At 37.5% G+C, this 144,179-nt stretch overlaps 3 protein-coding genes and 2 long non-coding RNA genes across 6 annotated transcripts; 2 read left to right on the forward strand and 3 right to left on the reverse strand.

The window, feature by feature from the left end:
- Nucleotides 1-6,664: 6,664 nt before the first annotated feature.
- Nucleotides 6,665-20,934, reverse strand: fgf24 (fibroblast growth factor 24). The gene is made up of 5 exons (XM_014972451.2): nt 19,726-20,934; nt 19,506-19,542; nt 16,236-16,413; nt 12,228-12,334; nt 6,665-8,408 (listed from the first exon to the last, which is right to left on the reverse strand). The coding sequence occupies exons 1-5, from the start codon at nt 19,755-19,757 to the stop codon at nt 8,130-8,132; spliced, it is 633 nt and encodes a 210-aa protein (XP_014827937.1). The 5' UTR covers nt 19,758-20,934; the 3' UTR covers nt 6,665-8,129.
- Nucleotides 20,935-39,748: 18,814 nt separating this feature from the next.
- On the reverse strand, nt 39,749-61,649 carry npm1b (nucleophosmin 1b). Its single transcript, XM_014972450.2, has 11 exons — nt 61,568-61,649; nt 61,192-61,274; nt 57,815-57,934; nt 57,554-57,647; nt 57,146-57,237; nt 56,835-56,908; nt 56,667-56,730; nt 51,823-51,921; nt 44,240-44,329; nt 44,075-44,149; nt 39,749-41,538 (listed from the first exon to the last, which is right to left on the reverse strand). The coding sequence occupies exons 1-11, from the start codon at nt 61,614-61,616 to the stop codon at nt 41,485-41,487; spliced, it is 894 nt and encodes a 297-aa protein (XP_014827936.1). The 5' UTR covers nt 61,617-61,649; the 3' UTR covers nt 39,749-41,484.
- An 8,422-nt stretch (nt 61,650-70,071) lies between these two features.
- Nucleotides 70,072-81,860, reverse strand: tlx2 (T cell leukemia homeobox 2). Of its 2 annotated transcripts, XM_015012759.2 has the most exons (5): nt 80,720-81,857; nt 74,900-75,112; nt 74,456-74,693; nt 70,934-71,114; nt 70,072-70,448 (listed from the first exon to the last, which is right to left on the reverse strand). In XM_015012759.2, exons 1-5 carry the CDS (start codon nt 81,177-81,179, stop codon nt 70,437-70,439), a joined length of 1,104 nt encoding a protein of 367 aa, XP_014868245.1. In that variant the 5' UTR covers nt 81,180-81,857; the 3' UTR covers nt 70,072-70,436. The 2 variants fall into 2 exon arrangements, with proteins under 2 accessions (XP_014868245.1, XP_014868243.1); XM_015012757.2 differs by lacking the exon at nt 70,072-70,448 and having other exon boundaries at nt 70,455-71,114; nt 80,720-81,860.
- Nucleotides 81,861-98,553: 16,693 nt separating this feature from the next.
- On the forward strand, nt 98,554-100,489 carry LOC148156703 (uncharacterized). Its single transcript, XR_015764359.1, has 3 exons — nt 98,554-98,710; nt 99,145-99,174; nt 99,314-100,489. It is a non-coding gene; the product is annotated as an uncharacterized LOC148156703 (long non-coding RNA).
- A 7,229-nt stretch (nt 100,490-107,718) lies between these two features.
- On the forward strand, nt 107,719-114,374 carry LOC148156704 (uncharacterized). Its single transcript, XR_015764449.1, has 2 exons — nt 107,719-110,858; nt 112,748-114,374. It is a non-coding gene; the product is annotated as an uncharacterized LOC148156704 (long non-coding RNA).
- Nucleotides 114,375-144,179: the final 29,805 nt, after the last annotated feature.

Consider the following 144,179-nt stretch of genomic DNA (forward strand, 5'->3'; position numbering starts at 1 on the left):
CAGGTGAAAGGTCTGCACTGTTTTCTTTTTATTTCACTTTGGTTTCATGCTCTTCTTCCTCTCTTCTCCATTATTAGCTATTAGTAGCTGTCTTCAAGTTTAATCTGTACAAACAGCAGCTTTTTATCTCTATTAAAAGATACCACATGAACAGCATGAGCCATATTGTAAACTTAAACTCTTGTTTTGCCACTTGCCTTGGACAAGATAATCACAAATTTTCTCGTGTAATATTTCAAGAAATATTTTAAATCTTAATTAATCTTAAAAACTCAAATGAAAAGTTTAGGATGGCAACAACAATGAATGAAAGCAAGAGAACTTTTTCCAGTGTGCTGGGACTCGTCCTTGTATTTGCTTGCTGAGACTGATTATTGCACTCACAGAGGCTATTAATAGACTCTTACAATTTTGGATTACCCTGTGGGTCATTACTGAGATCAAAGTAGATCATTTTGGTTTAATTGCAGCCCATATTTATCAAAGCCTGAGTTCATACACTGCAGACTGAGGAGAAAAGTTGTGCTGCAAAATTTGGCACTCTGGGACTTGTGTTTCTAGCTCAATGTAATCCCAGCTGTGGCCTCTGTGCACAGTCAACATGCAATCATGTACTGGTGCAGAAAAAAAAAGATGTTCTTGAAGAACTGCCACTGTTTCCCTTTGGTAATTTGCCAACCCGTCAAAATTGGGCAGTACCCTAACTTTGTGCATCGAAAGTGCACAAAGTTTGGGTACTTTGTGCACTTGTGCAAAGCTAGGCTCCAAAAGCATTACAATTACTGAATATGTAGCTATGATAGATACGCCCTGAAGGCAACTTTTTATTTGCATTTAAAGCTTTTCTCCAAATGAGAATGAAATTTACTCAAATATTTGAGAAAAGTCTTGGTTTTGCTTTGTTCCACACAATATAATTTTGAAGTTATTCATTTAGTCATCATGCCCATTGATTTGCCAATGATGCATAATGGAAACTCCTGCCATTTTTTTTGTAGTACTAATTCCACTGGCTGTGAACCCTTGAACATGCCTGACAGCTGAGGTTATTAAGTGTCAAAGCCTCACATTGATTGCCCTAAATACGAAATGTGTTTTTATTGTGGCCAAGCAACTCAATCTTTGTCCCTTTTGACCAACAAGAAGGCATGAGGTTTTTCATGTGGTTTCCCATCTGCAACTTACAGTCGGGCTCGAAGGTGTTAATTTGAAGGCATGTCACCAAGCTTTGCAATGTCCTGGTCATACACCATTCAGTTTTCAGGTGTGTTGTAGCAGGGATGCATCCAAGACTTGCAGGACAGTGGCACTCAGGCGCTGGAGTTGCTGACCCCTGCCTCAGAGTCAAGCAATCCCCTTTATGATGGCAAAGAAAGTGTCAGCTGCAGTCATTCAAAAACACAAAGAGGAAGTTGAGCAGTTTTGGAATCAGAAAGTGCAGAACAAATTCAAACTTGTACACCTAATTTTATTGTTGTTGTTTGTTGCATAACCATTCCATTCTGGTACAAGACGGGTCCAAACTAACTAATGAAAGCTCAAATTGAATACATTTATGCCTACCTTGATAACTGTATTTTGTTTTAATTTACTTTATCTAACCTGTTTGCTTGTGGGATTTATTTCTGTTGCCATGTTTTGTCATATTTCAGAAAAAGAGGGAAAGGTGTGTTTTTAATTGAAAATCTTTGTGTGCTATTTCCTCTACATCTGCTTTTATAATGTAAAGACTTTACTTCAGGTTCTCGTCACTTTATGCTTTTCTTTATGCAAAAGTATTACAAATTTTGACAAAAAGTGGAGTTGTTCTGAATATAAGTAGGATGCATGACTGAAGAGAAAGAATGAAATTGTGGAGCATGTAAGAAAACGAGGTGGAGCTCCTGTTGAGTTGCAACATGCTGATGTCATTTTTGTTCAGTCTCTCACTTTTTTTTCTTTTTATGTAACATAGCTCTGAATTCTGACTCATGGACTGACCTAAACAATGAAAACTGCCATTTGAATGTCTGACTACTGAATGTTTAGGAGAGCTTGATGCCTCTATTAATCTGCCATTCTTTGGTTGCACCATTTATTATTTAAAGAAAAAAAAAAAACTTCTATTGTGTGCTAGTTTTACCATTACTGGAAAAAGGCGTCAGAACCTAAAAATGTGGCCTTGATAGAATCAAGCAGCTTTTGCCTATTGGTGGGAAAGTGCTGATTAATTGTGTCGTAGCCCTGTGAGAAAGTACGCCCAGCGCGAAGCACTAATTATGGGCCCTGCCTGGCTGAGAGAAAAGGGGACAAAACTCTCAACAAAGGCTCATCTCATATCTCAAGACAATGAGGGGCCAGAAGAATAGGAGAAAGGAGAAGTTAATGAGCTGTGTCACCTGGCATCTGTTGATGCTGGGACCGGGGCTGACGTGTGTGTGTTTGTGAAAGAGACAAGCTTTTTGCGTTTGTGTTTATGTGTCATTTTATGGTTTTCCCTTTATGTTATATTACAGACAGACGAAGGAATAAAAGACCTTTGAAATGTTTCCCATATTAGATTAGTGAAGAGGTTCATGTTTTTGAATATTGTAATGATGCATGTTTCACATGTTTTTTTTATCTCTTCCTCTCTATGCCTCTCTGACTTTTAAATACATCAAATATTTAAAATGCTATCAAACTTGTTTCAAAGGTGAAGCTAGGGCAAGAAAATAAGAATCTAAATCAATTTAATTAAATACTTAAAGGGTGCTCTACTTCAAATGAATTATTCATTGTCTAATTTAATTTAATATAAAGACAGACAACTTTCCAGGTCACTTGTGGATCAAGCTCCAAATGTTGGTGTTGTTTTGTTTTTTACTTAAACCACAGATTTGAACAAAATGTATTAATTTAATGATACAATGAACTGAACCATAAAAATAAATACAGTGCCATGCAAAAGCTTTGATATTGAAGTTTTTTCAGTTTCTTTCATGCTGCAGCCACAATATTCTATTGAGATTTTATGTGACAGACCACAAAGTAACGTGCTTTGCTGGAAGAAAAAGAACATTCTGTTTTTGTTTTCTGTTTTTTAAAAGTAAAATTACAAATACATGCAGCTGTTCTATGAAGACCTTAGAGGTTTGTTAGCGACTGTTGGTGTAGAAAGAGCATCATAAAAACCAAGTATCACAGCAGGAAGGTCAAGGAGAAAGTCAAAAGAAGATTAAAACAATAAAAATAAGCTGTTAATCAGACAAACTCCATCCACATTTCTGTTTTTTTCTGGAAGAATAGCCAGAAGAAAGCCATTTGCACCTGGTATCAAGTTATGCAGGTTACATAATATACATGTGAAAGAAGGTGCTCTGGTCAGAGTAACCTGAAAACACAGTGAAACATAGTGACCTCAGCATCATGCTGTGGGGATGAGGTCCTTCAATAGGAGCAGGGAAGCAGATCACAGGTAGAGGTAGGTAAAAACATCAGAATTTAATGACAGATCTTTAAAACTTAATTGTGAAAAAATAGTTTTTTCAGTTTAAATCCAGTATTTGGTATCTTGATGTTGGCATTGTGGAAAAGAAGGACATTTGGCTAGAAACTGTCCTGAAAAACGTCACACCTCAGCATGACTAAAATCAGCTCTGAGTGCACTAGAGTCACACAATAAGACAAGTATAATTCCAGTATAAATTAGTTTGTTTTACATCATTGTGTTGGAAAGATACCAAATTCTCATCTGATTCTGAAAAAATAAAAATCTACAAAAAGTTTTGTTGTTGTCTCTTAACTGTTTGACTTTGCATGTTGTTCAGAGGAAAACAGAAGAGGTCTGGCTTTGCATGAAGTGTACTTATGGTAAGCACATTTGTAATCCTGGAAAAACACAACTCAGCCATTTATTTTTAAAAAATACTTTGAGCATCACAGAGTGTTTCCCATTGGAATCCAGTCATAAAAGGCAACCAGTCAGCTGTGGTCAGCATTAGGGTAAGTTAGACGGGTGGTAGCAGCATTGCTGTTTAGACAGTCAATGACGTGACTTGAGACTACATTTAGCGACACGAGCTATAGAGTAGCTTGAACTTTGTTTTGCTTGGCTTCGTATTTTATATTTTTCTACAGGCTTAGAGGAACAATTTCAGTTACGTTCACAGAGACAAAGCTTGTTTTATGTCTCAAAGAATGTACTTTTCTGTTGACAGGGCTAATTGTTAAGTGTGTGGCTGCTGAGCTCCAGGCCAAAGAAACCACTTTGTTGTTGTTGCACTAAAGCTTGTATAACTTATTCAGAACCACAAGGTTTTCTCTCTCCATATTGACACAGCCCTGGTCATACTGTACCCATTGTGCAAAGTTTTAGCATGCAGAGATCTTTCTAATAATAGAATAAAACTTATTTGGCAGGCAGGAGTGCTTTTAAAGATTCTACCTCCTTTCAGAAGGAGGCTAAGCTTTGCAAAAGGGAATTCTATGTTTCGTTTTGAAGTTATTGGTCCACTTCCAAGACCATCCTGCCTCCAATGATCAAAGGTTGAATCAGAGAAAAGCCTAGCGGGAGGCTTATGCAAAAATGCCATCTCCTTATTGCGAATGGACTGACATGTTTTAAACCATTGGCACTCGTTTAAATGTCAATATACCCAGATGCTGTTTGGTTGTGCTTGGTCAAGTTTGAAGTATGCAGTACAAGGGGTAAAAGGAAAGAAAAGCCTCGTTCTCACATAACTAGAGTTTGTAAAGTTGGATTGATTAGATTCCTCAACTAGTTAAAGGGTGTTTTAACTAAACAGTAGATGCTAATGCCATAAGAAGTAGAGATTTTTAGTAGCTAGGAATAAATTTAAAGTACTTATTTGTATTGACCAAACAAATAGGATATATTTTTATTTACAGGGAAACAGAGGGAGCAAAGGTTGTAAGTATATATTATATTATATTATATTATATTATATTATATTATATTATATTATATTATATTATATAAATATTGTTTAAGAGAACAAAAAAAAAAGCTTTGATAATTTACAACCATTATTTATTTATCTTACCAAGCTTTCCTCTTGTCCCTTCATAGAGCCTCATATTGAAATTGTGGACACCGAGTATTTGTGTTCAAACACCAATTATACATTAATAGATTAATATTAGTACTGTAGAAACAAACATCCTTTGTCTACCTTAGTTTAGCCCTTGACGTTACATCAAACCAGTACCAAGGACAATAAGTGATGGCTCCGAGATTGGTTGGTTTGCAAACACTAGTCAGTAACAATCAGGTTACTTAGTAGTTACTTAGTAGTAACCTTGTCATTACTAGTTAGTAACCTGATCATTAGAATATCTCAAATCTGCTCTACAGAAAAACCCATGAATGAGTCGGTCTTTCATGATTGTGTCAAGTTCCACAGAAACATCTGCACATACTGAATCACCAACGGGTGTACTTGTTACTCTCTTGGCCCTATGATCATATAGCACCCGGATCTTATATTTATGTCAAAAATACCATTGCAACTGTTGCAGGGGGCCAAAAAAGCATCTCCTAATTGATTTAATCTGGTACACACATACCTAAAAACATATTTTAACAGGTTATTTGGCTGAAACAATGTCAAAGACAATCAATATTTTTATTTAATTCTGAAGTACGCCACCTGAAGCTAACGAGTGGCCCAGATTTGGTCACCCACTACAAACCTTTCTGGAAGCCCCCTCCTGCCATTTTTATTATTATTATTTCTCACGCAACGTACAAAAACACGACATCCAGTCAAGTTTAAACCACATAAAGCATTCTTCAAAATCCCCCAGTCCTCTTACAGCAAACCCCTGAAGACAAAGAGTGTTCAGCGCGGATCCATTACGTTAATGGTGCATCACCGGGTCACACGTCGAGCACTCTGTTTCCACCTTTAAAAGCAGGTCAGACATTTGAAATCCCATGACAGAATGGGGAATCTCTGGATCTGCTGGAGGTGACTACCAGAGTGGAGTGAAGGAGGGGGGCCCTGATAAGATCGCAAGGAATTTAAACACGAGTATTTTTCCCCCTTCAAAGCCTCCATCTTTCAGTCTGACAGTAACTGTAAACATCATTCCTGCACACAGTATTATGAGATGTGCTACTCTGCATTCCTTTAGCACTTTAAAAAACATGCAAGACTCCAAAATAGTGTCAGTTTATACATTCAAAGGGCATAGCATTTACATCAAAGTTATAACTTACGTGCTCTTTGTCTAAGGAACTTTTCTCTCATCGCTTTTTCTTTTATTGCAAAAAATATCCTGTTTGTGTTTCATTCCACTATTTTTGTAATTTTAACAAAAACTAGACACTGAAGTACTGCTTTCTCATCCAATGATGACTTTTGCAGATGTAACCCTATTAACGTTGCAGTAAAATCACCAGATTTGTGAACTCTCAGAGGCCTTTGTGGTGATATAAAAAGCTCTGAGAGATGTTGCAATAGTTTTTTTTAAAGAGATGACCTTAAAAGCAGTCCTCACACTCCTGAGTTTGTATATAAAAATGCATACCTTGGCAGTATGCGGAGAAGGGAATGTACGCTATGTTGAACCACCTTCTACCTGCAGCATTCATCTTTCAAAGACTGTCATATTCAATGGGTACATGGTCAAAAATATTCTGAAACTGAGACACATGAAGGTATTTCTGTAATAAACACAATTTTTTTTTTAAATACAGTCCTCATTTTATTAAAAGAGGCCAAATAAAACTCACATTTTATTTACAAAAGGAGACAATAAATATCTTAATAATAGTCATAAAATTATTTTTTTGCTTAGATTTGTTTAAAAAAACATAAATGTGTCATGTTGTTAGTAGCAACTCATACAAAAAGACCTGCCAGGGGTCAGGTAAATACAAACTACTGGTGAAAAAACCTGGAGTTTGTTGTCGGTGAGAAGCAAAGTGTTTTCCCTTTTTATGATTCAGACATGAAATCTGGCCGAAAGGATTCTCTGAATCCTGTCAACTCAGTATTTGAGAAGAAGCTTTAATCATCAGATGGAGGTTTATAAAATAATGTAGGATAATGCACAGATTTCCTGTCTGTGGATGATTGGTATGCTTTCTTTTCCAAAAGCATCTTCAAGTGAGAGAAAGAAAAGAAGAAAAGCTGAGTTTAAGGTCAAAGTTGAGATTAACTGAACACAGACAATCAGACCAGGTAAAGATAAACAAAAGAGGTAGAGGAAGTCATTGTCAGCCCCAAAAAGCTGGCAAGCTCTCAGTTTAGGAATAAAAGGAATCCATATCTGAAACAGTTTTAACACATGTGACGAAGAGCTGATAGAAACAGACAAAAGGGATTAACAACCTTCCCCACGTGTGTTGAAGCTGGAAGACAGTGTGGAATTACGCTGTTTTTTCTGTTTGTACTGTTTCCTTTCAGTGTTTAAACAAGACTAAAATCACAACGGGTGTTGGACTCGTCAAAGCACGTTGCATTTCAGCTGAATCGCAGGCTGCATGGAAATGTCATGAAGATCTCACCGGGGACTGCGAGGTTTCAGCGCATTCCAGGAGCCACAAGTGACTTTTAGGGATGAAAGACATATGGAAAGAACGTAGAGGACAAGAGACTTGTAAAATATTGCACTCAAAGCTACACAGTTATCCCGGCAGCGTGGTGTCACCTGCCGCCTCTCTCCGTTTCATCTCCATGGTGTCTAATTCCAGTGGAAAGTATGGGATCCGCGTTGTCAGGGGCAACACAAACAAAAACCAACAGGTATTCCAATAAATCTCTAGTTGGCTGATTTTTATAACATTGCGTCAGCTCCTGCTTCAGCTCCCATTGTCAAAAAGAAAGTATGCCTTCAGCTTGCAGTTCAAACGTGGCTGAGGACAGCAGCGACACGAGTTCTCTCAGAGGTCCTTGAGTTTATCCAGTATAAATAACATGACAGAAACATTAGCACAATGACATCAACCCAGGAGAATCCAAGAGTCAGGAAATATTCAGTCATCCTGAAATACAAAAATAAAACATCTTTGACTTTTTGTTCCTTTAGTTTGTCTTTCTTTTACAGAAGCAGAGTCTTTAAGGTGATTCTTTTAAGAAGCTTGAGATTTTCAGTTTCTGTTTCCTCCTGTGAGGACATCTAGTGCTTTCCCAATGGTCCCGTCAGTTCCTCTTGGGGTTGGTTTTTAATCGCCGAGCCCTTCGTGTCCGCTTAGTTACTGTGGTGAAACGGAACTCCTCCAATGGGTCCACTCGACCTTTCGGCTGGCGCTTCATGAAGTGGACTTCCTGTTGCCTCTGCGTGGTGCGTGAGCCTTTCTTGGGCCGGCCCTTCCGGTTGAAGCCAAGGTACCATCCTTTGTACTTGGCCGACACAAGAGCCGTGTAGTTGTTCTCCAGGAATTCCTCGACAAAGACACACTCCTGCCTCCTTCCATCAGGCTGCAGAACAGAAAATGGACAACATCAATAACACAGAAACACCTAATCTTTTTCAGTTACACCTATGTTAGCATCAGTGTGTTATTAACATTGTGAGCACAAAGTTAATCAGGTGAAGATGCGTGCTTTGCCAGTGTTTATTCTTTATTTGGCATAAAATTTCTACTGATGTTTTTGGGTTGTGTTGAATCAATATCACTTCTCTCTATAAAATCGTGTTAAATGGTTAGCCATACTCGTTAGCTTTAGCTATAACTTATTTTATTCCTTGAGATTATATCAAATAGTTGTGACCGTTGCTACAATTTGACTGTATAACAGTTTTTCAACTGCTGTTCAGTCTAACACGTGTATTGTTAACCTTTTAGGAAGAACATACTGTTATGGGGAAACTACTGGAGACAGACTCATGGAGTGGTGTAATGCCAGTCCATACCTCATGAGAAAAACACAATAATTATGTCAGATTTGAATAACCACTGCATGGCTTGCTAATTGAAAGTATTCTAATGGTATAGCTATTAGCAATAAAAGTGCTGATCCTTGTCTGTGCTCATCAGAAAAATAATGCTAGTCAGAATTGGAGCAAAATTTCTTTTAACATCTAACATTATCAAAATATTATTATGTAAAGCTATTTTCTGGACTTTTATCTGATTTAAATTGAGAAAAACCTAAGTCATTTGTGTAAGTTTAAGAAAAATATATGAGGGCAATTTCAGTGCTTTGGATTATCAAGAGCACAACAATATTCTATTTACCTTACGGTAGCTATATTCCTAAATTTGAAACAACCAGATGTGAAAATTAAACACTTTTCCATTATTGATCTGGCCAGTAATCACCAGACCAAACACTAAAAATACACTTCAAAACTAAAAACACATCTTTTTCCACCACTAAAGATTTCTAGAAAACAGGAATATGCTTTCATTTGAGTTAGGTAAAAAATCAGAGGAAATGCTTTGATGAAATAAGAGTAATATTCTATCTGTTGTTTTCTGTCATCTATCAAAAAATCTTCAGCTTGTTTTCATCCAATAGGGTTTCTTACATTAAATTATTGAGATTGCATAAAGTAAGTAAAAAATCTTTTTAAGGAGAACTCCAATCTGCTTAAATTACTAACTGCTTGCCTTTCTTGATTGGTAAATCTCTAAATATCACCGTGACAATTGATTAGGACCACTGATGACAAGGATCTTACTCTATATATGCGTAAGTTTGAAGTAAAATGGAGTCATTTTGTGCTTTTGTCATCGTTTATTTTTATTACCACATTTATAATATAAAACACTAATTTTCAGTTTCCCCAAAATAGTAGCTGAAAGTAACTAACAGTTTAGTTGAAATGTCAACAACCATGTTTGCATCTGTGACTTTATTTCTGTCATTTGTTGGACAAATGTAAACCTCAGTTTTCTGAGGTTCTATGGGGCGTAATGCCATGGAATAGAAATTTGCCAGATGAACCTTAATTAAACTACATTTAAAATAGTTTTGACAATAAACACAGATCCTGATAAATATTTAGTCAAACTTTATTTAAAAAAACAACTTCAAAATTTCCCTGAGAGTGCAAGAGCTTGCTCACAGTCAGGTTGTTACACACACACATTTGTTTTTGTGGAGATCCGTTACTGACGATATACCTACATGAAACTATCAGGCCATTTTAAAAAGCACAGCTTATGAACGTCAGAAATGCAAACACGAGAGGATTACAGACACAAAAATCACCTGGTAGACAGCAGATTGCAATATTATATAAGAATCACTGTATTTAACAATTTGATTTTTTTGTTAATGTTGTTAAGAATCTATAAGTGACAGTTTTAAAGTTTGTGTTGGGAGGAGGAATTTAACTCAGAATATTTGGGTGGTGGACTATGAGCATGAATTAATTCAGGTTAAACCTCTGAACAAGGTGGGCTTCATAGTGCAACATAAAAAAAAGCTGTTTTTTCACACTGATCAGAATTTCAACTGTAGTATTTTGCTCTAGAAAATAGGTCATTACACTGAGGCCTGAGTCAGTACAGCATGATAAGGCTATCATTAGCATGTTAACATCCCAGGTAAGTTATTCTGATATTGAGACTTGACAAAAATGCAAAAATATATTAAATTTATATCCCAACTGTTGATCAGCTCTTAAAGCAGGTAATCTCATAATCAGAACAATCTAAAATCACTTTAAGCACATTAGTTGTCACATGCAAACAGTCAGCATCTTGAAAGCAATCTGTTATTAATGACATTTTTTTTATCTGAACAGTTTCCAAGAGAGATAAATATCTTCAAAATCAGTAAAGATTTTTAGTAATAGGTAATAGAAAGCCCAATAATCTGTGAGAACCTATTTAAAAGAAAAACATATTTGCTACAAGATACCTGAACATATTGTGATTTATTCTCTCCCTGGAAGAGAGTGAGAGAGAGCAAGACTTTAAGCAGATAATAGGAAGGATGGACTGAGTACAAGATGTTTATTTTTATCCTTTTGGGTTTTTCCAAGTTCTGTTATGAAACAGTCTGCAAGTAAACATGTTAGCAGGCTTTCAGAAATGTCAGAGTTCAGGTCAGCTGCTTCTTTCTACAGGAAATACACAAAGATGACACTATTTTTGTAATGCTAACCATGCCAACCACTTCATAGTCACTATATTTTAATTTTTGAGATTAACAGTAAAACCCTGCTTTACATTGGCTCTGCTATCGAACAAGGAAGTGACTTCTCTTCTAGTCCCAATATAAATTATAAATAACGGCTCATGCCAGGGTTCTTCATCTTTTTATATTATAGGCCCCAAAGATAATTTGAAAAGTTGTGAAAAAAATAAGAATCAGAAATTGGACACATAATTCTGATCAGTGCATTTCTCCTAAATACTGGTAAATCCATTAGATTTACCAATATATTTTTATGGGCAATCCTATTCTATGCATAATGAAGGTTTTTATATAACTGTCAATCAATCAAGTTTATTTGTAGAGAACATTTTGGCAGCAAGCCGTTCAAAGTGCTGTACATCACAAAATTATAGCTTCACTCCATGCTTATTTGTATTGAAAAGGTTTTAGAGTGAGTCATAAATGTGTCATAAAATAAAATATTGGTTTAATGGAATAATGAAAATTGAGTAAAGATGATAACTTATGTCTTTTCAGGCAAAAACACTGGGTTCATAACAACCATTACTTCAGACAGTGGTGTGCATTCCAGCACATCCTGTAGTAAATGTGTAAATAAATCTAACTGTGAACACTCTGCTCATTACTATGAAAAAGCAGTTTATCCTACTTTCATTTTCTAAAAAAAAAGAAAAACTCATCCCATTTACATCTATAGAAAAAGGGAGCTAAATATACAAGCAGTCTGACTTATTAATGGAACCAAACTATGTGTCTCTGAGGATAACAAACTTTTTCAACTATTTTTGCACATATAAGTGGTTCTCTGCGGTCAGATGCAGTCATCTTACTCTTGTGGCCACCTGGTGTGACTAAGTGATAGAATTGCAACAAAATTCCTCTTAAGTGACCATTAGTCTCTCGATGCATTGTGATGATTGCAGTCAGTAATTGACTGATCGAGTGTCAAAGGAGTTGGCCGATTACGTAATGGAAGAATGGCTTTGAGTTATCAAAGAGGTTTTGTTCGGTTGAGCAGAAAACACAAGGAGAAAAACGATACGAGGTCCTACTAAATTCAAGTAGGATTAAAAGCTAGGTCTAAAATACAGGTTCGAATATTAAGGTTTTGCCAAATTAATCTTTTGAAAATATTCCAAAATAAATAAACTCAGTGATACTCACCCTTCCAACAATTTTGCCCTTGTCGTTCATGCAAATATAATGTTCACTTTCTTTTCCTTTTATTCGAACGTGACTTCCGAATGTTTCCGTCTCCACAACAAGAAGGGCTGGAAAAGAAAAGACACAGCAGACTTAGTAAGAGTCACTGAATTGTCTTCTAGCACAAACTTTCTTCCTATAAATTTCTTCTCGCAAGACAAAAAACACCTTTACATGCATTGTATGGTTTCCTTAAATGTAGCTTTCAAATACTGAGCGATTCAGTTAAAAATGCACAACAGGTAATTCTTTGTTTATTATAAAAAAGTCTCTAAGATTCCAAGCATTAGTAGGAATCTACTCTTGGTATAAATACCAAAGCTATTTTAACCAAGTAGCTTTGGTAAAATTAATGACCAGTCAAACCAACAGGTCTCTGTCATGACTTGACATGGCAATAATGCGCTCTAAAGATGTATCCTGACGGCTCCTTTATTCTCCCGAGCCCCCGACACCCCGCTCCTGCTCCCATCCGACATGCTCACCCCTGCAAGGTCACCTTTGTCTCCGCTCGCCCTCAGACCAGCAAAGAAATCCGCCAAACGTTTGTGGAGCAGTTATGTGCCCCTCAGGATTAGGTTTCAAGTTCCCTTTAGTTTGTGCTCACTCAATCAAAAAGTTAAGATGATCCATTTGTTTAACACACAGGGCCATTCAGTAGCGCTCAAGGGAGCAGGGGAAGAATAGTGGAAGGGAATGGGATGGGCTTGGGGGCAGAAGTAACTCCCGCCCTAAAATCAAACCTTAAGAGAAAAGGTGGGAAGTAGGTGACCTCTCTGAAAAGTTTGGGAGGGGATAGCAATTCCCTCTCCTGTGGTACCACCTTGGTTTTACAATTAGATAGATTAGTTTGGATCTCTTGAGCTGCACTTAAGAAAAAGCAGAATCCAATCCGACCAGTTCACATATTTATAGAATAGTTTTCAACCTTTTCTTTCCTCTCCTTTTGCAAATTCAATGTCTGTAACCCAACCAAGCTTGTTAACCTAAGGTTTGGATTCTAAGCATATCAGTGAAAGTGTCATTATCATAATAAAATTGAAATAGTTTAGCTTTGTACTTGTATAGCACCTCATCAAGTCCAGAGGACCCCAAAGCGCTTCATACTACAGTCATTCACCCATTCCGAGCTACTGTATAGTAGCCCCAGCTGCCCTGGGGCAGGTCTGACAGAGGTGAGGCTCCCATGCACCAGCGCCACTAGACTCTCTGTCCCCCACCAGCAGGCAAGGTGTGTAACTGTCTTGCCTAAGGACACAATGAGGCGGGTAGAGTGGGGATCGAACCATCAACCCCCCAACTGCGAGGCAAACTCCTATTACAATTACCATTTCCCCTTTTATAAACTTTATTGTCATCAGTACCACTAACTAAGTGTTACATAATTACAATCTTAATCCAAACATGTTTATAAGATGAGAGGAGCACATCAATTATTTGACCAAACAAAATTAAAATTTGCACAGCTTAACAGTAAAGTATTAGTGCCGTTAAATATGGAGTCCCACAAGGTTCAGCCTTGGGACTTTAAACATTTTAATTTGTGTATGACATGTGTGAAACTACTAAAAACTGGAATAAAAGCAATCATTTCTGGAAACTAGAATCTATTTGATTTAACAAATGGTGTTTCAGTAGGAAGGGGACATCAAATTAGAATTCTAAGAGAAAAATGGATCATAAACATACACTGACAACCAGATGTGTATTTCTGTTTCTAAAATAAAACCATTCAATTATTTGGATGATGATTTCATAACAGCTAATCTCTTACTCAATTTGAAGTATCTTATTAAGTAAAAAATTATTACACATAATGTTGTATACAGTAATAAATATATTTTAAGGAGGATAGCCATATGTAGTTTATTCTGTTGTGTTATAATCTGAGAAAGCTGAGTTATATGAGACGTTTCCTTTCTTTTCTTCTTTTTCCTGTTTGTTTAATCCCAATATTTTGTATTTTCTTTGTATTTTTCCTGATTTTGATTTTGTTACGTGAATACTGATATATGTACATCATGAAGAAAATGCAGCCAAAATACATCTTGTAACATCCTCCCTTGGTAAGAGATTGCAAAACACAAGAAACTGCTTTTATTTTTATTTTTGAGTAGCATTTTGAGTGGGGGTTTTGTTCCATTTTCCTAAGGGTGTCAAGCTAAAATTAGATACATTTGAGTGAAGTCTGATCAAAACGTGAGAAACAAATGCTGAGCAGACTGGATGGCTGTGAGTGAAAGAAAATATTAATCTCTGCTTTGCAACAATATGAAAAATGGTAGTTACAGCCATATGTTGACCTCAACAGATAGACGTCTGTCTAAAAAGTCAAACATAAATTTATTTTTGTGTTATGTTTTTATTCCACATTGCAGCATTTATCAATTAGATTTGTGTTTTTACATTACACTGCCCACTGTTAGAGGACAACAGACATCAGTTACAGATCTGGAAGACGTGTGTTTTTTTGTTTTTTAAAGAAACACATATGATATACTATTACCTGTGATGGATTATAATTCTTGTACTTCAGATGTAGAGATATGAGATCTGAAGTCAAAGGTCTGCAACCAAGTTTGGTATGTCTGTTTTTTTTTTTTGTTTGTTTTGTTTTTCTTTTCTGGGCCTATTGCCGCCAGACTACAATCTTTCAAAGTGAACATTACTAGTGAGTGCAAAGGAGTTCACAGGTGCCAGGTACTGCAGCTGGATGGGGAGGAGGTGGTGAGGGACGGGGAAGAGGGGGAGAGAATTGGCAAAGGCTCATGGGAAAAATTGGATCTGCTTCCACTCAAGCTCTAACAAGCAGTGAGGAAACTTCGCCTGCGCGCATCTGCAACTGAACACACTGACTCAGAGGCATTCAAGACCGGCAATTTTGGAGCTGTGAGTCAGCTGTTATGAGAAAAAAATATCTGCAGGGAAGCGCGGCACAGGCTACATCAAAGAGTGCTTTACTGACCATCAATTTAGCCATCCGCCATATTTGATCTGCAGTAATGAAAAAGCATGTGCAGAGCTAAGTGGTGAGATTTAAGGTGGATAATTCATTTCAGACCAAAATCCTCCAGCGGCATTTTTTTTTTGTGGTTGTTATGTTTAAATGCTTAACATTTTCAAGTATAAAAGATCTATCAGCTCTATTGCTTAAATAACCAATACTCAACCTTCACCTTAAAGAGGCAAAGAGTAACTTTTCCTCATGAAAGAAATATCACATTCACCAAAACATTGATGGAAAAAAATGAACAAAGATCAACACCTTCTTTGTGAGATATCAAGAAAACAAACAACAGATATTTTCTAGAAATGCAACTAACCAACTTTTCTTGGCTTTATTTTAAGTTCAACCTGCCATTTTTTTCCAGGGTCAGTAACAGATAAAAGACAAAGTGTATGCTACATGTTCCTTTACAGAATGAGTGCTTTTGAATCCAACATGGCATGATGGCTTTATAAGATCATTAAGGTCTATGCATTAAAGCAAATTTCTTTAACCATTATCTGATTTTTTTCTGTTAAACTCCATGAGGTGAATCAAGTAGAGGCTGTTTATTGATGAACATATAGACTGAAAATTATGGATGTTAGTTTAGATTAATTTAATAAAACATTAAGAGAAAAATTAAGACATTTTCAGCATAGATCTGCTAGTCACTGGTCAGAGCCAAGATCTGTCTGACTGATTTGGTGCAGCTTCGATATTTGGCATCACAGAGATCCTCAGAAACGTTTGTAGTTTCGGCAGTTTTTCATCCATCCTCATTCACTAATGTCTGTCTTCCAAAACCAACTCCTCCTGCACTAGGCAAACAGAAAACCACCTCAGAAGAATGAAGAGCAAACAGCCTAAAGGGTCGGAGTTAAGAAGGAGTTTCTAGAAGCACCAAAACTTTTATTTTTGCTGGATTTGCGATCTCAGACTAGCTAAAGTGTCAAGTGAGATGCACAGAAATTCTCCCATACCATACTTGCCCCCATCATCTCCATTGGCGTTGATTTTCTTCCCCAGGATCTGGACGTGTTTCCCCGTGGTCCTGCTGTAGAGCTGGTAGATCCGGACCTGCTTTCGGCTCAGGTCGTCCGGGTTCCTCGTGTGGTTTTCAATGTAAAACCTGAAATCGGCAGTGCTCTGCTGCGATTCCTGCACAAGAGGAAATGTACAATGAGACTGTCAAAACACAGGTGTTGATAGTAATATGTGCTGTTGGTTTTATGGGCTCTATGTCAAAAGAAAAGTGCTGTAGGGTGTAAAAACCAAGATAACAACATAGAAATTTGTAGCCGCAGAGATTTATTGTTTCTTCCCTTTAAGGTGGCACATTTTATATGCACTGCATTTACAAAAGCTAACTACGTTAGCACACACACTAATGGAGGGTATGTTTGAGTAAAACTCCAACAGAACAAGTGCAAAGCCTGCAGAGAAGCCTTGTTTGTGAGCACTGGGGCACAGTATATAGTGTGCCTCAGGCAGTATTGAGAAACCTGTACTTCATTTCCACAAGCAACCAAGCCACTAGCAATTATACACCTGAAGCATCCAGACCTGTTGCACTATCATCAAACAAATATCTGCCTGTAGGCCAAATAGGGTCCATAAATTAGAAAATGCAGCAGGCAGAGGACATGAGCAAGGAAGAAAGAAGCACCTTAAACCACAAAGACTCTCTTGTTGGATATTTTTTTTAAATCAAATTGCAAAAATCTCCCTTCTGCCTCTCACCATCTTGATGTTTCTGAGTTACCTAAGACCTGACATAAAGATGTGGAAAAATATTTGGCAGCATGTCAGAAAAGCAACTGTGACCCAACATGTGGAAGAGCGAGAGGAAACGTATACTTTCAGAAGCCCTGGAATCTCAGTTCACGCCGTGATCCCATCTCCCCAGCTGTATATGGTGTGGTAATTGCACAGTAATGGCTTTTTATGTGGCTGATCTCAGGTGGCTAATTATATACAGATTACATACTCAGAGTGCTTGTTGATTTAACTTCAGTCAATTGACGACATGCAGCAAAAACACAAGGGGAAACATTAACCTCCGGAGAACAAATCCTTTACATCAGACAGGAAACACAAACAACTTCTTCAAATCCAAATGCAAACTTGTTTAGGCTCCTGATGTCCTTCATCCTCTTTCAGATGTTTTCTTATCTCTAAAATGCCTCGTTTAAGCTTTGACATACACATTCTGCCACAAATAAAGCCTCAAGAACAACCATTCTTAAAACTTAAAAAACAACATATTTGAGAGTGTAATATTGATTTTGACAAATATAAAAACTGCTTCTTACACCGACCATTATCTTCTGTGTTTTAATTTCTTTGAAATCACTTGGATACACAAAACAATTGGACAGAATGTGACAACAACAGCCTCAACAAGAAAAACCCAAACCCTACCCTGCTCTAAAGATTCACATTTTGCAGAGTAAAGCACATGTTTGGACTTGGACCGAAACAATAAATCTGGATATAAATATATATGTTTCCAAACAGAAAGTCATGCTTTGCTGCTTTCTCTCAGCATGTCGGTAAAACTGCAACAGCCACAACGGCTAGACAAATGAGGGGAGAAGGTGTCACTGCTGCAACAGCCGAAGATGTTGCATTCCAATTTCGACTGAGACATGTTTCCAACTGCAAGCACTTCATGCCAAACTCTCCACAAATATGTTCAAAGCTGTTCATCAGCGTGATCTGTTGTCAAACATGAACCTCAAAGCTGAGGAGTGAAAAAAGAGCTACCACACAACAAAACATAGCTTCGCTGAGCTGCTGAGGGATTTATCCCAAATCTTCCCCTCTCTAAACAAATACAAAGGTGTGCTCGGTAGACAGTTGGATTTCATCTCAATGGAGAGGCAAGCCTAAGCACATGGTTGAGGTGAATGCTTGCGACAATAGTTTTTATCACACCGTCTCCTTCCTGCAAAGACGCAGCATGAAAACGGATATTGTCTCTACATCAAAAAGTCTGGCCGTGGCCTTCACAGAGGAAGCTCAGTTGTTGCATCCATCTAAGATATGCAATGCTATCTACAGAACACACACACACACACACACACACACACACCTACACACACACACACACACACGCAAACACAAGCAGGCAGGCAGGTACTGAAGCGCACTCTCATGCTGGTGATACCCTCACTTCCAACTGCAGTTCATTTCCTATGTTTTCCTTCATAAAATCATAAACATCAGTTTGACCAGAAATATTTATGAGCTACAGGAAGATACTTAGAGATGAACAATGAGAATGATCTTTTGCCTTTTTCTAATATCAAAAATAACAAGAGTGCACATTATTTTTATCCATGATTCAATATGCTTAAAGCAATAAAAACATGTTATCCTGTTAGAACCCAAAAATTAGTCAAATTGTGCATGAGTCTCACCAGAAGTTGTTTCTTTATGAGAATACCCAAATCTGAACATGCAATAAAACAATCTGGAGGAAAAAAAAAATCTAGACCTAAAACGGGCAAGAATTTTTTTCATCAAATATTTGCTGCGTTTTTTATTTGATACTTTGTTAAATTTGTGTTTTTATTAGTTCCACGCTATTTCTTTTATTTAATAAATTTAGTATCTTTAAAACGAGAAAAGCATGGATTTTTATTTAAAACAATCAAAAACGACACACAATGAACTGATAAACAGTTTAATACGGGAAAGGTGGGGTGGGGGGAAAGGGGCTGCGGCTGAGTCAAAGCCAACGCAGTCAATTAGCTGAGTGGATGTCTGCAAATCGTTATGGTTCAAAGTAAGACGAAACTAGTAAAAACAAGGCAACAAACGCCAAACGAGTCATCTGTTCAAACTGCAAATTTCAACCCCAGGCACCTACATGTTTACAACCCAGCTGTTGCTGTGAATTAGTGAAAAATGCTACTTGAATCCCCAACTGCAAACAAGAACGTTAAATATTTACGACTTTTATAATTAAACCTATTATAAAAGGCTCGCTTTTGTGATTTTTAATGCAAACAGATTACATTCAGTCAAGTTATTGATATATACTAACTTAATAAAAATGTTTAGGTTTTTTTTGTTTTTTGTTTCTTTTTGTTTTTCCACATCTGTGTTGATTCTAGTTTGTAGCGTTTTATATTATAGTAAACGCCCTGAAAGCAGCACATGGCCATTCTTCTATCATGACTCATATAAAAAAAAAGCTGCACATGAACATGCAAAAAAAGAATATAAGAGCAGAGTAAACGTACCTGCAGCTGGAAGTAGAAAACCAGAAAGTGTAAACACCTAGGAGGAGAGAAGGGGGAGTGAATCACACGGGCAATTACATGGAAAATAAACGCAGCCTACCTGGATGACAGCAAAGCACAAATATGAAGTTTTTGGCGACTTCTATTGGTAAGAATGCATGAGTTTATGTGTAAAAAAAAAATAAAAAAGCAAAAGCAAAGAGAGATGTGGAGCGCTTACAGGTAGAGGAACCTCGAAGGCAGCACGGACATCTTGGCTTTCAGAAAGACGGCTCAAATACACCTGCTTCCACACTCTGAACCCCGGGAAAGGTTGGCGCGATCGCCTCCTTCTCTGTCTCTCTCTGACTTTCGCTCCGCTGCGCGTCTTTTTACGCACACAACTCCGGCGGTAAGCAGGAGACTGAATCCCAATGTAAGGATATATGCAGCAGGAAAGGCACGGAGTACAACATTGGGCGCTTCCTTGTTGGGGGAACTATCCCAAAGATTAACTTCTCAGATCAGGTCCTCGGAGTATCAAAAGTTCACCTTAAACTGGAGCCAAGCTGCGACGTCTCAAAAAATTCCCCTTACTTAAAAAATATCCTTTGAGCTTCTGCTCCTCCAGAGATCACAGGCTCTTCATCTTGGTCCGTACCTGTGGGGGATTTCTACACCTTGCAAGGCACATTTTATTCTAACAATGTAGGAATGTTAGAAAAAAAATCAAATAAAGCGGTCCTCAAAAGACAAGTCAAGCAGATAAACTTATCCAGGTGAAATTAAAATTAAAAAAAATATCGCAGTGACAGTAAAAGTCGTAGATCCCTGGAGAGGCTGATGAAAGCGCAGCGCTGCCTGCCTGCCTGTCAGCGGTGTTTGTGCGTCTGCGGCTGGAGATTTGGGCACAGAGAGGCTTTTTTGTTGTTGGTGGGTGGAAACATGTCAGCGGTTTGCACCTGATAGGGTAATCGCAGAGAGACCATCAGCTTTAGAGATTTTTTTTTCTCCTGGTGGGCAAAACGCAAGGAGATGGTTTTACTTTTTTTTTTTTTTTTTTTTTTTTTTTTTTAAGTAGGATCGTTTTTCCTTACAAACTTTAAAAAAAGAAGAAATTAGACATAATAAAGACAACACTGCGTGATAATCTAATTTAAAGAAGATGAGTTTTAAGTCACTTAATTATGCAAATTGTGTACTTTTTAAAAAAGTAATTAATGGGTATGAATATAACTCCCTTTATTTCTGACACCAGCAGTAGTTTTAATTAACTTGATTGTTGAGGTGCCTTTGTTCTTCCAGGAACAGAAACTTGTCCTGTCTCTCCTCTCTGTGCGCTTTTAAATCAGTGTGGGTTTGTGGATTGGACCTGCTCCGCCAGACACCATTCAAATGCATTTTTTTTTTCGCTCTTCAATTATGTGCCATAACTTAACAGGCATTTAAATAAAAGGGAGGTGCGAATGTGTTTACGAGTGCTACAGAGCTGGCAGCGTTGAAGTGAGGCTGCAATTTAAACAAAAAAGAGAGGAAGAGAGAGAGAGAGAAACAACGGTGTGGTTCGGTTTTATTGTCCCATTAAAACTGGATCCTCGGGATTCCTTAAGCATTGACATTTAAAATGATTCTAAATGATTACACATACTTCCCATGCGTGGGGATTTCAAAGGGTCTTCTGCTGGTTTGGTGGGAAATTAAGAGAGAAGCACCAGCTATTGATTTACATGACATGCTAAAAAAATACATTACAAAAACTTGAAAAAATGAATGAATATTACTGATAAAGTCAAGCTGAGATGATAAAATGAATCTGATTTTTCTTTTCTCTGCAGGTAAGTGTGATCCTCTCTGCAATGCACTGTAATAATCCTTGTAACACAACTGAACACAGCTAATTTAGTCTCTCTGTCCCTAGGAGGAAACCACAGAAAGTGCAGTAAATAGTAATTATTCAAAAAGTTATTTGAATGATGGTTGCACAAATGTGAGGTTGTTAGTGTTTGATCAAATCCAGCTTACATTAGTTGCTGCTCACCGCTCACAAAGGTTTCTCTGCATATAAAAAATACACCTGAGGAGTGATTTACATGCAGGATGATTAGAAGCAATCAGCAGAGGGTCTGAATCACTAGTCATCTCTTCAATGCATGTTTGGGACAAATGACTCCAACCACAACTGAAGAATAACACAGAGAACAGCGGAAGGTATTTGAGGTGCTTACATGTGAGTCAGAGGAAGGAGAAGAGTGACCCAGATGCGGGGGGAAAATGATTTCCCTCCTGGTAAAAATTCCTTAAAATAAAAATATATTTTCTTTTAGCACAATCTCACACTAAAATGATAATAATTAAACTTATTGGTACCCCTGCTGTTTAATCTATGCCCTTTTTGAGACGGAACAGCAATTTGCAATTCTAAGAATTCTTAGAATTGTAATTCTAAAGTATGCCTTGGCTATAATATTTTGTAGGATGCTATATCAAGTGGTATGCGTGTCCGGTCTTATTAATCATATATTTAGCCAGTTAAAATTAGTCTAACAGGCCTTAAAAAGAGGCCCAAAGAGAAGTATTGGGAGAGGCTTCTCTCATTACATTACATTATACTTTAGCAACATTCAGCAATAGTAACACAATTGCATAGTTTCTTAATTTTAATCTGAATAATTGGAAATGTTAAATATTCCTGTTTATGTGATCTTTCTAGATTGTCCAGAGTCCTTATAATCTCTATGCTGTGCAGTTCAGCCCAAAGGTTTTCTCCAGGATTTCTGTGGACTCAGACGGGGATGCAGGAAGGTTGATTTTTGTGTCTGTTTAATCGTCTCAGTACTAATCTGTCCTCCTGTATTAGACCCTCCTAAAAGGTCCAGTGATGATCTATTTACATTTTTCTGGTAGTCTAACAAGGTTTTCAGTGGTTTTTGAAAAAGAAACATCCACACCACCACAGATCCTCCACTGTATTTAAATCACGTGACAGCAGGTATCAGGTGCTTTTGCACATATTTATCCTTTGTTTTGTCCCAGATATTCCAGATACTCTCATCTGACCAAACCATCCAGTTACAGTAAAAATCTGAACAATGTTTGATATTGTAGTACTTAAAGGGATTTTTTGGGCATCACTCCCCAACAACCAGTTGGCATTTACAGTTGTCATGGAAACCTTATGCCACTATGATGCCACTCTTATTTTTTAGCCTTCTGGCCAGTGGCTGAAAAAATTGTCTCTGCATCATGTCATACTTGTATCAACTTTATAGAAAGTTCTGGGTTACTATTAAGAAGTTCCAAGAAATAAATAATTATTTTAAAAAACCTAATGCATTAAAAAGATGCTTGAGTTACATTTATTTTAGAGGGTTGTTTATTGGTACCAATAACTGTGCTTCTTTGTATTTTTTTTTTATTGCTGAATTCTCAGATACTCAGATGAAACATCAACTTATTTTTTCAGTGTAGAACTATGCTACTGCCAAAATAGATCCATGTATTTTGTGGCTTTTTGCATAAGTTTCCTGATGGTGCCAATGTGAAGCTCAGAGGAGAAGAGAAGCATGATTTTTCCATTCTTTTTTAGACTTGCTTTTATCATTTTATCAGTCTTGAGAGATTGGGGAATAGCTACTGGATACAAGCCAAGTGTCTGATGGTTCTGGCATTCACTCCTCTGCTGTAATAGTTACTTTGGCAGCTGACCAATCAGGAGCCAGAGCTAGGGGTTTATTCCAAAGACATGAACTACGATTTAGAGAAAAAGAAGCAAAGTAAATACTTTTCTGACCTTCTTGCTGATCCTTATTTGATTCATTGGATTCCTGATCAAAACTTTACTTGTTTTTTGTCTTTTGCTGTTAGAATGTCTGAAAAAAACTGACTAGGCAAAGAGAGACTGAAGTTACAGACAAATTCAAAATACAGGTGTATCTTCATAAATTATATTATCAAAAAGTATATTTAATTAAATCATTTAATAAAAGATGTGAAATGTGTACATGGTATAGATTTATTGAATACAAACTGAGCTTTTTTAGTTTTCTGTTAATTGTGATGCGAAGGGAAATACAATATTCAGTTTCTCTGAAAGTTACATCAATTCTCTACCTCAAGCATCTTGGACTTTACCTCTTTACTCGTCCTCCAATCATTAGGGCATTGATTTCTGAATGAAATGAAAAATGTTCCTCTATCTGAAAAGGGGACTTTGGACACTTCTACGTGTAATGGCTCTCAAAGCTTTGACTGCAGTCCATAAATCTCCTCCAAATGCATCGGCGCACCGATACATTTGGAGGAGATTTATGGGCTTTGCTTCATGATCCTTTCAAATGTGCAATTATCCTCTTTGCATATGCCACATTTTATTTTTTCCCACTCTATTCTTTCCTTAATATGCTTGAATAAATTTTGCTGTCTTTGGCAGTGACCTTTTGTGGCTTATGTTTCTTATGGAGGTTGCCAATGGCTGCCTGGTGGACAAGTCACTAACATGGATTTAAACAGCATTTCTATGTTAGAATTTATTTTATTTTTCATTTTAAATATTCACGTTCATGAGAAACTGAATTTTAGATTTTTAACTACAGAACAATCAAAATTAACAGAAGTAATGTTTTAAAACTATTACCTGGGGTGCAATAAATGTATTAAATTGATTTCTGAATACAGAAATCAAATTCTGTATTCAGAATTTCATAGATTTATGAATGTATTTATTCATAAATCTATGAATAGATTCATAGATTTATTCATAGAAATAAATCTATGAATCTATGAAATCTATACTTTGAATTATTTTACAGACCCATAATTCAAATTGATAGAATCAGTCATGTCATTTTGAATTCTTTGTTGCCACACATAAACAATAAGTTATAGTTCTTTGATCAGAACATTCAAATTAACTTTACTGTACTAATAAAACTCAACTTTTGTTGAGGCCTCGGGAAATGGGTCTTATTTGGAAGAAATGACCCTTTAAATTTATTATATTTATTTTCACACTGCCAGTTTGGAAACAAACCTGCTTGCCGAGTTTAATTGAAGCAGAGGGAAAAGAGGAAGATGAAGAAACCTGATAAATCAGGGAGAATCAATCAAATCCTGGATGGAGAAGCATAACAAGAAAGGGCTTTGTGAATGAGGAGCTGTTTCAGTCCAGTTCTTGAGGATTGGAGGAGGGTGGGGCTGGGTATGTGGGGAAGAATTGGGATAAGGTTACCCACACAGATTAGCCAAGAAGAGTGAGGGAGTGAGGAAAACTAGCAAGAAAGTTAAAAGTCTTAGTTTACCTGGCTCGCTTTGCTACCCAGCCAGTGAAAGTGCTTTTAAATCACCTGAAAGCGATTCGCCTTCACTGATTCTTTTTAATTTCTCTTACAAAAAGCAAATTTGAGCCAGAACTGCAACGTGGCGAATGATGTTACTCCCAGAGCCCTTTCAAGCCTTTGAATTTGAACCGCTTCCGTGCACTTATGCGTGTCTGTCTGCAGCGGCGGGACTGTGGGAATGTCACCGGGGATATCTCATTGAAGCTAAAGGAGGAGGCATCTGAGGGCGGGCGAGCGCTCAGCAGTTCAAAGGACCCTAGCAGGCATTTAGGGCTTGACAAAAGAACTTGGCAGATCAGTAAGTGAAGCCCAATGTACTACATTAGTGTCAGGACCCCCTCCGCGTCCCTCCCACTTTGCACTTTCATCTCTGACACGGACATATTGACTCAAAGGAGAGGAGGGGGTGTCAGTGTCGGGGAGGGAGGGCTCGGTGGCTGCGGTGTGTGTCCCATTCAATTCCCAAGGTGAAGCGACTGATGCGGAGGGGTCACCACCCAGAAGCCTCTCTTTTTTTAACAAGAAGTCACAGCTCGACAAGCATGTGAGACTTAAATGGAACGACCCTCTTCCTCTCATCTCCCTCAAAATCAGCCTCACCCCACTTGTGTAGGCCGACCCGCTTCAAACGCACACTCAGACACCCCTTTTTCACACCGCTGATCATGTCCTTCTGCCAGCTACCCGAAGTCAAACGGCTAACATGGATCCAGGTCGTGATGGGGTCGCAACACCTCGGCTTTATGGAGGGTGACGGAGAAAGGAGCCAGAGATGGGAGGGAGGGAGCTACCTCAGAGACCCTTCAAAGATCACCTGAAGAAAGAGGGAGGAGGCGGAAAGAAGCAGGAAGTGTTTTTAATTTGTCCCCCCTGTCACACGTTGTTTGCACGGAGTCATTAGCGCTCAGTTAGGTTTGCCTTGAAGGGAGGAGACCAGAGGATGAAAATTAAAGCCCTGCTCCTCAACAAATCATCTGAACACCAGAGTACACGTCAAGCATACTAATGTTTCCATTAGCTCCAGTTGCCTGTTTGACATTAATGCTGATCTGCTCCATCTCGGTCCAACAGGGAGTCTACAGTTGTCCGAAAACATAAACAAAAGTTTCGGCTCCCTTGTTGCTAGTTGCAAACATGTGCAATAACTTAATGTGACTGCTTGCGTTTTGAAGACCTCACTAAAACTATTCATTCTTGGACAAAATCCCTGGCCGTTGCTAAGCGCAGAAGAAGGTGCCAAAATGTGTCACAGTGTTACAACTGAATAACAATCAGCCCAAAGACCTCATGTGTTCCAAAATTCTGGCCCACATCTGACAGATAAATGTCAACTCCCTTGGTCAAGAAGAGGTAATCGATGAAAAACAGTGCTGTTGCTGTGTGCAGACGTGTCGAACAAGACGAGTGCTTTAATAGTATAATAAGCCTTCAGAAATGGGTGGCTTAGTGGTGAAATTTTGGGAAGTGGAATGATGTAAGTGTTTTTTGTCAGCTCTTTTTCCCCCCCTTACTTGAATGACCCTGTAATTGTTTTCTTGGATGACCGTGATTACCAAATTAAGGGGCTTGTTGTTTGTAATGTGGCATGAAATTACTGTGAGAGTCACAAACTGGCCAGAATACTTGACTCATTCACACAAAACATTATTATTATTTGACAGTTATTGAAAACACTCAGATGCTCGATTCTTGGTGGATGTCCATGGGCGCCATCAATGAGGCGAAGGTTCAAAGTAAATTAAAAATTAGCCAGAAAACAGCTTTGGAAAGGCGATGCTTCAGAATCAAAAGAAGCCCACCAGGAGCGTGACCTGAACCCACCCGTTTAATTTGATGAGGACTTTGATTTCTAGGTCATTACCTCCATGTTAGGGGTGAGAAATACTGAGTGGGTGTTCAAAACAGGAACCTGTCAGGCTAACTTTTATCTGATTGCTGAGCTGTCTGAAGAGCTGCTCCTCAGGTGCAAACTCAAAGGGTATGGGTTTATAAAGACAAGGTGAAGAACAGCACACTTCTTGGCCAAAGCCAACAATTTACATTATCAAATGATATTTGGCTACTTCCATGACAGGGAAGGCGTGGAAAAATCCTTCACTAAAATTATGCACAAAACAATGTGGCTAATATAGCTAATTATAGTAGTTAAACAATCTTATTGTTTGGAGGTAGCTTACAGTCTAATTGCTTACTTTAAATAAAATGAAGGTCTTTAATGTGTTGCTTGAATTGAGCATAGCTAAAAATCCAAACAAATAAGCGTTTTTCTCTTTGTTTTCTTTGTAACACAAGCAGTATTACTGATTGTTGTGTGTTGTGTTGCAAGCCATCCTGTTTTTGCTAGAACATGCAATATTAGTTCAGACGGGAGCGCCGGGGCTCCTATTTGTACCTATTTTCAAATGTCTGTAAAATTTGAACCGCATAAGATAGAGCAATACAATTTTTTCCCTATAAAACCTTAAGGGTGACACTTACTTTTCCGACAATCAACATGCCCCAGAGCGCTGTATGTTTGCGCAGACGAGTTCACAGATTTATAGTAACCAGAGGAACGCAAAATGCAAGGCAAACCCAGATACAGCGTCCAGCCCTATGATTTATAGATCGGTGGTAGCTTTTAGCACGCTAGCGCTCATTCTTTTTCGGTAAAATAGTTAGATACACACAGCCAACACAAACCAACATCACATAGATTCATACAGGCACATTTATGGATCCACAAAGACCCAGAGTTGAGAGGTTTTATTCTTTGGGCGAAGCTCCGGAGCTTACTACTGTACCGCACCAGCTGTTGAAAACGAAACCTAAGGATTGTTAAGACCTGGATACGACAGTGGAGATGAAGCTTTATAATGGTCGGGGGTGAAAAGGCTGCAAGTTGTCTGCTACCTGGAGTACAATTTCTGACCACCAGATGGCAGTCTTTCATATTTCAGGTCTGATTTAACCAGAATTGAGTAAGGAGAGAAGTAAATACTTAAGAAGCTCCCATCTCAACAGTTGAAACACCAAATACACTGAAATACGCATCCTTAACCCTTAAAGAGCATCTTAGCATTACCACAGGAGCTAACATTTACAGCCAATAAGGGCCGAGGAAAACAAAGGCGGCTCCTGGATTAGATTCTTTGCAAACACCAACCAACAATGTAACAAGTAGATAATTCAACTTCCAAAGCTACATTTTCTCTCAAACACTTTAGACATGTTGTAGGAAAAAATCCACTAATGGATACGTTATTTTTGACAAAACGGGGGATTTGTGAACATTGAACCGTGCAAGTCAATTTAATTCAAGAGAGAGCATATATTATATAATACAACATCTTCTTGAGTAGAAAAAAGTGAAGTCAGTCCATCCCATATATCTCATTTGGAAAAACAGACACTTCCTTCCATATGTGACGTGATGGAAAAACCAAAGGAAATCAGCAAAATATCAAGACATTTGGAAAATTCCTGATTCATGATCAAGTTCAATTTCTACATGCCTGAAGGTGTCACTTTCATCTATGGGGATGTCTAGTCATCACACCATTCAGGACGGAAACAGGTACACTGTCTCAGAGAAGAATGTCTATTGCTATAAAATATGCTTATTACAGATTTACTGTAGTAAATTGCTCTTTGCAAATGCACTTGGGGTCAAAGATCTTAATTTTGAGACATACCTGGAGGTATGGCAAAAGTAAAATTGAAGTATTTAGCCACAATGACTACTGGTACATTTGGAGGAAAAAATAAGAAGCTTGGAATCCTGGGAAAAACATCCCAACTGCTACGTACAGGAGAGGTGGCATTATGCTGTGTGCTTTGCTGTAAGAGGGACTCATGTAGTTCACAAAACAAATGATATTACAATCAAAGATTATTTCACAATGGGTCTTCCAAATGGACAATGACCCTAATCATCCCAATTATCACTTAAGGACAACAGTCAAGTCAAATACTAGAGGAATGTATGTAACCCGCTGACCTTAAAGAAAGAAAGCAGCCAATCCCAGAGCTGTAATTATTTTCCTTGGCGCTGATTGGCTGTTCTCCTAGACAGGAAATAAGGATAACTGTTTATGATAGGTTCTGCAATAGAGCTAAGACATCTTCCACTGCATGGATTAATACATATTAAGGTATATTTTGTGTTTTAACAAAAAAAAAACAGTTATTTATTTTAGACCCGCCTGAAATTTTTGTAGATTTAAACTATTTATGAGTGTGGCGGTGATGTCTAATTGAAATATGATGCATTATGGATGTTAATCTGAACTTAAACCTAAGATGTCAACTTTAAAAATGAGCGACAGAGTCTTTCACATTTCAGCTGAAACAGTTCAGTGTCCTGCACTGACTGAGGTGCAGTTGCAGCCTTACGTCTGTTCCCGGTCAAGAAAGAACCTTGAGAAGTGGAGGAGCCGCTACGCTAGCCCGAACCTGCAGTTCCACTCATCCTAATCGCTGAGCCCAATCCATTGCCCTGTCTAGCACCTCTTCAGAGGCCGCTCGCTCCTTTGTTCTGACAATACACAAACGACCATTCAAATGGAGGCACTCTGTAATCAGTGAAATACTAGCCTCTGGGCTTTGTAGAATAGAAAAAAAGGGAGGGAAAGAGACAGCTACATAGAAAGAAAGGAGAGGGAGAAAATCCATCCATGACCAATCAACTCTAACTACCTGTCTGGCTTTTTAGCTGCAGATGTTATTTGGGAAAGGGGGAAAAAATGTGCCCGTTCCAGATGTAAGATGTACAAAAGCGAGGCAGGCTGGTACCTCCACCCACTGACATAAAAATAAAGGCTGGACCCTTCCACACCCAGGCATGTTTGATATGACTTATGTTTTTTCTCTTGCCCACGTGGTTTCTGTCAAATAAATATGTGATGTATTACATCATCTCAAAGCCAAATGAGAGATAAAATGGAATCTGACAGAAGTACCCTAGTCTCACTCTCAAAATAACCCAAGGCTGTGCTAAACATTTCAGCCAGGAAAATAATGACTCTCAGAAATATAATAGGTTTGTAGATGATATTAAATTACTGTTGTTGGAATTAGAGCATTTAATTCTGAATTTTTAATTTAGTTTGAAAAAAAAAATGAAATTAATTTGCTATATTTGTACATTAAAGCAATGAGAGTGGTTTTACTTCAAATACTCGCTCTAAGCTAATAACAAGCCGAGTTGACTTTAGGCAGATATACTGTAGTTTTGGCCTGAAGGAGGAACCCGTAGTACATAGAGAGAGAGCCTGTCGATGTAGCCAGTCGATGAAGAACATGGAAACTCTACACCAATTCAAGATTTGAACCAAGGTCCTTTCTGGTGTAAGCTAGCACTGCACCACCATGCATTTAAATTGTGGGGGAAATTAAATGCACGGTGGAAGCATGGCAGTTGTAGCATTGTGCTCTGGGGATGCTTTAGAATGAAAAGGAAAGATGATTGGCATTGATGGAAAGACGGACCAAGATATATTCCGGACAATCTTATAAAAAAAAACAAAAAAAACTTGCAAATGCTATGAGAAATGGTGGAGGTTCACCTTCCAAGAAGACAACAACCCCAAACATAAAGCTGATAGTGTAGATCAAAGGATATTAATGTTTAGCATTTCCAAGTCAAAATCCAGACTTAAACCCAACTGTGAATTTGTGCCTGGATATAAAAAGATAGCATTCAAAGATGTTATCTATCCAGGTTGATTAAACTTTAGCTAGTTTACAAAGAAAAGGTTACATAAAGATGTGCAATGACAAATACATCCAAAGACCTGCAGCAAAAAGTGGACCTACAAATGATCAAAAAAATGATTTAAAAAAAGTGATTTTATTTATTTTTCCCAGTTCTGACTTACTTCCAAACTATTTATTTAATATATGTTTTGGTTTGTGGAATTAAATTCAAGGTGTGATAGAGACGTTTTTCAGTACATAATCGTATACAGATCATAAATTATATTTCCAATAATTTTTACCTTTAATCATCCATAAAGCAATCAAAATAAGTCCCATCACTGCGTTTTTATTTGACTTTACTTCTGAAGCTTATGGAGCATTTTTGCTTCACCATTGGGTCTTAAACAGAAAATAGAAAGAAGCCTTTGCTATTTTTGAGCGATAGTGAGAATATGTTGGCGAAGCTGAGAGAGGTGTCAGGTGAAACGGCATGCAAGGTGCATAGCAGCCTCAGAGAGCTCGGGGCTGAAGTCATTACAGATATCAGTCTTTTGATGTAAAAGGGACTGACAAATTACCTTGTTGAACCACAATATTCTAAGTGAGGCGTATATGTCAAATATCTGATAAAAAATGCTCCCCAAGGCTGCTGTTGGACTGATCTTGTACTGATAGTGAGGAAAATGCATGGAAATTAATGCAGTGACATGTTTGGGCTTTTTTTTTCAGAAAACTTAAATTAGAAATTTAATCTTAACACATTTCCCAGACAGTGATAGATAATACTAACAAACTGAGACATCCAAGTATTCAGTATGTTTGTTTTACATTAGTACACATGTAACTAATGTCACAAGGGTAAAACCCAGAACATTTTTATAAGATCTATACAGAAGGTCATTCAAAATTATTTTTCTCCTTAGGAGAAAAAGAAAATAAATAGATTCTGTTAGTTAAACTGAAGCATTACATAAAATGAAAACAGATTGCTAAATGAACTGATAAAAAATGCTCAACTTTTGCTCAACAGGAAAGGTGCAGTAATACTAATATTTTCATCCTGGTTTAAAGAAACCTCCACTTTCTGCACATTTGAGCTTTCAAAGTGAAGGCCGTAGAAACTAAATGCTGCTTCACCTTGTTTAGTTTTAGTCCTGGGACTGAACAAACAGACTTCTGAGAACCTGAGAGGTTTACATGGTTCATACCTGACAAGTAACTTGGAGATTTCCCAAGAACATTCAGTTTATTAATTTTAAAATCTAATCTTTTACAAACAGGGAGCCAGAGAGTGATCCATGGTGTGTTGTGGTGTTTAATTTTCCTAATGTTGGTTTGGATTTATTCAACATTTTGAATGAGCCGCTGTTCCCATATTGACTCCTTTTGCAATTCCTGAATTTAATATGGTTGTGAATTGATTTAATATCCAACTTAATGTTCAACTTTAGGTCAGAAGTCATAGCTACAGTTATTATAGGTTTTGGGCAGGCTCTGTTTGTTTTTCATCATTTAGTTTAGATTTGAGGGGATCTCTAATCTTGATATTAGAATACAAAAGTAAAGACCTTTGCATTTTCTGCATTGAGTTGGAGAAAATTCTGATCAATCTTGCTACAATTGGACACTGACTTATTTACTGGAAATGAATGTGGTTATATTGTGACAGAAATATACAACTGTATGTCATCAGAATAGCAACGGAAAGAGATTTAGAAGTAGTCAAAGCTAGAGGTAGTTAGTGAGTAAAAGTAGCTAAAGAATACTTAAGCTACTTTACTTTAAATATTATTAAAGAATGCATTCTTAAGTATTTAAAAATACTTAAGAATTTAAGTATTAAGAATTTAATGTTCTTAATATTAAAAAATGATTCTTAATATTAAGAATATTAAATTCTTAAAGTAGCTTAAAGGCCTAAGATCTTTAGGGAGACAAATTTGAAGTGAGCAAAAACTGTTAAAGCATATTTGTCCTCATGTTTCGATTGTTGCATATTGAATTTTAATATTATTTCCTGTTTTTCATTCCTTTTCCTCTCCTCACCTTCTCCACTGATGATGCGGTGTAGCAAATTCCATTCAATCTGTACGTAGAATGCATTGGTGTGAAACTTCAACCTGTACTTCTACAGTGAACCATTTACAATCTGCTGATCTGCTGCATGCTTTCTGACCAAAGTCCTATGGTGTCAATTAGGCAAAATCAGCAACAGAGTTAGCAAGACACAGCTATAAAACAGAAATCATGAGTGAAAGGTCTGTTCCTGAAATGTGACTGTGCAGGTGTGCATAATAAATTAATTCTGTTTCATCAATGGCACATATTTTATCGCTGATGCATGGCAGGTCTCAACATAGTTGAATTAGCACTTATGGTACATGCTTAAAGGTTAGCACAACTAAAGTTTTAGTTAGCGGGGCCTATTTATTTCAGGAAGTGCAACAGAAAGCCATATAGACTGCTTAAATAATTCAGAGTAGTTCCTGCAACTCATTTATTCTCCATTCAACTAGAAAACCATGAGATCTAAAGTAGAAAGGTAATTCACGCGATAATAAAACATCGTAACATGATTCTGGTATGTGGCTTCAAAGACGAGCTGCCTGAGCCTTCACAAATCAACCTGCTCACTAAGTCGGCTCTGTGACTTCCTGGCTCAGTAGTTTTGAAGCATTAGAGCAGTGGATAAATTTCAACCCCCTGTTATGTACTGATTTTCTGACATAACACAGGGGAATGCAAAACGTGTCTAGATCCCCATTGGAAAGTGTCCTCTGAAGGAGACTTTAGTTTGAAACTAGAACTTCATTTAATTATTTTCAGTTTTATTTGCCCTGGCTTAATCATCAGAAAAGTGTCTTAATTCCAAGCAACCAGCTAACCAAGGTTTTAACCAAAGTTGCAAAACACCCAACATCCAGGTTAACCAGCAAGCCTGCACAACTTTATGTTCAAGTCCTCACTGTGCATAGGAGTCTAGGTTTATTTTCATATGCAATCATGCTTAAAAAGAAAAAAAAAAGAAAAATAAACATTTTGATCATCCTGGGAGTCATTGTAAGATAGTCAAGTCCAAAAAACGGGCCTTGAGGTTCTCAAACACCAAAGAATTCATGGACCACAAATCAAGAACAGTTTCAATTCCCTTTAAGCAAATCTTCCCGTCTCACCTCCAAGATGTTTATGCCAGCCGTCCTGTAGAGCAGATTACATGAGGACTTTATACTGATAGCTCTCAACTGGGAGGGAACCTAATAAATGTTGATAGAACTGTTGATGATTGAGAGCTGGCTGGGGCCAGTAGAAAGAAAGACTTTTCAGACAATGTATGAGGAAATGAAAAATAAGTTTCGTAGGAATAAACACCTAACAGCTCTATATTTCTAACCAGCTTTGACAAAGATATGTTTTTTCATTCGAAAATTTGTTAAATTAAAGATCTGTGTATTAAAGATCTTTATAACTTTCACAATGCAAAAGTTTTAGTTGTGACAAACATCCCCATTAGCTGGATTTTATAAGATTCTCCTGACAAGGTGATTCATCAGGATCCATACGGGACATTTCAACTCAGCTCCACAGAGTCCGGACTCAGCAGACATGGAATCCACTTATGCTCGAATATCACCTGTCAAAACACCTTACACTGATGTGATGAGTTTTGCAATCGGGTGACATGTCCAGACTTTTTAAAAGAAAACAGTACATTCAGTCATATAGAAATCAATGGAAGTTTTTTGGAATTCAAGAACTTTTCTTTCCTTTTAGCAAAGCCCTACTGTTATGCTGTCAAAATTAGGATTTAGGACTCACTAAACAGCATCAAGCATCCTAATTAACAAAGCTTAAACACATTCACAGGATTTATAAGCTTTGATGTCCAGATTTTTAAAAAAAATGAAATTTACACTTGAAATCTAAATGTACAATTTTTTAAATAGCTCGTAACGCAGGTCGCTGGTGGCTTCCATTTTACAAATCCAGAGCTCTCAAATTCCTCCACACCTGAGTCAAGTAAGTCCCAGACACCTTTCCGCTGCATTAGAAAGAAAAAAAAGCTTAGTTTGTGGGCAGAGGAATGCAGCTCAGATCCTTGCCATAGCAGCCGTAGAGGTAATGCACTCGCATGTCGGCGCTTGTCGAGGTGAGCGCACCTCCCTCTTCTGTATTAATAACCGCATGTCCTATTGCTGTATCAACTGGGCTGTGTTTTACAGGGCCTGGCTTAGCTTACGGGAAGATAGATGATGAACTCCTCCACCTCTTCCTCTAATTTACACAAATACTTCCCCAGATGTCTGTTTTGCTGCAGTATTTCCAATCTGTGAATGACGAGCACCACTTGAACATCCCCCCCTTGCTGTACCCTCAAGAATCATGAATGCCAATTACAGAGCGCAGTTTCAAAATGTGAATATGTTATTTGTAATAAGTGAGTGCAAGTGCAGTGCTCCTGAATGATAATACAGATATTTTGGGCAAAACAGAATAAGTTAAAAATAGCTTGGTTTAGTTTTAGATAATGTCAAAAGGTTCACAAATCCTGACGGGAAAAAAGCTCTGACTGGTTTCTTTCTTCTTTTTTGTGCAAGAAAAAAATGTTTATACAAGAACATCAGTCTTGACAATTGACTAACACATAGAAGGGATTGTCATTAAGATACACTCAACTGTCAAAATTGAGCTATGAAAGAGAAAATCGCTGGCGATGACAATGATGGCTTCCTTTCTCTCTAATATAAACATACCAGCCTGATCACTTTTTCCCCTCGGGGTAAAGTCATTGTTCCAGTTTGAAAGCTCCCTGTGGATGCTGGGTATTTTTTTCCCTCTCTTCTCATTTATTTGGCTGTATCCAGGTGATGTGCCAAACTGTCACATCAAGCACAAGACAGACTTATTTATTCACAGCAAAGGTCAAAAGCATCACAGCAGGAGGTATGGGTGGGTGTTTACCTGCTTGGATGTACATGTGTCTAAAAGTATTAATACCCCTTGATCTTAGTCACATTATATCACATTAAACCAGAAAATTCGATAGATTTCGATGTGACAGGTGAAGACAAAATACTGCAGTTTTATTCAGCCCCCTTTAATCTGATACCCCAAAATAAAATCCAATTGGCTAATAGCCTTCAGGAGTCACCTAATTAGTAAATTACTGGTGTGTAATTTAATCTCAGTATAAGCTCAGGGGAAAAATTATGTTGATGGGACAGCTAATAGTTTGTACACTCCACAAATCTGGGCTTTATAAAAGACTGGCAAAAAAACTACGTAGGGTCAGATCTAACATGTGAAGTTGATGTTTGGTCAGGTGAGGCTAAAATGTTATTTTTGCATAAATTAAAGTACAACATGCTACTGTATGCATGGGAGAAAACCCAACACCCATAGTGAAACACGGTGGTGGGTGTTTCATGCAGTGAGGATGTTTTTCTTCAGCAGGGAAAGGGAAGCTGATCAGAGTTTATGGGACGGGTGGAAATAAATACAGGACAATCCTGAATCAAAACATGTTAGAGGCAACAAAAACTTAAATCTAGAAAGTCTAGACTCTAGATTAATCAAATTAGGCATCTGTGGCAAGAGTTCAACTTTGATGTACACAGAACCTCTCCATGAAATCTGATGTTGCAAAGGAAAATTGACATTTTTTGTCACTACATGTGTAAAGATGACCTGGCTGGACCTGCAGAAAAAGATCACTCTCCTTTCATTTTGATCTTTTTTTAGACTTTCCCAACATTCCCAAAATTGTAATCTTATTAAATAATTTGTGGTGGTCTACCACATAAAATCCAAACACAATATATGATAGAGAAATTCAAGAGGCATCATCACTTTTGCAGCATATTGTAAAATAAAGGATTTGACAGTCTGATGTTTGAACTGCAAACTGATGAGAAAAGATTTGTCCAGGGCATGTGGTTGTTCCATTTTTACTCCACTGAATGCCTCATTGTTATTTAACTAAATTACATCACAAAAAATATTATACTTATAAACAAAATTGTAATTTTGAAATTACTTAAAAGTAGAGAAACTGACCTCTCCAAGGACTCACAAAACATACTTGTTTGCCACAAGGGGCCGCCAAAGAGCAAAAATGACGGGAAGGTTTCCTCGGAAATCTTGGAAAGTGTTTTATATCTAATTATTTAGGAAATGCATTTTAATCTGACCCTAAATGCAACATTCATCATCTCTCGTTACATTACAGAAACATACACCAAGAGAAGCTTTATGGAATACAATTGGAACATGTAAACATCTGTAACTGTGGAGCAAATTTTCTTTATAATCCTACACTAGGTATACAGCTGTCTCTAAATTCAACTATTGCTTTGGGTCGTGAGAAGAAAAGAGGGCGGAAATGTACATGCCTGCAGAGACATGACCTTACATTTCTTTCCACTAGAGATGGAGTGGGAAAATCTTGTCCTCAATTATAAGTCCTACAGGTAAACCCTGCTGGGGCAAAATATTTCCTTTCACTCTAAAAAAAAAACTTCTGGTACTCTAAAAGACTGAGATAACTTTAAAAGAGAGTGCAGTAAGATAAAATGCATCTATCATCTGTGTTTTCTGAAGTGTGATAGAGCAAGCTTCATGAGTAGAGTGATGTTGTCAGTCTGACAGTGGTGTTAATGTTTCCTGAGGGCGGTTTAAAGAACAGAGTAGGATGAGGTTGCATAATCAGTACCTGGGATTCATGGAAAACAGAGTCAGGTTTAAGAACCACTTGCTGACACCTCCACCAAGATGGGAGGAGAATTCACTTGGCAGCAAGACAAGTGACTGAATCAAATGGAAATGTGTAGTTTAATTGATACTAGTTGCTACAGGCTGTTTGAACAGAAGAAGTGAAAGGCACTGACAGAATATTAGCTTAGCTATTGCCTTCAATTCTAATCTTCCTTCAGTTCTCCGTCTGGGCTTTCTCCGGTTGACTTGGATTCTCTCTGGTAGAATTTCAACTGAGCCGATCAGCAAACACAAGAAGTTGTGGATGATGACTTTGATTTTTGCGCTGTTTTAGAATTGTAATCTGCCTGTAGTTTTAAAATGGCAGTGGAGGACGTGAACAAAGTCATTCACTCTGTGTTGACCACACTTCCAAATACTGAATGAACATCAACAGCCATCTTGTTCAGCTCGGCACTTCTGTCTTCACAGTGGAGGATGTTTGTTTATGGCGCAGGCAGTGGAACTGGCACATTACATCGCGTCACACTACGTTATGGCCAAACACTAGCAACTGGGTAAAATTTAAGACTTCAACAGAGTCCATGCCTCCAGGAAGCAATCGTTTCTCAATAGCCAACAGTTCTGACCTTCTGTACAAAGTGAAGTGTAGAACATGGGGCTGGTTCTTACCACTTCATAAATCCTCACATTTCCATACTTTTCAAAGTTTAAGCAACATGCAAATTATGTTTTGCTTGAGGTAAAACCCTTCTGAGTTAAGAAAATCCAGAACTACAGATAAAAGAAACAAAACCCTACACAAACTGTTGGCTCTGCATGATCACACACACAGGCCAGACGTGGTCTTCAGATCCCAAACAAATGACACTGGTTCTCCTCCAAACACATGAACACAGTGGACTCTGTCATGTTCTGCAGGTGGACTCGTCTCGGTGTAAGAACAGACTGGCCTGGCTGTCCCGTCCCATATCATGTTACAACCGGATTAAAGTAAAGGCCAGTATTTCCCTTATGGGCCGGTCTTATGCTGGGCTGCTGGGAATTGGGCACTGATACCTGCATTCTCATATGTACAACACACCTGCTTTGAGTTTGTGTGTCTGTTTAAGCAAAACAGACCCAGTCTAGAAGAACTGTAAAAAAATTTAGTCAAGAAATACATTTTAAGCAAATAATGTGGGTCTGAACACAGGTCGGTACTTTCTGGTAAATATATGTCTATTATTTGCAGGAACATCGGTACAACCAGCATTCCCACTATTCTTTGATAATGTGTATGTGCGTTCAAGTTCTGGTGTGTGCCAATACCTCCAGGCTGCTTCAGTCAAACCCTGGACTGGAATTCATGTCAGCCACAGCAGGGGGATTTCCACGTGCCTCACAGTCGTCCTGCCTGGAATATAAAGTCGTGCGTCATGCCATGGATGCATCCGCTCGCTCCGTTGTGGCCACGGGGCAAAAAAAAAAAAAAGCTTTCAGCTGAGAGTGAAGTAATTGTTGACTCAAAGTTCAGGTAATATATAAATTTAAGTCATAACAGGTTCTGGTTAACACCTGGACTTAAGTGCCTTCTACTGGTGACAAAGATGGAAAGTGAAAAAATGAAGGTCTTGCAGAAAAAGAGAGATAATTTCACTTCTTGAATGTTTCAAATAACTAAATTTCAGGTTTTAATGACAACATTAACAAAACCATGAAGACATAAAAAGACTTAAAAAATTTGGCTCTAGTTTGAGAATGTCATCATCTCCTCAATGACATTTAGAAAATCTTTTACTGGAGTTGAAAGAACTCTGGGAACATTTTTAGTTTCAATTAAAATGTCTATTTTTTTCCCTTCTTTTCTTGCAGTGCATTTTAACATTTCTGTCAAAATGCCAGAGATAGCCAGTCGGCCATTTCTTACTTGATGTCCCTGGACAGATGGTGTAAGTCACCCTAAAAGAATGAGTAAAACTACATATTGATTACATGCTCTTACTCAGCAATACATTAAATATGCAATATTTCAATAAAATAAAGCAGAAGATAAATTATCCTAGCCCTGCAAAAGAAAGGTGTCCCAGTTTCCTAATGTTTTGGGTGGAATGATTATATTTAAATAGTCTATAAAAGGTTTTAAATCAATGTACAGCTGCAATTTATTCCCCGAGTTTAATAAATGTTTAATACCTGCTTAAAGGTGTCAATTTTCAAAAGTTGCTTTGAGAAATCAGTCTGATCAGAACGCATAGTCTAATTTATAGGATATTAATGGGTTTTGAACTAAAGTGAGGAGCCATCAGAAATGTGGCTCAAAATACTGACTGCAACATTTATTTTCTAAGAGTTACATTTAAAATCATAAATATGTACCATCACTGGGAGAAAAGGATGAAATGACCAAATACAGATACATATTTAAAAATGTTTCTCTTCAATCATTTCATAAATTGCTATGAAAAATCAAAACACATAAAACATAGCTCTGCTTAACCAAACAATAAGCAGCAATTTGTATTTTTTGGTTAAATTCATAACAGTAACACACAAGCATTGAGAAAAACCTCTTTGTTTATTTGAACATATTCCAGCGTCACTCAAAAATAATCATGACAAACAAAAAGTGACAGATTAGAGGTGAAAAGGACAGTCATAAAAACAACAGAAGGGCTTACACTAAACACTTTCAAATTAAACTGCAATAAAGAGCAATATCAAGATTTATGGATGTTTTTGGAAAGCTTAGGAAAAATAGGAGAACAAAACTGTTCAGCTGCCAAATATGCAAATAAAACCAAGAGGATTATTTACAGAAAAGATTTGATGAGCTTAATTAAAACCAATGACATGAGTTTTCCAACTAAGAGCAAGGAAACATCTGAACCTGGCCTTAGGTAAGTTATCAAAGTCATGTAAATGACATTAATCAGATAAAAACATCACCAACTACTGATGTTTCAACTGAAACCAAAACTCTTCACAGACATTTGAATCATACAAGATCACATAATTATTATTACGCTGGCATATCTGACAGGAGAATATTCTGGACTTAGACTGCCTCAATATATCGTCATAAAATTATCTAAAAAATTGCTTGTTTTTAGCTCAAAACCAGATACTGATAGTCATTAAACACTGGCTGAATTTCTGGTTACTGCCTTGGGTAGGACATTGTTTTTGCAATAAATGATAATCAACCTTGATTAAAAAACACATTATTTGACATGTATTCAGGATTAAATATTAAAGTACAAAAAAATGATGGATAAACAAAGAAATGTCAAATTGACTTCTGCTGAAAACGTCTTGAAACAAGCTTTCAACTGTTTATTAGATATGAGCTACACACATTATTGCAGATCTACAGATTTTATAAGTTCTGGGATTACTTATTTTCCACATTACATTTTTGGATTGTTTTCAGTATGGATCAAATGATAATCCTTTGGGTTAGTAGAAAGATCATTTAAAAAGCAGTGGACTTTGCTTTAGCTAAATGGATACATTTAAAAGATAAAACTACTACAGTATGTTTGTAGGACCTAAAAAAGAAGATTCCTTGATAAAATCAAATAAGCGCATTTACAATAAAAATGATAAAAGACAAGCTGTCAGTGAGCAATGACAGAAAATGTCTTTAGCATGGTTGAAAACTACTCATATTCACAAAAATAAGACTCAGAGATGTCGCTCTGGCTGCAAATGAAGCATTTAAAAGGCACAGTGAGCAATTTTTCCTTTTGTATCAATTACTAAGGAAGGACACATGGTGTCAAGATCCAAACGAAGCTGTTCTGGACCTGCTGATTGCTCCAGCAGTTCATTTACTGTGTATTTGACTTAGCGAGTCCTGAAATGACTGAAATTAACATAGCTGTTGTAGTTGCCGCCTTTATGTTCTATAAACATCATCTTTGAAATTAGATTATGTTTTACATCCAAGGGGCAGGTGGGATATGTTGCCTGTCAAATGTTAGAATCGTACGTTTCCCATAATGAGACACTCAGACAACGGAGTTTGCATCCCTACAGGTGCTCTGGATCAGCTTACCTATCAAAAAGTTTCAGCAAAATGTCAACCAACAAATTAATGCGTGAATAAACTTTATAAGTGCTTTGCAACCAAAAAACAAAAAACAAAAAAAGGAACATAATTTCATATCTTTGCAGCAACCTTAACTAAATATCTGCAATTCTTCTGACTGCAGTCTTTATCTGTGTTAAGCAGGAAACATTGCAGACTGTGCCTTTAGGAAAGCCTAGAAATTCTTCCTGATAAAAGCACTTTACTTCTTCTCAGTCTTCAGTGTTTGCAGAAAACTCCAGAGATCCTTGACCACCTGAGGAAGGTAATGTGGGAAGCAAGAAAATAATTAGAAAGCATTCAAATAAAGTGCTAAACAGCACGAGGCACATGACCCACTTTGACTGCAACATGCTTTTTGTGCGTCCTGCCTGTGGGAACGCCGTGCTTGGATGGGGCTGCAGGGGAACGACGAGGGGTTGGGTGGGGGCAGCACTACATACCAGAGTATATGACTAGGTGCTCCAGGTCTGACAGATCTCAGCCTTGGCTGATGAAACCAAAGCACTTCCACAGATGTTTCCACACACTGGGAACAACAAGCTCTCCCAGACCCAACTCCACCCCCACTTTCTGCCTCGTCCACCCAGCTCTCCGCTGCTCAAAGAGCGTCCACCTGCTCCCAGAACTACACTTTTCCCATTCTAACACAGCAACTCAGAACAAACGAGCGTTTACGCAGTCTGTTTGGAGTGACTGGTATCTAAGACAGAGGTTCCCCGACCCACCCAACACAACCAAAGAGCCGGGCTAAAGATCTGAGGGGCAGGGCAAAGTTCCAGAGACTCAACATTCGTGTCCAAATGAACTTTTATTGTGCTTTTTATTGAAAATGAAGAAAGAAAACTGAAAAACCTCTATAAAAACCAAACCATGCAACCAGCTGATGTAGTTTAACACTGAATTCCTTACACAAATGCAGTCTCTTAACAAACAAAATCTTATTTTTTTTTTTAAATCAAACATCAAATTCTTAACTTGGTTAAGAGGTTTGGGTAAATGTCTAACAACCTGCTTTGGGTGCAAAGCGGAGTCTTGTTGCTGCTTCAGGAATAATTTCAGGATTTAACATACCAACTTGTTTGGACTGTTGCATGTAGAATGAGTAATCGTGGTTTGAAGGGATATGTTACTACTGAGCACCATGTATCTGTCAGCACCTTGTAAAAATAAAAAACGGGAGCTTTCACCAGGTCCTCACAAACATCACACATCTCATTCCTGGACAATAAGCTCCAGGTGGTCAAACGTTTTTTATTGTGAAAGGAGAAATACCACTGAATAGAGTTTTTTTTTTTTTTTCTGCATAGTCACACAAATGCATGATGTGATATTTCCAGTCCCTTGTGAAAAGCTTCAGTCTGATCTTGGTAGATCAACCTCTCATAGGAAGAGTTCTGGGGTTTCCATCTACCAGGTTTTCCATATAGTGACATTTTTGCTCCTTTTATTCTGCAAAATAACTCAAGCTCAGTCAGACTGGATGGAGAACAAGTCTTGCCACAGATTCTCAGTTGGATTTAGCTCTGGACTTTGACTGGGTCGTTCTTCTTCCCTTCAGGAGTGCCACAGTGAATCGTCCATCTCATATTAGTCCTGTCCTCTGCATCTCCTACTCTCACACCAACTAACTTCATCTTCTCTTTCTTCCTTCAATCTCCTTAATGTTGCTCTCACCTTCCTGTCCTGTGGCTCCGACCCCAGCGTCCTGGTACCAATACAATCTTACTCTCTCCTCTGAACATATCCAATCTATTGCTGCAGCTAATAATTATTTCAGGAACCAAGTTTTGTATTGATTATTCTGACGATTAATTGAGTAATTCTATTTAAAAGATGGCACATTCTGCAAATTTTTCTTTTAACCACTTGATGCAATATTAGAAATCCAAAAGGAAAATGCAAATAACCAAAACATCCTGTTATTAATTGGTTAAACTAAAAAAATAATCAACAGATCAGCCCTACTCGGTACTGATGTTAAGCATGTTGATGTCAGAAGTATTTTTCTTAGCTATAAATGATCAAGCGCTCACCAGAAGAATGCAACTGTTTCGCATTCTAGGCAATAAAATGTAAATGTTCTTATTTAAGAAACCATCTGAATTATTGTTTATTTGTATTTTTCATGTGTTTCTAATGTATAAAATAAGCTTAAATGGTTAAATGAAAAATCTGCAGAATGACTAATTGTCAGAATAATTGTACTACTTTGCACTGTGCATCTCATGTTGGTCTGTCACACAAAACCCACAAAACAATAAGTTGACATTTGTTGTTATAATGCATCAAAATGTGAAAAGGTCTGTGGGGTGAAGACGGCTTCGCCATGCAACTGAAATGATATTACAGTGCAGCTTTACAGTCTGTCACTGAGTGTGTTGGGAGATTAATTCAAGTTAATGTACTGGGAATTGTTTTGCTCACCTGAAAGGTCACTTTAATAAAGAATAAAGTTCTGGATTTGTTCAAAGGCTTTGGATGGTACCTTACACACACCACCAGTCCCTTCATTGGGGCTACAGAAGTCTAACTGCAGTAAACCACTGAGAGCCGGTTGCTTTTGAGAGTAAAACAGGATTTGTCTAATGTGCTCATTTCATAGATACACAACAGAGATTTTTTTTTTTTTTTTTTAAATCAGAGAAAAATGTGTCAACAGTAAAGTTTAGAAAATGAATATTAACTGTTGGTCTGATGTCAGAAACAAAAATACAAATTCTACTTAAAATAAGAGAAGTCTCAAACTCTCTCAGTAAGGGAGCTCAAATCTACTTATATCCTTTACTTACTTTCTTGTCAGTGACTTTGTAGGAAGTCCTCACAAAATTCTCAAACTTCTGCTCCGTCTTCGGGAGTGGTTTTCCCTAAAGAAGAATTTAGTTAAGTCATCACTTAAAAAGTCAAAAAGAGTGATAATTTCCAAAGAAAAAAAAAAAAAGGAAAGACGGCCTTACCTCCTTGGCTGCTGATGATAACTTGTTCTTGATGTCAGGCAGAGTAAATGTCTTAGACGGCCCTGCCTGCGATTTGTCTTTTCCAGGAGTCTGGAAAAAACAAACAAACAAGAAAGAAACATTTCAGTTAGATAACAAACTGGCTAAGATTTTCCTGGATCAGCTGTTCAAATCCAAGTGTTGCTGTTACGTAAACACATCAACAGCCTCTTCTTTGATGCACTTAGCTGCAACCTAACTAAAACTGAGATAAAGTTGAGTGTGTAATACTCCTTAGCTTCGGCTTTACTAACAAGGGAGAACATGAAGAAGTGATATTAATGTATAAAGTGAATAAGGTGGCAAGAGAAAGTTGATGCCAAATCTTTCAAAATTGAGACAGCAAATAGCTAAAGTGTGCCTGGGCATTTTTCTCCCATAATAAGCCACATTATGTCATAAGGTTAAAAAGAAAAATCTGATATTTAACATGCGTATTATGTTAATTACACATAGTTAACGAAAATACTGCTTATGTATATGTAATAATTTCTCTGTTTGGATGGCAGCAGTAGTCCCCTGGTCTGTGCTCAAGCTAAATAGGAGAGACTGATACAGAGTTTTTACCATAATCTAGACTTCCAAGTAAGGGCTGCACAGCATATTATCATACAATCAGTTTCCTCATTATTAATACTGCAAATGACTGTTTGTAAAGCTGTATTTGCTGGTTGTTATTTGTAATGGTCTTGAATACAACATTTTTTCAGCTAAATTTAAATGTGTTCTATTACACTTCCTTGAGCAGGTTAAGATAGGTCTATGAGCCGTACAAAACATGTTCATTACATTTTTTTTAGCAACAAATAATTCTGATATCACAAGATTTCAAGTTACTTTCAGTTTGAGCTGTTTTAAGGCCTCTTGTTACTTTAACTGCTGCTGACCTCGCCCCCAACTCAATGTTTAAACTCGCCCGGGAAAATAGCTGCAAACAGAAGCACAATTGTACAACCCTACTTATTTGAAAAGCAGAAGCAGAGCCTCCTGCACAACCAACAATAATGCATCCAGCGGTGTCTGGATGGTAAGTCACTTGTCTCTGTTAGCAGCAATACAACTACCTGACCAAATGTACTGGAGGTCTGCTTGTGTTGCTAGGTAACGGTTCAGAGCTGTGACTTAAAGGTCGCCAGTCTGTTGCAGAGGGTAACACAGAGACAAACAGGACAAACAACCATGAAACCACACTCACTAAGGAGAATTTAGAGAAACCAATTAACCTAACAGTCATGTTTTTGGACTCGGGGAGGAAGCCGGAGAACCCGGAGAGAAAAACACATTAAGTTCAATTTATGGTCCAGTGCTGTTCTAAGCTGTTAGAACATTTTACAGAAAGCACATGAAGTAGCTAAAACTACGGAAGAGGATTGGGGCCACTGGAAAAAAAAAAATAAAACAGTTCTGACTTTAATCTCAGAATTCTGAGATTAAAGTCAGAATTCTGAGATTAAAGTTTCTTTTTTTCGAGTGGCCCTAATCCTCTTCCATACTAAAACGCATTGGCATTGAATAAAAATTTGATTAATGAAAATATAAAAAATTCTTAAACACTGAAAAATTGTTCCAATAAAGTCATTTAAACTCATTTTAATTAGCTGTGTGGATATGTATGGAATAATGTAGAGGTCTAAGCAAATCGTTGATCATTTAGTTAATCAGAACAATATCAACACTGCTTTCGTTGCGTCTGACATGTTTCCAACAATCACTTTTGCTGACCAATAAGATAGTTTGTCCAAGAGCCTCCTTGTGACCTGATTAGTCTGGGTCTGTTTTTATAGGCTTGGCGTGGGTTTGCAGCTGGAAAACGATAAAAGCATTAAAAAGGACAACACATTCTGGCCTAACTACATGCTCTTTTTTTATAATTTTACATCAGGTAACAATTAAGTTTGTATTAGGTTGCAAGCAGGAGGCTCACTTTGTAGAAGGAAAAGTGTAACTTAGATAAAACTAAAATATGGATTTACAGCTCATGTCAAGTCACTTATTCCTCTTCAACTGACTAAAAGCCCAGCAGCTATTCTTTATCTTTTCAGCGACATTAAAAGTGCTTCTTCCAAACTTGATGACTCCCCTGTGTTTGGGAGGATGAGAGCAGACATAAGCGCAGCACTTTAAGGCCTGTGGGTGTGTGAAGTTCTGGACAGCCAAAGGCCCAGAGGTCCACAATTAGGAAGTGTCTCACTGTGACACACACACCATATGGTGGGACTGTACACTAAACAAGCCACGGAGCTTGCCCATGCATGCAAAACCAGCGAGGAATCCAGCGAAATTGCAGGGTTTCGTTGATTCTAAGAGTTAAAAAGGCAACAGATGCAGAGTTCTGAATGGCCCTTTATTCAGCTCTGCCAACAACAACAAAAACAACATCCATGTTGTGAAATTAGAAGATAAATCCCTTGATTCCTACTACAATGTGATTTTGGCAGCTTGTGAGTGAAGAACAGCTCAGACTTCAGGGACAGATTCTTTGTTCATGAAAATGTATCCCGTTTATAACAACAGCTCTTTTGGTGTTTTCATGCAGAGTTCCAGTTCCTATCCAACAATTAACTGTAGTTGAAACCAGAGCAGAATAAATACACTGGATTAAAAGACACACACACCTTTTTATTCATACCAACTGAAGTTAAATCTGACCAAACCTTTATGTTTCAGAAAAGTTAGAATTACCAAAATTATTTATATTTGCTAAATCACACAATAATGAGAGAAAGAATATGTTTATTTGATAATATGTTAATTTGATAATATGTTTATTTGATAATCTGTTCAAGATCAGGGGTTTAAATTTTCTCAGTATTTGGTAGCATTGCCTTTTGAACTGTCTGACTAGAGTCAAACATTTGGGTTTCCTTCCAGAAGCTTCTCAGTAGTTCTCTGGAGTTCTGACTCATTCCTCCTGACAGTCAGGGTCGCCTTGCTCACATACGACCTTTCGGACCTTCCTACTCACTTCTCCATAGACTTGACATCAGGACTTTGTCAACGCCACGCCAGGACATTGACTTTGTTGTCCTTAAGCAATTTATAACCACTTCACGTATGTTAAAGGTTATTTTGCATTTTGAAGACCAATCTCTGCCTTCCTGGCTGATGTCTTTAAATGTTGCTTCAATATTTCCACATAATATTCTTTCCTCATGATAATGCCATATATTTTTTTAAAGTGATCCTGCAGTAAAACAATCCCACATCATAATGCTGACCTACACTTTACAGTTAGAAAGCTACAAGCATCCTAGTTAGTCCTCCAAATGTAACGATGGCCATTATGGCCAACACAGTTCCAAAAATGAAAATCTTTGTCCCAGTGTCCTTTTGCAAACTGTAATCTGACTTTTTAATGTTTCTTGTGAAGTAATAAATTCCTATTTATAATATTTTGGCCTTTTTTTTTGAGTTTGTAATCATGCCAAACATAAAAGCAGTGTGTTTGCGGTGTTGCCTTAAAATACATCCACCGATGTTCCTCCAACAACTCACGTGTTACTTACCTATCAGAAGTTGCCAAAGTCATGACATCATCATCTGGGCTTCCCTTCTTTGTTTAGAGACAATAATCATTCTGTATGTAAACTTCAGATTTTGAAGACATTAATATTTAAATGTGGATTTAGCAAATAGAAATATTTTTGCTAATTCCAACTGACTTAAAACAAGAGAAGTATGGTCTGATTTAACTTCAGACAGTGAGAAAGAAGGTGGATGTGTTTTATTTGGTGTATGTAAACTTCTGGTTTCAATGGGACATTATCAATCTTTTATTAGTCACAACCTAATAAAAGTGGCATTCTAACCTCCTAATAGAATGCCACTTCAAAGAATCAAGTAAACAACATATTTGTATTTCTAGAAAGATCTGGAGGGGACGTGGTGCTTTTCATGTCTTAATAACAAACACCTGATGCCTAATTGACAGGGCATGTCCTTTCATTTTATTCTAATTGTTTAAAAAAAAACTAGTTCTTGAGGCAAAATCTTAGGGCTGGGACTTAAAATAAAACACAGGTGCAATAATTAAAAAAAACAGTCTCCCTCTACTTAAAAAAATGCAACAATCTGTCCCTTAAAAAAATCTGCCTTTTTTACAACAGAGATCAAAGGTGTAAAATGAGCAAACCTTTGACACAAACACGCCGCACTTCACTAAAAACGTCACTAAAAAAAGCACACACACATATGTTGCTGGCTCCAGGCCAAACAAATGCACCACATATTTATTATTTACGGGCAGCTCTCTACTTCCAAAGGACAGCTGTGGACCTGAAACAGCTGATAAACACTCAGCCGGCAAGCTTTTTCATCTGGGCCAGACGCTGATTACAGATGGCACAAAACATGGAACTTAATCACAAGCACGCCATCAGTTGATGCAATCGCTCGTCTTCAATCCAGTGCAAGCACATGATTGTGACAGATTTGCTCATCAAGTTTGCCCAGGTATGGTAATAGTCTATTTTTTAAATATAATCCTTGAAGACTCGTGTTTGAGGAAAAATTTAGGACACACAACTTTCTATGAATCACATATAGAGGGACACTTATGTTTACCTGGTGTATAGTCAACAAAACATTAAAAATGCCAATAATGTTCACAGTCTTTATATTTTCTTATTAGGTCGGAAACTTTTTTTTTCTTTTACATTATCCACAGTCTAAAATTATTAATAACATGTCAGTTCTTTAAAGATGACAACACATTTCCCAGATAACTATCAAAGGTTCTCAGTCGTTTTTGGTCAAAAAAGGTCATATGACATTTGTGGATCTAAATCAATTTTAATGGACTGAGAGCATTCATCTATTAGAATGGCCTAGTCAAAGTTAAGACTTGAATCCAACTGAGAATTATGGCAAGGCTTCAAATCTAACTTTTACAGATGCTCTCCATCCAACCTGACTGAGCTTGAGCCATTTTGCAAAGAATAAGAAGCAACATTTTTTTCTAGGTTGAAGGATGAAAGCTGGTATGGATGCAAACTCAGGCTTAGTATTTGTCTAAGGACGACTGAATTCAAAGGAATGCATGTGTACTCTATTTACTAACCAGGTGACTTCTGAAATAAATCCTGGATTTTGTCACAAGTAAGAACTGATGTGTCACATAAAATGCATCAACATTAAAGATTTCAAGGGGCGTGCATATGCTTGCAACGCACCGTGTAAGTAATGTCTGGGTTTGCCATTCAAACCTAGGAGAAACACATCCTGAAAGAAATAAATAATGCACCTGCTACAAGTGCATGTCAATCATTCGCTGAAACAATGACTCACTCCCTTCTGGGATACGGCTAAGTGAAGTGATTAACAGTTTTATGAGCGTGACGTGTGCTTCAAGGCATCAACTTCTCCAAACCCACAAAACACCAGCTGGGAGATTAGCGTGCCTCAAATCAGCACAACTCGAGTTTGCTGGTTCTCATGCCGAGCCGGTTACACAGCAAAGGTGCCGCTACGTGCTGAGCTGCGAGAGGTGAGAACTGCGGTGCTGGCAGCAGATCTGACAAGCCAATCTAATGACCAGTCACCTGCGTTTAGGATGGGGGGGAAGAAACAGACACCCACGCCCGCTTCCTCGCTCCTCAGGGGCATCTGGAAGCGCAAGCTGCACCAGACATCAAACGCTGGTAATGAGAGCAATTGGGAGAAGGTGTGTCCAGGAAGTGAGGGGTGTGAAGAGGTTGTGGAGCGAGAACACTTGTGAAATAGTCGAGAGGGGATAGGAGCTCTAAAAGCACAAAGGGCCAGAAAAAGTAAGCGCTGGGAAAGTTTGAGCAAGCTGGGTCACAAATCGGCTAAACACCATGAGCAAGGCGAAGATCAAGGTGTGCAGACTTGGCTGGACTCACCATCAAACTGCCCCCTGGAGCTTAGCAACAGTGTGGCTAAGCATTTATCATGGCACAAAACCCTCTGCCACATACACATCACAGCCTTGTCGTGCTATAAATGTGCATGTGAGTTAAGGATGCTGCATATTTCATCACAGACACAGCTATGTGTTATGATGTGTTATGTGCTGGCATCGCCATGCCAACACATAAAGCCTTATCTAAACAGTTTCTGTCCAAGACCTTTTTTTCCTCCACAGTAACATGATTTGTGAAATGTTTAAACAAGCAGGAAAAGCTTCCTAATTTGTTTTCGCTGCTGTGCACGTGATCTGCGGAGGGGTGAAGAGCATCAAAGGTGGCTGCAACCCAACACAGAGGGGTCAAGCCAAGAGGTCACAGGTTTAAATCCTGCCCCGGGAAACTTATGTAGAGGTCATGTGTGTTTGCTCAAACAGAGACAGAGTTCAAGCTGTTTGTTTTAGGAGGAGGCATTCTATCCAAGAAATTAACTATCAGGTTGAACTAATTGCAACGTGCATTTATCACATTCCTCTGCTTTCGAAGGGAACATTTTGCCAATTTTTTTCTCTCTCTCCACATTTTTTAAATTGTGAATGTGAGCAATTTTCCACCAAATGATGCACACATAAAAAAAAAACAAGAAGGCATTTTTCTTTTTTTTACCACAAATGAGTTTTTGGTTCTTAAGTGTATTTCAAGTGCACAAAATGAAACCTGCCAAGGTACAACACTGGCAACTTCAAACCTAGCAAAAGGAGCAACATGTTACATAAGAGATAATTGATTTTCTGACATTTTAGTTGAGGCTCATTTATTTCTTCAACAATTAGTAGAACAACACATTAGAATAACATCATAGCTGTGTATTGTTTTGTAAAGATGAACTGAGAAATTAGCTGGAGATAGAAATGGACAAAAAACTAAACATTTTTGATCAGCTAACGCACCATACATCGGTGCTAACGGGTTTCTCTGAACACAACACACTTTGGCGTGGAAGTTGGCACTGAGACAAGATGACTTATTTTTAAGTGTTTCAATTAAAGCAAGCAGAAGAAGAAATGGAAGAGAAACCTTCTTTTTATGGAGTAATGTCAGCTGCTCATTCAGGCTGCTACTTAAGCTAAACAGGCAGCAGGTGCAGTGAAGGCTGAAAGTATTAACTCAAAATCACAGCTCTATCCCTTTTTTATTTTCTGCTGGATTAGGAAATGTTGGTAGTCTTTGGAAAATCTCACAGCTACAGTCTGGTTATACCAACTCTGCAGGAAATAGAGATTGCTCATGGTAATGCTACCCTTGCTAATTATGCAAGGCTATAAGTTGCAATGTTATAGACAGTTTTAAATGTCTCTTGTGTAATATTTTTTCTTTGTTTTGAGTAAAGGTTAAATCCTGTTGTAATTGTTTCATTACCCAAATCTAGATCAAATTAGAATAATATTCCAAAATTTCCACATCAGAGTGGCAGGTCTGTTTGACAGATGTTAATGTCTCCATTACAGAAATTTGCGAATCCCAAAAAAGTCTCATCTTCTTTGTTCTTCTTCCTAACAGAGATAATTTTATCTGTGTCTTTAACATCAAACGCTATTTTGATTACATGTAACAAAAATTGGGAAATAGAATTACTGTAATAACCTAACATCCAAAACTAAACAAAGGGACGATTGGTACCTTAATCTGGGGTTTCGCTGCTGGTCCGGAGGATTTTTCTGCAGGTCCATTTTGTTTCACAGGCGTCTTGTTGGGCTTTTTAGGCATCAACTCTGGGCTCTAGAAAAACAAAAAGCTCAAGTAACACATCTTGAGGACAACTTGGCACTTAAACCACTGAGTATATGTATATATATGGCTATATATAAAAACACAAATATGAATCCCTCTGCATTGATTCTAAAGAATTTTATTATAATAAACAGGTAAAACAATTGGCAAAGAATCAAATACAAAGGTTTGACACATTTAAAGATCTTCTGAGCCTTTAATCAGACTGTAACCCCAGCATGTTTTGTCATTCCTTGCTTGAAAGATCATAGTAACGTCAGCTCAACAGATTTAAACATTCCACAAACTAAACTTTCAGACAACTCAGTTAGTAAATACAGAAAACCTGCAGAAGCAGATTAAAACAGAACAGAAAACGCTAAACATGCTTGGCATTTTCTCTGTGATCAGCTACTTAGTAACCCAATAACCCGTCATTGTTCTCTGCTATACAGCCCTTCCAGTCAGGTTTACACTGCTGTGTAATTACCTTGTAATAGCTGAGGCAAGTACCTGCATTTCCTAAGCACCGACCGCTGTCTGGCAATTACATGTATTCACCTCAGAGCAGCCTAGGAGTGTAATTCTCTGCAGTGACTGAACTGCTACAAGGCAATTACATAAATAATTTAAAGGCAACACCTAACGCTCAGAGTAGCAGAAGGTACAACTTGTTTGTATTATGTTTTTACATCCATGTACAAATATTTACTGTAAATGTGTAGTTGAATCTCGTGCGGTAGCTGATAGATTATCTGCACACACCAAGCAGCACAAAGAGCCACCCTCTCTACTAAAAGATAATGTCAAGGAAGCAGGGAAGAGGGCCATATATTTTCTGGGGGTGCTACAGCAACATTTAAGCAATTATTAATTAACTGAGTACTCCACAACCTTTCCTTATGGAAAAGTAGCAACAGGAAATCCAAACTCAAGAAACCATGTAGAAGAAACAGCAAACATGTGGAAGAAAGTTCTCTAGTCAAATCAAACCAAATATAAATTTTCTGGTTTACTAAAATACTAAAAGTGACAAAGAACCACAACTGCATCTGTAGGAGCATAAGCCTTGAGACTGACGCGGAGGTCACTATCCAGCAAAACAAGGATGGTGTGCGAGTCAGCCAGTGCAATGGAGTGGTGTAGATCAAAGCATATTTACATATGTGCTAGAATGGCCCAGTCAAAGTCCACATCTAAATCCAGCAACTAATCTAAGGCAACACTTTAAAACTAAGGTTCACAGACGGTCTTTATGCTGTCTGATGAAGCTTAAGCTATTTTGAGAATAATAGGAGAGAGAAGGAAGGATCTGTGTGTATGGGTGTAAAGTTGCTAGAGACAAAACCAAAGGGAGTTGTCGTTAAAACTACAGCAAAAAGCTCCCAACAAAGTGTTCACTCCACATTGCCAAATAATTTCAAATCAGTTTAAAAACCATAAAATCTTTTCCCTTGTAAAAAAGGGTTATCTTTAGAAACTTTGCAATTTTCAGTAAATTGATTTTTTGTCCTCATTATAAACATCAGGCTGCTTGATGAACCATATAAGACTATAAGTCGCTCTGGAGTGTAAGTCACATAGGTCAAAAAATTGTGACATATTATGGAAAATATGGTAATAACTATCTGAATTACCAATGTGTATTTATCTCTTATGTTTATTTTTTGTTGAATCCAAAACAGCGCCCCATGTTATTTGCAAAGATGGAACACCCAAAAATGTCAAATCAATGACAATAAAATAATCCTGAAGTCAGCTAAGTGTCCACTTAAGTAACATTGACTCTACGTCTGAGCTAAAATCATCAGTCACCACACAAAGAGCTTTTGTACCTTCCTTTGATAATAAACAATGTGAACCAAACCTCATTTCATCAATTCACACTAAACCAAAACATTTGATCAAAGATTATTTGGATTAAAGTCGTCTGAGTAGGATGCAATTTCTTTTGAACAATGTTACTTGGTGTAATTTCTGAAACCTAATTTTGGATGTCTTGTACAGGACTGAAGTTTGACAACAAAAAGAAAACATTTATTCTGAAACGGCTGAACTTCCAGTCAAAAGAATAATTGCTCCCAGTCATGCTTTTTGGGGCTTTGTACTTTGTACTCATTAATAAAGAAAGGCATGGCGGAGCTATAGAGGTAAGGATTAGAGTCATGCTGGGAAGAGAGGGGGCGAGTGGAGGGATGCACGAGGACTTGGATGAGAAGACAACAGAATAAATCAACAGGTGACAGAAATGCTCAGCTGTCATCTGACCCGGAGGGAAGGATCGGCGCTCATGTCGCAGGTATGTGCATCTGCCTGGCTTTGATCTTTTGCCTGGCACAGTTTGCACTTGGATAGCGTGCTTTGAAAAAAAAAATTACAAACAGACACCGACGTAAAAAAATGAGGCAGATACACACACACACACGCACACACACACACACACGCACGCACACACACACACACACACACACACACACACACACGAGCGATTGTGGTAACACGCAAAACAAGCGTTCAAAGGCAAAAGCCAGGTGCAAAGCTGAAATGGCATGAGAAACGATAAAAAGGAGCAATCATATTAACAGTGGGATGACAGAGGGACAAAGATATGCAGTGCCTCAGAAAAAAAGGTCAAGGATGTTTCCCATAACTGAGCAGTGTGTGTGTGTAAAAGCAAACAGTTTGTGCTTTTCAGCTTATGCAAACTACAAGTGTATTCTTGATGTGCATTCATGCGTCTGTGCATAAACACACTTTTAAATGTGCAGCTCTATAGTTTGGACCTTTAAGAAAGACTGTGTGTGTGTATACGTGTGTGTCTTTGTGTGTGCACCACAGTGTTGTTGGTGAGAATCCGTGCAGATTACAGAGGAGAAATCCGATCATTACACCACACAAACCCTGTATTTTACTCTCTGAAAACAGGTGGGTACGTGAGCGCACAGGATGAAAAAGTTCCACGTTTTGTCTCATGCAAAGAGCTGGACGGTCAGTGGGTGCAGGAGTGGGTGGAGCTTTCTTGAAATGCTGTTGCGTATAGTTTCTAAAAGTTTGAATGATGTGGAAGAAAAGGGAGGGGAGTGACAGCAGCTTCAGAAAAAAAGCTCATTCTTCAATAAAGTAACCTCGAAAAGCGGTTGGCTATTCTGACACCTAGTGGACAACACTGGTATTAGAAAATGCTGCTATAAAAATATAGACGCCACCATATTGTGAATGGCAGATGCAAACAATTGCCAAAAGCTCCACCAGGGATTCTTGTTTTAAGGTCAAGTTGTGAGGCTCTTTTGTTTTAAATTAGTTGGTAAATAAATGAAACAATAAAAGAAGGACTTTGTCAAATCTATCTATTAGATTTGGATACAGGACATTAAGGATACAGGTCTTAATGTAGCTTCATATATGACTTTTAGCATATCAGATCTAGAACCTTCATAAGAATAATAACGTTGAGATACTAAACTACACACAGCTTGAGAAAAATTGTTTACAGATTAACCCAATAAATAAGCATATCAGTGATTAGATGCTATGTTCTCATTCCTCGGTCACCCCTTATTCCTAAAAGGCAGGGTCAAATCCGTAATATTTATCATTTATCTCTATTATAAAAACAATATCAATTACTTACAGAATAATAACAACAACAACAAAATTATTCTTATTATTAGAGTCAACAATTAAAAAGTGGATTAAAAAGGATCTCACATTCATCTCTTAAGGATTCATGTCTTACAAAACAAAATAGTGACACTAAATTCAGACAATTATTTTCATTTAATCCTCAACTGAATTAAGATGTTTGACTTGCTTTTTTTAAGGCAAATTATGTAAGAGCCAAGGTTTAAATGGAACTTGGTTGTTGCATCTTATTTTGATTTGCAGATATGATTCACTAATAATAATAATTGTATTTAAAAATGTCTAATGAAAATAAGCTGAATGTCATTTATAGTGCTTGTTCTATTTGGACAACGCAGACTGCAAGCACACTAGAATTGGCATCCAAGATAATCTTGGCACTCACAATATTGCTGGTGCCCTAAAGTATCGTTTCTATGGAGCAGCAGAATCTGTGCTTCTGTTTAGGTGATGATTTAAAAAGCATCACATGGAGACTAACAAATGAGTTACAACTCAAAATAAGATCAGAGCAAGTATATAGAGAGCAAAACATAAATTAATATTGTTTGTTTGACCTGATTAAATCTGACTGACTAAATTACAAAAGGTTTTTTCAGGTAATGGAGCTAATATGGTGTCTACAAAGGTATTAGACAGAAATAAAGCCTCTGTTTCAAAACAAAGTGAAAAGGCTTTTTATCCTAAGAACATTGTACCAACTGTAAAGCAAAGTGTTGGTAGCATCATGCTGTGGGACTGTTTAGCTGTTACAGGTTCTGGTCCATTGTGCAAATAGATCAAATAAAAAAAGATAAGCAACTGCAAATTCTATAGATTCATTTTAAATGAACAAAGAAAAAAAAATAAAAGTTCTTCCAAGAGGACAATGATCCCAAATTAAACACAAACAACCTACTAATAAATTCATTTCACTTTTTGTTTCTTTTCATGGCTAAAGATTTTCACATTAAAAGCACTTTGAATTGCCTTGTTGCTGAAAATGTGCTATATAAATAAAATTACCTTACCTTACATTTCACAATCACATCATTCATTTATTTTATACTCTACTATATTTCATGTTGAATTTTTAAGTTAAAGTTAATGAACAGAAAATAGGCCAGACTTACTTTTTTGAGTGTTTTTGCCACATTCTTTTGAGGCTTCATATCATCTTCATCACTCTCATCATCACTAGAAAAATGCAAAGCGTCTCAAATTACCAGAAAACTTAAATCTGGTAAGCAGAAATTTTTTTTACAACAAATACGTAAAATTAGACTAAAGGAAAATCCTACTTGTCCTCATCTTCATCACTGTCCTCTTCATCGTCATCATCATCCTCGTCATCAGAATCCATTTTAATTTTTTTCTGCAACAAATGAAATATTTTTTAGCTTCTGTTTTAATATTTGCTGCTAATAATAAATCTACTTTGAATTGATCTGATCCAGTTGTAGATCTCATTTCTCATCTTGTGACAACTTACAGTTTTACATTTAGAAGCTTTATATGAATACTTTTAAAGAGCATTGGGAGACATTCCCTGAAGATCTGAGAGCTGAGAAGATCTGCAGTGGATTAACAGGAAAAAAAATAACATGATCACCTGCGGAGGCTTCTTCAGTAAGGACAGGTTTGCAGGCCGTTTCACCGGAGATGTGTTGTTCTCCTCCTCTTCATCCTCTGAGTCTTTTACACCTTTGAAACAAATACTCGACAGTCGGGTTGGTGCAACACGGTTACAAAACTTTACTTGCACATTCTCGTTTTCATGACTAACTAAAACTCAGAAAAGACTACATATTTCTCTATTCCTAGTTTAGAATATGGATTTTTTTTTGACAAAGAGTGATTCCTGTCACTAACTGATGTGATGACTAATATTATAATATATATTATGTGGCCTTGAAACTGATTTATCATTCTATAGAACATAAAGTCCTGTGTATCAACTACTAGTCCTACTTTGAAGGATTTTCTGGGATGTTATCAGAGTTTGTGTGATAATACTTACTGACAAAATGTTGTCCACTAATGTGAACTGGACCAGAACCAGAAACAAGACGAAAGGTAACAGGAGGAGTGATCTCAAACCCTCCTAAATTCATCTGGACAAACAAAAGCCACCATTAGCAGTATTTACATGTTCCAACACTGACTTAATATTACCTCTTTTATGTTATTTTGGTAATGTTTTTTTTTGACCCAAACAGAATAAAACAATTATATTTAAGCTCTTTGACTATTTCTTCAGTCAAAATTGTTGCGTACTCACAGACGGCAGGACAGACGGTTTCAGGACAGCTATCGGCACTTTGGAGGTTTTTGCATCATATGTGAGCCCTTCGACTTCCACCATGTGGAATTTGTCCTCCGCCTCGGCTCCCAGACACACCTGGAACCACAGCAAAGTGGTCAGTGGATTTATTATCTCCTCTGAAGATAAAGGTATAAAAATCTAATTTTCTGTTAAGGTTGATGTTACCTCTTCTGAAGTGGTTTAAAGTTTTTCTAAGTGATGTTTTTATGAGTCAATAAATAGTTGATTTCCTCCTAACTTTGTATCTTGGCTTATTTACCCAGTAATAAACAGTTTTTACTGTATATTGTACTTTCTTTTCAATACAAAATTGCAGAATATAGATTAAAAATCCTAAAAAAAACAAATACCGTTAAGGTTTAATGGATTTGTTGTTAAGCACATGATTTAAGAAACATTTTTCCAGGTCCCTCTTCAAAATTAGATCTGGATCTCAATGGGGTTTGGCCTAGTTAAATAAAGGAAATAAAAACAAATAAAAAATAAAACTTTGTAGCTGGTAATAGGGCTGAAACGATTCCTCGAATGATTCGAGTACCTCGATTACTAAAATTCCTTGAGGAAAATTTACCTGCCTCGAAGCTTCGTTAATTTATGTTTTATTAGTTAGCGCACCGTGTTCCGGCCGGGACTTCATTTGCGTTGCGCGGAGCTCTCACTTCCGCCTCTGAGTTGTTGACAAAAGCTAAGTCTCAGCGGCATAAAGTCCAATCTTCAAGATTGGCCCGTGGAGATTTTATGGATTGATGATAATGCCCGACTTTTTATCGTTTTTTGGGGAACCAATAAGCATCCTTAAAATGACTGGGGAATGACTGGAGTACGGCAGCATTTCTCCTCCGGGGCTGCTGGTTGAAAGCGAACAGCGGGAAGAGCGTTGAGGTGAGCGGATAGCCTGAACAGGGCGGGCGGCTGAGTAGCTGATGCTTACCGTGTAAATGTAGCTTTACCGACGAACCGCACAATAAATTTCATATCCCGGTCTGAAGAAACGGGTGGCGGAGCGCATCGTACATGGCTGGTAGATGAGTTTCTGAGTGTGACCAGTGAAGGTGTCGTAAATATCCCGTATTGCTTCCCCCCGTGTTCGTCCCCCGGTCTAACGGTTCGTCAGTCCGCTGGTCTATTTCCTCCCCTCCATCTTACGTTCGTTCATTCGCCCTCTCCTCCCACTCCAGGCGGCATTTCCCGTATTTTCAAACCCAAAGCGTGACAGGTTAGGTGGCAAGGTGAGTTTAATTAATCTATTAAACTCACTGAAGATGAATACATAAATTAAAAGCTGGATTGTAGACATTTTTTATAAGCATATTTGTGAGCCTGCCTCTTTGTTATTAAATTCAATATAATTTCAGATTTTTCTATAACTTTTCTTCTGGTTAACTTAGAAAGTGAGCTATTATTGTTACAGGTTAGTTTTCTAAGCTACAAAAAAGCAACTGTTAGGGATGCTCAAATATGAAAAATTGGACTGATATTGATATCTGATAGTAACACCGGTATTATGCCAGATTTACCAATATTTCATTTTATAATTTTTTTTATCCGATTACTCGATTAATCGTAAGAATAATCGATAGATTACTCGATTACTAAAATATTCGTTTACAACAGCCCTAGCTGGTAACCAATTTTTTAGGTCTACTACTCTCAACAGATGCTCTCTAAAAATAAAATAACTAAAAGAAACTTGAACCATTAACCCTTTACATATTTTTAATAGGACTGAGTTCTTGAGGCTGGCTTGGGATCTTCATAATGTTGATATGACTACCTTGAGTCTTTCTGGGAGACCCATTTACAACCAATCCTCTGTGTCTTTCATCTGAAGGAAGAAAATTACAAGATTTTAAGATGTATGGCTCCATCTATTGAACCGTCAGTGAGGTAAATTTACCACCTAAACAGCCCCAAAGCATAAAGTTTCCATGTGCAAGTTTGACAATGTTGATGATGCGAAAGTGTTCAGTTTTGGTCGAATGTGACCTCAAAATCTTCTCTGAATCATTTATAAGTTCTCTAGCAAACTTAAAGGCACCACTCTAAACCTCTTTCAATATTTTGTTTATATTTCATCAGTAAGGATACAATTTTGACACTAGCTAAAACAGTTGCTGCACTGGTCTTGAAGAAAACTTTAAAAATCTATGACAGGGAAACAGAAGTAGCTGAAATCTCACTGCAGATCGCCGCCAGGGGGCAGCATGGCGAGAGGAGGAAAGCACCTCTGTTCCTATGGCATGTTAGTGGCTTTTGCTAAAAGGTAGCCATGAGGAGGAGTACAGCAATGCTCCTTGAGGATGTTTTTCAGGGAGTATATGAATGTACATTTGTCTTAAAACAGCATATTCTCTCTTGATATTTTAAATGTTGAATATAAACAGTAGATCTTTAATCAGAGAGTATTTTATTGTAGTATACAAAATAAAATTGAAATCAACTAATGTTTTGTGATTTTCAGCAACAACTCTTCAAATGTTTCATAGGGATGGACATAAATTATCCTAAAATATTAGTTTTTAAAAGCAATGTAATTATCTTAATTTTTGATATTTGTAAGATCTTTTAATAGACATGTTACCATCAGTAGTTCTTTCAATGCTGTTTTTCCCACAATCCCATCAAAAATGCTCTTTATTTGCTATTTTGGGTCACAGTTTTGAGAAGCTATAATTTTTTCCGAGAACCAAACATAACAAAAAGTATAGTTAGAATCAACTCTATATATTCATGTTGGCAACATAGGCTGGGATTAGTGCTTAACTTAACCATGTTTGATTTACCTGAAAGTCTGCACAGAAAAAAATATTTAAAGTCAAATATTCTGTTAATATCTTTACATTTATATTTACAAAAAAACAAATGATTTGACACATTCAGATTTCATTAAAGATGGAACATAACTTATAGCTGAAAACAAAGATCATTACCTGGAGATCTGTTGAGTGTTAGAAAGAAATACTTATATTTACGTAGCATTGTTTTATTATTTTTTTTGCCCATAATTTTCCATAGGCTCCAATTTAAGGGAAACCAACTGTCCCCTGAATTGCAAACGCTGTTGATGTCTAATTTGTAATCTACATGTATAATCTTTGTATCACTCAACGTTTCATTTTATTAATCAAAGTCAATCAGGTGCTTTAATTAATCCATAAAATGAAAGTTCTGCGATGGACTATTTCAGTACTTGTTAATATAAATATAAAAATATCATTATATTTATTCACAATGCCGTTGTACTTTACAGCTTAAGCAAATATATTCTTCATGAGGCTATCCCAAATGAAAACGCATGTCAGGGATTATAAAACAATAACAAAATGTCTTACTGCTTTGAGGGACAGCTGTTGTTCTGTATCTTCGTCATCTAGGTCAACTTTAAACTCCCGTTTATCCGACCTCAGAGTACAACCTGGGGAGGCAAATACATATTATTGTCATTCATTTTACAATTGCATTTATTACACATGCAAAATACAAACTACAAACAGCAGCATCAGCTATGGGGGTGTTTCTATTCTACAAGCCATGCAGAGGTAGCTAACAAAGAGCTGATTGGCGGGTGTAGGGGCAACAGAATAGCAACTTATTACGGTAATTTTACGCTTGAATGAGCGTTTAAACCTCATATATAAGTGATAATGTTATACTAATCTTGACTGTGCGTCCTATCAAATTAATATTTATCAGAAGGAACAAGCTCACCAAACAAATACATTTGAGGTCTGCTAAAATCTGACATATCGTCCTCCATCTTTGTAGTGGGCGTAGAGGATGAGAATCAGTGTAACGTACACCTCAGCGAGCCAATAGGAAAGTAAGACGTCAGCTGCGTAGTGAAAAAACAGAGCCAATCGGACTGTGGGAAAGGCGGGACAAAGGTAGTGTTACAAGCTAAACAGTAGATGGCGCTGCCGTTCTACTAGCTAGCTAGATAGATAGATAGATAGATAGATAGATAGATAGATAGATAGATAGATAGATAGATAGATAGATAGATAGATAGATAGATAGATAGATAGATAGATAGATAGATAGATAGATAGATAGATAGATAGATAGATAGATAGATAGATAGATAGATAGATAGATAGATAGATAGATTACAAATTTTATTTGTAAGCCAAAGGATTAAGTTTTGGTCTCATCTGAACAGGGCACCTTCTCCCAATATCTCACTCAATTTTATTTAGGATAAGAGTATAAACATTTTGAGAACCAGGTATAATTTTCCTTCTACTTCATTTTTTTACTCCACATTTCTTACATAGAAAATCAGAAAATACATTACTGTAAATACATCTGTCATAAAAAACAAAAGCTAAAGCACACCAAATTTAATGAAGCAGGATTGCAACAAGAACCAGTTTATGCACCCCAGGCTTGAAGCACTTTGTCACCAGCCTGTCATCAAGACAGTAGTAGAATCTAAGACAGATGCCAAACATAACACTTACATGGGGATTCCCAAAGAGCAGTAAGTAACACCTTGCATGTCTTTGTCTGGTGTACAATGAGGGAACTCTAAAAAATAAAGTTAGTGGATGGAGAAACACAGGAGTGAGAAGCTTAAAACAGCCGATGCACCTGGCACTTCACTTAAAACACTCTTCTGTTAACACCTCTGCTGTGTGCCAAGTCTTGTGCTAATGGCTTTTTTGGGAATCACCTTAATGGTGCAAAAATATTATTTAATGCCAAAAGATGCTATTTAAAATGAGTTGTTTGATGAGTTGTTTGTTAAGCATTGATGCACTAATTTTAACACACATCAATATGTCTTTGAGATAGTTTGCATCATACTTTTATTGCTTCTTTTGTGTTAAAAACTCAATTTCTTCACTGATGTATGGTGAGATTTACCAATGTGTCACTACTAGGTTTAAATCTGGATCAGTGGGAAGAGTCAACATGCGATCCAAACGTGTTGATGTGGCTTTGAGCATTGGGCTAACCCCAAGCTGCCTGCTTACCTGTGTATCGCTGTAAGAATGTGAGTGTGTTTGTGAGTGTGATTGAGTGAATGTGGCTCTAAATTCAGCATTTTGAACAGAAGAAAAACTACATAAATTTAGTCCATTTGCTTTGTTGTGTATACAGATCAACCTCTTCTGTTTTAAATAGGTGTCTATAAATACAGTAATAGTTTAGTGAAGATACTTAGTTTGGTTTGATTGAATGACTTTTGTTTGTGTTAAGTAGGAAAGAAAAAGAAATAATAAAAGAATGGGTGTAGCAAAAGTTTTTCCATGTATGTAGAACACAATAGTGAAAGCTTCAAACATCACAATGTTTATTAAAATACTACATTTAATTATAACTTTTATTTTTTTTGTACTGTTTTCCAAAGCATTTTATAGTCTTTGTAATACTTTCACCATCAAAGCATCAAGTCTGTAGATGTTCACCTGATTGCATTGCAGTGAGTTTGACACATTTCCTGCCTTTTTACCACTTTATTAATGCACAGACATGTGTGCATAACATAAATCTACTCTCTTCACTTTATATTCCTGGTTCAAAAACCTAAAGGGAATATGTAGTACCACAGAAAAAAAAAACAGCTCAAACTTTGTGATTGTAAAACATTATTTTTAAGTTCCTCTCTGATGACTGATCCACCAGTAGCTGAACTCTATTGAGCAATCAAAGCAGCAGCTGCTGATGAATAAAGGAGTCCACATCCTGTTTGCACAGAGGCTTGAAAAAACATTTTTGTACTGTCAGGACATGTTTGGAGATTAAGCAGAAGGGGCATGATGTTGACAAAAAGTATTTATCATATTTGCTATGCATCTTCAAACTAATGATCTAAATTAATATTGTCCCTCATATTTACATATTTAACAAACCATAACAGTAAAAGTCAATATTGTACTTTGGAGCATTATTAGTATGATGATTTGCTCTGTTCATGCTGAAATGTGGTTGGTAGGTTTTAATCCGGTACTGAAGTCTGTATTTGTATTTCTGTTTGTGTATGCAAATGTGTGCATATATAACCGAAACGTGTAAGTGAAAGGAGGAGATGGGTACCAGTGTTTTGTGCTAGCAGGTTATTTTAGTGTTGAGCTGTCAGCGAATTGAAAGAGCTCATCATTCTTCACCTAAAACAGCTGCCGGTTAGTCAGAGACTGGAGTTTCCTGCTGCTAACTGTTGATGATTCTAAAATGTAAATTTAGAAATATCTTGTCTGTGCTGGAGATAGTGGAGATAGGCACCAGCAACCCTCCCGACCCCACTAAGGGACAAGGGTGTAAAGAAAATGGATGGATGGATATTTAACACATTTAAACAAGTTTTTTTTGCTTATATATATATATATATATATATATATATATATATATATATATATATATATATATACATTGCATTACATTGCAAATACCAATATTTTAGATGACAAATATTTTTTTTCCTATTTCTTCAGCTCTGCTTTCATTTTTGATTTATTTCTTTATTGATTCATCAGCCATCTTCTTTGTGTTTTTGGTAGATTTTTTGCGTGTATACACCTGTTTGTATGAACAGCAGAGTATGAAAAAACTTCAGATAATATTAATCATTTTTAAAGATGTTTTACTGCTGAATGCTAAAAAAATTATATTTGTTTGACACAATTTTTTGGAATTAAACTTTATAACTTCATGACTTATTTGTGCTGAAATTTAAAACTGAACACACTTACCTTATGAAACAATAAATTACAAACACTTTTCTTAATATTTCACAATATATTCTCCTGATTACAGTGTTATTAGTTTTACTCCTTGAAAATAAAGAGTTAAAATGTGCTAATTTTTTAACTCATGTTAAAAAATTGCATTGTACATCTCACACTATACTATAGTATATTTCTGAAACACATTTTGCTTCATCATTGTTGATAAGATAGAATTAGTGGAAGATTATGAAATGATGCTATGTTCTGATGTTGATGGTAGTTACTGCATTAGTTTAACTGTGTGCATACCTAAACACTCTGGTCACAGTATCTTTCTATTTGTAAAACTTGAATTGTAAAAGATACCATACAATAAGGAATTAGATTTTTATCAAAAACAATTTTTTAATAAAAACTGGAACTTTTAACACTTTCAGCATCAGAACTATTACTGAAGAACTTTTATCACAGTGAGGGGTTTTCTGTGGATTTTCTGTGCATATTTCTCCTGCTATGGTCCAAAAACATGCATGCAGGGGTAGAATGGTTACTCTAAATTACCCTTAGCTGTGAGTATGTATATGCACGGTTAAATGTCGTTTGTATCCCTTTGTTTTTAGAATAGAAAACAAACCCAAGTAGTCTAGGTCACACCTATGGGTAGAAAATATAACCCAAATCATGTTGTTTTTAATTCCTACAGTGTATAGAGTATAAGAAGAAGTCAGTCTATCTGTTTGAACCAGTTACAACTGCAAACATTTTCTACTCCCAAATTATGAACAATACATTTAGCTGTATTTCTGTTCAGAAGCCAAATCAAACAGAAGACAATTCTCCAGAAATTACATTTGAAAAATAATCTATTTGTTTTGCTTCCCACTTTTCACCAGACCTTAAAAGTGTTTCATTTTGCTCATGTTTGTTCTTTTATTAAATTTGCCTTTGAAGAATCCTTTATGCTGTTACTGACCAAATATCATGAGAATACAGGATTCTTTCATGCATATATAAGTACGATAACATCCACAGTGCCCATGTTTGTCTTCAATATAATTCCTTTTAAATATCCGTTGTTTTTTATTATTTTCCAAGTGACTCAAGCTAACGGACCGTGGCAGGATTTCATTGTCAAGGACCATGAAGGCTTTTGTCAACAAAGCTTTGCATGTCAGCACATTAGAAGTGAGCTAATACACTTCGGCACTTTCTCATAGCGTTTGCTTTTTACTGAAATCAAGCAGCTGTCAAAGCATAAAACTGGTTATAAGCACCATGGAGTGATATTATTACATCTGGTAGTCAGAAAGTTAAAGTCACTAAATTATTCCTTATAGGCAGGTGTCAATCAGTTTTTATAAATGGTGAATGGATTTTACTGCTAATGCAAAACAATTTTATCTGATAGCAACAAAACTGAATAGTTTTGCAAATCGATTTAGAACTAAGACTTTAATGCTTTTCAGTGATAAAGTAGCAGAAATTGTAACAGCTGCCTTAAATGTTTACTCTATTGCTCAAGAAAAGAAACAACGGATGAGCATAGACAGAGCGTGACACATAACTCTGTGCAGTGAATAGCTTTTAGGTGCCTCTGTTCAAAACAAAGTGCTTGATAGGAAGCCTGATAGAGTGTGAGCCTTGTGTGCTTGCTCTTCTCGTGTGGTGACATTTTATTGGATAAGGACACAGCGTTTGGTGGCAGAAGGAAGACAGTGAGAAAGCAACAAAAAAAAGAAAAACATAAAAAAAAAAATCTTTAAGCACCTGTAGGAAAACACAAAGCACGGGTATGAAAACAGCAAACGCAGGAATTTTTCTGAAATGGGCCAAGTCACGTCTTCAAGGTCTCTGGGGGTGAGAGATGAAAGCAGGATGGAGAGGAGGAAATGGGGGTTGAGAAGGCGTCACCTGGAGATCTGCCTGCTACTGACAGGATCCTAACCAGGCAAGACGTCCTGAAAACCTGACTTACTCCGGCACTGTGTCAGGTTGTCTGGGGTGGGTGCACATGCAGACAGCTGTTTCGAACCACATCGTCAAACTGCTCAAAGCAAATATGAGGAGGCTTAAGCAAAACACACACTCCTTGTGAAATGTGGTATTTGTCATCAGCAGGTACAGCCAAGGCTAACAAGAGGCCAGTGTTGTGCTCACAGTCCAGTAAAAACGAGCGATTTGGTGCCATGAAGAAGAGACGGAGTACAACAGGGAGCGTTTTTTGGGACGTTTGTGGCGATGATGGCTAATTTACAAGCAGGGAACGTAAATGATGTGTTTACTGTTTTTCTAAACAGGCTGTTTTTTGTTATGACTGAGATGATAAACACTTCCACGATAAACTGGATGCATTGATAGCGAGATGTTTACGACTGTCTGTGTGGAGGTTGGCGAGGACTCTTAAAGACAACAATCAGACCAGACAAAAGGGTGGAGGAGCGGCGCTCCAAAACAGGAATGATTGTTTTCCCAAGACAAACGACACTCAGTTTAAAACATTATTGTCATGCTGCAGTATATACACACACACAGTTACAGTAAAAATGTGCGCCCTCTTGTAATTGATGTTATTTTTCCATGTCAATGAGGAATGATAATGATTTGATCTTACCCAGGTTCTAGAATAATCAAAATCAAACTCTTAGAGTTTAGAAACACACAAGAGATTCCACACTGTCACTAGTGTTGAAGCAAAAACTGTGGAGGTACTAAGTGATGCAAGATGGTTGCACACCCACGTTTAGCAGCAAGCGCCCGATGGTATCTTCATGGCTTTATCATTCTCACATATCGCTGGGGGAGGAATTTTGAGACGTAACGTTTTTTATACAATATTGCTCTATTGTTAGCGGGAACCAGTTTTAGCCAAACATGAGCTGTTGGAGAGAAGATTCAGAGACTACAATCCCCAAGCTTCACCCTTCCACCACCATGCTTGGTAGACATTATGAGATAATTCTACTGATGTGCTGCGTTTATTTCACTAAACATCTCTATTTGGTCTCGTTATTCAAGAAACATAAATCTAGAAATCTCATGTTATATACAGAAGGAACTCAAAGCATTGGATGATCTGATCTGTATTACAAAGAGCATGGAAATGACCTTATTGCTCAAAGGGAAAGAAATTGTGTTAACACACATCCGTATCAGAGCAGCTTACCAACTCCGCTCCTCCATATTTAGAGGTACTTAGTTTCCAAACACAGCTTTTCCGTTCTAGCATTACATTTAGTTGATAAATAATACCAGCATGGAATCAGGTTCACTTGAGTTTAGGCAAGTAATGCTGGAACTATTCAAATGAAGTTTTCTGAAAGTTATTCCTTCTGTCCCACTTTCAGAACATAAAACAAATTACAACATTTGACAAACATAACCAGAGTAAATAAAAAAAACAAAAAACTTTTCAATGATTTCATTAAATGAAGAGAAAAACCTGTCCAAATCAACTTGGCTCAAGTCATGTTCCTCTAAATACTAAAGTCTCTGAGGTCATGATTAAAACAGGACACACCACGACCAATTAACAACAAAAACATTAATAATTAAACACAAAATACAAAACTTTAAAACAAACAAGTCAAAACAAAAATTAAACACGAACCAAACCTGGACTGGAGCAAAGCTAAAACCCAGTTTTGACTGGGAACAGTAGCCCACTGACACCTGGCCACGCCCACTTCACTTGAAAGGCACAGAAGATGAGGACACATACAGTTTGGGGTCCTCACTCTAATAACTGCTTGTGCTGCCCTTCACATCCCATCAGCCATTTACAATAACAAGCAATGAGTTTGTAACATCGCTCTTCAGCTGTTTAAATTCAAGCACAGTGCAGGTTTGTTAACCTGAACAGCCTGAAAGGTCACTTTGACTAGCCTTTACTTTTACTTTTTTCTTTTTTTTTTAACTTGTTTTACTTTTTACTTTTTTTAGCCATCACAAGTCAGACTTGCTGGTGTGCTTTTGATAATTGTCCAACAGCATAACCAATGTGTTCTTGAACTGAACGGCTGATAGCTGGGCATTTCCCTTCAGGATTTTCTAACAGGAAGCAGAATTCATCCCATTTCAGTTACAGCAGCTGTACAGGTGCTGAAGCAGCAAAGCCTCCCCAGACCACCACTCTGCCACCACCATGTTTGACTTCTGAGCTGATGTTTTTGAAATTATACATTTGTTTTATAATGTAACAAGAAGCACAGTTTCCAGAATATTCTACATTCACCTTGTCAGTACACAGAATATTTTCCCCAGAATCTTTTGTGCCAGTTTATGGGAAGATGTGAGTTGGGTCTTTGTTTTCTTCATGATCAGCTGTGGTTTTGACCGGGGAACTCTCCTATGGATGTCATTTTTACCCAGTTTGTCTGTAGTTAATGAACTCTGACCTTAAGTGAGTCAATTGATGCACTAAGTGCTTTGGATGTTTTTTCAGGATTTTTTCACCTTCTGGATGAGTTGCTGATGCATTCTGGGAGTAATTTAGGTAGGCAAGGCACTGAGATTTACTAGGGTTTCATATTTTCTCCATGTTTGGGTAAAGTTCCTTCACTTGGGTTTGCTGGAGTCCCAATCATTTTTAAAATATTTTATTTCTTTTTAAGAGATTTTATGATTTTACAATTAGGAAATAGTGGGTTTGGCTAATGAAACTGAACCCAGATTCAAAATGTTTGTTGATCATAGCTAATCTATAATTTAACAAAGGGTCTAAATATTTTTCAAATTAGGGCCAGGTTGGTTTGAATAGTTGTTTTGCTTAATGAAGAAAATCTGATTATCTCTGTTTTTGCATGATACTGTGTGTAAATGAACCAAAAAATCTCTAAAAACAATGCTTTTCCCCAACACTGAGTTATTAATTATTTGTGCAAGGTCGATTTACCTTGCACAAAATATAAATATATTTTTATACAAAAAATAGCCCTATTAATGCAAGTATTTATCTTCATTTACAGCCAAAAGAGACAAGGCAAACAGGAAGACTGGAAAGTGTGAGACAACCTGGAGGAATGACACAAATATAATGTAATTAAGTTTTCTTCCTGATCCGCTGAACAAATGCTCCTTTAAAATTAGAAAACAGTAAATTGCAGAAAACAAACAAACAAATCCAGGTTTCCTCATTTTAAACCTATGCAGTACAAAAGAAAAACTCATAGTTTTCTCTGTCCCCACGTTTCAGCTTGTGCTGGTATTGATTTCAAACTTTAATTTATCCATGGAGGGTTTTTCATACTGTCGTTTGGCACCGCCCTGCTCCACATGCACACATGGGAGCTGTAGTCATCAGTTTTTATGGATTAAAAAATAGCTACTGTGCTCTCTTACAGATGCAGGTCTGTTGGCATCTTACCTTTGGGTGGTTTGAAACTTTAATGCGTAATCACAAGTAAATCCCATGAGGCTGACTGCTTCCTAAAAATCATAAAGCATTATTGCGTCTTTTTCATAATGGAGATAAAAAACACAGTCAGTTGGTGAAAGAACCCAACAAACAACAGAAAGAGGCAAGAGAAGCAGAGAAGTTGGTCATCATTTCAAAAAGTCACAATATCTTTTAATATAAAACACTTTTTTAACATAATGAGGAATCCATCATCAGGACCAATCCACTACCACTTGAGCTCCGTAGCTGGGGAGGAGATCCACCTCGACCCCAGCTGACTTCGGTGGGTCCTCCGAGTGCACACAGAAAAGGATTGAAACATGCATTTTACTACATTGTACAAAGTCATAAGCGAAAAAATGGAGGCTGTATATTTTCCGTCACTGGCAATGAGCCTCCTGCTGCCTTGCAGGATGGATCCGGAGGCAAATGAGGGGCAGTCTCAGTAGTTGGGCATGTACAGAGGTGTCCATTTGTTTCCTGGCACTTAGTGGGGAAAGTGCCTTCTTCTCTTTTAGACCGACAGCTGAAGGAAAAGCGGAAACTTGGTGTAAGGCAGGGTATGACTCAACAGACTTTAGATTTCTTAGATAACACTTGTAGACTTGCTTAATTTTGACAAACAGCATCTAAGTGCGGCTCCTGTGCTCTGAGGTCCACACAGTGTGTTTCTGTAGATCCTGACAGTAACATATAGCCGTCTCTGTCTACGTTCGCTCCCCCACCATGTTGCTTGTAATGATCAGTGAGTGAGGAAGCACAATGTCCACTCAGTCTTTCCCTGCAAAGCAAGCACCATTTTCCTTTGTCTATGATCTTCCAGATTAGTGAGAAGATTTTAGAAGAAAATGAGGAATTTCCTCACTTTTGTCCTTTTTATTCTGACGGCACTTGGATATAGGCATTTCATTCCAAACTTTGTCCCTGTCCCCTCCCTCCCTTTTCTCTTCCAGACACACATTCACACCCACACGGTCACACCACAGAAGCCACAGAGGTGACGGAGGTCACCTTATTGTCTTCTGCCCAAGGCTGCAAGTTCTGCAGGGCGTAGAGGGAGGAGTTATGCAGACAGAGGGGATCTGGCTGCAGCGGCTGGCTCAACGTCTTCTGGAAAGCTTCCTGCTGAAGCTGCAGCATCAGCCGGTTGGCCTGCTGCCTCTCAGCCTCCCTTTCCTCTGCAGTTTGTCTCCTGTAGGAAGGAGGAGACGGACGGTGAGCCGAGAATGCTTTTAAACCAAAATTATGCTTTGTTTTATTAGGTATGTACAGAAAATTAAAATCATGTTAAATCATTGCATTTTAAGCAGGGTATCAAATCCAGTAATTAATTTGGGCTGGTTAGTTTTTTTTTGTTTGTTTGTTTGTTTTTTTTGTAATTTATTTATTTGACTTGCCTAAAACAATAAAATAGGGCAAAACCAATATAGACATTTAAATTTGTGCAAACAATTTGGTGACCTTAAAAATTCAGTTCTGAAACATATTAAAAATAGGATAAAGGAAAACAATGCATGCTGCACATGAATGAACCAATTCATGTGCAGAATATGAATTGGCAAAAAACTAAATCTGACAAAATATAAAATTCACAATAAAAACATTGCAGAAAAAACTAAGATAGAACAGATATTATGAACAAAAAATTATAACAATAAAATATGTTGGCTGCAAATATCTATTTTTTAGGAATTCCTTTTTTTGCTGTTATTTTTGTATTTTTATTTAATAAATAAAAAGTAATGTCTTGACTACACTGTTAAAAAATAGAAAACTATTATACAAAGTGTATTAAAATATCAAAATAACTGCATTATGAAAAGGTAAATTCTAAGAAAAATAATTAATCAGAAAATGTTTTACAGCCAAAATGCTCTAAAGAAAGAACATCTTAATTATATTTCCACGAAAAAGGAACAAAATAATAAATTAAAGTAAAAAATTATTTTCACCATTTCTTTAGTTTTATTTATTTATTTATTGTAAATAAAAAAGAAAAACATGTATTTACAGTAATTGCTCATTCTAAGAAGTCATAAACTAAAGTGCTAAAATCAGGTACTGCTGGAATTTAATTAAAAAAGTAATTCGTAACAAACTTAAGTTTCCTTACAAAATGGCAGAAATGGTAAAGCTTTTACTAACATCAATTTCCTAGAAAGATCATTAATAATATTTTTTCTGATGAGTCTACCGTTATGCAGAGAGCAAGGCTGCAAACAGAAAGGGAAACGCATTGCAGGTGAAAAGCTGCTCATCTGCAAACTGGTTGCTCCACCTGAATATTTATTCAGCTCCTGCAGGATTAGCTCCAGGCTGATTGACACGAGTCACAAGAGCTCGGGAGGAGCGGTGGGAGGGTGTGCCTCAAGGTGAAAACTTACATCTGCTTTTCTGTTTATTTCAGAGCAACACCAGTAAAGCACATCCTGTACATCCGGTAGGACCATTAGTGGAGGAGCTAATACTGACATGGGGATATTTGAGTTCCTAAATGTACCTCCGTTTCTCCTTGGATGTAGGTGAAATATTGATTTTATTTAGAATCTATATGATTAAAGAACTAACCTTAACATTCAGATCAATCACGTGTTTGAAACATTAGTAATTTAGGACTCTGTTCTTGATGTTTGTGCAAATTGTAGCAATAAATCTTCAGAAAGGAGAGTAGTGAACAAAAAAAGCTGCTCAACAGCGAAATCTGAATGGTAGGTAGGAGTCAGGAGCACACCTCTGAACACCCCCTCTTTCACGCACACCAACCTCCATCCATTAGCCACACATTATTGTTAACAGCATTATCATAATCCGATTCCCCGGCTGTTGATTCGATCATCGTCTTGTTACCAGCGTGGTCGTCACGCAAAGACATCCCTCACGCTCATCCGATCAGAAGCAAGACTAACGGGGGGAGCGTGGCATAAATCTCAGCAAAAGTAGGAATCAGAAAAATGAGTTAAGCCAATTCCCCCGTTGCGCTTGTGACATGGCGCTCAGTCAGGATACGCTTTGCTGGTGTTTTATTGTGAGCAGACTCATTTTATTACAACCGGTGGTGCAGACTCAGACTGGATGATGTAATTGTTTGGAGGATTTTCATGTAAAAGCAGTTTTTTTTTTCTTTTTCTGCAGCAAAATACAACAAACTACAGAACCTAACAAAAGTATTTATGCCATTCTAACCTTTTTAGAATAATTTATGTAAAAGCAACAAACTTTAAAATATTTTGTATTTGAATTTTTTTTGACATTCCACCTTAAAATAATGCATAACTATTAAATAGAAAAACGTTTTCCTTTTTTTTTTGCATTTTGCATTCAGGCCCTTTCTCTTTTATAGCACCAAATAAAATTCAAAGCAACCAATTGTCTGTAGACATTGCTTCGTTAGGAAATGGAGTTTGATAGCATCATGCTGTGGGGAAGCTTTCCAAAGTTAAAGGGAAAATGATTAGAGAGCAGGAGATGCTAAACATAAAGCCAGAGCTGCAAGGAGCTGGTTTAGAGAAGGTTTGACCAAACTCTAACTGAGAGTTTGTGCCAATACTTACAAATTCATCTTCATAGCAACTCTTTTGAAAAGAAAATTAAAATCAAAAGAAAAACTTGTAGTTTATAGACATGTAAAGCTGCAAAGCCATAAGACACTTGTAAATTGTAATTTCCTCTCTACTATATGAATGAATCTAAGCCACACTTTTTAGATTTTAATTCACAACTCAAATTCCTGCTTCATTCATCATTTTCTGTGCATGTCAAAATCAAACATTATGTTGTGTTTCTCTCCCACACAGAATCCCAAAAATATGCAACCAACTTTGTGGTTGTAATTTAAGAAAGGAGGTGGTATTAAATTTGTACTGTATCAATAAATTTACTCCAACCTGCAGAAACTTTTACCTGTTTTCTAACTGCAACGGTTATAAAAAAATAAAGTCATTTAAAAAGCATTAGGGTCATTTAAACATAAAAACCCTTAAGGTAATGACTTAAGGTAATTTAGCTCTCTGTAATTTGCTTTTGAAATATGCGTCCTGCTCCTTTAACAATGGGCAGGGCATTATAATTTAATTTTCTACTCGTTTACCTCCAAATGACTATAAACAACAGTTAGAATGAAGTGAAAAAGCATGTGTGTGTGTATGTGTGTGTATGGATTTGGCAGACGGCTCCTCCTGTGAGTGTTTCAGTATTGCTTTGGACAGCAGGTTTCTAAAAGGCCTTTCAGGAGCCTCACCAGTAATTGTGCTTGGTCAAGCGAACCGGCCTCGACAGGCAGCTAAGCTAAGCAGAATAGGTGTTGAGTTTTACAAGCTCTTCAATGCTTCAGCTTCAGGCCATTGTGCTTAAAGTAAGACGTAGGTAAGCAGTTTAAAAAGGAGGTGACATCCAGAGCTGTCAGTTTATGACAGAAGTAAAAGCTGACATCCTTGTCAGGTAAAATGACTTAAATCTCTTTGTTTTGCTTTAAGGGATCCGATTTGAAGTGAGGAAAACAGAAATGAACACCCCTTCCCCTTTCTTCAGTCTTACCGCCATTTTGTCCGCCTGTTCTGAAACCAGGTCTTGACTTGTGCATCTGTCATCTTGAGGGCCTTCGCCAGAGTGGCACGCTCAGCTGACGCCAGGTACTTCTGCCGATGGAAGCGTTTCTCCAGCTCACAGATCTGCACCCGACTGAAGGACGTGCGGGGCTTTTTTCTCTTGGGCGGCGTCCGGTTCTGGTAGGGGTGGCCGATGCGGCGGGTCACCGAGAAGGGTGAGAGGGCGGCTGGAAAATTGGGCAGGAAAAAATAACTTTTTTCACTTGAACAAAATTTAAGATATAAATTATGTTTTATAGTTTTTTGAAGACTCATCGACACAACACAGAAAATACAAAACATAGATGAATAAGCAGCACTCATATCAAACACAGCGTTTAAAAGAGATCTGATTTGATAAAATATGATTATTTAATTGTTGGGGGAGACTCACCTGGGCAAGCCCCCTTTGGAAAAGGATAGTCTGCCAGAAGACCATTGCTGTCTCGCAGGTGAGCGAGTTCTGGGTAATAGCATTTTGCTAATGTCTCCACCGTGCTCCAGACAGGGACCCTGCCGATGTCTCCCTTGGGGAGAGGACAGAGGGACCCGGCAGCCTCCGGCCCCCCTGTGGCCTCCCCAGCTCGGCTCTCCTCTGCCTCCTCCCCTAAAGGAAAGGGAGACACAGTCAGGTCCCACATCTGGAGTACAGCAGCAGCAGCAGCAGTCGGGCTGGCACCGACCCATAGCAGCTAATCATATGAAGAGGGCCTGAATGATGAACAGACTCTATTTTAATGACATTTACTGCTGCTCTCTTAAAGTTGGTCATTTTTACCACAAAATGAGATATGGCTCATTCAGAGAAAATGAGAGCAGACTTGTAGGGTTATAAAGATAAATTAAGCACAAACAGGCCATCCAGAGAAAGTTTGAATGAGCTGGAACGTAAAAACAAAGAAGCTAGGAGCAAATTCTGTTAAAACAAAGCACAATCAGGCTTAAACAAAATGGATATTTGCACAAAAAGCATTTAATTCTGTCACCAAACCTTTAAAATGTTACATCTGTCAAGTGAAATGGTTTGCATGTAGACACTAATTTTCTCTGCACAATGCTTTCGATATCTGTTATGTGGCTAACTACTCAGGGCGCCATTCTGACAAGGATGACAGAAAAAAAAAAGAAAAACACTTTCTCAGTTACACCCAACATGACAAATTGCTTTTTTGCATGTCTGGTAAATGATGGATGGATTCCCCTCTGAGGTTAGCAAGGTGAAAGCTTAAGAATGCATCGCTGTGGACTGCAGCTATTCAGCGTAGCACTAATTAAAGGGATGTTTTATTCTTTTTGTTTTTAAGAGTTCTTGACTATTGCTGTTATAACTTGATAGTATATAAATAAACCGAATTCACTTCAAAATCTAAAATATTCTGACTAATTAAACCTGAACTGGATCATTTGAAATATAATTTGAAATTCATAAAACCTTTCCTCTGATTGGTTTGTAAAAGCACACAAAAAGCATTTGGACTACTCTCAATTAAAAGAAGCATAAAAACCACTATTGGTTAAATCCGACTTGTTCAGGGCTGAGCTAAAGATAAAATGCACACAGTTTGTGTTTTCCGAACCTCACATGCAGGGTATTAGTGACAACTTATCCTCTGCATCATAAAATATCTATGAATCCTGTCTATTTTGTCAGCCGTGGGTAAACAGGTGATCAATAAATGTAATGAGATCGTCGGCCATAGATCCACTCTGCAGCCCACATTCTCCTTCTGAAGCTGAATGGAAATCAAATGCTAAAAAAAAGAGAAAAGAAAAAAATAAAACAAGCAGTGTGTGTTTGTGTCGTTCTTCCCCAGCAAGCTGTTTTCCTGCTGTCTTACAGGCTGTTTATTTGTTTTTGTTTTGTCAGAGAAGCTCACTAGGAGCCAAAATGAATATGAAAACATCTGCATAGGTGTCCCCCCCGGGGCTGCTGCTATCAGAGTTTCAGCAAGCTGAAAATTCATTTGCCCGCACACACGATGACAATTTGGATGGGAAATGGAACACGAAGCTATTATCCGTGCTGCAGTCATTTCCAAGGAGCTGCGCGAGTCCCCTGATGGTGCTGAACACGATTGGCAAATTGAGGCGCACACGAGCAAATGATTTGTAAAGAACAGATGAGCAACTAGATTCTGCTGTAACAGTGGGTCACATAAAGTTTACGTCGGCGCTGTGTGAATTAGCAGCACACATTTAGAGTCTGACACAGAAAGCAGGCCTAACCCTGACCTCTCCGTTTCCTCCTCTTATTGTTATTTTTAATCTTCTGTGATATTTTTATTGGATCATAATACAACTTAACATTATGTGTTCACTTTGATAATCGCTCAATAACAATAAAACGGCAATTGCACCCAACTGATGCACCTTTTGGGACATGGATAACCCTCTCTGGTATTTAATCAAGACTTTACACAAACAAAAACGCGGTTTTATTTCTATAACTTCACTATAAGTGGACTGCAACACCTTTATAGCCATTATCCTTGATTTTTAGAGAAATTGTTGCTTAAATCAGCTTGGAGCCTTACAGGTCACGGAGGGAGAACACGGAGGAGGCCTGTTGTTGCTCCCAGCAGCAGGTCTGGCCAAATAATCCTACATTAGGAGGCTATTTCAGGCCATCTGTGGCCTAACTAATGGGCCAGGCACATACGAGCACGTTCAGAGGCAACCAAACAAGCTACAGGCTCTTTTGGAGATGCCGACTGCAGCAAGGCATTGCCTTACAGTCTCTGAAATGCAGCTGAACTTGTATCACACATGTGCTGCTGTAATGCATGAGCCAGCTGTAAAAGCTTTCATGACCTAAGGTTGTAGAAACTGTGCAGAATACAAGGAAATGGCAGAAAAATAAGTTTTATAGTATATAGCCAAAATTGCCAAAGCACAATTCAATTGTTTGTAGAATGAGCATATTTTGTGACATTTTCTTGAGAATATTAGGTATTTGAATTTTTATATTTACAGTGGTAAAAAATACCATAAATAACATTGTATTAATTCAAGGAGCTGTTTTATTTAATAATAAAAAATATTATAATAAAATAACAGTGTTAGTAATTTTATTTCATAATTAACAATTTAATAGTGTTGACATAGAAATGTGTAGTAAGTTTAACAGCCTGTGTGGTGTGGATCCTTCATGGGGTCACATGAAACTCTTCCAACATAAAAGGAAAAGCAAATAAAAGCAGAAATTCTACAGAATAATTGGACTTTTACTCCTTCTTTATTAGATGAAGAAGCGAAAAAGAAGAATGAAACGGGTGGAAATACAAAATCTTTTTCCTCGGTAACACAATTTAGCATACGCATTATCGAAAAAATAAAATGCCACCGTGGAGAATATGTTTCCCATAATAAAACCACTTATACTTAATAACACTTCTCAGTGACAGCGCCTCCCTTCCCCACTGCGGATATTACCTCCGCAGCAATCTAATAAATATATCCGCGAAGGATTCTAAGGGGGGATATTGAAATATAACGTGAACATACATTGCTATTTATTACACAACACGGGACAAAAAGGAGAGGACTCTGTTTTCCGTCACCCTGAAATAAAAACAAGCAGCGCGGGGAGGAGTTCCGCTGCTCTCAGACACAACATTTACTGCAGAGAGAAAAGACTCTAATTATGCTTTATTGCTGCTGGGTGAATTATGGAGCTGCTCATCTGTATCATGACACTGAAATGCGTCAACAATCCACATTATTGATGCATGATAATCATGATCATCTTTACTCTTATTATTGGCGGAAGTGTAAATGCTGAAATTGGTCATTCATTACCTGGATTACTTAGATTTTGCTCGGATTTATTAATTTAAATAAGTCGTGCTCAGATTCGACTGTAAACTATATTTCATCTAACACATTGTTTACATTTACTATTTATTTATTACATATTTAGTTGGTTGTTTTAACGTGTTTTAACGTTTGAGATTATAACTCCATACTGAACAACTTAATATCGAACGTATCGTTCTTGCTTCTTTTATTAATATTTAATTTCACGTTTTAATTTTGCTTATTAAAACAATTAACTAATTTAAATTATATATGTATATATATATATATATATATATATATATATATATATATATATATATATATATATATATATATATATATATATATATATATATATATATTTATTCACATTCTTTGTAATGATAATCTGAGCGGTACCCCCCCCCCCCCCCCTACCAAATTTAGAAAATGAAAAAGTAAACCTAAAACTTTAAACTGTATAATCTATTTTAACAAGATATTATCACACATCAACAGGGATTGGTTACGGGATGAATTGATCATTTTTATGCAAAATAAACCTAAAATATGATATAAATCAGCTCTGAGTGATTGGGTATTAGATTATGACTCTCAGTCCGTTTTGCAGATTGAGGCTCATAACGTCCTGTATACATCTTCATTTTTTTATTATTTTTTTCAGCGCCTGTCTGGTTTTGCGTTGGCCTCCGTGATGAATGGTGGTGAATTTCTGGCCCATATTACGTGAAAAACGAGAGTCTGCGGCGCAGTTTACCGGGTTTTGTTTACATCCGCGCTATACGAGCTCCAATGAACGCCAGAGTTACACAGCCCGAAAGCCTTTTGGCAAAACGTTGAGCTGATTTGAGCTGCACTGGAGGCCATTTTTCCTCCTCTGGTTTCATCCTGGAGAGGCGAGGAGGAGAAAAAACGAAACGGGGAGAAACATTCAAACTTGCTAGGAGGAGAGATGATTTATAGGTTTTTATAGAAACAGGACAAATCTGGAGTGTTTCTGCGTCCTGATGAGAGGAAGAGCCACGCAGGCTCTCCTGCTGCGGATCTTTGGCTGATCAATACAGAGGGACGAATATAAGCAGCAAAATAATTACACAAAGCCGAGAGAAGTTAAACGAAGGGCCCTCTGTGACTATGAGTAAAATTGATAAGTCTATTTACACTGTATCTTTTTGCAGATGACATATTGTCCACTAGTATTGAATAATTAATTAAGCAGAAGGAGCAGAAATATGAATATTTAATGCGTGGCGAGGATGACGCGCAAGAGCATTTCCAGTAAGTTTATCATTTTTAATCTTAAATCTAAGCGCTTATTGAAAAAGTAAAACTCTGAATCAAAGTATTAAAACGTTTATTTTGGGATTAGCCCGTTTATAGAATAATCAGCAGTCACATAATCTTTAAATGTATATCTGCTTGTTTTTATAACTCAGTTTATTATTTAACAAACTTAATTACGTGTTAATGCTGCAATTGCAATATTAAAAACTATAAAAGCAAAAGTCTTTGGAAAGTCCACTCAAAAGGCAAATAAGGAATCAGTTCATTTTCTATTTTATTTTTAAACATCTGTGTATGTGGGTCACGTATAAAAATATATTAAACCATATGCAATAGATAATGAGACTAAGAGAAACTGATAAAATGTCACCAAAAATAGTCAATTTTCGTTTTTAAAATAAGAAAGTAGGTTTTATTTTAATTAGTAAAATGTTACGATTACTTTTATTATTTATGTTTCTATTAAACAAATAAATTATGAGTAGAAATCACGAAGCTCATACAGTTAATTGCAACATTTGGGTTATTATTCTGTCAAAAAAAATATAATTTTAAGCAGTAGCGAAATAAGCATAATGCGTTTAATTTTTAAGCAGAATAACTGGAGTTCAATCCTGAACTCATTTCAATTTTATTTTATTTCAATAATAATAATAATAATAATAATAATAATAATAATAATAATAATAATAATAATAATAATAATAATAATAATAATAATAATAATGACATTTCTGTGACACATTCTTTTCTCCATTGTCTCAAAGAGGAAGAAAAAAATCATTCATTCTTCATAAAAAATGCGGGGAGCGTCGTTATCCGTCATCCGCTGTAAACGGAGAGTGATTGTCCAATACTGATTCATCAGCACGTCTGTGTCAATTTCAGCTCTCGTTCATCAGGCTGCCCTTCCAGCATGATAAAAGTGACTCTGTGAGCGCCTATATGATTCGTTACAGATTACAACCTAAAGATTAAAACATATCTCCGCTTTGCCTGCACAATCCATCCCTCATTTTCTCTTTGTACCATTTAGAGACTAAATTGTGTGAATTTGATTTTATAGTAAAGTAAATCCATCTGGAAAGAAAGAAAAAAGAAAACAGGTGATTTTTTTTTTTTTTTTTTTTACCTGTTAGTCTGTCCTTGGCAAACCTCCTACTGCTCTCCATCCATGGGAAGGTGAAGTTGGCCGGGTTGCCCATCCCCATGCCAGGCACAGCGGGGATTCCGGGGGGCGGATGCGGCGCGGCAGCCGCCGACGGTGGAGGCGGAGGCGGCATCGGTCTGTGGGCCGGCACCCGGATCACCCCGCCCGAGTTCCCGGAGTTCACGTTTACGTTCATGTTCATGTTCATGCTGACGTTCATGTTCATGTTGACGTTGTAGGAGCAGGCCGGGTTGTAGACGCTGTTGTAGCCGTTGCTGTATACGTTGGGGGCCAGCGCGTAATCCGGGTCGCCGGTCCGGTTGGGCAACATGCAGCCGCTGGACTGGTCCGAGCTGTTGAGGATTTGGTCGATTCCGAAGCTGATGGGCTCATGCTGCTGCTGGTGCGTCTGGTTCACCTCCTCGATCCCAGTGTGCTCCATAGTTTATTTCAGTGATGTTCTCACTATTTTAGATTTGTAGTATTTTCGAGTCTGGGGAAATTAAGCACTCGCTCTTACAAGAATGTTCTGTTGAATTTAAGCATCAACTCCCAGGAAACCAATAACGCGTCCGGTGCTATCCAAAATCATGCCATTATTTCTGTCCAGCATTGGGATCGGGTGTTTCCTAAATTAAATGCCAATCCGTCTGGCGTAGCCTATCCATCTTTAACAGAGCCCTCTTTCCAAGTGAATTAGCAACGAGGAGCTGATCAACGAGGAAAACCCGTCGACGATGCGTGTGGTTTATCCAAAGAAGTTTACTCACTGACCAAAATCCGTGAATCTGAAATGAAGCAGCTCTCTGGAGAGACTTGATGCGCTTTGTTCGCCTACTATCGCAGAGGCAATCCATACGCAGGAAACATGGCACAATAACCGAGCTCCTCGGATCAAAAACAAAGCAAGAAAAACCGGGACAAACCCGAGCAAGCGGGGCGAAAAAAGGAAAAACAACAACAACAATAATAAAGCGCTGACCTCGCAGGCTCGGATATTAATTGGAGGTGAGCGCTGAAAGAGGGCTCTGTTGTGCTGAATGGCGAAGTGCACTTGCAAGCGTTTCAGCAGGTGAGCCTGCCCTCTGCGTAACAGCGTAAAAAGCAGCCATTCGGTCCTCCAGCCAGCCAGCCCTCCTTCTCATCCCTCATTCTCCCCTCCTCCCTCCATCAGGACAGTTGTTTTGCTCGGATGTCTTAAAGAGGCCGCAGCATATGTTGTGCACAGCTTTTCTGGTGTTTTAGGATTTGTGCGTTTTAATCCAACAGTAGTGCGCTTTCAAATTGAAACTAAAGATGCAACAATCAATCGGAAGGAGCTCTCGATTAAGCGGGTCAAGCATAGATTTCTTTACAATAAATGACTCACACAATGTTTTTTATTATAAATGTATCATCTAAAAGCATGCTTATTTACTTATTGAACATTGGATAAAGGTCCAGGGACTATTTGATTCAAACCTTCTACCGTTATCACAGCGCATTCCATCTCTTTTATGCACCATGAAAAAAACAATTCTGATCCCAAACTAAAACCGGAAGTAGGTATGGACTACGAAATTTCTGACTGATGCATCTATAATGAAAACTGTTCTGGAATAAAATGTTTTGAAACATCCATTTTTTTTTACTTGTAACTGTAAGCTAAATAGTCATAAAAGATTATAAATAAACAAACACATAAATAAACATAATCCTTCAAATAAAACTTAAAATAAATAATCATTTAGAAATGGCTAAAAATCTTAATTTAATAGTTTAATTGTTTATTACAGTTTACAGTAACAATCACATCCAACCAATTGTCTTAACTGGAGCACTGTAAGCCCCGCCCTTTGATTTTGATGGATAGGCCTCACTTGTCAAAATTTTTGCTCTTCTGCAGCATGGTCATTGCTGGAGCTCCATAGTCACTTTTGCAAAAACCTAATACATCAAACCTACAAATTCACTTTTTTTTCATTAATATCAGATAGTATTATATTTTTATCCAATTAGGATCATTGATCTGTAAGGTTTCATTCACAAGTTTTTGGGCCAAAGACTAAAGGGTGCAGAGGGAGCCCATCTTCTATTTGGACTCTTGAGAAGGCGTCTGCTATTGAATTTGTTTGGGAACTTCCCAGCAGAGGATATTAAGTTCATGATGCTCTTATTTACTGGTCCTCATTGCTCGTGCAATTAAAAGGAAAACACATGAACCATCAAAGCTGGTCAAAAAAACAAACACCAACAAAAAATATCAAATGGCCAACAAGACTAAAAGGGCATTATATCATACCCAGATCCGAAGTGTGGAACGTTTGCATCGATGCATTTTGCAGAATGCGTGCGCTTCAATGGACAGCGAGCAGATTTATGCGCGTGAGGCCGGTTGAAGCAATAATTTGTTGCACTTTGAAGGAGAATGAAGCCATAAATTAGATGATGTCGGGAAGTGCGCAGCGCATATACGCCTGGTTAAAAGGCACTGATGGGCCCATTTCACCACAAAGTAATTGTAACAGAGAGAAGAGCTCGTGTGTCTGTGTGAGTTTTGATCGAAATGATTATAGTGATGGTTGTATGTATTTTTGATTTTGTTTGGAGCCACCTAGTGGTGTGATGAGTGACTGCATGCAACGGGTCCGTCAGGCACTCTCGCGGCTTCCTCCACCAGAATTCTGAGGAGCGCTGGTGGAGGTAGGTGCGAGAGAGGCAGCTCTTCACTTCTTTTTTTACTTAGGGTCATATTTTTCTAGTTCAACTATTAACAAGGTACTGTAAGAATATTTAACATTTATAAATATAATTTGTAAAGTTTTCTTGTGGTTGGGCTGGAAAAATGTGACCCTATGAGTGGGAGCTGCGCCGGTTGGTGTTCGTGGCTGACCACTCAGTCACGGCGCTAACTGTGTCTTTTATTTTTCAGCCTGTCGGACCACTTGGCTGCAGTCAATCACATTGTGAGGAGTTTTACATCTTTTGTTGTGCTAGGTGGGTTCAGACAGTGAATTTGTTGATAAAAATGTTTGAGTGTTTTGACTGTTAATTGATGTAGCTGTTGTCTGTTATTTTACTGTTTATTGCTGTTGATGTTATTTTTGATTGATTCATTGCATAAGAATGTTTTGTTTTAGTTTTGAAAATTTGTTAACAGTTGTAAGTGTTGTTAAACTATACGATCACATCTAAAAAAAAAAAAAAAAAAAAAAAGAAATAAAAGAATTCTGAGGAGCGCTGGTGGAGCCTGTCGGACCACTTGGCTGCAGTCAATCACATTGTGAGGAGTTTTACATCTTTTGTTGTGCTAGGTGACCAACAACACAATAAGAAGAGTTACACTGGTGCCGTGACTCTGTGATTCCTGATCAGCTTGATGCTGTTCGCCCGGGTTGCTGTGTCATCTACCTACAAGTTACCTCTTTAAGACGTGTCAAGACACCTGAGCCACAAGGTTAAAGGACTGAAGGCAGAATATTGGCTTCATTGCCAATAAGTGACTGATTTTTTTTATTTGAGTCTGTTTTATTTTCAGTCTTCCATTTTGAAATGGCAGAGAGATTCCAACCAAATGTTAAAAATGTGAACAGTCAACCCTCCTTTGGGAGAGGCAGAGGTGTAATGGGTCTCACTTTTCAGTCAGGTGTGGCAGTTGGGTCAGACTTTTGTGCCTCACCCATGTTACCTGCAAGTAATAGGCCTCAGGGATTAGCTTTCTATCCAGCTGAGACACCTATAGGGCAGATGTCGTTTGGGGGCCCGAGCCACTCTACATCTACTGGCCATGACTTACACTTATTAAGTGACATGATTTATCAGTTAGGTTCACAGATTGGAGAGTCCATTGCAAATAAACTGTGTTCTTCTGGTGTTGCTGGGGAAAAAGAAACCCAAAATGCCTCCTGTTTGAAACAAGATGGTGCCCATATTGAAGACACTTCTGTCTTTGATAGTCAAAAATGCAACATCATCGTAACATCAGAAACAGCACCTCCAATTTTTAGAGGTGAAAACTCTGACAAATATACTGTTACTGAGTGGGTTGAAATGATGAGAGGTTACCTTAGAAGGCAGAACTATGATAGTTCCACTCAAGCAGAGGAGATTATGGGGAGGCTAATGGGCAGAGCCAGAGATGTGGTTAAGATTGGTCTTAAAAGTAACCCTGGTTTAAATGCTACATGCTCCCCAGATGTGATTTATAACATGCTGATACAATACTTCAGTCACACATCCTCCTGCCTGCCGCTGCAAGACTTCTACTCCACACTGCCATTTCAAAAAGAGGATGCGTTTGACTATTGGATTCGGCTCAACAAAGCTGCAGATATGGCTGAAGAAGGTTTAAAGCGTCAAGGAAAACAAACTGATGATATGAGCAGTGAAATTGCTAAAATGTTTGTAAAACACTGCCCTGATTCAGAACTGGCTTCAGTATTTAAGTACAAGCAAATACATGAATGGACCTCAAAAGACATCCAGGAGAGGCTAGATGAGCACCAGAGAGAGTGTGTGTCCAGGATCAAAACACCAATCCACAAACCATCTGCAACCCCACTGTTCTGCTATGACACACACATTGAATCCCAAGTCCCTGGTGGTGCACAAAGATCAAATAATGTTTTGTGCTCTTACAATGTACAACCTGCCTCTGAGGCGCCACCAAATTCATGTTCCCCTGTGATGGTACAGAACCAGCAGCTGGCCGCTACATTAGATTCCCCTTTTCCACAGTCTTACCTCCCTGTCCTGCAACCTGCAAAGCAGCACTGCCAGTTCTCACAAGTGCAGTGCCAACCTTTTGCTCCAGTCCCACAAAGTCAGCAGCTCAGTCTCCCACAAGAAGGAGCCATGCTTGGAGAGATGATGTCTATGCTCAGGCAGGTACTTGATAAAGTTCAGGTTGGTGGCCAGGTATCATCTGCTCGTCACAAGCGCACATGGGGTCGAGCCAGACCTGTTATAAATTGCCGCATATGCAATGATGACAAGCACACGACAGAAGCCCACTGCCGTTCAGACCGCCTTTGTTTCACATGTTTCAGTCCTGACCACACAAGGCGGTCTTGCCCAAACAGAGCTGTCCCAACAGACAATGTGCAGGGAAACTAAGCGACCTGTGCCTGGAGGGAGGCCGCATGGGTCAAAGTGATTCCTCCCACATATTTGATGCTGCTGAACTGTATCAAAATATTCAAAGACTAAATGAGTCTGGAAATATAATTATACAAGACACACAAAAAGTCAAGAAAAGTGACAGTTTATTCTACACAAATGTCAAAGTTAATGACAAATTAACTCTTGGTGCCATGCTAGATAGTGGTTCAATGGCATGCTCATTGAGCGACGTAGCCCTACAGTCACTGATTAACGCCGGTGTTGTAATCTCTCACCAGGAGGCCACTGACATTGTATTTGTAGGATGTGGTGGTTCCAGAGTAAGACCGACTTCAATAGTAGATCTGAACATGGAGATCTATGGATGCCAGTTGTCAGTCCCCACCTTTGTTGTAAAAAACCAACAGACTGATCTGCTTCTGGGCTCCAATGTCATCAGGCGACTGTTACACCTATTAAAGAAAGACTCCTCTTACTGGGCAGCAGTTTCCACACCTCGCAAAGGTCTCCCAGAACTCGAGGAGTTCCTCTCCCTTCTTGCTGGCCTGGACCGCTGGTCTGGAGAGAATGTCCCAGACAAAGTTGGCACGGTGAGATGTAACACAGCTGTTACACTGGAAGCTGGCACTGAGTATCTTGTATGGGGCAAACTTCCCAAGGGCACAAAGTTGTCACCTGGTTTGACTGTGATGTCTGAGCCCACATCGTCACATTCTGCTCCCCGTGGCATTTTGGTGGCGAGAGCTGTAATACCGCTCTGGGGAGATGGGTTAGTCCCTCTCAAGATTTTAAATGCTTCCAGTGGTCCTGTCACCATACGCAAGAACGCTAGACTGGCTGATATATACACCTGCCTTGCTATGGAGGACCTAGATATACAAGATGTAACATGCTCATATCAAACCACCTCTGTCAAACACACTAATGTTGATTCTGCAATAGAAAACAATGACAATATACAGGAAAAACTGAGAAGTGCTGGTCTAGGGGATCTGGACCTACAGTCTTGTGATGTGTCAGATGATTGGCGGAGAAAGCTGGCAGATCTGGTGATCAGTTATGAGGATGTCTTCTCCCGCCACCACTTAGACTGTGGAGAAGCAAAAGAATTTATACACAGGATCCGGCTCACTGATGAGAGACCGTTTCGGCTGCCCTATCGCCGCGTGCCTCCTGCTGAGTATCAGAAGCTCCGTCAAGTCCTGAATGAGATGGAGGAGAAAGAAATTATACGGAAATCGACAAGTGAATTTGCCTCACCTCTTGTTCTCGTTTGGAAAAAGAACGGTGACTTACGGATTTGCACAGACTTCAGATGGCTCAACAGACGGACCCTGAAGGATGCTCATCCCCTACCACATCAGGCTGACTGCTTGGCTGCCTTGGGAGGAAACATGTTCTTCAGCACAATGGACCTCACGTCTGGCTTTTACAACATGCCACTCCATGAAGATGACCGTAAATACTCCGCCTTTACGACACCCATGGGGTTGTATGAATACAACAGACTTCCCCAAGGCCTGTGCAACAGCCCAGCCAGTTTTATGAGGATGATGACCTCAATATTCGGTGACCAGAACTTTCTCAGCCTGCTATGTTACCTCGATGATTTGCTGGTGTTTGGACCATCTGAGGAAGTAGCTCTCGAGAGGTTGGAGATGGTGTTTGGTCGTCTCCGTTACCATAACCTCAAACTGGCTCCAAAGAAATGCTGGTTGCTGAGAAGATCTGTGAAGTTTCTTGGTCACATAATTGACAAGTCTGGTGTTTCTACAGATCCTTCTAAAGTAGAGTCCATCAGCAACATGCTCACTACAGATCTCATGGAGCCAGATGGTATCACTCCATCTCATTCCCGCATTCGATCATTTCTCGGCATGGTCAACTACTACCAACATTTCATTCCAAACTATTCTGCAATTGCCAGACCATTGTTTGACCTACTGGCTGGTGCAAAACAGAAACGCAAACCAAAGATACTCACCAAGCGAAAACTCCAGTTCCGCAAATTGACTCCAGCTGATTGGACAGACGAGCATCTCTCTGCATTCATGGAGCTTAAAGCAGCTTTGGTTAACTCCGTAATTCTGGCCCACCCAGACTTTAACCGCCCATTTGTCCTGTCTACTGATGCATCGCTAGATGGTTTGGGTGCAGTCCTCTCACAAGTTCAGGAGGGTGAAAGTGTGGCTCGTCCAATAGCATTTGCTAGCAAGTCTCTCACACGTGCTCAAAAGAAATATCCAGCCCACCGTCTCGAGTTTTTAGCACTGAAATGGTCGGTGTGCGACAAATTTAGCCACTGGCTAAAAGGGCATGTATTTACAGTGTGGACAGACAACAACCCACTCACCCACATTCTCACAAAGCCACGTCTGGACGCCTGTGAACAGCGATGGGTGGCAAAGCTGGCTTCTTACGTCTTTGATATTAAATATATTCCTGGCTCTAAAAATGTGGTGGCAGATGCCTTAAGTCGCCATCCCTTCGTCAAATCTGCTGTGGGAAGGAGACTGTTGCAAAGCCCATACAGCCAGCTACTTAATGAGGCCCTCCCTGTTTCACCTGGTTCAGTACAGGAGGCTTTCAGACAGTCAAATGCCAAAGACCAGGACTCCAACATGTTGCACTCACCTGACAGCACAAAATTTCAGTCCTTCACAAAAGAGGATGTTCATGCTCTTCTTGAGACACAGAGTGCATGGGAGTCTGCTGTTAGAGTACGAGCTGTTGACACCCTTGAACATCTGCCCCAACTGATCCTCCCATCTCAAGATGATCAACCTGTGTTTTCAGAAACTGTATTGAGAGAAAAACAGCATAACGATCCTGTGTTATCAAGAGTGTTACATTATGTTGACCGTGGCCGTCGTCCTTCAAGAAGAGAAAGATCGAATGAACAAACAATGGTCATTAAGTACCTCAAACACTGGGAGAAGTTTGCTGTGTCTAATGACATCCTCTATAGACTATCTAAAGACCAAGTTACCCGTAAGAGACGCTACCAGTTCGTGGTCCCCGATTCCCTCAAGTCTGACGTTCTCAAAGGGATTCACGACAACGCTGGTCATCAAGGGCAGTTCAGAAGTTTGGCTATTGCTCGTCAGAGGTTCTTCTGGCCCCATATTGACCGTGATGTCAAAGAGTATGTCCGTCAGTGTCCCAGATGTGTCGTCGCAAAGTCCCCTGATCCAGATGGTCGAGCACCTCTTGAGAGTATAAAAACATCTGCACCACTGGAGATTGTGTGTATAGACTTTTGGACCGCGGAGGATTCTAACAACAGATCCATTGATGTACTGGTTGTAACTGACCATTTTACACGGCTCGCTCAGGCCTTTCCTTGCCGTGACCAATCTGCAAAACAAGTGGCAAAGCAGCTTTGGGACAAGTACTTTTGCATCTATGGTTTCCCTGAGAGAATCCATTCTGACCAAGGTCCATCCTTTGAAAGTCAGCTCATAAGCGAACTGTTGAAAGTTGCTGGTGTGAGAAAATCCCATACGACCCCCTACCATCCAATGGGTAATGGCAGCGTGGAACGTTTCAACAGAACCCTGGGAAACATGATAAGAGCACTTGCACCAGATGCAAAACAGAATTGGCCAAAACAACTTCAGACATTGACCTTCATGTACAACTGCACAGTCCATGAAACCACAGGCTATGCCCCTTTTTATCTGATGTATGGGAGAGTGCCACGCCTCCCTGTTGATGTGCTTTTCAAGAACATCCTCCAAGATCCTGAAATTGGTGGATATGACAAGTATGTACTGTCCCTGACTAAAGATCTTCAAGAAGCAATGGCCATAGCTCAAAATCATGCTAACAAGGAACAAGATCGACAGGCTGGTCTCTACAATCGCCATACTAAAGGGAAATCTATTGGGGTCGGCGACCGTGTTTTAGTATCAAACAAGCGTGAAAGAGGCAAACGCAAAACTGCTGACCGCTGGGAGTCTACAGTGTACACCGTTGTGGACATGAACCCTACAACTCACACATACCAAATAAAACACCCCACCACCGGTCAAGTTCGAGTTGTGCATCGTAACCTCTTGATGCTAGTGAACTTCTTGCCTGTTGATGCATCCGGTGAGCCTGTCGACTCTGCTGCCGTCACACCTGAAAGCTCTGACATTAACACTATTTCAGATGCCCTGGGATCAGTTATTCAGGAAAATGATTCAAAAATCAGAACACAAGAATGGGTCAGCTCCCTATCTGATAAGCCCCATGATGTTACCCCTGTGAATGACTTTGTTGGAGACGTTGTCTCTGCAGCACAGGCAGACGGGGGATCTCCATTGGTCCCTAGTGAGATGGACTGTGACAATAATTCCTCAGATGCATCAGTTGACAAACAGAGTGTTTGTCCACACACTTCACTAGTTGCTCAGTCTGTTACTGACACTGAGCCTGACACTACTTACACAGTTAGAACCCGTGTTGGTAGAATAGTCAAGCCTGTCAATAGACTGATCCAGGTGATGACCAACATGGCTGCTAATGATGATGCTAGTCAGCTTTTTGACAGGGTTTCTAACTCAGTGTTTCAAATGTTCCAGCAAAGACATTTATAGTAATAGATTATTTTCTAATCTGACTTTTCCTTGTCCTGAGTTTTGTTTTGTTTTTGTAGTGTATATTACCATTGTTGGTACAGTTCCAGGGTTAGGGACTGACCTCTTTTAGTTTTGGGCATGGATTATGTGGGATGTAGGCTGCATCCTGCTTCCAGGAGCTGGCAAGGAAATAAGGCGCCATTTTCTTGCCACTTCATCCTTTGTAAAGGATACTACTTCAGTTGGACCTTGTATATTCATGACAGCCAATTCATGTGATTTATTTATTCATTTATTTTCCATTATGGTGATAATTATACACTTTAATCATTTTGGTCAAAATTCAGCAGGGGTGGGTGTAACAGAGAGAAGAGCTCGTGTGTCTGTGTGAGTTTTGATCGAAATGATTATAGTGATGGTTGTATGTATTTTTGATTTTGTTTGGAGCCACCTAGTGGTGTGATGAGTGACTGCATGCAACGGGTCCGTCAGGCACTCTCGCGGCTTCCTCCACCAGAATTCTGAGGAGCGCTGGTGGAGGTAGGTGCGAGAGAGGCAGCTCTTCACTTCTTTTTTTACTTAGGGTCATATTTTTCTAGTTCAACTATTAACAAGGTACTGTAAGAATATTTAACATTTATAAATATAATTTGTAAAGTTTTCTTGTGGTTGGGCTGGAAAAATGTGACCCTATGAGTGGGAGCTGCGCCGGTTGGTGTTCGTGGCTGACCACTCAGTCACGGCGCTAACTGTGTCTTTTATTTTTCAGCCTGTCGGACCACTTGGCTGCAGTCAATCACATTGTGAGGAGTTTTACATCTTTTGTTGTGCTAGGTGGGTTCAGACAGTGAATTTGTTGATAAAAATGTTTGAGTGTTTTGACTGTTAATTGATGTAGCTGTTGTCTGTTATTTTACTGTTTATTGCTGTTGATGTTATTTTTGATTGATTCATTGCATAAGAATGTTTTGTTTTAGTTTTGAAAATTTGTTAACAGTTGTAAGTGTTGTTAAACTATACGATCACATCTAAAAAAAAAAAAAAAAAAAAAAAGAAATAAAAGAATTCTGAGGAGCGCTGGTGGAGCCTGTCGGACCACTTGGCTGCAGTCAATCACATTGTGAGGAGTTTTACATCTTTTGTTGTGCTAGGTGACCAACAACACAATAAGAAGAGTTACATAATGAAATGTAAACCCGGTAAAAGATAGATAGATAGATAGATAGATAGATAGATAGATAGATAGATAGATAGATAGATAGATAGATAGATAGATAGATAGATGGATAGATAGATGGATGGATGGATGGATGGATGGATGGATGGATGGATGGATGGATGGATGGATGGATGGATGGATGGATGGATGGATGGATGGATGGATGGATGGATAGATAGATAGATAGATAGATAGATAGATAGATAGATAGATAGATAGATAGATAGATAGATAGATAGATAGATAGATAGATAGATAGATAGATAGATAGATTCTGCTGTGAAATGTGGCGCATCTGATTTGCACAAATTATTTAACCTTTCTCCGCCCGAAGCGACGACGTTGATCGCCGGGGTCTCAATTCAATAAAGATGAAAAATGGTTCATAATAAAAGCGCGACACGGGGAAAAACGGATTTAATATATCACCGTTTTATTACGCACTTATTTCACTTTCCGTGCGAATAAAGATATCTCTCAACTGCACAAGGTGGCTAGAGGGAAGCATAAAAATCAATTGCGTGAATGCGGGGCCATATCAATAACGCGGTGCGCGGACGATGAACGGGCGCGAAGGAAAACACCGCTGCAGTTCGGCCTGTTTATGTTTGCGCGTCACTGGGAAATGAATTGAACAGGGAGGAGAGGATGCAACGAGCCTCAGATCAGCTTACCGACGAGGTAATTGGCCGTTTATGCAAAACCAGGAGGATCTATGGGCAGGAGGGAAAATAATGTTGAATAGACTGTTTGGGGTGTAAGACATCTCTCTCTTTATGTGCATGTGTAATGCAGCTGCAGAAATGTGACGTCTGGCTGAGCATTGTGCAGCTTCCAAATATTGGAGCTGGGCTTCCCGATAGCAGCCCTTTCAACTGAATCAGTCAAAAACGATCAGAAATATGGCGCCTCCACAGTCCTTCTGAATTGAACTTTATACAGTTTTGTTAGAATATTTCGTGCTTTTCTGATTAAACCAGACTATTCATCTCAAAGACCAGCCGGCCCAAAGAATAAGCGAACCAACAGCGGGTCCTAGAGAGCAAAGAAAAACACGCAAACATTAAAGATATGAATTTTTGAATTCATTAACATTGACTGTTCTTTGACAAAACAAAAACTAAAATAAATAAATAAATAAATAAATAAATAAATAAATAAATAAATAAATAAATAAATAAATAAATAAATAAATAAATAAATAAATAAATAAATAGAGATACATTCTTATTCTCAAATGACCCAAATTGTAATTTGGGCCATTTGAAATATAATCAAATTGTATTATGATCAAAGCTCATGTTTGTTAGATAAGTAAAATGTCTTTGCAATGGTTACATTCCAGCAAAATTTATAATCAACTATCACTTATAGAAAATCAGATGTCATACAAATATGAACTTTATTCATTGTGGCCTTGCTTAATGTTTACCTATCGTCAGATGTAACAAGTTCAGTATTGCTATAGTTATTAATAATTTATTTATTTAATATAATTTCTTGAAATATTTCATTTATCTCTCCATTGCAAACATAAAGTATCCCAAAGTTTTATTAGACTGATATAATGTTGTATCTTCAGCAAATTAAGTTAATTTTGAATCTACAAAACATATACCATGTATATATTGTATAAAAGTTTTAGAACCGATATGGAACTTGTGGTAAAACACAGGTTACATTCTTTCTCTGAACATATTGATGTTTGTTATTAAGGTAGCAAACATCAATATGAATGTAATGTCTGAGCAGTGAGTTTAACATTGTTTTTTTAAATCTTCAGCTAGCTACATTACTCCCATTCAGGTGGACCTGCTAGCTTTAAAACCACACTGGCAATTAATCAATAAACATATTTTATTCTATTAAAATAGCTAAGGTTTAGCATAACCTTTCATGCTAAGATGGAAAACTAATATCACAAAATTCCATTTGTTTCTTAAAAATGAGTTCACGATTTTATGTAACATTCAAATATTCATAATCATTTGAATAATATTTAAATTTTCAAATTAACAGATTGACAAATGTAGTAATTATAAACATGCAACAAATATATTATGCTTACTATAACTACAAGCAAATCTTAATGAATAAGTTCCAACTTTCTATGATACATGAGACTAATAATGCTTCCTCCTCAATTCATTTAGATCTGCTATGTTCTTTATTACAAGTGTTATTGGTTTGCTAAGGCGAGGCGGCAATGGCTACACCTATTTGAAATATTATCAATATTATATTCATATTTTGCATTATTAATGACTCAAAGAGGAAAGGTCAAGCTTTGATAAATTGTATGTTTTTTTTCCTATTTTGGATTATAATTTTAATACTTAAAAACATAACATTGCAGATTAAAAACAATTCAAAGAAGACTGTGGAAATTTCAGTTTCCACAACAGCAACTAAACCAGATAAAACACAAGAAGTAGGCCCCCTATTAGATTCTTCTTCAGCCCCCATTAAAGCTTGGACAGGCTCTGTTGATAAGCCCATATGGTTATGTGAAATATTCATTTGAAGAATAAAAAAGTTCTTATATAAGCAATTTTATGAGTCAGTTCTTCATTTGGTGTTTGTCTATTTGCACGCTGAGCGCAGCTGTAAAACCTGTAACCATCAGGAGCAATATCACAGATCTCTTTATTGAGACTGACAAGCCGATCCGTCCTCATCAGGACACCAAGTGTCTCTTTTCATTATTCTCACCAGTTCAGGCTGTTGGCCGTGATTAGCTCCCGTGTCTGCTGTTGGAGGGAAGCACCAGGGGATGACAGAGATTTGTTTTAAAGTTATCTCATTTCTAATGTGCAGTCTGGGACTCTTTCTGGATGTGTGTGAATGTGTTTGTATTGATTGGGGTATTTTGGGATTGTGATGAAAGGATTTTATTCAATCATTTTAAAAGCACCAGAACACACATATTTTTAAGGACACATCTTAGAAAATAATTTATATTAAGCTCTGTTTATAGCTGTTTCCACATACCAGGGCCGGCCTTAGGTACAACTGAAGTTTGCGGTGGCTTAGGGCCCTTGAATTCACACAGAATAAATTTACCAGAAGCAGGAAAACACTCATATGTTATCAGGGTTATAATTTATAGCTGATTTGATCAAATATTTCATCCACTCTGTCAGAACCTGTAAACAGAGCAAATTTTTTCTGAGAATGCAACAACAACTTGGCCTTTCTTTTGTTCCAGATACAGGCTGTCTCTTAGCACATCATGATGTAACATATTGCATTTTTCCTCATCTTTTTTTTTACAAATTAGGCTTCAGATTCTGGAAATGGTTTAAGTGAAATTAAAAAAAAATTACATTTCACTATAACATTAAAGTAGATGTTGAGCCAAACACCTGCCACACTCTGTCAATGTCTAAAAATAAAATGAACAGGATCCCAAATGTAATAGAATTCACTTTTTACTTTCAGTGCATGGCTGAAATGAATGATTACTCAGTCAGATGTTTTTAAACAAATAACCTACATGAAACTTTAAAGAACAGCATTTAGCATTAAATAATAACTAAATAAATATAAAACAACACTGTTTTTTTATTAGCATTTTATCCCATGTCACTGGCAGTAAATGCATTCTGTTAGTCCTAATTCTTCAGTGACTTACTATAAGAGCTGCAAAACAAGTTGTTTTCAATGCAGAATTCAAAAATGGTATCAACAAAAAACGGTGTGATAGGACCAGAGGGAAGCCTTTACTTGGTAATATTGGGCCTGTGACCTACATCTAAGGAACCACTGGACCTCAACAACATCACACTAATTATGGAAAACTCTCCAAATATAAAAGCCCAAACTCCATCCACAGATTCTTTAGTGGAGTTTTAACATCATGGTTAAAACTCCACTAAATAATTCATAAACATGAAGGGGCTTTGTATTACTTTATTTGTTAAAAAGCTCCTTACGTTTTGAGGGTTTTGTATTATTGTAGAGCATCCAGTGGCTGATATTTGAAATAAAACATGATGCAGAGCAGGACTGTTGCTGCAATTTTACTAATGCAATAAAAGCTAGTAGCCAATTAAGATATACCTCCCCACCACCACATTTTGTTCAGGCTCGTGCACAGCCGCGCGTGCACTCCCCCTCTCTCTTAAAATGAAAGCCCCTTGCTGACTTTGCCCAAAGGCGTTGTCTATGGTTGCCGGCTGTGCGTGATGAATCGTTATCTCCAGGCGATGCTGCTCGCCTGGGTAATAAAGTACCAGCAAAGCGGAGACAAAAGGAATTTGTCACAGTTGCGCCCCCTCTTCTTCACCCCCGATATATTAGTGACCTACCGGCAGATTTAGCTTTCATTTGGTTTATTTTGGAGGGCTGGGGTGAGCGGGGAGGGGTGTGCACACCAAATTAAAATGAACGAAGCAAAAGGACAAAGTTATGCAAACCTATATACGCCTGGCTGAGGCTTTTGGAAGAGGTTCATTTATTTTTATTTTAAATTAACGCCGCCTGCCGGGCCTAAACAAATATGTGCGTCTAAAAATAACCACATTGTTCATTTCCAGGTGACCTTGCTGCGGTATTTTTCTGCAGTATGCAAGACTTTGCGCATGGGTCGCAAAGAAAGCAGCTTTTGGACTTAGCAGATCACCGAAAAGCAACTGAGTAACAGGCTTTTCAGTCAGTCTGTGCGAATGAGTCAACGTAAAGCTGATATGTTTATTCAAAAGAAAGGCAGTATCAAATTAAGCCAATAAGTTTTTTATAGTTTGCATTCAGTATATAGTCAGGTCGAGTCGTGTAGCACACTTGAGGGACAAAAAGTATTTTACTTGATGTATATCCAAATAAACTCTTCCTTAAATACATGTTGTGTTTATGATAATGTAAGTCATAATATATGACAGTAAAAATTATGAAAATGCATTTGTGAAATCTATTTATTTAAATGTTATTTGAGAAAACTTTATTAATTAAATACAAAAGTATGTCTGGTTCATGAAGCATTAACATTGTAATAATGTATATATTTCTGAAAGAACTTGTTTAATATGCTAATAAATACTGTTCTAGTAATTGTTTAATTAAATTAGGCAGCAACTATGAAAACATTTTTTTTGCATTGTGTTATATTTACTTTTAAACATTTTTGGTCCCTCAAGACACTTATTATGTGAAGAAAAGATGCTTAGAAAATCTGTTTTCCAAAGAAGATTTTTCTCTTACTAAGGCTACATCATCAAACTGGAAAACCTGACTTAAAATTGTACAAATTTGAGTTGCTTACAGACAATTTATTCAACATAAAAATTAAAGCAGGCCTGTAGATAAGAATCTGGGAATTTAGAAGAGAAAGATTTAAAGCAACCTGCAGGAAAACCTGATAAATGCTACATCAGACAACTGGAGTAGGGACGTCCTGTTAATGGATGTCCACTTGCTAAGTTGTCCGATAACACACTCATTTAAATTGACAGCTGAAATGATCCCAGACTTGGAAAGGAGGGGGGTGGAGGGGGTTTGCCTCTGCAGTCCAGGATGTCAGAGATTACTGTGATGGGGGCTGTCATCTTCTCCTCTCCCCGGTGCTGTTGGACTCTGCTGCTGAACTTCAGAGCAGACACAACCTGAAACAAGCAGCCTGTAAAGCCCGAGAGGCTGCTTTGTGACAAAAAATGATGCTGATTAAAATCAGGACTTCTTTGTTAGCTTAACATCCTTTCTGGATGAGTCACACAGTTCTTAATCTTCTCCTCTGAGACATTTGTCAAAAATTTGGATTTTGATGTGATTGCAAATAACCTCTTTAGACAACTAGAATTCCTTAATTTTTTGTCTATAATGTTTCACATGTAAATTTTTATTTGCAGAGATGTACTTGCATTGAAAAATATATTTTTTGAGGTAAAATAATTTTTTTTCTGGCATCAGTTTCAATCAGATTTTTTCAAAGTTGCTTGAAAATCTCACTTTCTTTGTTCAGGATTGTGGGGGAAAGAAACCGAATGATCTGTCAGCCTGGAATGATTCATTTATGATCATTTCATTGAAATTCTGAAGCAAAATCAGTTCCTGTCTAAACAGAAGCTTGGAGGGAACTGTGCTGTCAGACAGTAATGCTTTGACCTACATAAAGACATTCAAACACAGTGGAAAAAAGCAAACAAAATGTATGCTCATTTCCAAATATGTATAAACACAACATCTTTTCTTGCATGTGGAATGGGAGGACAACAGTTTAATTTCTAAGGAAAGCAAGCTAAAACTAAAATTACTTCTGTGCTAAGATAGGACAATTAGATTGTTGCTCCTCAGCTCAACAAGCCCCATTGCCAAAAACATGAATTAAATACAAACATTTAAGGAAATAAAGAGTGTGTGAGGTTTTGGAGGGTTTATGCATGGGACTAAACCCTTAAAACTAATCTGATCAAACAAAAACACTTTAATGAGTTCCAAGCACAAATGTGTTACAGTAAAACTATCCAAATGGTTTGTCTCTAAGTTTACATTAACCTGGGGAAATATCATAAAGTAACAGAGATGCATTTTCTCTTGAAAATGTACTACTTATTAGAGATCTCAGTTTTAAATTAACTTAAACTGGAATTTATATTTATTGTGTCTCACCAGAAAATCCAGAAACACAAGAAAAGCAAATTATTTAATACAGGCAATGAACCATTTCTGCCATAATAACAAAACAAAACAATTTGAGGCTAAATTGTGACCAGGTTGTTCATGTTGCTGCAAGTGGAGCCTCTCAGCGTTCAGAGCACTCAGGAAGAAGGACCAATTTGAGCATGCAGAGCCGCCAGTGTCCTGCAACAAATTATGAAAGCCATCAAGAAGCGCCGTGCGCCGCGGAACCCTTTTTATTGTGAGTGTAGAATTACATTATTCTGCTTTCGGAGGGTTCAGTCCTTGACTCTTCGCCTCCCTCAGGGGAAAACCTGGCGCCTCCTGCCCGTATCAGACGACTCGAAACGGGAGAGAGGAGTGGAGGAGGTGGAGGAGGTGGGGGGAGCAAAAACTGTGGAAAAAGGAGCAGGACGCGCCGAAATGCAGCTTTGGAACTAAAGAATGGATGGAGGATTTTCTAAACGTTACAGAACGGTAAAATATATCACTTTATTATTATTATTATTATTATTATTATTATTATTATTATTATTATTATTATTATCATTATTGTTATTATTATTATTATTATTATTATTATTATTATTATTATTATTATTATTATAGAAGAATCAGCAGAGGCAATATCAAAGCCATCATTTCAAGCAGACTTCTGATTTCTCCACTTTTTCCTCGTTTCCTTTAAATGCAAACCGTTTCATTTCGCTCTTCTCGCCTGTTTGCCTCGGATAAACCTATCGATTAGACATCAGTTAGATTCCAAGCCGGGGCTTTATTGAGTAAGTTGGTGAGCCTTAAAGTGAATTACAGGAACTGCTCTGCCCCTCCGGTGAACTATTTAGGTGAATCTAATTTACTTTGATAAAGACCATCTATTTTATTTACTCTGATAGCCATTTTCATCGCAGGTTTGTTCTGGGTGTGAGGAAAGAGCTGGGGTGAGACGTGGCAATTTAAGTTGTTTTTGATAACATTTATTATTATTATTATTATTATTATTATTATTATTATTATTATTATTATTATTATTATTATTATTATTATTTCTAATATTAATCTTTTTTGCTGTTTTTGCAGGTGATCTCCAGCAGCATACAGCACAGCAGCTGACAGAATTTATTTCATACCAGCAACTTCCTGTTTCTGTTTAGGAAAACAAAAACAAAAAAAAAACAGTGCGTTTTAATCTTTAATACTTCCAACAAGTAATTAATGAGATATTTCCAATTATAAAGGAAAGGAGTGTTTGATTTTATGAACAGCTGTAGGCTACATGAGGAGAAAATTTCAAAATTTAAACAAATATTTCAAAACTACATACATGTGTTGATCAGAACTGAATGAGTTACGATAAAATCTTTTTATCAGTATTTCATAAAATTTTTTCATTCCACTTTTGATGACTTTGTCGTCAAAATCATCAAATTATGTATAATTTCGCCATATTTACATATGTATTGATATATAAATGGGGTTTTCTCCTATGTATACCTTTTCAGCATGGACTTTTAATTTTCTGTCATTCTTTTTTGTTTAACAACATTCTCTTCAAAAATAGTTACAAATTTTCCTCCCCAGGTTTAGTTCATCATCTGCTGCATCCCTGATCCTCCGTCTGAAGCCCCTCTATGTACACATGTGCCGTATTTAAGTGTAATTGGCCGTATCATTGGCTTTTGTCTTGTTTACAAAGCGGACAACAGGAGCTGTAATTTAATTTCCTCCACCGCACTGAAGCGCCACCAGCCGCCTGTCAGGCCGAGCACAGTCTCTCTTTCCCCGAGCAGAGGGCAGGAGAGGCCCCGGGGCCATTCTGGAGAGGGAGGAGGACAGGGGAGAAGAGGGGAAGGGAGGTGGAGGGTGGAGGGCAACATCTGCCTCCAAATAAAAGTCAATATGAATGATATGTTGAGAAAGAATGGAGTACAGCTTCAGAGAAATGGGCTTTTTATGATGCACGGAAAATTAGCAACTTTAAATTACTCAATAAGCTTTTATGTCAGTTCTCTTTTGCATGCAATTTGTTAAGCCAAAAAAATTCAAGTACCATATTATATTTTATTTGGTTGCTTCTAAACTTTTATGTTTTGCATCATTAGATTTCACTCAAAATGGAAAAATTGTCTACAAAATAGGTACTTTGGTTTTCAGGTGTGTTAGTGCAGCTTTTGCTAATCTATGTGTGAGGAACCATTGATTTTACAACAAGCATGGGAAAAATAAAGCAAAACGTCTTTTATTTTTAAAGAATAATGTGCTTCTGATAATCGCTTTATGTCCCTAATGGTGATAATCTACAGATCCATTAACGCCACAGATGTTACAGCAAAAAGAAAAGTGTGGTAGCCACTCAGCATGATGATTTTTATTACATCCATGATTAACAAATATATGTAACACTGGGGTATTTTTGCTCCCCAAAAGTATATATTGCCCCAGAAAGAATAATATTTTCTTAGCTAGAATTATAGTTTCAAAAGAGAAATTGTTCCACAAGCATAAAGAAAACCAAAAGCCCAACTTAATATTCAACGATCAAATTCTTTGATTGGTGTTTTTAATTTCTTGACTAATTTTCATTCAGTGTTTGTTTATGTTAAAAAAATGAAAAAAGTTTAAAAGGCTAAATCAGTTTGCATCACACACATATAAATTAACTCTTTACAGGGAGTAAACCATTTGGAGGAAGAATGAATGAGGTGTTGTGTGTGTGCATGTTTGTTTACCAGCACAGAGGGAAAGATGGCACATTAGGCCTGAGGGCACATCATTATTAGAGAGCCTGTCTCCCTCCCTTTCTTTCCATTTCTACCTTCCCATGCCCCCCCACCCCTAACCTCCCTCCACCAGACGCTCTTCATCCAGCTCACAGAGGCGGTCAAAGGCCAAACCGAGTCGGCCACCGTGCAGAGGCCTTCGTGCAGAGCAGCGCTCCTCCTGCTCTCTAATTACGCTGTGATACAATGCAATATTCCTCTGCAACGATTCCCACATAAATTCATTCCACAAGCCCATTATAATACAGCGGGTGAGATCATTTACATCACAGCGCCCCAGCACAATACAGCATGATGCCGGCTTTTACATTGCCGCCAAGTGTGCCAAGTCCCCCTGGTTGAACGGCAACCTGGTAGGCATTAACTCAACATAATGTCTCACAAATTAAAGTATTGCTGGGGCTACCACCACGGCGTCAGATAAATGTGCTCTATTAGGAGGCCCCAAGCTGTGAGCAAAACAATTGATTGCTTGTTTGTGTTTTCATATGGCAATTGTGCGCATGCAGAGTGATGGATGAGATCCCGTCATCTCAGGTTGCCTTTAGTCGATTGCTGCTTGTGTTTTTCTTTTCCTCCTCTAATTGGAGTGCTGGCCGGTCCTCTGACGTGCACCTTATATTTTCTTTATTGAGTCTATAGGAGGGCGGTGGATGCAACAGGGAGGGCAGGAGGGAAACTGAACCTTAGCCAGTAATGATGCAAGAGCCTTCATGGCGCTAACTGCAGAAATGTTCACACCATAAAACTACTTTAGCTTCTGCTACTGAGTCACACTGGATTTATATTTCCTTGTTTGTTGACACTTCACGTTTATTTTTGGATGCAACTTCAGCCTGTTTCAAGTATCAGTTGACAGGAGATCAAATAAGGTCAGCACGTCATATTTATTTTTGCATCAAAAGCATTTTTATTTTGACTTTTTGGTATGTCTGTTATGGCAAGTGGAGTGTTTAACACAAGACAGCAAGCAAGTCTATTATTGAATATGTTAGCACTAACACTCCACAACACCTGAATGCATACATTATGAAGAGTGACATTTAAAAAAAACATTCAATATGTAATCAAGCTATGGTCACAATGAAGATCAGATTATTTTTTATGACAGTCTGCAAAGCACAAATTTCATGAATTTCAATCACACCCAGGTCATTTCCATATGTGGTTGTTTATCTGAAATGGGTTGACCTCAGTCTGAATGGTCATGTCGCATTTCATCCAGCCTTTGAATCATTTACAACCAATGTACTAGACTGCTCTCGGAGGCAAGAAGTACAGAGATTAAATGTAAATAATGGTGAAACAAACAAGGGAGATGTTGTGATTGCTGTTCTACGTAATATTTGAACATTCCCACTATTAGTTAAAGTTGCATTCTTTCAGCTGTGTCTCTTTATTCCCATTATGAGTAAGAAAAATGCAATTTACAATTAGTTATTGCTCCTTTTACTAAGGCCAGCACCCTTCAAAATAAAAGTCTTCCCAAAACACTACTTACCAGCAGAGCATCAGAACTGATATGGATAGCATCTATGTTTCTGCAATTGCAGCATGAGGTATTAATATTTTTTGCAAGGCTCTGTAGTTGTTGACATTAGATGCTTTAATGACGTCTGGTTTAGTGAATAAAATATCTTTAACCTGACGCAGCAGATGTTTCTTTATAAGGAAGGACCTCACGTGTTCTCTATAGAAAATTGTTTGGAGAGGTTCCATCTTGTTAAACAAACATAAATCCTTCAGTCACCACAAAGCAAAGGTCAACTATTCAGATGATGAAAAATAAGACAGCTAATAATAACTCCAGGTAAGTGTCTGAAAGACACATGGTGAAAATCAGCACAGCCTGGTTCTACAGAAACCTAAATGGAAATGGGAAGAATGAAACTGAATGAGTCACATACGCATGACTAATGTGCTACAGCTAGACAAAATGGGTTGCGGTATCAGAATTTACCTATTTTCCTATTAAAAGTTTTAAATACTAGTCTGTAAAGTCAAATTATGCAAGTTTGGCATTAAATGTATGAAATACTTTCTGAAAGACAATGTATTCTACCTCAAACTATTTTTGCAACCTAAAATACAGTTTTTATCCCTATTGATGTTCCCTAGTGTAACACACAAAATGACAAAATTCAATATCTTTGCTTTTCTTGCACATTGAATGTAAAAATAAAATGCAAACAGGGTCAGATTCAATGTCATCTTAAATCTGTCCTTCCTGGTTGCATTCATTCTCACCAAAGTGAGGAGTCTAGCTCTGTGAATCCAGGAAATAAGCTCAATATTTAGGAGGGCATTGCTTCATTGATTGGTGTTTAGTAAAAACTGGTGATGACAGCAGGTGCAGTGAAGGAAACAATGAGTCAGCCCCACAAACTTTAACTTTGTCTCAGTATGAAGAGAAATTAGTTATGGAGCAGACTCACGTTGGACTGTTTTCTTTTTAAAAGACGTGACCTGATATAATGCATATTGATGTTGCCTAAAAGTTTAATAGATCAAACCTTAATAATATAAGATAACCTTGGGAGAAGAAGTGATATTTACCTAAAGAAGATCCATGATGCATCAGTAGTTGCAGAGTTTCTTGCAGCAGACGGGGCATTTTATCTTGGAAAAGCAAGCAGGCTGCAGCAGCAGCCAAGGCAGCTAATTGCATTTTCCATCTCGACAAGAATAGAGGATACCTTTCTATGTTATTAATCATAATGAGTGGGATATAATAAGCTCCCATACATCATGCTGTTGACAGCCATAGTTTCCCGTTTGCAAGCCCAAGCACTGATATTTTTTTTTTTTTAATGGCTCCAAACTGAATTAATGTATGCTGGATCTGGTACTACAATCAGTTGTGGATGATATTTAAGGCCTTTTGGGTTCAGTCACTGAGACGTTAGATAAATATATGTTTTGGGTAACCAGTAGTGTTTTTTTTCTTTTGATCCAATATTGCTGTTGTCAGTATGAACAAGGTAAACATCCATCCACCTTAATTCTGCAAGAATTGAGATGAACAGTTTTACTGGAAATCCAAAATGATGCCGCTTTCAGCCTGAAAGTCGGAAGATGAAGTTGCAACATTCCACTTTACAGTCAGAGAAATTAAGATTTCATCATTCCAAGTAGACACCATTCCAAAATCTTCTTACTAACATTGTTTTAAGATTTATGTTTTCATGAAAATACACCACTTAGAACTTGTTCAGTTCAGATTTCCAGGTACTGTGTGTTTTGTAAAATAAATATGGTGATCTGATCAACAGAGATATTTAAACTGGAGAGTTGATTATTGAACACGGAAAGAGTGTTGATCAGAAAATAAATGTGAGGGACGGTAAGTCATTGAAGCTGAACTGAGCAAATTATAGAAATAAGTGATAAAACACACAGGAAACCAGGGAGCATTTAAATATAAATATAAATACCTATGAAATAAAAAATTAAGCTGAACACAAAAGTTGATGATAAGTATTTCCTGAAGACATTTTTTTCCTAAAAACTATTGGCAACTAAAAGCAATTTAAAGTGTTTAATCCTAAACAGCTACATAGTTAAAGTTTACTTTTAAAACTTATCCATTTTCGCAGTATCTATCTGAATTCTCTAAAGTCATTTTCGACTCAAAGCTTCAGTAAAACTGAATAAAAAACTGAGGTTCCAAATAAAACCATCATTTTCCAAACTTAATTGCTTGTGTGTTGTTTCAACTGCAGCAGTGCAGGCGCTCAAGAAACAGCTGAAACAGAAAAAAAAGCTTTCAGTTTACCAGCCTGCCTACATTCCAACTCTCACATGTGGTTATGATGAAGAGAACGAGATCATGGATACAAGTGGACAAACGAGAGGCTGAACTCAGCCTTAGAGTCCAGGGTGGAGCGTCACCAACCGGAGGGGAACTCAAAGTGGAGCTGCTGCTCCTCCACATCGAAAGACGTCTGTTGAGGTCTTTCTGATCAGGATGCCCACTGGATGTCTTGCTTTGGAGGTTTTCCAGGCATGCCTTACAGGGAGGAGAACTCGCCTTCCAGTTCTCGTTTAATGCAGGTGCTGTTGGGAAGGAGGGGCCATTCAAAATGTTCTGAAAATGATCGCTTGCTGCTTGATAAATGTGCAGTTACTGATGCGTGACACAAGCAGCAGAAACATTTCACATGGGGACATGAAATTATGACATTCAACTTAACCATTAAATTATCAACAATGGAAAAAATGTAGTTCATTATTTTAAATTTTAAAGTAAAATAATTAAATATTTGTACTCATAAATTTAGTACAAACAAAAAATAAACAATTATAAATTTGTAAGCGTAACGGCAAGATTACAGTTTCTTTTGATAGTGAGTTTAATAGCTAAAAAGAAGTATATCTGCTTCTAATATATTATAACAACTACAAAATTAAATATGGAAGCATTTATTAATGCGTATTTTATGTTTCATGTTTGAAATAATAAAATAGGCAGTTTTTCACATTTTTAGAGGGGGTCTCAATTATTAGTAGATTAGTTGATTTCAGGTGACTGTGGTCATTAACTTTTGTAAATACCAGAAGTTAACTGAACACTAGAACAAAGACAAACAGTAACAGTGAATATTTCTCTTCTAGAGATTTTGTGCATGGTAAATAAAAAAACAATAACTGATACCAAAAACAGTGGGTGGCCACCAAATTTTGAAAAAACTGCAATATTTTGTGGTTTTAAGAAATCATGTTGTGTAGAAACTGAAAAGGTTATGGAGTTACTGGTTGGTGAATAAGTTGCTGCCATTTCACAACTTAAACTAAAAATTATAGATTCAAATTGTTAGATCGAAATGAGAAATCCTGTTGCAGGCACCTGCAAATGTTGCAGTTTTCTTTCAACACTAATTGTAGTGATCAATGGTTCAGTTTGCATGCATGCTGTAAGTGCCTTATCTTACAGCAAGCTGCTTATTTTTTCCTGTTGTCAACCTTGCATTTCTAAATCAACTCGCGGAAGCCAATCTTTTCACTATGTTTAATAACAGGAAAAATGAAAAGCTCCTGAAGGTAGCTATACCTCCTGAATGGCTATCTGGAGAGAGAAACAGCACTGCAATGCAATTTATTGTGAGTGAGTTCACAGCCCTTAGGCTTCTTCTTTGAAGGAAAAAAACAACTAACAAATAGGAAATAAAAGCATCTCTCCTCTTAATCCTCCACACCTGAAATGTGACAGACACAGGTCAAACACTTCTTACCTCCATCCAAGTTAGATAAGGTCTGAGTCGGTCTGGTCAGCATTTCAAAAACGTAATCAATCCTGGAAAATGTAATCAGATACAGTCCAACTCTAAGCCACACTGCCCTTTGGGAGGCGAAGAGACACATTTATTTTAGTGAAGAGGGCATACAATCTCCCTTTTGTAATTAAGAGTACCCAAATAAACTGTGTGTGTTACCCCTGAAGTGGAACAGTTAGAAACAAATAAAAGGCTAATGAAGAAATGATTGCTGTTTTACGGCAACAAGAAGGAGAAGGACTCATACAGCAGCTCAACGACTGTATGCAGCAGCACAAACTGGCTCTGAACACGGCAGAAATCAGTTCAAATAAATGACAAAGCTGTGAGCTCATAAAGTGGACTTACTTACTATCCAATATATGGGCTTGTGAGCCAGTTAACCTGTTTTACTCATTTCTTTTGGGGTGAATAAGACAAGTGATCAGGAAATCAGCGTTGAGGTCAAACTGGGATGGTAGTGTGATGTCATGAGTGTTAGCATCTTCTCTCTGGGTGACAAAGAAGCTTCAGTGCTATGCTAAGAAATGGTCGAACATTGTTATGCACATAAAAACAAGTTAACTGTTTTAGCTCTGTTAGAGTCCAAAATGCTGCCAAAATCCAAGATTATTTTTATTAAAAAGTACATTCAGTATAATTTAAAATATAATCCTCCCCTCACATGAGACCACAAAAAAGTACTTACAACCTCTACTGTCCTGTTCACAGAACATGTAGCAGAAGATGTAATATTACATCTGATACAAAACATTTGTCCACTTGTTGAGCTCCATCCCCAGGCCTTTTCCTGAATTTAAATCTGAAAACATGATACCTATTTCTTTTCATATTATCTCTTAGAAACGCTGTAAACAAAATACTTATTTTCTCTTAGTGTTGATTTCACAGTGACCTCCTGGTTCCTGCCAACCAGTGCAGTCCGTATGCATGGAAATTCAGAAAATAATTCCAGCCGTTTAACCTTGATGCCTCGTTCTTTGTATCCCCCAAATCCAGCTAATTATTTTTCTATTAATCTGATCAGTATTATGACACTTTTGATTTGTATGACTTCCCTCTAATTTAGTTTTTAAGGTGTTCCCTTGAACACATGTAAATTCACATTTAGGTTTTTTTGTGTGTGCGTCGTCAAGGCGATATGTATGCAGTTTATTTGCTTGTGTTGATAGGAGGCTCTGTCTGTGGACAGATTGTGTCATCAGGACAACAGACAGTCAAGCAAGTTCTGTTCACCTTAGCTGTGTAGTTCCAGTTTAAAGGAAAGGTGTGTTTAAAGAAAGGTGTGTTTAAAGAAAGGTGTGTTTAAAGAAAGGTGTATTCTCACCACAGCAGCAGATACGATCAGCAGTTTTGTCTTTTTTTTAAATCAGACAAAGGTCAGAATCTTTCCACGACACAAATTGTCCCTAATTTGTACAGTGGCAAAAAGTGGCAAAAAGTGAGTTCAGTCATTATTTTAGGAAAGTGATGATATGGTGACTTGCAAAAGGATTCAGACTTTTTTGACTGGAATTTAATAGGATTTTACGTGAAAGGCCAACACAAAGTGCAGTGTATTTGTGAAGTAGAAAGAAAAAGATGACCAAAAATACATAAAGAATAAAAATATAACAAATTTTTTTTTTCCCACTCTGAGTCAAAACTTTGCAATTAAATGTGTTGGAGACATATTCTGGATAAATTCACAAAACTGTGTAATTTGTTATTTTTATTATTCATTCACTTCTGCCCTAGATCTACAAAGCTTTTTGCATTAAATACATTCAACATATTTTCCATCAGGTCACATTTCTTTTCCCCTTAGCCACAAAAACATCAAGTCCAGAAATGATCAGAGATTATGAAAAATGTTTCTACACAGTGACCTCCAGGTCTTCCGTAAATGATGCACTATTTTATATTTTAAGATTGAATATCTCTGTGTAAGACACAATTCCTCTCTTCAGAGTGCTGTCACTAAGTCAGTAGGTGGAGTGAGTGTTTTTACATCATCACTACATATTATAAAAGAGGAAAATATATAATTTTCATAACCTTGAATTATAAAATCATTACTTGTTGGCAATATTGTATAATTGTACCAATTTATTATTACAAAACAGACTAGCAAATTACTATTGAATAGAGGTTAAGATTTAACTGAGATAAATAAGGAGTTAAATAGTTAAATTGAAATAATTTGCTGAACAAATCCATCCAGTCAAATGTAATTAATGATTCATATTTCTACTAGAGGAACGCATATAACTGGTAAGTGGTGTGATGATTATTAACAAAGAGAAATTATAAAAATACAAAATAATCTTTACATTCATGCCAGTTTTACTATATTATATGGTGCCACTGAATAGACATTTTTGTTGATTTTTTTTATGTATTTCCTCATAAAATAAAACAGATGAAAGATTAAACTTGCTCACAGTCTCACAAGCTGTGAAACACTTGATCGCACTGAACATGCATCAGCTTCTAATAATTAAAACGTGTCTGGTCTTCTATATTTCTTGAAGCGCGGGTCTTTTTTTTCGTGTTTACTTTCCAGGATGGATAACTGACGGCAGATCAAGACGCTGAGCCACTTGCGATGAAAGGTTTTGACTGCACAGATGAAAGTTTGTGAATTCCAACGTTCAACTACATATCTGGTTACAAAGCGAGGTCAATCCACTTGTGGTGACTAGATTTTAGTGTTCAAGGCGCCGTATAGGTGGAGGAAAACACACAGCCGCAACAGACGTGTCGGGTATTTTTAACATTTCAGCTGTCCACCTCTTCGCTGTGTGGATTGTGCTTCAGAGAGGAGCTGAAAAGATTTGATGAAATCTCCTCATGTGTCATCAAAAAGTTGATCACCCATAGAAAGTGTGGAGCATACCTGCTGTTGCAGAGGCTTGTTGGAGTCACTGGAGTATCTGAAATCCAATCTTCCACATCTGTGTGTTTCCAGCGCTGCCAGATTTCCAACTACTGTAACTAAGAGGGATTGTTGTGGTTCACAGCAGTGCGACTACTCCTCTCTGTTGACTGTCCACCCATAAAAGTGTCAAGACTGAAGTGTGTGGATTAGAAAATGAGTGAAACGGCGGCCATTTTCAGCAGCTTGTGTGAAACGTCTCTTTCACTGACAGCACAGCCTTCTAGCAGGAGGAAAACACATTAGTCCCAGCGGATAGCAGTTCCATAGAAACCAGATATGGTGTTTTTATTCAGAAGGACACAAGTTAATTTATGTTGGAGCTTAAAATGAGCCTGTTGCTGCTTCTTATGTTAACAAGGAAGCAGGTGTGTGGAGTGTAACCTCGGAGCAACTGGCTTTGCTTCAAGATTGTGTCTGGATTTAAATGTTTGCTTTTCTTAACATCATGAGCAGTTTGTAAAGACAATATCAGTCAGAATAATGATGTTTTGCTGGAGCAAACCCCAAGGATCTTTACGCTGGCAGACAGAGAAACATGCTGCTACAAGTTTTTACAGCGTACAAGTTACCTAATAGGGTCAGTGAAGGAACACATTCAGAAGTGATACATGGCAGCAGAGTCAGAGACAGAGCGTGACACTGTTGAATTTTGCATAGCATGTCCAAGCACGTAGAAGGCATCCACTAATATCCAAGCATTCCCATCTGCCATTGTTTGGCAAACAGGCAGCAGAGCTCTGAGAAAAACAGCCGCTTCTCCCTCCCGGCTCTCACCCAGTGATCGACACGCTGACTCATGGAATGAGCACTTCAGCTGAGGTGGAGGAGAGGCATCTGGACAGCATCTCGTGCCTGGATCCTCTGAACCATCCAGCCTCTTGAAACGTTTTGTCGCCATGCTGTCCAGGCTGCACCATTTTCATTCCAGCGCAGACGTTCTGCTCTTCCACCTGTCATCTGCACTCTGAGCTTCCTGCAGCCGACTTGCTGACAGCCTCTGAACGTGAGGGGAGTCACAACACCGGCAGCCCAGAGATAAGTGTAAAAATACACACAACAAAACAGATTTACCCGCCGCTGTGCTCATAAGCTAATAATAAATGTGTAACAATAGATATGTTGGGGTTTTTTGGGATGTTAACGTCCAAAAATAGCAGAGATTTCACAAATCAAACCTTTTTTTCCCTGCTTTTGCACCTGTAGCATGTGAATGAAGTTCTTGGTTAATAAAAACTGTTTTTGAAAATGTCTTACCTGAGGGAAGGTTGTTTTTCTGTACTTTCATTACCAACATGATAGGCTCAGACAGATAATGGCATTGCAGCCTTGTTTGTGCATGCTCAGGGTTACTTCCTGTTCTGAGCATGCCTTGAAACAACAAAAGTAACTTTTAATTGTTTTCAGATTTGTTAAATGAGTTGCTTGCTTTAAACTACTAGTAGCTTAGAGACATTTGCTAGACTTGCATTCAATATTCACGTCTTGTGCGTTTTAAAGTCTGTTTTATGTTTAAGTTACTGTCATCGACTTGTTTTAGCAAGTTTCTGAATTCACATCTGGAAGACTCTACATTGCAACGCAGAAAAAAATGTGAAGAATCCATCTGGGAATGTTGCAATCCTCCTGATTCTTGCAGTCTATTTATTTTACATGTAAGTTATAAAACAAAATCAATGTCTACCCTAATTATTAAACTTTAAAATTTAGATTACTCAGTCAGTATAGAAGTAGTTTAATTTGATAAGCTGATGTCACACTGTTTCTTAAATTGCTGTATGTTGGTACCTCTTAAAACACTTTAAGTAGGATCACTGATTTGAGGAATATGCATAGTTTATGATGTGCCTCCATTAAAACTAATGCCTTTTTATTGTAATGAAGCATGTAAAATTCATTGTGCTATTGTAACATTTTACCAAGCACTAACATCTTAATTGTTTCTTTTATATTCTAATTGATTACCTGACTATCTCAGGATGAAAGTTCAGTGCTAAGTTGATAAACAATGACTGCCTACTTGTGGTCAGATAATTATTAGCCGAGTTAATCAGAAGGTAATTAACTCACCTTCTGATTAAGGTGAGTTAAAGCAGTCAGCTACTTCAAGGACATGGTTAGCGAGTCTTCATCAGTGCAGACAGAGCATCTGCATAGCATGGCATGAGATTAATCACCATTTTAATCAGGTCTTTACTGTGACATTTAACCTCATTTCATAGCAATAGTGTGTTGCATCTTTTGCAATGCCTGTCTCACTTTTTTGACACGTCTAAATAATCAGAAGCAGCTTGGATTACCAGAAGATGACAGTAAGTGTGGAACTGTGCAAGAAGCATAAAACTTGAATGCATTATCGTCTTTCCTCTAAAGGCACTCATTTCTATGTGCCAACAGAAAAGTGTGGTTTAGGAGCGTTTTATACCCAACAAATTAGGCTTTTTGATTTTGCAACCTGTTTTTGTGCTAAACCTGGTTGCTTATTAAATTACTAAATCATGATTACTTCTTTAATTTTGTCCTTAAATTCTTTTAACAATGAAAGAAAAACACAAATCCTTACCAAGTAATTTTGGTCTAGCACTAATATCTTAGTACACTTGAAATACGACAAAACTAACTCACAACTAACATTTTAGTAAGATAAATGAGTTTTTAAATTAACTCCTTAATATTAATTTTAAAAAATTAAAGACTACTAGATAATTTCATGTAAAACATGGGGAAAAGGAATTGTTATAAATGAAATTATCTGCCAATGGAGCTAGTACTTTTCCATCTTATTTACTTAAATCAAGCTCCTATATCTTTCTGAAAAGTTACTTATCAGTAAGTTTTGTCTTATTTCAAGTGTGCTAAGATATTTGCACTGAAAACTCGACCAAAACTACTTGGTAAGATTTTGTATTTTTGCAGTGGGATTCTGTTTTATCTTTGTTTTGCTGCTTTCACCTTATTTCTATTTGGGTTAATTAGCACATCCACAAAATTACAAATTTTGTCATTTAATTTAGTTTGGGTGTAAAGCTTTTTCAAAAATGTCCATCATCAGTTATTTCCATCTCATCTCCTTGTTGTTTGGTAGTTACCAGCCCCTTCGGGTCTTGTGGGTATCGTGAGCACTTACTCACTGCTGGAGACAGTTTGCATTCCACTCTTAAATTTCAATTTGTTTCTCGCTGGTTCCTCTTGTGCCCACCTTCGATGCTATAATTACATTTGGGCAATGGGGTCTACATTATTTCAATTAAAGGGAAATGGGGCACATTCCCCGCTTGTAGCCCCCTCTTTTCGATTCAGGCTGACATGAGCGCAGTGTTGTCATGTGATCGCAAGATAAGGCCAACCAAGCAGGACACCCAGCTGGGTGTAATATTCCAAGAAAAATATTGCCTTGTTAAAGGTACTGCAGCAGCAATATTTACCTTGGTGCAAAACTTTCGTAATGAGCAAACTGCATTACATGGCAGTCTTTTTCCAAATGTTCCATTAAGGAATAATTAGAAATAGAATAAGCAATAATTTAATGTCTGTCTCTCTGCAGGTGACAGTAAATTGTCTTTGCCATGGTTCCTCTGTGAAAACGCAACATATAAAAGAACAATTAAAGACAAAACAACTGCATTAAAACATCTGTTGAAACTCACTCAAGACCATCAAACAGCATGTGAACCTTCAGGGGTGAAACATAAATTCAAGAAGCTCATAAGATTGTTTTCGACACGCTTCGAACGGGACAAGATTTGCAGTCATTAACATCAGCTTGGATCATCGGGGGAAATCACTCTGACCCATGCAGTTCTGCTACTTTTATAGAGTCTGGATACAGATGTGAGTTTTCACAGGATGCCAGGACGCCCTCAGCCACCATCTCTGAACAGGTGATGTATGAAGCTCAAAGCGCTGATGCTAGGCCATAATAATCCAGGATAAACGGAAACAAACGCTACCCTCATGGCTTCGGACTCATTCATTCATCAGCCTGTCTCTGATCTCCTCCTTGAGCTGTGTTACCCTCAGCTTGAAAGAAGCAGAGGCGATCAGGTTAATGGCCATTAACAGTGAAGATGGTAACAGAGATAAAACCTTTGATCTTTTCTGATGAGGCAGAGGAGTGTCGCTCAGATTTCCTCGTCACTGACGCTGTAAGTTGTTTTCATGATGAAGGAAACTATTAATCATTCAGATGAATGCTGTTGTGAAGCACACAGAAGTTCTTGATTGGAAGAACTTCAGCTGGAGTTTATTCAGTTCTACTACTTCTTAGATGGGAAAACTACACATGTTGTATTTTATCTGGAAATTTGCATTGAATTTCCAGCGTTACTGATTTGCATAAAATGTTTAGGAGACCTTTCTGTGGAGCTGCACTAAATACTTACAAAGCATCTTTAATAGAAAAAAAATATCAAAATTGTCAATTGGCTGAACTTGGACTTAATATAAAGATTTCTACAGCCTGGGAAACAATGAAGAGACCACTGCATTGAACACCATTGAAAGCCTCATGGTTATTCCATCAATTATTGATTTCTTAGCCCTTCCTGAGTTAAAGCATTTCTGTTGTTTTTAAATTAATATGAATTTGTTTTCTCTGCATTATTTGAGGTCTGAAAGCTCAGTATCTTACTTTGTGATTTTGACCGTTTTTAATTTTCTGCAAATACTAAATTTTGCTTAGAATTTTGTAGACATGTTGTCAGTAGTTCATAGAATAAAAGAACAATGTTAATTTTACTCAAATATATACTTATAAAAAGTAGAGTCAAAGAAACTGATCATTTAAAATGGTTTCTTAATTTTCTCCAAAGCTGTATATTTAAAAGGGATTCATCAGAACATCTGATTACAATCAAAACTCACTATCAATACATATATATTGCATAATATACTGCATGAGCAGTATTTATAATTAGTCTCCTATTTCAGCAGAAAGCTGAAGGAAATTGTGTGTTTTATGTTGTTCTAATTATAACATCTAAAAGAATAATTTAATTTTACTAGAATGTTCAGGTCATGAAACAAAGATTTGTGCCTTTATCATTACTGTGTTTATAATTCCTATCATTTCTTTTTTGTTTTGTTTTGTTTTATCAAAACAGGCCTTTCTTGTAAATGAGGCAGCCTGCATAAATCCAGGTCAAATAACTGAATAAAAAGTTGCATTTTAATTTCTGCCTACCAGCAGTGTTGTGAAATTTACAAACTGTCTTTTTATTTTCTTTTTACAAAATGTCAGCTGTTTTTATAAAATTTACATAGAACACCATCCACATTTATTAAAACTGTGAGTAAAAAATTATGTAGTGTTAAAATAATCTTTCCAGTTGTTGTGGAGACTTGATTAGTTATCCTAAAGTTAGTTTTGCAGACTTTGCCGTCCTTGCCCAGTTCCTGACTGTGCAGAGTGCCAAGATGAACTTAAGGCATCTTCCTGCCTCATTTGTCACAGTTCAAGTTGTGTCAAACCTTTTTAATATATGTGAGCAGTTTTACACATGCAGATTTTGGCTGCACCCAATACAGATCACATTTATATAACACGCTTCCTTGTCTTTCACATTTTGGGAACCTAAATGTGTCCCAGTGTTTGGTCAGAGCTATCTCACATGGAAACAGGTTTTCAGAGACTACTAGTTAATTAAAATTTAAGTAAAAAAAATAAAAAAATGTGTTGAATTAATTTTATTTAGATTTTTGAAGATATAAATTAATGCTGATTTTATTATGTCATTGAAAAGCAAAATAAAACTTATTTTGCTTTTCAAAAGCAAAATAAGTTTTGCTTTTGAATGTAATGTACAACACTTAACTTGTTCTCAAGTTAAGTGTTGTACATTTATAACTGCGAAAATACGCTTCTGCAGTATCTTCAGAAATAGAATTGAATAATCAAGCAAAATATGCAATTTGCTTTTTTATCATAAGAAAAGAAAAAATAGCTTATGATGTGCCTCCATTAAATATATATATTTTTAATTGGTTTTAAGCTTCTGTCATGCATTTATTACTTTACTAAATGTTTTATTCATATGTAAAGAAAGAACTTATGTGGATATAGGTGTGAGTTTGTGTGACAAGAAAATAACAAAAAACCTTTACAAAACACAATTAAGAAATGAAATATTAGAAAAGTAAAGGCAGAAACTTTGCCTTGCTGGATAACTGTCCTTACAGGCTGAACCAGATGTTCAAATTTATTAAAACTATAATATGATTAGTGTGGATTTATTTAAGTAATCTGACCCATAAACATATTGTTAAACTAAACTCACATCTGTCATCTCAGTTAGTTTAGTCTACAGTGACTGCCTTGCTTTACACCATCTTCTCCCAGCTTTTGTTTAGAGTCAAGATTGCCTAATCTGGATATCAAGATAAGTAGGGAAGCAATACTGAGGAAGGAAGGACCCTTATGTGATGGTGAAGTCAAGGAGCCTGCATGCTCCGATTCTCACATCTCCAACCACTGCACATTCAGAAACTGAGAGGAGATAGGGGCCAGAGGAAGGCACGTTTGACTCATGACTTGTAATCGTGCAACCTAATGCACGCACAATGGTGGTTAATGGGGTGTGGACTGCAGTGTCTGACTAAGTGCCATCATTCATACATTTTCAAGCCTCAGTGGTTTCGCTTCAACTGTCAGAAATGAAATGCATAATTGAAGAATGCTTTACAGTTTGCAGCAACATGAGGAAGAAAGAGGATCCGAGGCGTCTTCAAGTATTTTCAGCGAAATTGGAAAAGGATCCTTAAAACTAACAGGAGGATACCAAACAACAAGGTTGCTGTTTAGGAATTCAGCGTTTCGGACTAAGAGCTACATGCACCAACCACTAGAGGGAGCCTTGTTTTATATAAAATAATTTTACACACTCAGTTGGATATTTTAGAAAATTTCATGCACCTTCCACAATGAGACCAGAAATTTTGTGTAAACTTGGAAAATATCATGTTTGTATATTTCAATTCAAACACATTTCAGTTACTTAAACTCAACTTAAACTTAAATTCAGTTTCAGTTTAGTTGGCTTGTACAGCACCAATTCACAACATGTCATTTCAAGGCAATGCACGGAAAAGGTGAGTTCAATCCAATCACCCAGGCACATTCAAAGTCATTCAATTTGATTCTGTTTATCAAACAATGCAAGTTCAATTTAATATTGAAATTGGGTTAAAATGTTTTCCATCTAAGGAAACCCAGCAGGTTCCATTGGATCACTGACATGCAGCACTTTCACCCTCGCTCCAGAGAGGTTTTGTTTTTTTTTGAAAGAGTCAATGCACTAAAGGGGAGATGGAAATACATTTGCCAAATAAGTTCTGACTTAGCGAACATTACATGACTGATCAGCTGTTTCTGCTGTCTCTCAGTGTGGATGGCACATGTAGTTGTCATATGACCCTTAACATCATATAACATCATGCTAGTTGGCGTGAAAGAACAAAAACAATTCTGAAAACTGTCAATATTTCTGGAATAGTTGGTCCATGATAGGTTGCAATGTTTGCTTCCTGTTTATTATTAGCCATGTGTAAAGTCATCATCTGATGAAATTACACTTCATAAAGCCTGGTTGATTCGCTCCAAACCAGTAGATGGAAACACACCTAATTTGCATTTTCTTTTTTGTCACATTTTAAAAGTCTGCTTGAATTTATCTGACAGTTAAATGAAAACAGCTGTTGTCAAAGTGTAAATGGATGCCATCTTTTAGGTGCACATGTTCAGTGCTGTAAAAACATTTTGCCCTCTTTACAGACATCAGCCATTTTTTCTACTAAAATGTTTCAAATCAAACCTGAGAATAGCAGTCCCTCACATCCAAGAAACACGAAGAGCTTTGAGAGGTGCAGCAGATTCACATTTACTTTGTTCCAAACCAAGTTTTGCTGAGTAGATATTAAAATACAGTTTTCCCCCACCTAGGTGAAAAAGTAATAATTGCATCTTAACCTCCCAGCTCGGTTACCCTTTCTTGATGGCATCATATGCCATCTGTAAATGTTTCTCTGGGTTTAATAAAGTATATTTGCTAATTCATTCATTCATTCATTCATTCATTGAGTATTTGTGATAACTGACAAAGTTCCTCAAGCATGAACGAATCTGAATTTAATTTTAATTGAAATCCAGACTTTGACTACTTTGACAAGGTCTCTCCAAAACATTCAGAGATGTTTTTGTTGGGTGCTATTGTCCTCCTTCATAAACCAAGTGCTCTTCAGCTTCAGGTCATGAACTGATAATCAGACATTTTCTTTCAGGATTTTTGTTACAGAGCAGAATTTATGCTTCCATTGATTATGGCGAGTGATCAAGGTCCTAAAGCAGCAAAGCAGCATCAGACCATCAAAATATCACATTTGTTATGATGTTCTTTTGATTTCACATTTGACATCCTAAAGACTTGAAATAACACCTAATATAAAGAATACACAAAGGGGAAATTTCCCAGCATTTAAACTTATCAATATTCCTGAAAATGACTGGCAAATTCATTTGCCATTTGTTTTCTCGACAGAAACAACCAGCAATACTCAGTCAAAGCTGCATGACGGATGGCTATGTTCCTTCTTGTGAGAGGATAAGTAAAAGCAGCCATCTCCTCCCTCAGCAGATCCTGTTCCACTAAATGAAACAACATCCTGCTAACTTTTTTGTCTTTGTCAGCAACACAAGCATCAAACCAATTGCTTCCAATCAGTTTAATTTGCATGGGGCTCTGATGGTGGAGTCAAGCTGAGTGTGGCGCCCTAAATGAACCCTTAACTTTGTAGGCTCTTCCGATCCTACCTAAAGAGCTCTGCTACTTAAAAGATGCACTGCAAAAAATGTGTGATTGGAGCCGTTATGCTTTTTCTGTTGATTACTAATGGGAAGTCTGGTTTTCTTGCAAAACATTCTACTCAAAATTAAATTTCTGTTTTGTCACAAATTAGAAATTGACTATACAAGTTGTTTTGTTTTTTTTACTCTACCTCAGTTTAATTTTAAAAAGCATTAATCTTTGAGATGCCCCCTCACTTTTTGCAGTGTCCTTAGTGTCGTACAGTTGCTGCCTAAGCAAGCAGATCCTCTAATGAACCAGCGGGTATCAGCAGATGTGGGTCTATAACTTAATTTCCCCCCTCAGCTATAGAGCAGATCCTATGGCCTGTAAGTGGTCTTGATGGATGAGGACTACAGCTCATCATACCCCACCTCCATCAGCCCCCTGCATCAAGCACCTTTTAGCTTTGTCTCTTCCATCCCTAAATATCCCTTCCTTAACTACAGGCTCAAAAGGGTTTTTATGAATGCGTCTTATTTTTATCATCCACATCCACAGCTGGTCAAGGTTTTTCTTGTGTTTAAATGTGTCTATAAGGATTAGCTGGCACATGAAATCCATTCTGTTTGTACATACTGCACCTCTCTTTTTAATACTATTTTACAGCTAAAGGATGTATTCTAGCCAAATTTAGGTTTTTAAGTAGTTGTAGATTAAACCAACATGTAAAGTTCCAATAGACAGCAAGTAGATTCAAAGAGCAAAAAATAAAGTCAACAAACAAACCTGATAATTAATTTTTTTAAGGCCCATCAGGGAAGTTTTGGACAATTATTTTAAACAGCAAACTTAGATTTCAGGTAGACGTCTGAATTACATTAAAAAATAATATACTGAAAGCCAATTTGAGTAAAATAGTCTTTTTAATTGTTGAAAAGTCTGCTGATTTGGATTCAGGTGTTGTCGCGGCCTTCTAGTTTCCAAAAACCAATATTCCAACAAAGGCCGTGGGTGTTAACAGGTGATTTTTGATTTGAACGCACTTCCGACTTAATTTGTTTGAAAAAATATATTCTTCATTTCTTGTAAAAAATTAGTGGCAAAATAATGACCAAAAATGTCCTACAACTTAGCCAAAAACGAAAGTAAACTTAATGTGACATTTCAAGTACAAAAAATTGAAAAGTGGTCAAAAAATCATTTACAAAAAACCTCCCGTACACACACCAAACATTTCCCAGACAATGCCTCCCCCAAGCACCCTGTGTGTTTTTAATTACTCAAATCAATGGGAGGGTCTAACCAATTACCAACTTAATCTGATCAATTCAAATATACAAATTAACTACAGAGTTTGGATCTAAACTAACTTAAATAAATTCTAACTTATAAAATAAAACACTAAATTAGTAGAAATTACAATTTGCAAACTTTACATAAATGGCCACAACAGGTGTGTTTTTGCCAACTGCTGCAAGCAGCTTGACATTTGAACAGCAGAAGGAGTTGCTAATGTTGCAGTTGAAGCATAAGTAAGCATGCTGCAGACATTGAGAAAGAGTTGACATTGGAACAAATGCACTGTCAGAGGAGCAACTGGAGAAAACCCTTGCATGCAATGGGAGCACATGCAGACATCATGCGGAAAGTTCTTGGCTCAGGATTGGTGGAAGGCATCAAAACAATGACAAGCAGCAAAGTCATGCCAAAACCTACTGATCAAACAAAACAAAGATGCCTCTCACTGATGTGTTCACTGTAAAGTTGAACCTCCAGTATCCATGAAGGTTAGGGGCTACAACTAAATAGCTAAACTCCACTAACACTTGAGACTTCCTTTGAAAATGCTTAAAACTGCCTATTTTAATAGTTCAAACTCCAAATGTTTTTTTTGGCATTTGAATGAACAGTCTGTCTCCTAAGCTGCAAGAGCATTTAAATATAATCAAATGGGGGCAGAGTTCATAAAATTAAAGGTAGCAGCAGTTTGAACAGTACAAATCTTTTTAGTCAAATGTCCTACATAAAGTCTCATTACATTAGTGAAAATACTTTGAGTAACTACCAAAAATCTCCAGCTGTTTTCTAATCAGAATACAATCGGATGAATTGAATTGGTTGTTTATTTTTGAATGTGGCAGTAATCAGATGTGGTAGTTTGGTTATTCAAGGCTGCTCATTTCCAAGTTCCACAGAAATTCTGCTAGGCAAAATTAAACAATTTTGTTTTTTTCACAACACAAAAACAAGACACCAGAATATAGCAGAAATCAACATAATTATTTAAGGAAATGACCTAGATAGAATCATTTTACATTTCTTTATACCCACTTGAGCTCCTCTCCAAAGACCTTAATGGCTTAACTGTGATGCAGGAACAAACAAAAACCAAAATCAAAGTGCTGTTAGTATCCACACTGCACATAGACAATCCCACACAGCGCCTCTCCTAAGTATATCCTCCATCCCCCTGAAGGTCAGGGAGCTGGGTCTGCTGCTGCTGGACCACAGGGGCCATGTGGTGAGGAGTCCATATGGAGTAACCTGAGTAAAGCAGAATAAGGCCACCACGCGTTGGTGCACTCTGTTGACTGTTTTGACAGACATGTTTTCCCAAAGCAAGAAAAGTGGACACCAAGAGAGGTTCCTTAAGTTTTGGCTCAGTTCACTGAGACCTCTTGCATCAGGAATCTGATTACAACCCTTTAAAATAAGCAGCTTGTAGGTTTTAAACTTGATGTTGGTGTTAAAGCAAAGAAACAGAACATTAGATCTACTGTATTGCACTAATGCAAGCTTCTTTGACATTCTGAGTTTAAGTCGACTGCCTCTGTTCTTTTACCACTCCCTCCCTTTAATTCACCTGCGGATGCAGTCGCAATCAAAATTGCTAATTACCCAAGTGGCTTAATCAACATTACAATAATTACACCATTGGAATACAAGCAAGCTGTGATGAGAGTGGGATGGTAAACCCATGTAAAACATGTGCTGTTTATTTGATTAACATTGGGATATGAACATGGCTCCCCAACCAACAAAACAGGTGATTGATTAAGACTTGAAAAAAATTAAGAACCGAAAAGAAGAAGCAGAGCAGAGGCAGCATTCATTTAGGCCGTAGCAAGTGGAGGCTTAATACATTTTCTACATCTCTGCTGTGTATTTTTCTATCCGAGCCCCCTCTTGTCTCATTGGAGCTTACAAATTTATTTTCGTCTTGTACCTTGACAAACTGAAGACAACCAGTTCACTATTTGAAGAGTAATGGTGTTACTGTAACCTCAATAGGTTGTTGACAAATCAAGCATGCAGTTCTCTCAAAGACTAAAGATAAGAGCAAGAATATTTCCTCTCCTTTTATACCATGAAAGTATTTTGGTTTGCCATTAAGAGATTGACATGAAGCAAGAGGTCAACAGCTCTTTCTGCAAAAGAACTAATTGTAACCCAAATTTGGTGGTAAGTAAAAGTTACTGACTTAAAACATTATTAAAAAAAATTAATTTGATTGTAAATTGTTTACTTGCTCCAATTTGATCAAACTTGCACAGTTTTCTTCTAGGACACAGCTAATGGGAAAAGGGATTTACTTTTTCAAGCTTCTCTTTGGTGAATCAGTTATTAGCTTGTGTCCACTGAGCGATATGGAGTGGGTCGATGCGGTTCGACACACTATTTTATGGTCTGGCGTATTCAGAAGGGGTTAAATCCAAACGTCTAAAGCGGCATTGTAAAAATATGACAAACATGATGAGCAAGTTTGTCTTTGTGATTGTGCCAAGCTGTGATGTCTCTCTGTCTCCTAGTCAATGGACTGTGTTATGTGATGTCGGTAGCTCCAACCCAACTGCAACGTTGTCCTTTGAACCTGCAACTGAAAGGAGATAAGAAAAGGTGTGGTTTCAAAAAGGAAACAGATAAAACTGCATACCGAACCACACTGACCTGTGTCACGCCACTTAGAAGAAACAGGGCATACATGTCTGGAGATTAAATTGGACATCATACGATGTCGGATGTTTAAACATGTAAAAACTAAAATTTTCCCCTGTATAAACTGAAATTAAATTAGAAACATCGGGGGGGGGTTTAGAGTAGAGTTGTTAAACTTGGTGTCCTAAATCTATTAGATCTATCCCTGGACCAGAACATTTTCATCAAATGGCTAAATTACTTCCTCAGTTCTGGAGAGCCCTGGGAATGAACAGATTATTTTGCTCAAGTGGGTTGAAGCAACGACACACCTTGCAGGACACCAACCCTTCAGAGGTTTACACTTGTGTTTAGTTTTTCCAAAGTCAGAAGTTAATATACACTAATATTACTCCACCTTTAAACAATTTGGAAAAGCCCAGAACAAAACCTTTAATAGTGATTGTATAAGGCATGTACATGTTCTTAGAGTTAATTTCGTAGTTTCATTTGGGTTTGTCTGCAGTAACGGGGCTGATCCGGTCTGTTGAAGAAAGAGCTGAGCCCAAAAGCAAAAGCTCCCGATTTACCAGTCCGTCTACATTCCGACCCTCACCTATGGTCTGAAGATATGGATCATGATAGATCCTGGATACAAGCAGCTGAAATGTGTTTGTATCCAACACATTTTGTTCATGACCCAAGTAAATCCTCATTCGATCATTTGATTGAACTGTTTTTTTCAACCATGATGAGCAAACCCCAGGTGATGCTCATTTAAAGGCCAAAATACTGATATTCACCAATTATCACATAAAATAAAAAAAAACTTATTATTTTGGTGTGAGTAAATTCTTCAAAAAGTCTCACAACTTTCAGCTGCACCAGTCAGAAGGTAATAAGCTCTTTATTTTCATCCAGAAAAGTAATAAATTATTTTCATTTTACAAACTTAATGAGGGTCAACTCAACTGTTTGCCAAAGAAACTAAAATAATTGATTTCCTATTAAATGAGAAGACTGCCGAGTCAGTTAGATAATCAACAATATTTAAGTTGAGGAATAAGTGCTATTTAAGGACTGTTTTGATGGCACTTTGACTTGAACTGGCTCATTTAGGAGGCAGGGACGGGGGGTGGTTTTAAGGGAAATTGGGTCAATATTGAGAAACAGGAATCAATGAATTCTTTAAAGAGTCTTTTTTTCCTGTTTCGATATTCCTCCTGTGCGACACACAGAAATCCCAACGCCATCTGCTTGAAAAGTCTCCCTAAACTTGACCCCATCACCCTGAGGGGTTGACTGACCTCTGTTGTCATATCTACCCTGATCGACAAACCAGTAAATGGAAGCCTGGGCGTGAGTCAGCTTGACTTGATATTTCTGTAATTCATCACAATTTAGTCTGCAGAATCACAGCCTGCATTCAGCCACAGCAAAACAAAGGCAGAAGGAAAACAGAGGGTGAGGTGTAAGACGTTAACAGGCCATAAATCTGCCTTGGAAAACCACTAGAGTTCTGTCTTTAAAGTGATGGACAGGAGGTCTAGACAGCACGTTCTGCTGAACGCATTCCACAAAGGCGTCTGAGTAAGGTGCACTTTCACTGACTTGCAGAGGGGCTTGTAGATTATATGCAGGATCTGTTTTTCATCTTTTAACACAGTTTGAGTTTATGTCTGCAAGGCCCAGAGGCTGCAGATAAGCTTTTAATTATATAACTACCTGTTTGATTCTCTTTTTAAAATGCAAGAAATAATTTATTTCATCTTCAGCATAGCTTCACAACAGTCCAATAACAGAATGTTTATTAAATGTACACATATTTGCATTTTTTTCTTCAGGCACCTTTTTGGGCAGCAGTTAAAAATATATTACTTGTTTTATTACTTTTAAATTGGAAACGAGAGATAATGATTTTATTTAGATATTTGGTCACAGAGTTTGAGTGAATTAAGTCTGGAAAGGTTGTTTTTGTCTGGAAAAGGAGTGAAATTAATTTTGCTTCAGTTTCTTTTGTGAGCAAATTTTAACATTAATTTCTAATAATAAGCTGGCAGAAATCTTTATATTCAAGTATACCAATAAAACAATTTAATTGTGTGTGTTTTTAATGTGAAAAAAATATAAACAAGTTTAAAATCAATGCAACTTTTTCAAAGTACTATATGTGTTGCACCTGTTCTCAAAAGAAGTTGCACAAAGTGAAAACAGGATGGGTATTAATTAGAGATGAGCTGATCAGGTTTCTTCCTGCCGATTCCGATCACCCATGAGGGCCGATCACCGATACCGATCACATAATTATTATTTTTTTTAATCATAAGCACTACCGGTTACATTACATGGAAAAAGGAACCATGAATTCACCTTAATTTAGAGAAAAACTTGTTTTTAATAACTTTTTCCAAGAAAAAAACAAAACAGGCATTGTGCAAATTGTACTATCGGTAATACTATCTTTAAGAGACTGAAAACATATGAAGGCTCTGAAGAGGCTAAATAATGCAAAGAGTCAAAATAAAACCTCTCAACATTGCCAAACAGTTCAAGTATAAAACTTAACATTCAAAGGTAAAAACAGGTTCCATTACAATAAACAATCCAGAGTTACTGAATGAAAACTTCCTGATAGCATGGCGGCTAGCTGATTACTGCTAGCTCTGATTGGCTGTTTCTGACTGAGCGGAGTAATTATGCAGAACAGGGAGGAGATCGATTATTTTTTCAGAGATTATTTTTCATCTGTCTCATGTTAGGACAGCGAAAGTTTTAATATGTATGTAAAATTTATTTTTTTTTAACTTAGATGCTGCAGCTTTAAGCAGGTTCGGTGTGAGAGTCACTACCAGGTGGAGCAGAAGCGAAGCTCCGTCTGTGAAATATTACTACCTGTAGCGTAGCAGCGGTTCAACAGCGAGAGCAGAACCAGCGTCTTACATCGCAGCTCGAAGACTTAAATAATTTTGCGGGTTATTTGTTTAGCTTTCTGACCGTCATGCTAATCCGGGTGAGTGTTTGTAGCTGTGCGCTGCTTTACCTGCTATCTGATCCTCCATATGTCTTTTTTACTGCAGTGAGCCTCGATGTAGCCAAACTCCGTCAAGTATGGCATTGTTTTTATGTCGTATTAGATTAGTCGTGTTAGTGCAATTTTCCGCCGCAACACGCAAACTTCCCCGTTCACTCAGTGCATTATAGTTCCACATCGCTTAGGATTTGTTGCTGCGCGTTTGCGCAGTGTGAAGGAAAGAGGAGACCAGCTGCACAGGCAGGCTGCGAAATGAGATGCAGGTGATCGGTTTGTGAGATCAGACCGTGATCGGCGGTCACCGATCATACACTTTTTCACGGAAATCGGCCGATTATGATCGGTGGCCGATCGATCATTTTATTTAAAAAAACAATTTTGTAATTGGGGGAGTATTGAAAATAATTTGCAGCTAATCTTTGGGTTGACTGTTGTCAGGATTTTACTCTGTATATTTCTAGAAAGGTTCTGTTAATGTGAATAGAATATATAGTAGCTTTATAGAACTACAGAAAATAGATATTGTATGATTTTTTTTTCACCTATCCATCCTTCCATTCACTGGATTTTATTTAATCTTAGCCATTTCCACATACAGCAGGCTGGACTGGTGTTAGAGTTCAAGCGTGGATCTGGGTCTCTACCCAGTAGAAACACTGGGATGTGCGATACTCTCTGCTGGACAATAGCTAACATGCTGCAACTATTGATCTCTGCTGGTATTTTGAGTTTCAGGGTGAGGGGTGCTCTATCAGGTTTCCAGACACAACTGCTCTGTCTTTACAGCCCCCTTATGTTCACAAGCAAACCAGGCATGGGGGACGCCTTTCAGTGCACTTTAACTCTGCAGAAAGAGAGGAAAAATGCACCTTTACAAGCACGAAGGCAACAACTGAACTGCATCTATTTATTTGAAAATCCAACATTTTGATCTCTTAGTCTAAATGCATGAATATGGATGCATTTAAAATATAATTAATCTACATAAAAATTAAATAAACTATTCAAATGTGTTGGATATAAGCTATTTGCTTATTTCCAAATTCTGTGATGTGTTCCATGCTGAAATGCAAATTCAGACACAGTCACATTCAAGGCAATGAGAAAAATAAAACCAATGGCTAATTTGGACCCAGTTTATCAACTACCATTATCACAGTGAGAGTCTGAGACCCTTGCAGCGGGGCTGATTAGAGATACCGCAGTGTTATAGAAGAAATTGCTCATTTGGCAAATGCCAATGTTGTCTGATAGCGAAATGCTCATTTTCATCGATGCGTTCCAGGGGATTCGTTTTTAATTTAAAGAGGCAAAAGCAAAAAAAAGAAAGAAAGAAAAAGCGCACATATAGTGGGAACCATAATCACTGATGCAACCATTCAACGGGACAGTTCAGCTTCCCATCCTACCTTGATAGACAAATCCCTCAAAACAAAAAAAAAACACACGACTCACAAGGGAAATAAGCAACTGCAAGGATAATGATGGAAACAACTTAATGTGGCAGGAACATCGTTCAGACTCCTCCCCAACAGTGAGCTTTGCAGTTGTGTGCAAGCATAATGTCCATCTGGGATGGGTGAGCTAATTTGGCGAAATCTTGGTAGCCATAATGATCGCCCAGCTGCTTCGACTGGCCTGGATCGCAGTCAAGCTCTTCGCACAAAGAAAGCGAAGATTGGTTTGAAAGTGATGCTCAGGGTTCAAAAGGTCACAATGATTCAAAAAACTCATGTGCAAAGCTGTGAACTCTGCTTATTCCTGATCCATGTAATAAAAATTCTCAATTATTATCTCATTACAGAAAAACTTGAACTTCTAAGACAAATCAGCAACTACTGATAAACACAGACTAACGTCACTTGAGAATAACTGAAATGAAGCGCCTCAGAAAGGTGGTGTAATTGATTGATAATTTGAATGGCCAGTCCTGAGACCAGACTTCTTCCTGTCAGAGGTGCTGTGTCTCCAAAAGCTTTCCCGGGGGAAACATCTGCCCCACCGCATGCCACCAGCCTTCTTTGGTAACGCTATATCCAGATCAGAGAGGCTGGCCCCATTGATTTAGCACTTAGCTTCATAGTCCCATATGAACAGTTATCATTTTTGGATGGGGGCCAGAGTTCAGGCATCAAACTTACCAATCAATGACCCCAATTTTGGAAATGGGTTCAGGAGTAAGTGCAGAGTACAGGAAACATGAGGTCACCGGGAAATAGAGGATGCATGCAGGAACATATGGATAGTGAACTTAGCATTAATGTTCAAAAATAATTTCATCGTACTTAGAATTACACTTTGAAAAAATGTAACAAGTTATTCCAAACTTGTAATCTTTTTTCAAAATGATATGTCCATTGTGTGAACTTAGTCATAGGAAATCTGAGGATTACAGGCAAAATAAAACATGACACAATATCCGTTTTAGTCATGTGATAACACCAACAGTTATCACATGGTAAAATAGTTTAAATTAAATCCACTTAAGTACACTCAAAATAAAAACAGCCAAAACGTAGGACACCAAATTAAGACTTCAAAATTATTTAAAGAAATTTAAGAATAGTATTTACACTCTTCAGTTACAGTTTTAAGAAGAGTTTTGAATTTCTTGAATATTAAATGAAGCTTTGGAATCATCTAAAAGGTGTTGACAAGGAATGCAAGCAAATGCTGATCCTATCCTGTTCTGCTTCTTTGATATCTTGAAGAAATCACAGAACCGTGACACAAACTGAATCACAGAGTGAGTAAAATCTGAAGACAGGAGCTGGAGCAGAGTCTGCAGGTGCAAATAAAGCACAGAAACCTTATGATCTTGCTTTGTCACTAAATGCATTTGTAGAATCAGGATCGCAACAGAGTTCAGCCAAATACTATAAGAGAAATACTCCACAAGCATTTCTAAGAAATCAGTCATCATACTTTATTTGTCTATTTTTTCCTTTGGTGTCCTGTATATGTTTCCTTCACATCATAAAAGATTAAAAATTGTAGGCCAATCAGCAATATTACATTGTAAAATGTTAAGCCAAAGCCCAGTCCATCGCAGGTACTATCCTGAAACTTTTGGATGTGTCCTTGCTCCAACACACCTGAATTAAACGGCTGGATTCTCTCCTTCAGCTCTGAGTAACGATCCGTTCATTTGATTCAAGTGTGGTGGAGCAGGGACACATCTAAATTAGCGGGAAAGTAGTTCTGTTGTTAATAGCAGTTAGACCTGATCCTAAGATGAAAACAGATTCAGAAAATTGTGCTGAATACATCACAGATCTTCACTGAGCTGAAGCAAAGCTCCAGGATCTACTGGTTAGGTTTCACTTCTTTTTTGCAACATTATTCTGGTGTCACAAGTCCATTAGAGGCTGGGAACATAAAGTTGGGTCTAAATTAATTAATTCTATAGTCATTTTAACTATTTAAACATGCGACCAATGCAAGACGAGATGCAGTTAGACTGCAACACTTGCATTAGAAATAGTTTCCCTCACGTTCAAGACTTTTGGTTGCACTTTTAATATCTGGACAGTCTGTTTAAGCACTCTCTTGGGATTTTGGGTCAGCATGGCGGAGCAGATGGGAACTTTTGCTTAGTGATCATCTGCATGAGACTTGAGATCTGACCCCTTTCACAGGGGCCACAGTTTGTCTGCATGTTTTCATGTCTAAGTCACCGAGTCTGTCCAAGCGAGTTCTGACAGACTCATAACCACAGTGAAAATCAGCAGAATTAGATATTCCTTACAAGATCCCGTTTACTTTCAGAAAGTTTGGGTTACAACTGTCCTGCTGTAAATATCTCTTAAAATTATTGTTGGGGGTGGGAAAGAGAATCACTGAGTTATAAAATACTAAAATATTACTTTTTATTAAGGCTCCTCTGAATGAGAGGCATTGGTTAATACTTTTTTATTATTATTCTTACTTGAGTAATTTCTTAGAAAGCTACTGTTTCTTCATTTAAGTGAAATAGTTCCTATGTTTCTTAAGTACTCTATGCACCTCTGCCAAATTACTTGGTAAGAAACCAAGCATGAACTACACAGAAAAACCCCAGGCTGGGATTTGAACCAAGGACCTGCCTACTGTAAGGCAACGATTTGCCTTACAGTAGGCAGATGGTAATGTCTACTGTATTACCGCTTTATGACAAAGTTTATCAACGTTTGTGTCTTCTCTCAGGATTTTATGTGTATGGAAAGCCTGCAGAGGGCCAAACAAGCACAGACACTGATGGGAGCAAGGGGGAGAAATGCAGTCAATGAGAGAATCAGTCATAAAAGTCATGAGGATATCTGATTTTTGGAGCCATTAAACTCCAAAAAACTGTATAAGGAGCTGCCACCTCAAGCTTTCCACCGTTTTTCTGTGGTACATGTGGGAAAACCCGCCGTTGAAGTGTGCATCTTCTCATCCACTCCAAAATATTTAATCTATATTTTGTTCAGCCTAAGATGTTGACACTTTGCCAGATAATGGGGTATAAATAGTTTATAAAGCACATTTAGCATTATGTGCATTTAAAAATGTTAAATTATAGTTGTGTGTGATTGTAATTATAAGAATCATCACAACTCAGGAAAACGTTAAGAATACATCTTCTGTCCTCCCGGTTTATAGAAATAAATTGTTTCTCAACCTAATATTTTTTTCCCAAAGGAACCTGTCCTGGTTAGTCAAACCTTATTAGTCTTTATTGGAAATACCATTAACAGACGAGTGGTTTCTGAGTGGAGCCATTTACCATCTTCTTCCCACGTTACCCTAAACTGCGCGGGGTAAAATGATATTATCAGAGCTTCGTTAATTCATCTAATAATTTCTCATTTATTTAGATGATGAGGCTCGTAACTCACCTCGGCCAGTTAATTATATACCTGTAAATTGAAGAAAATGTGGCTTTGGAAATATATTACTTTTCCCATTGAAATTTATAGCAGATGTACAAGAGTGTGATAAAATTAGATATTAGTTTTAAAAATTATGGCCAAATCCCATGCAGCCAATATGTTTATGCATTGAACGGTATCAACAAATAGTCCCAGTATTCAGGAAAGATTACCATAGATGTAATTATATTCCAAAATAAATGGCAGTATGCTACATGGAGTGAGCAGAGCAGGAGTTTATATAGGAAGCAGAACAGGTGTAAGTAATCAGCAGTAGGCAGGAGTGGGAGGAGCAAACTAGATGACAGAAACACAAACACAAACCATGACAGGAATCTGTTTGTGAACCTAAGCTCAAATGCACTTTGGTTATACAATATTAAAAATTATTTTAAAAAATCTGGTTCTGGACCAGATCATTTTGGCTCAGGGTCAATTGATGACAACCCAAATTAGTTCCCCTACAGTCGTTTTAAAGATGTCTACAGAGGGAGAAACCACACATCAAAATGTATGCCAAATGACAATTTCTAATTTATTTACAGGAATGACAGAACATATATAGCAGCACCACTGATGTCCCTCCCTTTCCCAAGTCAGTAGCAAATACCAAATAATTGTGTCTCATTAAATTATGCACAGTGTTGCACGGAAGAGTCACATTCTACTCATTTTCAAGTATCAAAGAGATTATTCTGAACTACAGCAAGATCAACAGTAATGAGTGTCTGCATATTGTAAAATGCAGTATGAATGAAATAAAATAACATTTTCCAGTTTTCCAAGTTGTACTGCAGCACACTGATCAGAAGGAAACCAGAAAGTCTGCATTGTCAAAGTTTTGACAAGACTTTGATTTGATTTACTTTAAATAATCAGTGGCTTCAAATAAGCAGTTAATGGTGGAAAACCCTGCAATGTGGCCAAATAATGTGGGCCACAGAGAAACAAAGCACTCATTGCAGTTCTCACAAACACTTGATGTTCTAACCATTTATCAGGTTATTAGATTTAGAAGTAAGCAGTAGCACACTTTGACATAGGCCAAGTTGGTTTAGAAAGTCTTTCCTGTAAGTAAATTAAATCATTATTTGGAAACAACTTTTTGCATTTATTCAGGTTGTCTTTGTCAGATATTAAAATTAGTTTAATGAAACATGCAAGTGTGACAGTAGAGGAGAAGCAGACAAAATGTCTGATTAAACGAGCTTTCAAATAATCACTCTTCTGAACAATCTGCTTTTCTGGTTCTATCAACAGTTGAGTCACTTTCAACCTCAATAACTCTTAAATTACTCAATTTTTAATTCTAGATTTTCACTATACACATTTTTTTTATTTAACACTGTTTAATAAAACAATGCTTACAGATAAGGCAGAAGTCAGCATTTAGAAGCTCAAATCAGAGGTCAGCAGTTGTCATATCCAAAACTTTGCAAGTTCACAAAGGAGTGCAGGTTCCTCAGGGCAGGATGAATATTTATTAGTAAAGTACCACAATTCCTGCTGAGCTCAGCAACTCAGCTGAGTGATCTGGACGGATGCATACTGTGACACAATTTCAAATAAGATGTCCTAAAGACTCCTGTTGGTGAAAATCCAGCATGAGCCAAGTGAAATCGGACGTGCAGACTACTTTTTTCTCTCATTTATACTTAATTTTAGATATTTTGGTGGTTTTAAGCTGAAACGTTGCACAGCTCTACCTCTACTGCTTCTGAAGCTTAAAGAAGAAACTCTGATGTCAGCTGAAATTTTAACAAATTCAAATCCTTCAGTTAAATTTGCAGAAGTTTAGTACATCTCATTTTGTTGCAATCCAAATAAGTGTTTCACAGAGCTCAATAAATGCAGAGTGTCGTCATTTTATTTCTTGAATATTCTTATTTATACATCTGTTACCTCAGAGCCATAAATTTGCTCATATCCCAGTGTTTCCTCCAGTTACTGAATAAAATATAAGCCATTTAATATGGAATAGGTAATAATAACAGTGAGAGGCAACCAGGATCAGCATTTGTGAACTCTCACCGTACGTCTCTGTTTAGGAGGCCTTGTAAAGATTCACACAGTTTGTGCTCGGAGCCAACAGAAAATTGTGTGCCATTGCAACAAATGAATACCACCGTGTCTTTGAGGCAAATGAAAACCCTTCACTCTGAGTGGATTTGAGCAGCCAGGAGTCATCTACAGCCCTCCCTGGTGTCACCTCTCGCCTATTAGTCTCTATAAAGGATGATGAATTAGAGGCAGAGGCGGAGGAAAGCCTCGGCACCGATGCTGAAGTCATAAGAATGATAAAGTGAACAGTCTGAGCACCTTAATGGCCAGTGAATGCAGAGGGTGCATTAATTTTTTTCCTTCTAAAACAGGGGGATTTCCATGCTGATCTTTCAGACCAAGAGGCCAAAGCAAACAAGAATTTCAAATTAAAAGCTTTTCTCAGAAAACTGGATTGATGTTTCATGTTTGTTTTTCTCTCTTTGTTGCAGTGACAGAATGAAACAGAACATGATTTGTCAAACAAATAAAACAGGTTCTCTAGTTTTAAAGTAAACACATATGTGTCACGTAAGGCTTTTTAACCAGTTGTATGTTTTGCTGCTTATTTGTCTCGGTGACTTGAAGAGTTTTCTTTAAGCCTTCCTGCATGTACTGTTTTTGACCAATATCGCTTGTTAATCAATGTCTCTTGATTCTGAGTTTCCTACAAAAAGATAAATGCATTCTGCTTTCTCACACAGTTGTAAAATGGATTTTAACAATAGTTTTTAAATAAAATTAAATGACCATTGAGCTGACTTTTTAAACTGAGTTTAGCATCTTAAATAAGCTAAACTGTTATCTTTGATTGTATAGCTACTTTTATTTCAGAGATTCTTCCCTTGGCTGCAACATTTCCAAAACAATTACCAATAGTTCCAAATCCAGCATGCGTTACATTCCTCCTTCCTGTTATTGGCTGAAAAGATTGGGCTCTCTCCGTCTCCTAAAAAGTTAACTTATTCAGTCAATAAAAGCATTCTCACAGAGGAGTGTTGTTGTTGTGACCCAGTAGCACTTGCTGCGGTTCATTTATTGATTCGAAAAACATATTTAAGTTTTCATCTGGCTGAGCAACAGTTAGGGCCAATTAGTTTCTTTATGCATTTCTATATATTAAATGCTGAATGAGGTTTTTGTGGTGTGTGAGAGAAAAATCCAGTTTTCACACTTGTTTAATTTGATAAAGTTTGCCCACATTTCCTACATAAAAGATCTTTAAGGAAAGTAAGTATGCTCACCATACTCCAATGTATGGAAACACAGAAAATAACACAGGGTGATATTTGTATATATTAAATTTGTATATATTAATTTGCCATTTAATATGTTCCACATAGAAAACTCTTTTCAGTACAGTGGTACAATTCAAGTCATTTACCACAGAGTTTAGTCTGAGATGCTAAAACCTTGAGGTTGAGTCAAGTTTTGACTTTTTCTTTGTGTGGCACAAATAGGCGAACATATTGACATTTTTAGGACTTTTACCTCCTTTACTAACATGTAGTCACATTTTCCAACATAATTCAGACTTTATTTTTGGGGCCTGCATGCACACCTAATTAAGAGAAGGTACTTCCCTCAAAAATTGATCCAACTTTCATTCTTCCAAGTTTTGATTAAAAAGGAATAACTAAAAACACTAAATGTGGGTCCTGGGAAGAACTTTCCCAGTTTGGTAAAGTAAAACTGTGTTGACAGAAGCCTGTCTGGGATGTACACATGCCCTGTCCAAGTAAAACAAAGAGTCATAACTTCACAAATGTTTGATGGTCTTTTTGTGACTCCATATAGAAGTAAAATTCTGCTCTAAGATAAATGTGCTCCTGTCATTGCCTGTACTTATCACTAAGTGCTGACAAGATCATTCTTCAAAATGTCTCCAAAAGAGATTTTTCACAATGAGTCTGTTTTAGTACAGTCTGTGATTACCCATCACTCCTAAATAAATAAGTGTATTTATTTTAGAAATACATATGTTTTTTTATTAATCAGAAAAAAGTATATTCTAACAAGAACACTGACTCTAATCCTAATATTAAATCATGTTTGCAAATTAGTTGAGTTTGAAATAAACTCTTTGCCTTCTTAAATGAAAATCAATATTTTTTTTTTACTCTGGAAAAAAAAACAAATGACTATCATATGATATTCTGAAAGAAGAAACACTTAGTCTGAGCACTTAATGGATGTTTGTCTTGCAGAACCTTTCATCTGACACTGATAAATGGGGCGCAGTCCTACCTGGAAAAACAGCTCATGCATTAGTTCAATGTTAATGGCATGACTAAATGAGGTCAGGGGTTTCTGTTTGTTTGGGTTTTCAGATTGCAACACTGCAAATTCATGTCAAGACTTCCTTTTTTTCTTTCATTAACTTGCAGAAAACCACAGCATCTATCTGTATGTTTAAATCAACTAAATTCGGAAATTTACAGTAAATCAAAAATATACATATTTTTGCAACAACCTATCATTTAATAATAGACATTTTTTTCTGCAGTGCAATGTGTTAGGAATATTAGCGTCTCAGGGTGACGTTTGTTGCGTTAGACACTGATCTTCATGGGACCAACTCAAGCGGACAATCACGCAAATGTAAAAGCTGAGGGTGACATTTCTCTGCACATGTAGGCCTGCAGCATCCTCTTCTCATGCAGCGCTGACAGCTGAGAAGCTAAATGTTGTGTAATTGCAGGTGCTGCTTCAGCATGCTGTGCAGTAATAGGCTAAGTGACTATTAATCACCTCTGTGACAAATAACAAGAAGAGGCAAAGGTATGTCAGCAGGCAAAGGTTTGATTGATGTTGGCCATGAAAAATCCTCTCCATACGTGACATTGTGAAATTCCAAATTTCTTTTTGCAAATGAATCTTCAACTATTTTTGAAACTAAACCAGAAAAAACGGTTGCTACATGTAAAATCATTTGGTAAAAATAAAATTCAAAGATTGATCACTTTTTTGTGTACAATGTAATCTGCTCTTTAATAACCATCATTAGTTTCTTCTTTGACATGATAATTATATGAACTGACAGCAATGTTTATATTGGCTTGATTTATTTTTCACAGCTAGAAGAAGTGACAAATGAGATTTCAGTGGTCCTTTATAATCAGCATTCTTTAAACCACACAAAAGTAGCCCTTTTGCGCTTAGTAATCATTCTTGTAAAGTCAGTGTGTAGAAATTTATTTAATTTGATCACATTATGAATCAAAGTGATGGATGAATTGTTGCTGAACAGACTTTCTTGACCTGGGGGGTTGATAATTGGCTTTTCAACACATTTTATTTTTAAAATCCTTCTTTAAATATATTACTATCAATTGGAGGGGTAGCATATCTGGGGTTTTCCAGCCTGGTTTAAAAGTCTCACACAGCACAAAATTAAAAATGTTAAGGGATTTTAATATTTTTCTAGCTACAGAGTCTGATGGTTGTGTAGTTGTGCTCCTGGATTAGCTGCTGCATTTGATCCATTGATCAAATGCTGACACTGCTGACTCTTACTTTCTGACAAATAATTGTCAGAAATGCATCCATGTCTTCTCTAACTTCTCTGTTTTTGATTTAAACAGACTTACAATGTTTTCAGATGCTTCTCTTTCAGTACACATATAAGAAAAATGACATATTATCTCTTTTATTAGAGTTGACAGTACTTAGACATAATACTTATTGCAATATGAGTAACATACAGTATCAAATGCACTGGACTTTGTAGCTGTGATATTTATAAAAACGTTAATGAATTCAAGAAATGCAAAACATTCATGCCACCTCATTCTTTGATAGCATGATTTATGTAGACAGGCACAAGCCTCCTGAAAGTCAGCTTTAATTGAGTTAATTAATGGCAACTAATATTGTTATTGCAATACTCAACAATAACTTGACAAGTGCATGTTTTCCAATTATAGAGGAGAGTTGTTCAAATTCTTACTTTCAGCACTCTTAAGGTGGAAAACATGGCAAAAATCCAAAGTTTGAGCTTGGGTTGGTGTCATGCCGTGACAGTCAGCAGGACTCATCCATCAAGAAAGAAGGGACTTCTGTGACAAACTGGGAGAGGTTACATTCTGATGTGAGGTTGATGCTGTGAAAGTGTTTATTTTAAGTCAAACGGTGATCTTTACCCGAAAGTGTCTGACACAACAAACGAACTGTGAACTGACAGGAATGTCAGGAGTGTAGCTGGATGTCATGAGTGTTTTTTTTAAGTCCGTTCGCTGCAGTCGGCGCTGGATCTCATCAAAAGCCGTTCCACACTGACACCTACTGAAACCGCCTTCTGTTCTGTCAGACAGAAGAAGAGCACTTAAGGCAGTGTGAAAAATCACAAGTGGAAACTAACTGAAAGACCTAGATGTAATAAAAGACATACAACTAGTAATAAACTTAAATGCTTTAATCAAATTGTTTATACATGGAGACTAATACAGTAGATGCATTACCTATTGTTATGTGTTTGCTTTCTTGTTTTACTTTTTCAATGTGTTTGAGTGCATAATGTTTTTTCATGATAGAGTTATGTAAATAACACAGGGTGTTGAGCTGTTCCTGGTCTTCAGTATTATCAAGGGTACCAAGACCTAATTGAATGAGTAGATAAAAAGTGGATCATAAAAAATAGAGAAAATTAATCCCTGGTTATTTGTAAACGGTCATTTTAGTTATTAAAATATTGTGTATAGCACTTAGCTAATAATTTTTACTATTTTGTTATAAAAAGCTCAAGGAAAACATATGCAAAACTCCCAACAAATGTTATAAAATACTTATCAATATATATTATTGCAATATGTTATCTTGTGTTATGATGGGAATCTAATACAGAGACATCAGTTGATAAGTCAGCTGATGGAAAAAACTTCCAAGTTTTTCCCAAACATTAGTGTCCTTTAGATTATTATTATTATTATTATTATTATTATTATTATTATTATTATTATTATTATTATTATTATTAGTCATAGCTCAAGGAAGCACCGAGTCACTCCAGAACTTTCTCTGGAATCACATTAAGAGGACTTTAAACTGTAGGAAATGTGTAAATGAAACTTGATACTTTTATAGCCTTGATATAAGTTAACAATGTTAAGCATCATGCGCTTCCTCACAATTGTTTTTGAAAATATCCCACATATATAACCTAACAATTCATGGGAAGAATGAGTAAAAAAAAAAAAAAAAAAAGCTGAAATCAGATAAAGAGAGTCATCTCTGTTTGTCACAAACTTCTCAAGCGCAGATGTTTGTGACAATTACAATCACAAAGTTCTGTGTATTTCAGGATGAAAAAACAGCCAACTTAAGACAATATGTTGGAGGAGAAACGATCTCAGACTTAGCTAGATGTCTGAGCGGCTTTCCTGGTATAGCAGACGTCTGTCATCCAGAATGCTCTCTTCCTCCATCCTGTATGTTCTCCATCACTGGGTGATTAAGGCTCTGGGATGATGGATGGGGGCACAAACACTCTCTTTCTGAGCTTCTTCTCAGGGTCGGCATGTCATGGACTCGCTCCCTGGTGGCCATCAATCTGGTACCTCAGCCACTCAAACCTGAGTCCAATAACATGACGCTGCTTCAGACTGAAGAAGAGAAAAGGACGGTGATAGGGAGAGCAAGCAGAGGATGGGGAATTTGTGGTAGAAAAGGAAAACAAGCTGTTCACACTGACATCAAATGTACCTCAGAGGGTCGTCAAGAGGAAGCGCTGAGCGAGCACCGTCCCGGCATGAGCGCCTACAGACGGGAAGTGAGCGCCAGGCAGGGAGAGCGTCTGCAGGAGGAGGATGAGCTAATGCACGAGGGAGGAAGGGAGAATCACCTCTTCCTCCTCTTGATTCCACTTGATTTATGTGACAACTTTAAAAACAACATTAGGCACAAATAAAATCACAAAGGATCATTTTGCTAGTAAATCAAGGACTTATTACTGAGATCCACATCATGTCAAGATGGCAGGGAAGCATTTTGCAGAACACATTTACAAGTAATGATGCAAGACTTTATGGAGATGAACGTCGACTAAATTCATTATCAGAACATGTAGGTGCATTACTTCATGCCTCTTTATGCCAATAAAATGTTGAGTGACGAGAAGTTCGAAATGAACCAGAATCATTTACACAACCATGTAAAAATATGTCATTTTGTAATATTTTCAGTGCCTCATTAAAGTATTCACACTGCTGGAACTTTTTCACATTTTATAATGTTACAATCACAAACTTCTGTGTATTTCATAGGGATTCTTTGGTAAAATCAAGAGAAATCAACACATAACTGTGGTGTGAATAAATCAACAGCTCTGTGAAGGATAAGGTAAGATAACATCAGATCAAGGAACAGAACTTAACAGGTCAACACTAAAAACAAACACAAAATTCTACTAAGTATTTTGTCTAGTTTAGAGTGAAAATATCTCAACACACTTGAACTGAGACAAAACTAAGTTACTAGTAATTATTCAGTAAGATATAAATATAAATTTCTTAATATTGATTAAAAAAGGTACCACTGGTGAACTTTTTTCAATCTTAACAAAATATGTTTTCTGTTATAAGTGCTAGTGATCAAGAAACATTTATTCTTCTATACTTCTTCATATATATTGTGGAATTGTTGGGTAAAAATGTTTTCAGATTTCTTTGTAAATACATATATTTAGAAAACAAAATTAAAAATAAATTTTTAAACATGTTTTTGACTGTAAAATTAAAAATGTTCAATGGGTATTAATTTTCAGCATGATTGTCACAAATGGCACCAATGTCTCTATTCAGGGACTTTAACAATTTTCATCTGGATCTTTCTCCATCAGTGACTTTTCCCATTGTTGGTGCCAGATTACGATGCCACGGTCTTCACTTTCACGTGACATCGTCCACACGCTGCCCTTGAACTCCCCATGCATCCTGAGTGAAAGAGGCTACAACTTACATTTCTTCAGCTGAGAACTGCAATAAGAACACAGATCGGCTGGTTAATTGAGAACTTTGATTTTCGGTTCTGTTTTTTCACAGCAGCAGGAATAGTTGAACAGTGATTCAAGTGATTCTTGAAACATGGTCTTTACTGTAGCATTTTCCAGTCCACTTCAATCAAAGAGAATATAACAAATCTCTGGATCCATCAGTCTTGCCTGAGTTACATAATCCGTCCCTGTCAACATCAAGTTTTCTTTCATTCTGTCAGTGTTACATTATCATTGCATTAAAGCAGTTTGAGACAGGATGAATTTGATTTAAAACATCTGCTCTGCATTACCTCTGACTGATAATAGAAAATAAAAGCAGGCCTAATGTTAACTGTGATAAACTGAACAACTCAGGCCGATCATGAGAACCGTTTGCGGAAACTGACGAACAACAAGGGATCAAGATTTATAAAATAAAGTCAAACCTTGTTGACTAAAAACATTCACAACCAGCAGACATTTATTTTTTAAAGTCCACTCCTGACATTTCAAAGCCACACTTTCACATAAATTATCATAAAAGACAAAAATAAATTCTTAACTTGTGCAAAGTTTGATCATTTTAAATAATTGTAATAAATAAAGAAGCTAACAGAGTAACCATGCTCTTATGCAGTCATGAAGCAAAACCCCTCACTGGATGAGAAAATAAATTGTGGAAAAACACAGACAAAAAACACAAAGCAATATCTTCAGGGAAAAGCAGGGAAAAAAGTTGTTAAATTGTAAAAATATTTGATGTCAAAATTTCATGCTGGATCTTCAAACGGGCCACATTTAATAAAATAAAAAAATAATAAATAAAATATAATAACGTAACAAACATACTTTTAAAAAGCAAATGTAATCATTCAATTTATTCAGTGTAACAGAAAAGCCATAAATGAATTAAACTTATTTATTTGTTCTGATTCAATATTTATTTGTTTATTTGATTCAATATTTTCAGCATTTTAAGATTGTTGGCAAAACATCTTTCAGAAAAAAAAGATTAGTACAAAAATGAACACGTATGGTTCTAATCCCTCAACTAAAATCGGATTATCCGTCTTTCTCCCAAAATCAGATTATCCCTCTTTCTCCCAAAATCAGAACTCAGGCGTTTACTGATTTATTGACTCTCCATCTGCCATTTTCCTTCTTTTAATTTCAAGATGACAAACCCAAACAACGGAGAGGCAGTGACAGCTTGACACCGATGTTTGCCGGCCCTCGTGGCAGCTATCGAGGACGTGCCTGTCACATCTTCTCAGCCCGAAGACACACTATTTAATTGAAATGTCTTCTTTATGGTCCTAGAAATGTCAGAGCAGGACATCGACTCGGATCACCTCTGACAGCAATTACAAACAAATCCAGGCCCACATGAGCTACGTTGCTGATTGTCCCTGTATCACTCTCACTGACATCTGTAGAAGGTATTAACCTGATGAATGGTCAGTCAGTGAACTAATAACTCACAGCTTTAGAAATAATTGGTGACTTTCACTTTAACACTTTGCATCATGTTTCCAGAATCAGAAATTGCAAGTATTTGTTGAAAAACTTCAGATAATGATTTAAAAATATGACAGACTGAAATCTGCAACAAATAAAGTTAGCAAAAGCCCTGAATCATACCAGTAAACAGATTTGACACCATCACAAGGATATGCAGTCAGTGAGTTTATCGACAGTGGCGATAGCTAACACCCTAAACGTTGGTGGAGCCGGATGGGCTTCAGTAATTGATGGTCGGATGTGTTTTTTCCCACCGATAATGTGTCTTTGCTGTCATGGGGTTGCTGCTTTCCTTCCTTTGGCTCCACCAAAGCCTTTTCTGTCAAAACAGCGCATGTGTCTCCCCAATGAAGATGGATGACTCTCTGTCGGGTGGATGCTGAGGGGATTCGGAGGAGGAGTGGGAGAAGGAAGGAGGAGGAGAGGGAAAGGATGAAGAAAGAATGCAAAAACGAATTGAAGAAAGGCAGAGGAGGAGATGGGGGAAAGTAAGAGATTAAAACAGAAAGGGAGGGAGGAAAGACAAATGAGAGCGAGGAAGATGAAGCGATGATGAATACAAGGTAGTGAGAGAAACAGGAGATAGAAAGTTGGGGGAGGTTGGGGAACATATGGACATTTTCCGATTCACTCTAGGCCTTCAGTTTGTTGCTTCCTGTTCAGAGACACAGCTTGATCCAAAACCAAATAAGGACTGTTTCTTAAAAGATACACTTAACACATTCACTGTTTACTTCAGAAAAAATACATCACATTTGTCCCATTTTTATTCCTTACTATATATAACATATATTATCTACGTTTGAGTCAGAGTGTAATAACATTGCTGTTGCCATCGAAATCAGCGATCTACATGAGGGTGAATGAACTCTTTCAACTGAGAACCTTTTTAGACAAACTTGAGTCACATTTACCCATAAATATACTATAAAATATGTGAAAATCTGAAGCATTTTCAACAGTTCTTTTCTTAAAAGATCACATCTGTCTGTTTGCACTGTTATGAACTGGTGACCTCTACAGCATGTACCCTGCCCCTTGCCGTATTGAACTGAAGAAAAAGAACTGAAATTAGCTGAACTGAATTGACAGTATCTCTTGTTCAGCTGGTTTATTTTAGGCTTTACTCCAAAGCAAAAACACAGAATGCAGAATAAAATATGGCCTTAAAATGGCAAATGAAGCATACACATATAGATGTTCACACCTTCATAAAGAACCGCTGCCCTTCGCTACTCCATCCATTAGCAGCGACCTTTGACCTGACTTGTTGTGATCATGTGATAGTGAAACACAGGGGTCACACTGGCTTGTCAAAACACCACCTCTGACGCATGACAATGACTCACTGACTCCACTCCTGTCAACGCCATCAGTTTTCAGCAGACTGAGAGTGGTGGAGGGAGTTAATGAGCGATGCACCACAGAGTTATTGTTTTAGATAATGGGGAAATGGTAATGCATAATTTAGCTTCAGAAGATTTTGTGGAATTCTGAAACATTCATGATGCATAATTTTGTAATATGATTTGTGTGACTCGAAGCTAATACTTTTTGTGGGTTATTGTTTTCTGCCCTGCTTCATTTTTTATGCAACAGTTTTGCAAAGTACACAGTTGTAATAAATTAAATCAATTTTAGGAATAGGCTAAAGAAACTGAAAGCTTAATAATCATATATTCACAAAAATTAAAGTTTGTGGAACACACTAAACAAATTGAATATTACAGTTTTACTAAGTCTTCCATTTAAAGTATTTCAAGCCATGTTGAGGATAGGAATCTAATACATTTTTATGTAAAGGTAAAAGTTAAGGTAATTTTATTTATATAGCCCATTTTCAGCAACAAGGCAATACAAAGTGCTTTACATAACTTTAGAGAAAGGAAATACAAACAAAATAACAAACCAAAGGAAAGAACAAAAGAAATAAATAATCTTTTGATCTAAGGTCTGTAAACTAGGTGCTCCTGTTCAGGGTTGCTTGATAAGAATCCTGTGGTTTAATTCCATTTCTGGGTTGGAAGAACAGGAGTCTAAAAAGTTGTCTAATGTTGATCCAAAGTATATAAACTAGATAAACTAGATACTCCTATTAAGGCTTATAACTAAGTATCCTCTGGTCTAATTCCTTTTCTGGGTTGTGTAAAATAAACATCTTATTATCAGAGTTTTTAAAAGAGACTTTGGAGTCAGTCAGCACAAGGCGCCTTCAATAACAGCAGTTCCTATAGGGCCACTGGAGGCAGCATATTCCAGTCTTTAGTTTATGCTTTGTGTCTCATTAACTACTCATTTGATTTGCTTGGGGGTCCTGTCAGACTTACACTTTGAACATTATGTTCACCAAAGTGCAAGATGGTTGAAGTAGAGGCAAAAAAAAAAAAAAAAAAAGTGTAAGCAGTTAAAGAAACAAAACTCTTTTTGTGACATCTTTCCGTCCTCTAGACGGATTCCTTAAAAATATTATCGTATTCATAATTTCAGTGAAGACAAAATTAGAAATTTGTTCACAAGTGACTTCTCAATGCACTTATAATATCAAGGTATAGCTATTGTAATAATGTATTATAAAGAAGGAGGAATGATCACACAATGATAAGAAAAAAGGAATAAGAGAGATCATATTTCTACTAATATTACCAGTTCTGACATATAAAGTGCTAAAAGATTTTCAACTTATATGAAATATTTGACTGTTCTGTATGTTCCCCCAGTTCTTAAAAATTCTAAAAGTACAATAGAACCAAGATCACCACTAATTCGGAACCATTTCAGAGGAGCCAGGACACACATATATTCTCTACTTTGATAAAGTTTATAATTAGATAACCCTGCGCTACTTCTGTAGCTATGCTGCTTTAGGTTTAGGTGGTTGTAGAACTTACACCAGTAAATATACCATAATATACTATTATCTCAAACTGACTTCTCTCCAGCCTGAGATAATACAGTATTTGTATTACTTGCAGGTATTGTTGCTGTTGACTTCATGTTAGCTCTCTTATTTTTTGTTTTGTATTGAAAGTATGCCTGACCCATTTACCACATATTTAGCCACTTTTTTCTGATCTGCTTGACTTTGATGTACCTTTGTTACTTTAGCTTTGAGTTTTTGTTTTTCTTCACTTTTGATGTAGTTTGGTTTAATTTTAGGGATTGGGTGTTGCCAGATTTAGGGGCTGCATCCTTCAAAGGCTGCATTTAAAATGCTGATTACGTCACATCGATGCATCTATACGGTTCTCCAACTGCAACTCATAAATGCATCCTTCTTTTTATAGGATTTGAAGGACAGACCAGGTGATCCTTCTCAGCCCATTGTATCCCAAGATTAATTTTGGTCAAAAAGGAGATTTTTGTTCTTGTCAAAAAAAAAATGGCGGACAAAGCGGGAGAGGAATACAGTTTTAAATATGAGTGTATCACAGTCTGGCAGGACCAAACACAATCTCTCAGAGAAGTTGCAATGTTGCATAAAAATAAATGGTTTAATTTATTCATTTAACTACTTAAAAATGATTAAATGACAAAAAGCTCAGCAAGATTTTGAGCTTCATTTTTACCAGCTGTGTTGCTAGGCAACAGGATACATGCCGAGGTAAGGGCAGGAATGAATCTAAAGGCTAGATAGTCTGTTCAGTTTCATAGCAGCTCAGTTGCGACCTTTCTTTCTCACCTTGTCAGATTCTCCTGTATGTTCCCTTTCATTCTGGATCCTCTTATCATCCATGTTTTCCTCATTTTATGCGGCCCTTGTTACTTGATTGTGTACATTTTGGACATTTTGTCAAGTGGGGTCGTCCACCAACATGACAGTCTTTTTT

The sequence above is a fragment of the Poecilia mexicana genome, unplaced genomic scaffold, assembly GCF_051168715.1.
Source record: "Poecilia mexicana isolate PSO_F unplaced genomic scaffold, ASM5116871v1 scaffold_10, whole genome shotgun sequence".
Lineage (NCBI taxonomy): Eukaryota > Metazoa > Chordata > Actinopteri > Cyprinodontiformes > Poeciliidae > Poecilia > Poecilia mexicana.

What these genes read in the sequence shown, in the direction of transcription:
- npm1b (XM_014972450.2), bottom strand. Translation starts at nt 61,616, where the DNA reads ATGGAGGACGATATGTCAGATTTTAGCAGACCTCAAATGTATTTGTTT. An exon ending in ACCTCAAATGTATTTGTTTG is followed by an intron (nt 61,275 to 61,567) that starts GTGAGCTTGTTC and finishes TTGCCTCCCCAG; the next exon opens with GTTGTACTCTGAGGTCGGAT. An exon ending in AGTGATGAAGATGAGGACAA is followed by an intron (nt 56,731 to 56,834) that starts GTAGGATTTTCC and finishes GCATTTTTCTAG; the next exon opens with TGATGATGAGAGTGATGAAG.
- fgf24 (XM_014972451.2), bottom strand. Translation starts at nt 19,757, where the DNA reads ATGTCCGTGCTGCCTTCGAGGTTCCTCTACCT. An exon ending in TTTTCTACTTCCAGCTGCAG is followed by an intron (nt 16,414 to 19,505) that starts GTACGTTTACTC and finishes CCTCTTGTGCAG; the next exon opens with GAATCGCAGCAGAGCACTGC. An exon ending in AGATGATGGGGGCAAGTATG is followed by an intron (nt 12,335 to 16,235) that starts GTATGGGAGAAT and finishes TTTCTTTTCCAG; the next exon opens with CCCTTCTTGTTGTGGAGACG.
- tlx2 (XM_015012757.2), bottom strand. Translation starts at nt 81,179, where the DNA reads ATGGAGCACACTGGGATCGAGGAGGTGAACCAGACGCACCAGCAGCAG. An exon ending in TCCAAAGGGGGCTTGCCCAG is followed by an intron (nt 74,694 to 74,899) that starts GTGAGTCTCCCC and finishes CCAATTTTCCAG; the next exon opens with CCGCCCTCTCACCCTTCTCG. An exon ending in AACAGGCGGACAAAATGGCG is followed by an intron (nt 71,115 to 74,455) that starts GTAAGACTGAAG and finishes TCCTTCCTACAG; the next exon opens with GAGACAAACTGCAGAGGAAA.